The sequence below is a fragment of the Prionailurus viverrinus genome, chromosome C2 (assembly GCF_022837055.1).
Source record: "Prionailurus viverrinus isolate Anna chromosome C2, UM_Priviv_1.0, whole genome shotgun sequence".
NCBI lineage: Eukaryota > Metazoa > Chordata > Mammalia > Carnivora > Felidae > Prionailurus > Prionailurus viverrinus.
The window spans coordinates 22,039,000-22,183,178 of NC_062569.1; the positions used below are offsets into that span (position 1 = coordinate 22,039,000).

Below are 144,179 nucleotides of genomic sequence, written 5' to 3' on the forward strand. Positions count from 1 at the left end.
TCTGTCCCTCCTCCACTCACCCTTCCTCCCCTCTCTCAAAAATAAACTTAAAAAAAAAAAAGAGAACAGAAATAGTTCCCTCACTGACGTTGCTGTTATCCATTACTGCATCTGTGTGTCTACCCTCATTACACTGAACTCCTTAAGCACAGACACCTGCCGTTGGCCTTTATGCAGATCTAGTGCCTATTCCTGTAGGTGTTCAGTAGATAAAATGAATAATCGCTACAGCCGTCTTATAATAAAGGGATTATCCTCCCGTGTGGTCAGACTTCCCAACATAATCTATCTTCTATTTTCCTATAACCTCTACTGTTTGTCTGTTTTAGACATGAGTTCGGAAAATAAAATTATGGGCTACATTTGCAGAAAGATATTTTGCTAGAGTGTTTGTACTTCCACCCACATATTATTTTATTAGTAAACTTATTTTTGAGCATTTGGGGGATTACAGAAAACCTGAGCAGAAAGTAGATTTCCCATATGCACCTCACTCCCTTCCCTCCATATTGTTAACATCTTGCATTAGGGTGATACATCTGTTATAATTGGTGAGCCAATATTGATACATTATTATGAACGAAACCCATTGTTTACATTAAAATTCATTCTTTGCATTGTACGCTCTATAAGTTTTGACAAATGTATAATAACTTGTATCCACCATTACAATATCACTCGGAATAATTTTACTGCTCTAAAAATCTCTTGTGCTCCATCCATTCATCCCTCTCTCCTCCCAGCTCCTTGATCCTTTTATTATCTCCATCGTTTTGCCTTTTCTAGAATGTCATGTAGCTAGAGTCATAGGATAGGTAGCCTTTTCACATCTGCTTCTTTCACTTAGTCATATGCTCTGGGGATTTGTCTAGGTCTTTTCTTCACCTGATAGATCATTTCTCTCCATCACTGAATACTATTCCACTGTATGGATGTACCACAGTTTATTTATCCATTCACCCACTGAAGGACATCTTGGTGGCTTTCAAGTTTTGGCAATTATGAAGGCTGCTGGAAGCATTCATGTGCAGGTTTTTTGTTTTTTGTTTTTGTGTATGTAAACTTTCAACTCATTTGAGTAAATACCTAGGAGTGTAACTGCTGGATCGTAAATATATTTTTAGTTTTATAAGAAACTGCAAAACTGTCTTCCAAAGTGACTGTACTGTTTTAAATTCCAACCAGCAAGAAATGAGAGTTCCTGCTACTCTACACCATCTCCCCTCTCTCGTTTGCTCTCCCTCTCGCTCTCCCTCTCTTCTCTCTGATAGAAGAGAGGTCTATCAGTGTTTGGATTTCAGCCATTCTAATAGGTGTGTACTGACAGCTCATTGTTTCCATTTGTAAATCTCTAATGACACACAGGTATTAAACACCATTTCCTATGCTTATTTGCCATTTGTGTATTTTCTCTGGTGAAGGGTCCGTTCAGATCTTATGCCCATTTTCAAATCCAGTTGTTTCATTTTTTATTGTGGAGTTTCAAGTGTTCTTTGCATATTTTGAATACCAGTCATTTGTCAAATATGTGTTTTATAACTATTTTCTCCCAAATTGTGGTTTGTCTTTCCATTCTGGTATTTTGCAGATCACTTGTTAATTTCAGTGAAGTTCAACTTATCAATTTTTCTTGCATGGATTGAGGTTTTCATATCTAAAAAGTCATCGCCAAACCCAACGTTACTAGATTTTCTCCTATGTTATTTTTTGGGATTTTATACCTTTCTTCTTTAAATGGAGGTGTCTGAACCACTTTGAGTTAATTTCGTGTAAAGTGTTAGATCTGTGTCTCATTTTTTTTTTGTTTAGTTTTGTGTTTGAGGATGTCCAGATGTTCCAGCACCATTTGTTGAAAAGATTACCCTTTCTCCATTGAATCGCCTTTGCTCCCTCGTTAAAGATCAGTTGGCTATTTTGTGCAGGTTTATTTCTGGGCTCCCCATTCTGTTCCGTCGATCTCTTTGTCTATTCTTTCACCAATACCACGCGGCCTTGATTAGTGTAGCTTTAGAGTAAGTCTTGATGTTGGGTAGGGTCAGTCCTCCAGCTTTGTTCTATCCTGTGTTGGCTACTTATGTGTTTAAAAGTAGTTTTGTTGTTTTCAGAAAAATTATGCATGTTTATTAAGAAAAATTTAAACCACATAGAAAAGTAATGCATATATTAAAAGTTTACTATTACAGAAGATTGATTTTTAACCAGTGAGAAAAATATTAATAATGCAAGAGGGGAGAAAGTATCTGAATCATTAGTTTCAGAGAAAAAGAAAGTTTAGGGCCCTACAACTATGTATAAAAACTCAACCTTTCTCTTAATTTAAAATGAAAAGAAATATTAGTAAGCTCCCATTTTGGGGGGCGCTTGGGTGGCTCATTGGTTAAGCCACCGACTCTTGATTTCAGCTCAGGTCATGATCTTGTTGTTCATGAGTTCAAGCCCTGTGTCCGGCTCTGTGCTGACAGTGCAGGACCTGTTTGGGATTTTCAGTCTCCCTCTCTCTCTGCTTTTCCCCTGCTTGTGCTGTCTCTATCTTTCTAAAAACAAACAAACAAATAAATACATAAAAAAAACCCTCCCATTTTTCTCTTTTGTGCCCATTATTAATCAGAATAGAGGAAATAAAACTCAGAAAAATGGTACAAATTGGTATAAAATGTGTAGATGGCTATTTGGCAATATTTGGAATATATGTTCCTTGTAGAAAGAAATTTGTTTTCCTCATATGGTATCCCCAGGCTAAAAATAGTGCCTGACACATAGTATATCTTCAATAAAGGGTTGTTACATAAATTTGGAAAATTCAAAATGTACTTAGTCACTAATAGAGGAATGCTACTACCTGGAATTTACCAAATGAGTATATGTCCAGGATTTTTTTGGTGCAGCATTGTTTGCAAAGGCAAGTGTTATTACCAGACTCAGTGTTCATCAATACAGAAAACATTAAATCACTTTTTGTACAATCATAGAATAGAATATTATGTAGCTATTAAAAAAGAATAAGGTAGATCTATATGAACTGATATGGAACAGGGTCAACAATATTACTGCTAAGTGAAAAAGCCAAGTATAGAACAGTAGATCTATAATACGAGAATATATAACATACAACCAACTTGTTTTCTGACCCATACTGGAAGGATTCATGCTGTCCAGGGAGTCTCTCTTTGGTTGATGGATCAAGGAAGGAAGAAAAGAACACTTTAACTTGAGAATCCACTTACTAGCTTACATTTTACACTGTAATAAGAAGCAAGTTCAAGCTTTATAATTGCTTTTCTTTTAAATAGATTTTTAAAAAGATTTTATTTTATTTTATTTTATTTTTTTTAACATTTATTTATTTTTGAGACAGAAAGAGACAGAGCATGAATGGGGGAGGGGCTGAGAGAGAGGGAGACACAGAATCGGAAGCAGGCTCCAGGCTCTGAGCCATCAGCCCAGAGCGCCACACGGGGCTCGAACTCACGAACCACGAGATCGCGAGATCGTGACCTGAGCTGAAGTCGGACGCTCAACCGACTGAGCCACCCAGGCGCCCCCAAAAGATTTTATTTTTAAGTTATCTCTACATCCAATGTGGGGCTTCAACTCACAACCTTGAGATCAAGAGTCATATATTCTACCAACTAAGTCAGCCAGGAGCCCCAAATTTATTTACTTGTTTGTTTGTTTATTGTTTAAGTATGATTTATTTTTTTAATAAAAATGTATGAAGTTTTTACGTAAAAATATAAAAAGGGAAGATTTATTTATTTGAAAGTACCATAATTATTTAGGGAAAATGATATATGTTCATTTAAAAATTTATATAAAATCATGGGGTGCCTGGGTGGCTAAGTCAATTAAGTGGCCAACTTTGGCTCAGGTCATGATCTCATGGCTTGTGGGTTCGAGTCCCGCGTCGGGCTCTGTGCTGACAGTTCAGAGCCTGGAGCCTGCTTTGGATTCTGTGTCTCCCTCTCTCTGTGCCCTTCCCCCGCTCTCTCTCTCTCAAAAAATAAACACTAAAAAATAAAAATAAAAAATAATAAAAATAAATAAAAATCTATATAAATTGACAAAAATAAAAAAGTAAAAATCTCTTCCAAAGATAACACTAATATCAGTTTGGTAAGCATTTTCTAGCTATTTCTTTATGCATCTGTACAATTTTACAAAAGTGAGCTCACCCTACTTATGCTGCTATGTAGTCTCCTTTTAATCAGACGATATTCACTGGACTTTTTCTAAATAAATCAGTTTGTTTGTATAAGCTTTATAGTATGCCACTGTTTTGACAAGTCATTTAGCAAACTAATCACTTATTTTTAAGCACTATAAACAATGCTGCCTCATTCATTTTTTAAAGAATGAATAAGCACACATATAAAAAACAAAATAAAATAAAATAAAATAATAAATAGGCATAAAGTAACATTTTAAGCGTGTATGTAAAATAAAATAGCAATACTATGAAGAATAATCACCTAGTCAGACTTTCTGTGGTTTGAACATTCAAGAAGCACCAACACGTGCAGCAAGACTGTAAATGTGCTCATACTCCCTGTAGTTTTGCTCATTATAGCAAAAATAGTTACATTATTATAGGTAATAGTTAAATAATGTTACATTTTTACATTTATCACAGAACATAATACAGCAGTTAAAAAGAATAGGGCAAGTTGGTGGGGGCTCCTGACTGGCTCAGTTGGTAGAGCATGTGACTCTTGATATCTGGGTCATGAGTTCAAGTCCCATGCTGGGCACGGAGCCCACTTTAAAAAAAGAAAAAGAAAAAGGAAATCACAAAACAAACAGGGTAAGTTGATAGCTACCAACTTGAAAAGTCCCCATCCCATACTAGGCAGTGAAAGAAAGCATTTACAGAATAATTTTGTGGTTATGTTACCCAGTTATTTCTAAAAATACAGGAAACTTGATTTAATGGAACCTACAAGTGTATTCCCATATAAAAATTCATCATGCTGTACATTTAGAATTTGTGCCATTGATAATATGTAAATTAAAGCTAAACATAAAAAATAGGTTGTGTAGGGGCACCTGCGTGGCTCATTTTGTTAAGCATCAGACTCTCAGCTTCAGCTCAGGTCATGATCTCACAGTCCACGAGTTCAGGCCCCACATCAGGCTCTGCACTGATAGTGTGGAGCCTGCTTGGGATTCTCTCTCTCTTTCTCCCTCTCTCTCTCTCTCTCTCATGCTCTCTCTCTCTCCCCCCCTCTTTGTTCCTCTTCTGTTCACACTGTCTCTCTCTCTCTCAAAAGTAAATAAATAGAGGGGCGCCTGGGTGGCTCAGTCAGTTGAGCATCTGACTTCAGCTCAGGTCATGATCTCAGTTTGTGAGTTCAAGCCCCATGTCGGGCTCTTTGCTGACCCCTTGGAGCCTGGAACCTGCTTTGGATTCTGTGTCTCCCTCTCTCTCTGCCCCTCCTCTGCTCATGTGCTGTTTCTGTCTCTCAGTAGGAAATAAACATTAAAAAAATAATAAAAATAAACAAATAAAGAATCTTAGTTCATGTCCCACTTAGAATTGGTTTAAAAAAAAAGTAAATAAATAGACCTAAAATTTTTTTAAAAAATAGGTTGTGTCTACCCCACACTGGGGGTAGAGTTTACTTAAAAAAATAGGTTGTGGGGTGCCTTGGTAGCTCAGTCAGTTAAGCATCAGACCCTTGATCCTGGCTCAGGTCATGATCTCACAGTTTGCGAAGGCTGCTTGGGATTCTCTCTCTCCCTCTCTCTGCCCCTGCCCTGCTCACACACTCTCTCTCTTTCTCAAAATAAGTGACTAGACATTAAGAAAATAGGTTGTGTCTATATTTATATGTATATATGTAAACACATAGAAACTGTCTGGAACAACATACACCTGATTTTTGGCAATGGTTACCTTTAGAAAAGTAGACCTCTGCTTTTCCTCTATATACTTCTGTATGGTTTGAATATATTAAAAAGGAGAATGCATTAATTGGGTATCCAATCTATCAATAAATATAAATACATCATGTTTATATTTAAGTTAATAAAATAACATAAATGAAATAATCACTTAATAGATAAAATTAACAGACCACAAATAGATTTTGGAAGAAAACAAGCTGCTGAGAACCTACATAGAAATACACCCATCTTCTTCCTTGGGAAGTATTTTAGGACAATGTTTTCTCTATCTTAGCCTCTCTGGAAAGAAGTTCACATTAAGTCACCAGCTAACTTCTTTAAGTACCCTAATCCCCGCCTGACCTGATGTGGAGGTGAGATGGGAATACCGCAGCCACCCTGCAAGATGCCTGACCCTACCCCAGGGAGCAAGAGCCTATAGGAGACTCGCTACTTGCTTAAGGAACACACCTCACTCCTTTCCACACTTGTGGTGGCGGGGGGATGATACAACTGATGGAAATGAACACGCAGGACTGGCATGCGTGGTATGAATTAAAAAGTAATTGAATAGGGGCACCTGGGTGGCTCAGTAGGTTAAGCATCTAACTTTGGCTCAGATCATGATCTTGTGGTTCATGAGTTTGAGTCCCACATCAAGCTCTCTGCTGTCACCACAGAGTCCGCCTGAGATCCTCTGCCTCTCCCCTGCTTCTCTCTCTCTCTCTCTCTCTCTCAAAAATAAAAAAAAATTTTTTTAATTAAGATATTTTTTTAAAAAGTAGTTGAATAATAAGAAATTCAGATTAAAACAATCAGATGCCCTGTCCTACCAAACTGGCGAGGATTTAATGGTGCTACCCCATATTGGCATGGGATGAGGCAATGATGAGAGGGAAGCTAGATAAATTAGCAGAGGTCAAAGGAAGGAAGGAGAGCATTGTCAAACACATTAAGTTTATCCCAGGAATCAGGGCAAGCCAGTAACAAGCCTTAGACAGTTGGATCGCCTGCTCTGAGGAGAATACATTGAGAAGCAACCAGACTGGACATGGGTAGAGCACCTAAGAGGCCAATGAAGTAATCCCGGCAAAATATTTTTGTATCCTAGAACAGTGAGAAAGGAAACAAGTGGATGAGTAGAGGGATATATTGAAAAGAGAGGTCTGACAGGTCTTGGTGATTGATTGCATCCATCCATCCAGAAAGAGAGAACAGTGTGCTGGTGGTGGTAATGACAGAGGTATCTATAGCATCTAGGGTTCAATCAGTAAAAGCTGAACCCTAGGACTCACAGAATAAGAAAATCATTACTGAAATTAGACCTTGCACAGTCTGTGGAAGCAACTGAACATCTGGGAAGGGGCGTTAAATCCCTAACCAGGCAAGCTGAGAAGCTAAAAATGTCCAGCCACTGAAGTAGGACCTCAAAGAGGAGACTGATGGAGAAGTCTTGAAGAAGCATTTGCCTTCGGAGATCTAAAGGCAGTCAGATGCTGGTGGATCTGGGGCTGCTGTTGGCCAACAAGGCCTACAGTCCAGAGGAAGAGCTGAAGTAAGAGCAAGGACAAGCTGGAACCTGCCGGGCACCTCTGCTTGCACAGGTCATCTCATTGAACTATGATGGCGTTCACAAGTGGTGCCTCCAAATTCCTTTCTTGGCCCACTCTAACCTGGAACTGCACAGGGAAAGGGACTCTGCAAAAACAGTTGCCAGCTTCACCAAGTTACTGGTGGGAGATTCTGGAGGAAATGCATTGAGTTCCGTTTTAGACACATTAACGATGAGTTGATTGTCATATGTCCCCACGGAGATGCCCCGTAAGCACCTGTCTTGTCCAAATTTCATCACTACGCAAACATATTGCTCTAGTTCTAATCCATCCTGGGGTGAGAGAGTGGAATGCAGCTTTGGATTATGAACCTAGGAATGAAAGATATTGGTCAGGAGTGAAGACAGTCTCAGGAAACAAAAAGACGGTTCAAACAAGTCTATAACTTTCAGGCAGTGACTTGGGGCAGCGAGATGGAGTGTGCAGGCCCCACAGGGCAGGTGAGAGGTGGTGTCCTGGAGAGATGGCCTGAGAAACCTTACCTCTGACTGAGGAGAGAATTGGTCTATACATTAGGGATAGCCTCTCAAATCAGAATTTTGAAAGTCTCATGACTTGTAAGACAAAAACTTACTTCACAGTTACTCCTCTTATTTTTTAATCCTCTTATGGAGGCACAAGACAGTATGTTTAATGAATGATTCTCCTTTTCAGAAACTTCAAAGACAAGTTTGTTAATACGGTTTGTGACCCTCCTGCTTCAAAGTTCTTCAGCATCATAAAGAGAGTTCTGACTGAGGTTCCAAGTGATGTAATAAACATTCCACACAGAGAGGTGTAGTATCACATCCGTGGAACCCCCACCACTGCCCCCACACCACCACCATTGCTCCCACCATCTCAGCCACCTCCACTACTGCTGTCAACATCATTATCCAATCTGGAGGAACAGAGGCTGGGGAAAGGCAGTAAAGAGAGAGCAAAGGGAGGCAACAATTCCAAATAAGTATGGAAATTAATAGTGCTTTCAGGTAAATCTTTTTCATTTCTAGTGGACAACAAATGTAGTCAACTAACATTTTTTTAAAAATTCCAATGTAATTAACGTACAGTGTGATATTCGTTTTAGGTGTACAAGATAGTGATTCAATAATTCTACATATTACTCAGTGTTCATCATGATAAATGTACTTTTTTTAAAATATGAAATTTATTGTCAAACTGGTTTCCATACAACACCCAGTGCTCATCCCAACAGGTGCCCTCCTCAATACTCCTCACCCACCCTCCCCACCCTCCCACCCCCCATCAACCCTCAGTTTGTTCTCAGTTTTTAAGAGTCTCTTATGTTTTGGCTCCCTCCCTCTCTAACCTTTTTTTTTTTTTTCCTTCCCTCCGTCCCCCACCATGGTCTTCTGTTAAGTTTCTCAGGATCCACATAAGAGGGAAAACATATGGTATCTGTCTAAGCTTCTGCACTGCAAAGGAAACAATCAACAAAACTAAAAGGCAACCAACAGAATGTGAAAAGATATTTGCAAATGACCTATCAGACAAAGGGCTAGTATCCAAAATCTATAAAGAACTCACCAAACTCCACACCTGAAAAAACAAATAATCCAGTGAAGAAATGGGCAGAAAACATGAATAGACACTTCTCTAAAGAAGACATGCAGATAGCCAACAGGCACATGAAAAGATGCCCAATGTTGCTCCTCATCAGGAAAATACAAATCAAAACCACACTCAGATAAATGTACTCTTAATCTCCTTCACCTGTTTCACCCATCCCTCCACTCACCTCCTCTTTAGTAACCATCAGTTTGTTCTCTATAGTTAAGAGTCTGTTTTTTGGTTTGTCTTTTTTTTCCTTTGTTAGTTTTTTTTTTTTTTTTAAGTAGTCTTTACACCCAGTGCATAGCCCAACGTGGGGCTTGTACTCATGACCCTGCAATCAAGACCTAAGTTGAGATCAAGAGTCGGATGCTCAACTGACTGAAACATCCAGGTGCCTCTCATTTGTTTCATTTCTTAAATTCCATATGAGTGAAATCATATGGTATTTGTCTTTCTCTGACTGACTTGACTTAGCATAATACCCTTTAGATTCCATCGATGTTGATGCAAATGGCAAGATTTCATTCTTTTTTTTTTTAATGGCTGAATAATATCATCTCTTTTTTATCCACTCATCTATTGATGGGTATTGGGCAGCTTTCATAATTTGGCTATTGTAAATAATGCTGCAAAAACCATAGGGGCGCATGTATCCCTTTGAATTAGTGTTTTTGTATTCTTTGGGTAAAATACCCAGTAGTATGATTCCTGGACCATAGGGTAGTTCTAATTTTTTGAGGAAACTCCACACTGTTTTCCACCGAGGCCGCACCAGTTTGCATTCCCACCAACAGTGCACAAGAGTTCCTATTTCTCCACATCCTCACCAACACTTGTTTCTTGTTCTGTTGATTTTAGACATTCTGACAGCTGTGAGGTGGTATCTCACTGTGGTTTTGATTTGCATTTCCATGATGAGTGATGTTGAGCATCTTTTCATGTGTCTGTTGGCCATCTGTAAGTCAATGAACAGTTTTATCTGCAGTATTCTTTTTCCTCCACTCTTAGTTATCAAATGAAATCTTGGCGTCCTGTTAGACTATGTACAGGGGCAAATGATATATTATTCTGACTACATTTTACAAAGGAGGGCTTCAATCCCTCTCTATGCTCTTATTCTGCTGTATTTTTCATGTTAGTACTTACCCCTATCTGGGAATATATGTTTACATGCTTCCTTTATTTATTGTCTGCCTTTGTGTCAGTATAAGCTTCATCACAGACCATGCCTGTTTTCTTCACTGCTGTATTCCAGCAAATAAAACAGTACTTAGCATATTTCAGACACTCGAGTATTTGTTGAAAACTGAATGACACATTACATTCTAAGAATGACTCCAAGTGAGAGGTGAGAGAGAACTGTATTACGGCTAGTGCCTATATACAGAAAAATAAACTTCTGGTGTAAAGGGTTGACTCTATGTCAAATCACAGTCATAGGGTGCCTTACATATTGTCCCAACAGTTCATTAAGCCTCAGAAAAACTATACCCTTTACATGAACATTACCAAATAATAGCAATTAAAAATCTTGGCTCTACATTTTGGCCAGGAGAGCTTAATAGCTTTGCCAGTACAGTATAACCTTGGATTGTGAATGACTTGTTCTGCAAGTGTTCCACAAGAGGAGCAAACATTTCTACCCAATTTTAACTTGATAAACGAACGATGTCTTGCAATATGAGTGGGCCTTGACGCCGAATGTCACATGATCACAACTGAGCCAAAGGTTCTTGAAATTTGCTTTGATATCCACATGCTTTGGATTACCTGCATGTTTCTGGAATGAATTATGCTCTCAAACCAATGTTTTCTTGTACTCATTTTCTCCACCTACTTCTTTGCTTTTGCATCCTGTTTTCTTTGGTGGGTCCTCTTCCTCCTTCCTGCTAACTGGTCATTCCCTTGGATTTGCCTTGGACCTTGGACCTTGGACCTTGTTAATATCTCTCACCTGTGAGTTTTTCTAGGTCAGCTTCTCAGATATCATGATGCCATTCCTAGCCAGATGAGGGGTTAGGTCCCTGGTTGGGTACTGTCCTGGGCTTCATCTGACCTGTTTAATTCTTTGTATGAAGGTATGAGTGGCACTGTGAACTCCTCCCCTGGAAGCTTCAAGCCTTTTTTGTCTGTGCATCTTCAGCACCATGCACACTAGTTGGCCTGTTGTAGGTATTGAAGAAGTGATTGGATGCTGACCAAATTTGTTGATGAGATTAAAGTATTTACCAGTGAAATTTATATAATTTTGGGATTTGCTCTAAAATATTCTAATAGACGGGTGCCTGGGTGGCTCATTGGTTAAGCTTCCGACTTTGGCTCAGGTCAAGATGTCACGGTGCATGGGTTTGAGCCCTGCATTCGACTCGGTGCTGACAGCTCAGAGCCTGGAGCCTGCTTCAGATTCTGTGTCTCCCTCTCTCTCTGACCCTCCCCCCACTTGTGCTCTGTCTCTCTCTCTCTCTTAAAAATAAATAGACACTGGGGCACGTGAGTGGCTCAGTCGGTTAAGCATCTGACCCTTGATTTCAGCTCAGGTCATGATCTCACAGTTCTTGAGTTCAGGCCCCGCATCTGGCTCTGTGCTGTCAGATTCTCTCTCTGTGCTTGGGATTCTCTCTCTGCCCCTCCCCCACTTGCTCTCTATCTTTCGGTCAAAATAAATAAAAATAAACTTAAATATATATATATAATAAAAGAAATAAACATTAAAAAGATAAAATATTCCAATAGAAATACATAAAATGAAACTAAAAAATAAAATGGTTGAAGACAAAGATGAAACAAGAATGAAAAAGTGTTGGTAATGGTTGAAGCTGGCGATGGTTATATGGGGGCTCATTATACTCTTCTATTTTTGTGTATTTTTAAATTTTTTTATTAATAAAACACAAAAATTTGTTGTTGAGGCAAAGCTAGGAAGGTCTACTAATATGCTAAGAGTTCTAGAAACATTTATGAAGGCAAATTTGTAAATAAAATTTTACTATACAGTTGTGCCCTTCAGGGAATTAAATACAAATAAGGAAAGCAGCAAAACATTTCAAACTTTTCAGAGCTCTGCTTGTTTCTTTAATTTTTCATATTACCATGTGCAAACCATATATGAAAGTTACTAAAACCCCTTGCCTATCACACAGTACATCATCTTATTTATCATTTATCATAGAAAATTTTCCTTCCTAGAAATAAGATTTTTGTATAGCATATAGAATAAAAATTCTAATGGGAAGAATCTTAAAGATATTTGCCTATTTTCTAGAGCTATCGTATTATTTTATTTATGCATTCATTTCTCATTTACATACATTTCTCAAAATTAGGCTCTATTTTTTTTTATGTTTTTATTTATTTAAGTAATCCCTACACCCAACATGGGGCTTGAACTCATGACTCCGAGATCAAGAGTCAAATACTCCCCCAATTTAGCCAGCCAGGTGCCCATAAATTGTGTTCTATCTTGTATGTCCAGTTTATTTTTATTATTATTTGTTAAACTAACATAACTGTAGCCAAGCAATGATATATACGACTTACCACAACATATTAATAAATACACATCAAGGAATTCTGAAACATTCAGATTCAGTTTCTGCTATTAACAACATCCTCTCCCTGGGTGCCTGTTTGGCTCAGTCAGTACAGCATGTGACTGTTCATCTCGAGATTGTAAGTTCAAGTGTCATATTGGGTATAAAGATTACTTAAAAAAAAATCCTCTCCCATTGAGTTACTAATTTTTTCCCTTAAATTAGTTTTATATAGAATACATTTCCCCCTAAGCATTGCAATTTCACGTCTTTATGTCATATGTTTTCATTTGGTATGGTTCTCAGTGTCCTTTTTGCTTAGGGTAGAAGGAGCAGGCACTTTCTGAGTGTCCCCTATTGCCAATTGCTTCTCCATTGATCTCATTTGATGCTAAAAGTAATCCTGTTCATTTACAGAAAGAAAGCAGATGGTCAGAGAAGCTCAATAACTTGACTAAGGCCATATAGTTTGTAAGTGAAGACAGATTTTCTTTTTTTAAATTTTTTTTTAATGTTTATTTATTTTTGAGACAGAGAGAGACAGAGCATGAACGGGGGAGGGTCAGAGAGAGAGGGAGACACAGAACCCAAAGCAGGCTCCAGGCTCCGAGCTGTCAGCACAGAGCCCAACGCGGGGCTCGAACTCACGGACCGTGAGATCATGACCTGAGCCAAAGTCGGACGCTTAACCGACTGAGCCACCCAGGCGCCCCAAGACAGATTTCCTTTTAATCCAGAGTCTACATTGTTTACAGTGGATTGTTTTGTCTCTCCATATTCAAACTTTCAATATGAGGCCATGACTTAGTATTGAGTGATAATGGCAGATTCTAGGACGGCATGCAAAATGTGACCCTACTTACATTTCAGAAAAGATGACATATTTATATTATATATGTAAATATATTTATGGAATTAATGTTAACATTAATATATCATATCATTATATATTTAATGATATACACACACACATGCATACACACATATTTGGAAAGATAGATAACAGGCAGTTAACTGAGCCTGGGATTTGGGAGTTAGGGGTGGGGCTGGGGAGACAAGCAGAACACGCTTTCATTTCTAGTTTGTATCTTTCTGTCATGAACTTAAAAATGATTATGCATTGTTTTTATGTAAAACATTATTATTTTGTTATTAGTACTAAATGGGCTCATTTCTTATTTTGACAACCGTCAGCATTCTTGAATACCTGTTACTATGCATATTATTGTAGGTGCATCTGCTATATTAAACGTATTCACATCACATACAATTATATGACTTGAGTTGAAGTTAACGGGATGTCGCATGTCATAAACATTTAAAGCTACTAACTTTGATTTTTCAGGTTTTAAAATATTCTTTAAAGCAGTTTTTTCAGATCTCCAACGTTTCCCTGGGCCTCATGAATTGTGCTTATGTGGATAAAAATTGCCCTATGTGCTGAGTACTGTTCTAGATACTTCTGGGAAGTAGTATAAGAAAGGAGCCTGCTGTCCAGATATTTATCGTTCAGCTCCACAGCTTTTCTTTGCTTTCCTCAGCCTACGCCCCTTTCCCACGTAGTCCTAAAAAATTCTGTCCTATAGTTCTTTTTATTCGTCTGCTTGGTTTGGCCATCTCCTATGCATTTTGTTGCAAATTCTTTAAGTAGAACAAAACAATATTTTCAGCAAGATAAAATGGAATACAAAAATATTCATGCTTGTGGCACCTGGGTGGCTCAGCCAGTTAAGGTTTGACTCTTGATTTCAGCTCAGGTCATGATCTCACAGTTCGTGAGATGGAGACCCCAGTCGGGCTCTCTGCTGACAGCATGTAGCCTGCTTGGATTCTCTCTCTCTCCCTGTCTCTCTGCCCCTCCCCCATGCTCGCTCTCTCATAGTAAATAAATCAACTTAAAAAAAATAATCATGCCCAATTTTAAATCAAATACCTAGGTCTCAGCATATACCTTCAAATGGCTGGGATACAATCTTGTGTTGATTTCTCGGAGTATTTGTTCTTAGATTTCTAGTTGACTTTGTAGAGACTTTGCCTAATTTTATTCAGGCACACACAGTTCAGTCACCAATTTTTTGAGTCCCACTTTTGTGGTCTTTTGGGAATGACAGAAAGATGCATCAGAATATTCAGCGGTAGGCCCACACAAAACTGTGAGGAACTAAAGCAAATCGCAAAGATAAAGGTCTGCCTGACAAGACTTTCTGTGTCATTCCTAGCGCGTAAATATCTTTTATCCTGTTTGCAGAGTGTTTTGGAAATCAAGGGAATGGAATGTGAGAAAGTCGACATTTAATTCAGACCAGGAAATACCACTTTCATTGAGAAGAAGGTATTTTAAGAGGAAGAAAAAGGGCAGACCATCCAGAGACTCTGAAGAGTATGATAAGCAACAGGTCGGTGATCACATGATAACATTTCCCTGTTCCATATGCAAGCACGAAATTGACGTACGTGAAACTTTCCTCCATAAAAAGCAACATGTGGCTTGGGCCACCCTGGGGTTTCAGTGGATGGATGAAAAGAAACCAGGGCCCTCAGTGATTGCTATTCAGAGACAGCTCATAATCGCCAAACTATTGTCATCTTCTAGATTCACCGAAAAAATCCTACAGAGCATTAACAATGCTTTTGAGCTACTTTGGAAGAAACAAATACCAGCATACTATAAGATTGTTGACAGCATTCATAGGAGTTCCACACATCCTCAAACTATCTGTCATCTATTGATTAAAGGTGTCGCCATTTGTGAAGATAGAAATTCTACATGGAGAGCTGACATGAATGATAAATTCACTGTAGTGAACAATTTTGGCAATAAACACAATGTGTGTTTCTTTGGTTTGTTTGATGGACATCATGGTGTCTCAGCAGCAGAGCTGACATCAGTTGAACTCCCAGTTTTACTTCTCCATCAACTTTCCAGATTCGATCCTTCTTACCAAATGACCCCTGAAGAGCAAAACATAATCGAATCCTTTCACACAGTGTTTAGAGAAGAATACATAGCTATAGAAGAACTTTTCTCCTCCATAACGAAAAAGACAAAAACATTGAAATGTGAGTATGAGAACATACACAAAGCCTTTGCAAAAGCATTTTGGAGAATGGACAGGCTTTTACGTCTTGGAAGGAAAGAAGTATCCAGGGTTCGATGGAGTGGCTGTTCTGCAGTTACTTGTATACTGGAAGGCAACATTAGAAATCCCTATGCTGAGAAGAGAATCCATAAGCGTGTTAGTGTGGCCGAGAGTTTCCCTTCCCAGCTGATGCCACAGATAATTTCTGGAGTATTGCATATTGCAAACACTGGTATGTACATGAGTTGTACACACTATACCTTACATTTATTTTTTATTCCTGGCAGCAAAACTTCTCTTGCTTCCAGAAATACTTAGTGACCTATAACGTAGTGACTTATTAATGCCTAGAAATTCCATTGGCTAATTTAAGAAAAGATCAATAACCACAGATTAAATGCAGATTGCAGGCACAAAAACAGTTGTAATTTTGGAGGAACATACACATAATGATGTGACCAAAATGTTAAATTTCCTAAATGGGGTAGCAATACAGCTGTTGATAAAGGAAAAGCACATTTGCTTAGATCTGAATGAAACAAAAAACATTTCCCATACTTCCCTTTTCCAGGAGAATGGAAAGTTCTTTGGGGATTGTTACAGTCTGAACTGGTTATTCTGATAACACAATTGCAATAGGTCATGTGTGCTTATCGGTCAACTAGCATCAATTTGATTTTAGAGAAATAATACTTTATGCCTCAATTTTATAGGCATATGTTCTCTTCTCCAAAAGAGAATTTTATTTCAAGAAACAATTCTTTTCACTTTAAGTGTTAAACTTCTAGCTTAGGAGCTTGCCAAAATGGAAAGCACATAGGTTAAACAGTTTTAGAAAAGTTAAGCTGAGTTCCATGAGATGCTTAATTAGGTTTCCACTACCCCTTTCATGAACAGAGTTATTTGTTGTTGTTATTGTTTTTTTAAGTAAACCCTACCCTCAGTGCAGGGCTCGAACTCATGACTCCGAGATCAAGAATCACATGGGCTACCAACTGAGCCAGTCAGGTGCCCCTGGATAGAGTTATTATTATTATTTTTAATATGAGATTTATTGTCAAATTGGTTTCCATACAACACCCAGTGCTCATCCCAACAGGTGCCCTCCTCAAGGCCCATCACCCACTTTCCCCTCCCTCCCACCCCCCATCAACCCTCAGTTTGTTCTCAGTTTTTAAGAGTTGGATAGAGTTATTATTAATAATTGCATTCACTTATTGAATATTGAAGATAGCCTAATTTCTCATTTAGTTTTACAAGAACCCTGATATCTAAAGATATATTCTAAGTATTATTTTTTTTAATGTATTTGACATATGACCTTGTGCAAGTTTAAAGTATGTTAATATGATACATTTATATATTATAATATGATTGCTGTTCAGGTGACAATTAGCACCTCTATCATGTTACATAATTACCATTTCTTTTTAGTGGTTGAAACAATTAAGTTCTAGTCTTAGCAACTTTGATGACTATCATACAATATTGTTCTTGATATTCCCTATATTGTGCATTGGATCTCTGGGACTTATTACTTGCTGCAAGTTTGGACCCTTAAATTATCCATACCCCTGCCCTAGTATCTGTTATTACCTCAATTTTCTATTTTTTTTAATGTTTATTTTATTTTTGAGAGAGAGAAAGAGCACGAGTGGGAGACGGGCAGAGAGAGAGGGAGATACAGAATCCAAAGTAGGCTCTAGGCTCTGAGCTGTCAGCACAGAGCCTGATGCAGGGCTCGAACTCATAAACTATGAAATCATGACCTGAGCTGAAGTTGGATGCTTAAGCGACTGAGCCACCCAGGTGCCCCTACCCCAGTTTTCTAGATGAGAAAACAGAAACTGGGAGAGGTGAGATAATTTGTTCAAGGTCTCAGAGGTAATAGGAATTGGAGCTGGAAATTAACCCCGCTATGTCATACTGCATCTGAAGGCGATTGCTTCCAAAGCTTGAGGAGGCTGGCCCTCAGAGAGTGGGACATTGTGATCAAGATGGCTCTGAACAAAAACCAGACAATCACGAAGACCACTATAATGTCAAGGTCCCTGGAAGTCAGCCTGTTTCTGCTCTAGCTCTGGTTCTGAGCCCAAGATGGGTAACTCCCATTAAGCAATGCCAAGTGCAATGCCAGTTAGTTTCCTCAGAATTTTCATCATTTCTCAGGCTTTATGTTGAGGTTCCAGATGGCTTCAGAGCAGGTCTACTTCATACACAGACAGTTTTCAGATTTCAGATCAATCTGGGAACTGACCCATATTCTTGGACTTGGGACCTCCATTAGAAAATGTCATTACACATTAAGGTTCTTGTAAAATTAAAGGAAGAATTATGAGATAGTGAATAACTAGACACTATCATTAAATGTCTAATTTACTATGATTCACTACTTCCAGAATCACTGCCGTTTGGCTGGTTCTAATCTCCAGGTCAGACTTTTGTTGGATCTAATCTCCAGGCTACATAATTATGTTAAACTGTTTTCATTTAGGCATCCTTCATTTTAATAAAAACAAATAGGTAGGGGAAAAAATCCAGCTTGTGAAAAGGAGGTTGTGATTAATGACAAAAGAGTGCTCCTGGAAGAAAGCAATTTAAATGGGTTACAAAAAAATGTTCACAGAAATTCACCAAGAGCATGTTTTGTATTTTATGATACAAGACCTCTAATTATAGCAAGGGTATTTTTTTTTCTTTTTGAAGTTTGTAAAATACCAGTGCCATCACAACTCTGAAATTAAACAAAAGAAAACAAAAAACTCGCTTTATAATGAAACATGAGTGCAATAATGAAGCCACTGAATAAATGTTGAATGTGTGCATGTGGAAACAGACACTTCCAAACCAACATTCTTGAGTTTTTATTCTTAGCACATCTCATTTAGAGTGCATTTTATAATTTCTCTTGGTGCTCTCGTATTTTACTTCAATTAGTCCTCACAGAATTAAAACACTAACAAATGTATTTACACAGAATACATAATTACACATTTTCCCTAACATCAAATAAACCACAAGTTTTACATTTCTAATTAACCACACTAGTTCCTTATAAACAGAATGGATTCTTATTTGAGCCCTTAATTTTCCCCAGTGCTTTTATTTTTAATAGCTTTATTGAGATGTAATTCACAAAGCATACAATTCACCCGTGTACAGTTCTGTGGTTTTTAGTACATTCCATTTACAGATACGTGCAACCATCACCATATTCAATTTTTGAAAATTTTTGTCTTCTTACAAAGAAGCTCAGTACGCTTTAGCAATCAGCTCCCTAACCTGACATTTCTCCAGGTCCAAAAAGCCACTGATCTACATTCTGTCTCCATACAGTTCCCTCTTATGGGTACTTCATAGAAACGTAATCATATGACTTGTGTTCTTTTGTGACTACCTACTTTCACTTTGCATGTTTTGAAGGTTCACCCAATGTTGTAACCTGCATCGGCACTTCTTTCCTTTCGGTTGCTGCATAATATTTCACCGTATAGTTGTGCCACATGTTGTTTATCCATTTATCAGTTGAAAAACATTTGCGTTGTTTCCAATTTTTGGCCGTTACGAATAATGTAGGCATGAACCTTGTGGATAAGTTTGTGTGTGGACATGTTTTCACTTGCTTGGGTACATACCCAGGAGTGGAATTGCTGGGTTGTAAGATAAATCGACAGTTAACCATTAGAGGAACTGCCACACCATTTTCCAGAGTGGCCACACCATTTCACTATCCTGCCATGGATGTCTGAGGGCTCTAATATTTACACATTTTCCCCGTGCTGTCTTTCTGATTCTAGCCATCTTAGTGGGCATGAAGTGGTACTGATTTGCACTTTTCTTTGTTGACTATGTTGACTATTGACTACCTCTTTATGTGATTATTAATCATTTCACTATCTTCCTCTGAGAAATGTCTACTCAAATCTTTTGTCCATTTTTTTTTTAATTGGGTTGTCTATTGAGTTGCAAGGTTTTTTAGTATTCTGTACACAGAATCAGATATATGATTAGGAAATATTTTAATTACATGGGTTTCTTCTCTTTCTTGTGTTCTGAAGCAAAAACACCTGAATTTTGATAAAATCCAATTTATCAACTTTGTTGTTTTGATGCTTGTACTTTTGCTGTCAAATCTGAGACCATTGCCTAATTCAAGGCTGCAGGAACTTACACCAGTGTTTTGTTCTAAGAGATTTATAGTTTTATCTCTTACATTCACGTCTATGATCCATTTTGATCATGATGAGGGGTCCAACTTCCCTCCTTTCTGTGTGGATATACAGTTGTATATTGTTATCTCTTTTACTACTTTCCTTTGAGTTGATTTCTTTATTCCTATCTATCTCCTTTGTTGGGTAGTTAGCTATAACTCTTTGTTATTTTAGAAGTTTACAGTATACATCTTTAGTTTCTCACAGTCTACCTTCAAATATTATATCATTTTACATATGGAATAAGATTCTTACAACAGCATACTTTTATTTCTTCCTTCCCAGACTATATATATATATATATCATATATAAGGTGTAAGAATCTTATTCCCTATGTATATGATATATATGATATATATGATATATATGGTATATATGTGATATATATATGTCATATATATATATGACATATATATGATATATATATATGACATATATATGAGTTTGTTTATATGTATAAAATATCTATTTTTTAAACTTGTCTATTTTTATACAAGCATATCTAGGAGGTATTTTGGGTTTGGTTCCAGACCACCACAATAAAGAAAATATTGTGACAAAGCGAGAGAAAAGAATTTTTGTTTGTTTTCCAGTGTCCATATGTGATGATCACACTATACTGTAGTCTACTAAGTGTACAATAGTGTTATGGCTAAAAAGCCACAGTGCATATCTTAATTAAAAATACTTCATTGCTTAAAAATAGTATCATCTGAGGTCTTAATAATGTAATCTTTTTGCTGCTGGTGGGTGTTGCCTCCTTGTCGAAGGCTGATCAGGGTGGTGGTTGCTAAAGGCTGGGGAGACTGTGACAATTTCTTAAAATAAGACAACAATAAAGTTTGCCACATCGATTGACTCTTCCTTTCATGAACTATTTCTCCGTAGTTTGTAATGCTGTTTGATAGTATTTTACTAACAGAAGAACTTCTTGCAAAATTGAAGTCAATCGTTTCAAACCCTTCTGCTGCTTTATCAACTTGAGTGCATGTGATATTCTAAATTCTTTGTTGTCATTTCAATGATCTGCACGGTATCTTCTTCACCAGGAGTAGATTCCATTTCAGGAAACCACTTTCTTTGCTCATCCCTAAGAAGCAAGTCCTCATCCATTGGTTTTATCATGAGATTGCAGCCAGTCAGTCACAGCTTCAGGCTCCACTTGTCATTCTAGTTCTCTTGAATTTCTGCCACATCTACACTGACTTCCTCCACTGGTCTTGAACCCCCTCAAAGTCATCCATGAGTGCTGGAATCTGCTTCTAAACTCCTGTTGATGACAATATGTTGACCTCTTCCCATGAATCATGAATGTTCAGAAGATTTCAATTTTCTTTGCCCAGATCTATCAGAGGAATAATTATCTATGCTGGCTATAATTTCATAAAACTCTTTCTGAAGTTACAACTTGAAAGTCAAAATGACTCCTTGATCCATGGGCTGCAGAATGGATGTTGTGTTAGCAGGCATGAAAACAACATTACTCTTTTTGCACATCACCAGAGCTCTTGGGTGACTTGATCAGCTGCATTGTCAATGAACAGTAATATTTGGATCTTTTTTTCCTGAGCAGTAGGTCTTAAGAGTAGGCTTAAAATACTCAGTAAATCGTATTATAAATAGTTGCACTGTCATCTAGGCTTCGTTGTTCCATTTATAGAGCACAGGCAGACTATATTTCTCAAGACCATACTTAAGGGCCCTAGGATTTCTGGAATGGTAAATGGGCATTGGTAAAGTAGTGACTTAGTGTATCGATTCCAATATCTTTATGTCTGGATTATAAATATTTGTTCTTAAAATTCCTTTTAATGAGGCCCCAGAAACTACTTTTGTACTAGTGATGCAACCTTAATATAACTGGTGAGGTTCATTCTTCTTACGTATTAATATGTGATTACCCTTACCTCAAGAGGCTGTGAGGATTAAAGGAATCACTTGGTAACCTTGAGAAGGAAAGGACTGGGGCTTGAGGTGTCCAACAATTAAGGAATTGTGAGTAATAGGAAAGTATTTGGTAAAACTATGATTGGTCTCTGGATCTACAATGAACTCATGGGACAGAAAACTGGGTCACTTAGGAAACAAAAGTAGTTTCTGGTAATTATTTCCAGCCCTATCCTTTTTCTGTAAAACCTAATTCAATTTCAGATTCACCTTATTTTACGCAGGGAAGAAACCATATTCTTAAATAACACTGACCTTTTATGTGCCTCTTCCTCCCTCTCCCTTTCTTGGGGTATGTTGGTGGTGATACACACCTGATTCTGAAAATAGATTCAACAAATACTTGACAGATAGTTGAGGCTGACGTGTAAAGTGTTGTTAGGCTCCAGATGTACAACGGTGAACATGAGTTTCATGCTCATACATCCTACAAAACGAACAAAGGGATCTTTTGAATAACCAATGAAAACTAGCTCCACATCAGCAACACTCTCATGCTAATCGTCAGTTGGAAGATGTAAACCTAGTGTCCACGCATACAAACAAATTCAGCCTTTTCTGCAAAATGAAAGTCCTGTAGACAAACTGGATATAGATTGTTTCCCTGACCTCATTTACATGCATTTCTGTTATGATTCCATTTTAGGTATACCTCACTCATGTTTCAATTTCACATTTGTTCATGCTCCTTTTCAATTGCTTTTTCTTTCTCCACTAACTTTCTCAAATAATTCATTTCCCAAGCTCCAAGTTATTGCTCTTTACTTAAGCCTATAAATCTACTTCACAAGAATTTTCTTAAAACTTCCCCCCCCCCCCCCCCCCCAAAAGGGGCACCTGAGTGGCTCATTTGGTTAAGTGCCTGATTCTTGATTTTGGCTCAGGTCATGATCTCACCCTTTGTGGGTTTAAGCCCACGTTGGGCTCTGTGCTGGCAGTGCACAGCCTGCTTGGGATTCTTTCTTGCTCTGCCTCTCTGCCCCTCCTCCACCCGCTCTACCTCTCTCTCAAAATAAACTTGAGAGAGAGCAGGGAAGATCATGTGAAATCATGACCTGAGCCTAAACCAAGAGTCGGACACTTAACCGATTGAGCCACCTAGGCGTCCCAAATTTTCTTGAAAGTTTTTTATAAATGGGTCTGAAATGAAACATTTATAGTTTTGTCTCTATCTTTTGTGGATAGCCTCTCTTCTGGTTTCCCCTTCTTGGAACACAAAGGAAAACCACCTTTATCAAGTTTCTACTTATTGAATTACTTTCTTAAATCTCCACAATAACCTTGACAAAAAATAACATTGCAGGTGGAAAACTGTAACTCAAGGAAATAAAGTGGTTAAATGAAGATCAAACACAAAGTTGGAATTTATTAAAGCCCAAGTGTGTCAGATTCCCAAGTGTTCTGTTTCTTCCAAACCAAGGCAACATTTTTTTTTTCCTGGGCACTCCTGCATCCTAAGTATGTTTCCTTTCCTTCCACCATATACAATTTCTCTTCCTTTTCCCTCCAGTTCTAAAACTTTCCTGTTATCTTCAATAGTAAGTGGCTTTATCTGAAAAAATATCTTGATCTTGCTCATTCACATCTAGAATTCCCTGTTTGGGATTCTAAGGTCACTCTGATGTTTACAGGGATACTCTTCATTTTCCTAAGTTGGAGATAACCCAGCAATTGCAGGAGGCAGCTACACCATTGCTCCCTGCATAAGGGAACACTTTGCCTGACTATATACATGCCATCTTGAAAAAGCTTGAGTATCATCTCAAAGCACTTTTTCTAATCCCCATATAATTAATGTCCTCTTCCAGTAACCTGTTCCACTTTTTTTTTTCTAAATCAGATTGCATTTTTTGTTGTTGTTGTTGTTCCATTTTTTTTCTGATAACATTTTCTGAACAGCACAATCTCTCCAAACTACTGAAGTTAGTAACTTTGTCTAGGAATTTGAATTATTTATGCCCAGATTCACAGAAACTTTTGTGGGTTTTCAAATCAGTCCACTGCCTATTCTCATTCCCTCCAAATAGATGTTCCAAGAACCTTTCTTTAAAGCCAATCTGTCCTCCCTTTTAAAGTGTCATAATCTGTTCCTCTTTCAGTTCTCCACACACTTGGACATACAGTATTATTAAAAAAAAAATTGTTTAACGTTTATTTATTATTGAGAGACAGAGCGTGAACAGGGAAGAGGCAGAGAGAGAGGGAGACACAGAATCAGAAGCAAGCTCCAGGCTCTGAGCTGTCAGCACAGAGCCCAATGCGGGGCTCAAACTCACAAACCGCAAGATAATGACCTGAGCCGAAGTCGGACGCTTAACCGGCTGAGCCACCCAGGTGCCCCAATACAGTATTATTTAAATCTTCTAATTTCCCATCTTCCTGGGGCCTTTTTGTTCACTAGTCTATCCTAGCTTTCAGCTTAATGCAGCCAAACTGCTTATAACAACCTCATTTACAGCTGACAGCACATGCAACCTATGCAAAGGATATAAATGAACTCTGCACATATAATTTTTCTTATTTCCTCCAACGGTACTCTTCTAGGGCCTGAATCTTACGTATCCTCTACTTCCTGGGTAATGTATGAATAGCTGAGATACAGTGGGTACCCCCCCTTCACTTTTTCCTTCATGAACCATTCACATAGGTAAGGATACAAGTTATTCAGAAGGCACTATTTCCCTTTTTATCAGGGTGAGCAAACTATCAGCTAACTCAAAGTCAGACAGCAAGTAAATTGTAGAGCAAAAAGTGCAGACAGAACTTAATATCCCTTCTTCTAGAAAGTTCTATTATGTTGATCCAGAGGGATGTTCACAATAGTAAAATAAACACAGCTACTGGGGGTGGGGGTGGGAGAAGGCAGATAGTTTAAGGCTATGCTTACCAACCTCTGCAAAGGCAACTTAAATAAAAATACCAGTTTACCACCTTTCCGTTGTAGCAACATAATTACTGTATTAAGTTCTTTTCAAATCGTGCAACAGAGAAAAGTATTTTTTCTTGTTGCTAAAAGGGCTTTGGCCTGCCACATGCAAATTATCATTTAGGAAGTCAGTGGATTTGACCGTTCTGAGCCAAATGATGTCCCCTGTGTTTTCAGAGCGATTTACATGTATATGTACACCCATAAAGAAATTTCCTAATTTAAAAGAGGTATTGAATCCTGTCTTCTGAATACAACAATTCAGTTTAACCAGGTGACATGTTCACTATTATTCCATGCTTTGCTGGTACAGAAATAATTTACAGTTTAGCAAAAGTCAAGGATTATTTTACTGATTCACCTTCTGTAGAGTGTTTAGAATGACTAGCAAAAAAGACAAGTCAATGCAAAGTATTAATAACCAAACCACAGAGATGTAAAAGAGGTAATGTAGTTTTTGTCACTTACTATTCTCTGGTTTTAAAAACATTTTCCACATACATCATCTTTAGAATTCCCATTACACAAATGAGCCAATAGGGCTCAGCCTATCACGGACACTAATGCTTCATCACCAACTTAGGCCCTTTCTGTCCAGCCATACTAGTCATATAGACTTTAGTCTTCCGAAATCTCAATTTCTTTGCCTCAAAACCCGAGGTGGGGAGGTTAGAATTGAACCCCTGTAGCAGCAAAATTCAGATTTCAGGTATAGCATTATGCTTGAAACCAGAATATCCTAATGTAAATTCTGCATGATCTCAGGAATTTTAATTCTCAAAGGTACTATAATATTCAAACATCATTGGGCCGCCTGGGTGGCTCAGTCGGTTGAGCGTCTGACTTCGGCTCAGGTCATGATCTCCCGGTTTGAGTTTAAGCCCCGCGTTGGGCTCGTTGCTGACAGCTCAGAGCCTGGAGCCCACTTCAGATTCTGTGTCTCCCTCTCTCTGCCCCTCCCCCACTCACACTCTGTCTCTCTCTCCTTCAAAAATAAACATTAAAAAAAAAATCCAAACATTAACCCCATCTCAGATTAGTATAACCTTTTATAAATGATAAATGATTCCATATCAAGAAAAACTATTGCCTATGTTAGAATATATAATCCTATTCCTAAAAATTTGGGAAAATAATTTTTCTAAGAAATTAAAACAAATTTTGTATATCTTTTTAATAAACCAAAGAAAGTTTTGGTAATACAACCGTCCCTTAATCTGTTCAGAGCATTGTTTAGATTTTAAGATTTCAATGAAGCACACATCACAGGTTCATCTGAACCATGAACAAACTATGATCTACTTTTAAGATGTCAGTTTTCAATCGAAGAGTTTAATTTAATGTTGACTATTATCAATGTAATACATTAACAATACATATTACTTTTGCTTTACTAGGGCTAATTGACTTAAGTTTCTTTTTAACTACACAACATGTAACTAGTAATATCAACGTTAACAGTGGTATTCTGTTTACATCACCCAAACCTACAATATGTTCAAGATCAAACTCCACTCCTAAAAAAAAAACCCCAAAACAACAACAAAAAAGCCTGTTTTTAATTAAGAAGGCATTTATCTGAACATGTAAAAAATGTCTGCTCCGGGGCGCCTGGGTGGCGCAGTCGGTTAAGCGTCCGACTTCAGCCAGGTCACAATCTCGCGGTCCGTGAGTTCGAGCCCCACGTCAGGCTCTGGGCTGATGGCTCAGAGCCTGGAGCCTGTTTCTGATTCTGTGTCTCCCTCTCTCTCTGCCCCTCCCTCGTTCATGCTCTGTCTCTCTGTCCCAAAAATAAACGTTGAAAAAAAAAAAAATTAAAAAAAAAAAAATGTCTGCTCTGTGGAATATATGTCGGTTATAAAAAATTTCAACTGTTGGCTCTTTAAAATAAATATTCAGAAGCTGGTTCATAAAAAACTTGATGGTTATTTTTATTGTCTGTAGCTTTAGTTATTTTAGTATTAAGTGCAGTATTTTAAACACTAGGTTGCTTAAAAATGAGGGATAAACTGGCCTTCCAGTTTCAGATCTTAATGGCCATAAATCGTTCAGTCATATCATTACTTCACACATGTAAAAAATATTTTTAAATTTCTTGCTTTCTGTTTATGCACTGAAACACAGAATTAATAAAGTCAATAGAAACACAGAATTAATAAAGTCAACAGCATACTTTGATACGATTAGTTCAGGATCAATTTTTCAAATTATCTTCTAGGTAATGTACAAGCAGTCTTATGCAGAAATGGAAAAGGCTTTTGCATAACCAAAGAACACACCACGCGAAACATAGCCGAAAGAAGAAGGTTACTTCAGAATGGAGCGATGATTAGTTCAAACGAACCACATGGGCTCCTAGAAGGGCAAATAAAAACCACACGAGGACTTGGGTTTCATGGAAATCTCAAACTGAAAAAATCCATTATTCCAGCACCTCATACTATCTCTGTCCCTATAGATGACTTATGCCAATTCCTTATTTTAGCTACTCATGGACTCTGGGAAGTTCTGGATGCAAAGGAAGTCACTGCACTGGCAATGACCATGTTTCAAGTGTATAAAGAAACCTACTGTTTTGTCAAGCAAAACAAATCTTTACCATCCAAAGAGCCTCTGCTTTTCCCAATCAACGGACCAAGTAATACTAAATCAGAAAGTAGTATCCATATACTATTTCAGTATAAACCTGAATCTACAAAATGTGTGTCAACTACAAATTCAGAAGAAAATGTGTCTGATTCAAAATGTTCTAATTCTAAAAATGCACAAACATTTCCACCAGAAAAGACTAACCACGATCTTTGCAGTGAGAAAGAAACCAAAGGACCAACCAGTGTAAATGATGTGCCAAAAGATTCAAGTGAAAAAGAAAAAGACTCACGCACGAAAAATTTCTATGAAGGTGCAGCCAAGTATATTAGCCATGAACTCGTGAACGCTGCTTTAGTGGCTGGCTCCAGAGACAACATTACAGTCATGGTAATACTTCTCAATGGAAGCGAGTATCAGTTTTTGATATGACAGTTGAAGTTCCGATGATCCAGAATATAAAAACGTAAAGACAATTCTTCAAGACCCAGATGTTAGGATCATACATCAATACCATGCAAATCATTTTTACAAATGTATTAAAGAAACTATAAAAGCATATTTCAGGTTACATCATACCATTTATATATGTTCACTGTTCCATGTCAAAAAAAGAGAAAAACCAGTATTTGCTTTTTATACCACTTTATTCCAACCTGAGCACCTCAATATAAAACTAAACACTGGTGAACTGTTTTCCTTACTAATTCTGAATTACTGTAAATGTACAAGTTCTGCTAGCAGTTCAACACTTAAATAGATTAAATCATCTCTGACACATGGTAGATTTCATATAATGAAAATACCTAAAACAATTAGTGCAATATACTGAACTGATCAAAATAAAATGAACTTTGGAAAACAAGGCTGCAAGATTGTTACTAACATACGGCAATATTTATGTTACAAATTACTGGTACATTGTTTATTATGGTTCTAGCCATGTAGGAACAACTGGAGCCCCTTCCTTTCAAAGGGAGAGAAAAGGTAAAATTAGCTGTTTTAGTAACTGTACATTTTGTATACTTTTAAGCAACTCTTAAATATTACAGAAAAAGTAATAAACATATATGGAGACTACAGTGCAGTACCCTATTTACAGTACAGCTGAGGATCAAATTTAAAATAATCAAGTTTGAATGTACATAATTGTTAGTGCATTGATTATATTACGTCCAAAGGGAACGACAGCCCCCTCCCTGCCCCCAAACAACAAAACCTATGTAATGGCCAGCAGTGATTGAACAGAAATCATAGACACCTGGTTTGTTTCATTTCTGTTGAAGAGCTCACATGTTTGAAGGGAACACTATCCATTAAGATCAGTTTTCATATTCCTAAAACAAGAGATTATATTTGACTTTTTTTTACCCCACTAAAAATACCAGGACAGCTATAATTTAGATGCCACTAATGTTCATTTTTTTCACCCTTTCACTAAAGATGTGGCACTGTTTTCTTGTGGTTAATTTGTTAAAACGTGGAATGTACATTTTAAATATGCATACTAAGAGAAATTACCAGTTGCCTGAATACCATAGCTAAGCATAAATATCCTTAGAATCTCCTTCTAAAAAAAGAACGTTTTCTGAAAAGCCCAAATTAATAAGTTCCAAATCTTTTTCATAGAAGTGGCTGGTTAACTGTGGGTTTTCATCATCATTTGTCTCTATCCCTGGTGATGAGAAATGATTCCCCCTAACCGTCCAAGGAAACAAGCATACACACACAGCTCTCATTCCCCCTTTCTACTTCTGAAACATTAGTCAGAGGGTCACATGCATGTTATTAAAAATTAAGTTCAAAACACTTAAAATAATTCTGTATTAGAAACTTGACTCTATCATAAGTCTCTTCTTTTTGGAAGTCATACTGGGCTGGTTAAATGCTCCAATTCCACTGTCATTAACATCGAGGAAGCAGAAGAGTATTCCAGCAAGTTCAAACTGGAGGTTTAGTTACTACAGCACTGACTCCTGGTTGGCTGCGTGGGTTCAGTAAGGTCTACTCCTCTTCCTCTGGCAGAATTTGCTCCTGGATTCTGTGGTTCATTCTTTGGCAACTTTTTAGCTGAGAGACAAATTGTCAAAATACACACAATTAGAATATTCATATTAGAATTACTTTCATCTACTTACTTAAAATCTTTTTTTTTTTTTTTTTTCCAGCTAGGTTAACCCAAAGAATCACACAGCAGTATGTTCATTCTTTTCAAATGTTTACTGAGTACCTACCAAATACTATGGACTGGTCAGTCCTTAGGTCAGTGGAGTTACACACATAAAATTAAAACTTAATTTACTAGAGCTATATTTAATCCTTTATATATTTTCAGTTAATAATACCAGAAAAGTTATACTTTATTTGATAATCATTAATACTTCTATTGTTTAAGAAAATCTAAGTTAATAATGATGGCCAGCCAGTAAGTTTATAAAGAATCTTAGCTTTTACCAATATTCTCTAGACTGCCATAAATACTTTTCTGGAACAATTTGGGATTATAAACAAGTACCATCACCATCATCCCGTAAGAACCTGTCCTCTTACTGTGCTACCTAATTATCATCCCAAATTCTGGCAGGTCACATCTCCTATTTTCTTCCTGGTTACACAGACTTTACCCTTCAAACATCTACCGCTTTCCTTTTTTATGTCTGATCAAGAACCCTAATCCGAGTCACCAGTAGCTCTGCCTAGTTATGAGTTGCCTTGATTCTGAAGGTTCTATCTCAAAAAGTTGTTTCCCAATTTTGAGTCAGGTGATCTTGGCTTGCCACATTTGGATGAAGCCCTCAACCAGCAATCAGGGTTTTAGTTCTGCTAAACTCCATACAGCTAATGGCTGTTCTCTGGAGCCTGGATCTCTCTGATTTAAAAATTCACCTGTTACATACACTCTGCTTAGATCCCAAAGATCCTTGATGGGGGTTCACTAAATATTAACTAACTCTAAGAGTATGGATTATAAAGGTGACTAGATACATTGGTCTCTATCAACCTTGGAGAGGGACGACTATGGCTGAGTTCTAGCTTTACCTTAGCCTTGGCTCAGGTTAAACAAAAGTTAAACATGTTCTACTTCAGTATCTGAATGCCATGAGCATTAACCATCTTTAGAATCCCCAACAATTTAGAATCCCATTCCACCTTAATGGAAGTGAGAACCAGGAACACTGAAGTTTGGGAAGAAAAGCCTTCACCTTGGGCCACTTCTCTAGAAATGGCTCTATGGATTGTAGGGTAAATGGTAATAAAATGGCAAATTTCCAGTCAAATGTATTTTCAAACAAAGCCTTGTAGGGACAAAGAGTAGGCTAGCATTTATAAACTTTATTATAATACTAAGTTAGGTTTTGGACTGAGTGATCATTTCTTCCCTTTAGTATACTCCATGGGCTTTCTGTAATTAGATCTGAATGAAATTAGGAGGTTGCAGGAAATAAATTGGAATGAGGAATTTTGGCTTCTATTGGTTTACTGTGCAAAGATTAAACTAAAACACAACTCTGAGAAGCAGTCTCCTGTCTCCTATCGTATTAAGCATTACCAAAGTGAAGCTGATACTATTTGTTTGGTATATGGATAATTGGAGTTTACCAATTTGCCCCTGAATTAGGATTGTTAACAGGCTAAAATCCTGGATCAAGCTAATGAAGATGTGCAACGAAAGAAGCTATGCAATCATGATCTTATCAAATTGAAAGAGGATGATAAGTTTATTGTAGATTTTCTCCCACTAAGTAACTACTCCCTAAGTCAGTAAGAGTGAAAATATGAGTGCACTGTGTGATCTAAGTTACTAACCTGGTAAGAGAAATAGGCCACAAATCAATTTATGCTTGGTATTTCTTTCAAGGGAAGGAACACTGCAATTTCAGGAAAAAAACTGGCAATTCTAATATGTAGGCTACTCTCTGACTTTCTGACTGGAAAAAAACATTATTATTAGCACATCTGAATAAAAGGTACAAATTAAATAAAGCCCATTTGGGGGCAACTGGCTGGCTCAGTCCGTAGAGCATGTGACTCTTGATCTTAGGGTTGTGAGTTCAAGCCCCACAGCGGACACAGAGATTTCCTTGATTTGTTACTAGCCTTTTAGATATGGTTCTGGGTATAATCTATTCTATTAATAAAAAGAGCGTATTATTGCCCAATCCTTCACAAGTATGTCCCTAATAAACTTCAAACCTGAGTTTTGCAGTAAATTATTTTATACAACAGTAAGGTTTTTTCCTAATGAGCCACCATTAAACTCTCTTGCCTAGTGAAAGATATTCTGACAGTACTTGCAGCATTTACTCTGTTCTTTAGCCTCTGAATCAGCTGTTAATTGGTTAATTTGTATGACTTTTGTAAAAAAAGAATATTTCTTATTTGGGGATAAGTTTATGGGCACCCCAGTTAAAAATCATTGCCGGGGCGCCTGGGTGGTGCAGTCGGTTGAGCGTCCGACTTCAGCCAGGTCACGATCTCGCGGTCCGGGAGTTCGAGCCCCGCGTCAGGCTCTGGGCTGATGGCTCAGAGCCTGGAGCCTGTTTCCGATTCTGTGTCTCCCTCTCTCTCTGCCCCTCGCCCGTTCATGCTCTGTCTCTCTCTGTCCCAAAAATAAATAAACATTGAAAAAAAAATTAAAAAAAAAATCATTGCCATATAATAAAAATGTTTGGGAATGAGAAGGGCTTGGTGCATGAATAGTGCAGAGAGAATAAAATGCGAGAGCCACCAAAGTAGACCATTCTCACAGAATCTACACCTTAAAGTTACTGGAAGGAGGTTGGGGGGCCTGGGCAGCTCAGTCAGGCAGGAATCCAACTTCTGCTCAGGTCATGATCTCTTGTGCTCTGTGCTGACAGCTCAGAGCCTGGAGCCTGCTTCAGATTCTGTGTCTCCCTCTCTCTGCCCCTCCCCCTGGTTGTGCTCTCTATCAAAGAATAAATAAACATTAAAAAAAAAAAATTACTGGAAGGAGGTTTAAGGTCAATAGAAATACTTATATTTTTGTTACAGAAAATAGAAAGCATCCTTATTAGTATGCTAACTTCATTGCTTTATAATCAACAAATGTGGAATCACAATCATTATTAGTTAAAATTACCTTAAAGGAAAAAGTAAGAGCACTAGGTAGGTCAAATGACCACTGAGCTACTATAAAGCATGTTATTTATATATTTAAAAAAATTTTTTTTAATGTTAATTTTTGGAGAGAGACATAGCGTGAGCAGGGGAGAGGCAGAGTGAGAGGGAGACAGAGAATCTGAAGCTGGTTCCAGACTCTGAGCTGCCAGCACAGAGCCCAACGCAGGGCTTGACCCCATGTATTGTGAGATCATAACTTGAGCCAAAGTCGGATGGATGCTTAACCAACTGACCCACCCAGGAGTCTCAAGCGTGTTGTTTATATTGTTCAGAGCACCTCTGTGCCTCAGTGCTTTGAAACTTTCTCCATTGAAATATTTGATTACAATAATTTGCATACTTACATAACATGTGCATACTTGAGTTATATTTGCCAATCAGTGGTTTGAAAAGAACGTGAGAAAGAAAAATAGCCCTTGTTCAGGGCAAAGAGCACATGAACACAGTCATTCATCAGTGAGAAAGAAATCTCTTTATGCCCATATTTTGCCCTGATAAATATTTTAAATTTTTTTTTTTAAGTTTGTTTATTTTTGCAGAGAGAGAGAAAGACAAAGAGAGGATGAGTGGGAGAGGGGCAGAGAGAGAGGGAGACACAGAATCTGAAACAGGCTCCAGGCTCTCAGCTGTCAGCACAGAGCCCGACGCGGGGCTTGAACTCACGGACAGCGAGATCATGACCTGAGCTGAAGTCGGACACTCAACCGACTGAGCCACCCAGGTGCCCCTGTCCTGATAAATATTGCTCTGAGCTTATTTTCCTTTTCTATAAAAAGTATAATCTAATAGAAAAACATATTTATCCAAACTTCTCATTGAAATCTTTAGACATATATCTGCTTGAACTATTAGCTCAAAGTCCAGGCTTTCAACTCACCTAGAAGAAATTTAACTAAACTGAAAAGTGCTATAACCTAATAAATAGATAATAGTCTTTCAAATTTAACAATATTACTAACAAAATAATTCTTGGAACGGATCTAGAAGAGAAGAATCATTTAAAAAAAAAAATCAAGAATTTTTAAAAGGATTGGGCACCTGGGTGGCTCAGTCAGTTAAGTGTCTGGCTCCTGCTTTAAGCTCAGGTCATGGTCTCATGGTTTATGGGATCAAGCCCCACTTCTGGCTCTGCACTAACAGCATGGAGCCGGCTTGGGATTCTCTATCTCCCTCTCGGCCCCTTGCCTGCTTGTGCTTGCATGCTTAGTGCTCTCTCAAAACAAATAAATAAATAAATTTAAAAAAGACAAACCAAATATGCCCCAGTGTAATTTGTTTTGCCTACATTTACTGTTTGAAAACTTACCTATTGCCATGAATATTTCATTTACATTCATTGATGTTTTAGCTGATGTCTCCATGAATAATAAACTGTTGTCATCTGCATAAGACTGTGCTTCCTGTTTATAGAACAAAAAAATGAGATAAATACTTTGCACATACTATACCTGCCTTATTTTTGTTATAGAAAAAGAGGCTTATTACTACTCCAACTTGACTACCTATAATCAGCAACTGGGTAATAAGCAATTACTACTAAAGGTAATAGGGAGATAACAGCACTCTTGTAGGATACCTTTTCAAATTTCTTTTTGCCTTAACTTCTTGCACTATTCCATTCTGATTCATCTGATCTGACATTAAAATTTGATTTCAAATAGTGAGTTCCAGAGGGTGGAAAACTCTCCTATTCTAAATATAAAAGTCTCTTCGATCTCTATAGCAAACTTTATTTATGCTCATTACTCACAATGAAGACAAAGGGAATCCTAGTATCTAACACTGGCTTCAAACACTAAATGGCTAACAATATTTTGAGTATGTCATGAACCATTCCTTTAAAAATTACTATATTTTTGTCATGCTTTACATTTTACATATATTATTGCCTTTAAGCCTCACAGTTGTGAAGAGCAACCAATTATCTTTCCAATTTAAAGAAAAAAAATGAGGTTCCTTTGAATTGTGTGAGAGGGCCACTTTTGACTGTAACAACTGCTCTATCTCCCACACTCTATGCTGGGGACGAACCATCTCAGGGTAATAGATATTATACCTCATAGGACTGTAACCAGAATTAAATAAAATCACAATTGCAATGGTAGCAATATGCTCAGCTTACTACCTAATGGTGCAAGAAATAGTAGTTCCCTTTCAGTCCATGTACTCCACCAACAGCCATCATCAAAGACAATTATGCCACCACTGATACTATACTATATATATATAGTACACACTACATATATATATATAGTATATACACATACACACACTATATATATACAGTATAGTATGCAGTGTACAGTTTCTACTATATACCATATATAGTAGAGAAACTAAAGAGGGAGAGAAGAGGGAAAGTTTAAAAATGTCTAACTAGGGGCGCCTGGGTGGCGCAGTCGGTTAAGCGTCCGACTTCAGCCAGGTCACGATCTCGCGGTCCAGGAGTTCGAGCCCTGCGTCAGGCTCTGGGCTGATGGCTCGGAGCCTGGAGCCTGTTTCCGATTCTGTGTCTCCTTCTCTCTCTGCCCCTCCCCCGTTCATGCTCTGTCTCTGTCCCAAAAAAATAATAAAAAACGTTGAAAAAAAAATAAAAAAAAAAATGTCTAACTAGGGACATTTGTTTTAAATAATTTTACTTTAGGGGTGCATGGGTGGCTCATTGGCTGGGTGTATGACTTTGGCTCAGGTCATGATCTCATGATCTGTGAGTTTAAGCCCCACATTGGACTCGCTGCTGTCAGAGCAGAATGCACTTGAGATTCTCCGTCCCCTTCTCTCTCTGCCCCTTCCCTACTCATGCTCTTTCTCAAAAATAAACACAGGTAAGTAAATAAATAATTGTGCTTTATTTTGCAGAAGGGAACATTCTTAGTTAGCTAGAATAAATAACCTATAAGTGGATTTTTGAGCCTTCATTTTTGAAGGCCCGTTTAAGAACCACGTAGTATAAGCTGTATGTGTATATGTGTATGTATGCTAATATAAACATTGGCAGATAAATAAAAAAGGTTAGGAAGGATACTAAAGTATGTGTGGGGGTGGAGGGATTAGGGTAGGAGGCAATCAATAATCTTTTGCTTTATAGATTTCTGCACTATTTGTGAAAAATCACTTCTTTTGTAATTGTTTAGATCAACAAAATCTTTGAGAGTATTTATATATTACAATTATGGGAAGATATTTAAAAATTCAGATTTGTCATGAGAAGCATTTTATTACATACAGTAGATCAACATTTCCTTAAAAAAATGATATTTTCTATTATTTGCATGGCTTTAAAATAACTAATTCAAGTGTAGATACAGAAGGAAAATTTACAATACATATGTGCCTTCAAACATACCTGGAAATCGACAGCTCTTTTATTTGCAAGGTCAGCCTTGTTTCCTGATAAAGCTATTACAATGTTAGGACTGGCTTGCCTCTGAAGTTCTTTAACCCAGTTTTTGGCTCTGGCAAAGGACTCCTGGGAAACAAAGAAACAGCTATTTGGCACAGGCTCAAAAAATGGTTAGGGAGAGTCTCTGTAAGTAAGACAAAGCTACAAACTCTTCAATGTAACTCGAAAAGAAGTGCTTAGGATTATTGTATTATTTGAGACAATTTCATCTTTTTTTTTTTTTAATCAGTTCTTCCATTTCATGAAAGCTTTGGCAGAAATGTCATGGTTGGGTATCGAAAAAAAAAAGTTAAAAAAAAACTTTTCTCTAATTGAAATTCTGAATACAAGAAATGTATAGTCAAAGTAGTTTCAGTGTAGTATACATTTCTACTTACCTCATTTGTGATATCATATACAACTATGGCTGCTTGTGCTCCTCTGTAGTACATTGGTGCTAGGCTATGGTATCGTTCTTGACCAGCTGTATCCCATATTTCAAACTTTACTGTTGTGTCATCAAGACACACAGTTTGGGTTAGAAAAGCAGCTGAAAGAAGAAAATGTCTGCAATAAGTTTAGCATCATTTCCCCCCTAATATTTTCACAGTATAGAAACCACCTGGACATAGGATACACTGTACATGCACAGTTAATAGTGGCTTTAGACACCTGAAAGGTCTGTGCTTCAAATCTTGATATACATACATGCTTGTTAGACCTTCATAGTAAAATCAGATTCAAAGATTTTTCTATATTCTTAAAAAGTTTATTGTAACACTAAATAGGTTTAGTAACATTTCTTAAATCGCTCTACACATTACAAATTTAAGAATTTTTAAATTTTAAAACAGTTCAAGAAATATACACTGATATTCTTGAAAAATTGCAAGGGGCGGGGAGCTGATAGAGAGGACGGGCATACCTATACCTACACCACCTACATTGTCAACCCCACGCCCCCTGCTCCATTCTCCTGGTATTTATTGGCATAGTCTGGTGATTTAGTTCCAGTCCTTTAAGACTAAGTATTTTTTGTTATGATGTTTTTCCTTCAAAACATGATAAAACTTTAATTTTCATAATCGTTATGAACTCAACCTAAACTTAATTTGTTAAATTCAGATTCAATATTGACTCCTGTTTCAGTCCTTGCCATAAGGACTTTCTGCATATGTGCTCTTTCATCAGTTCTTTTCTTAGATTTTAACAAGAAAGTATCCTTTTTTAAAAAAAGTAATTTCTACACCAAACATCAGGCTCAAACTCATGAGCAAGAGTTGCAAGCTCTACTGAGCCAAGTAAAGTATTATTTTATGGAGATATTTTTCTTTTAAGGTTAAGAAGTTCGCTGTCCAATCTTGCAAATTACATATCATTTATTTTCTGAACTGCTTCTTGAGAATAGGAAGTAAAATTTCCATCATAATCCTCTTAGCTCTAGGAATAAACATCAGAAAAAACACTGTAACGGATACTTTAAAAAAATGAAAAGAAATCGATTCATAAAAGGTAGTTTATAATCAAGTGAATTGAACTTTAAAATATCAGTTGTTAGGGGGTGCCTGGGTGGCTCAGTTGGCTAAGCATCCAACTCCTGATTTCAGCTCAGGTCATGATCTTATGGTTCCTGAGATAGAGCCCTGCATTGGGCTCTGTGCTGACAGTGCAGAGCCTGCTTGGAATTCTCTCTTCCTCTCTGCCCTTCCCCTACTCATTCTTTCTCTCACTCTCAAAATAAACTAAAAATTGTTAGAGTAAGTTTCTAAGTGTAGCTAGCTGCACTAAAATAAAGATACTTAGAACCAGACCTACACTTAGCCATTTTTTAGCAGCATGCTGACATCTTACAGTTGTTTTCCTTCGTTAACTTTGGTAATTAATCCTCTGCTACTCTATCATTCATTATAAATTAGTATGCCCTTCCCTTTTACTTTCGGCTCAAGGTATGATTATTCAACTTTCTCCCAAACTGGCACAGAATTAAGTTATAAAATTTTCTAAAACTCTGGGGTGCCTGGGTGGCTCAGTCCGTTGAATGTCAGACTTTGGTTCAGGTCATGATCTCACAGTTCATGAGTTCAAGCCCCGCCATCAGGCTCTGTGATGACAGCTTGGAGCCTGGAGCCTGGAGCCTGCTTCACATTCTGTGACTCCCTCTCTCTCTGCTCTTCCCCTGTTCACACACTGTCTCTCTCTCAAATATAAATAAAGGTTAAAATTTTTTTTTTCTAAAACACTGTCCTATCATGCAAGAGAATTATGATCCATTTCTGTAAACTGTAGTTTATCTAGTGATGTCAATTTTTCATAAGTGATTCACTAGTTAATATCACATGTGCTGAATAAGCCAAGTCTAATTAGATATTTTATTTTACCTTAAATATAGTATTTATTTTTCACTGTATTTTTATAAGGTCAACTGGTTGCTGGCTTTATATTAGCAACTATAACCTTCTCAGTTTTATAAATGTCATAATTGGAAATATCTTTATCTTAAGCAGATTCTAATGAATAGTTCTGTGAATTCTCAGAAGTAGCTAATCACAATTAAAATATGTTCTAATTCATTGACCTTAACATACAAAATTAGCAAAAATATTCCATTTACTTAAATCCTGTATATATGGTAAAGGACACCAAAAAAAGCACCACGTCACTTTTTCAGTCATGAAAAGTTCTTCTGCAGAATCAAAAAATATTTTTAAACACTTAAGCCTCAAAAACAATACTCCTTTATTTCATAAAATGAAAAAAGGAAAAAGATGCATCACAAACTATAGGCTATTTCTCAAACTATACTGTTTGATGCAACTTGGAAAAAAAAAACTGGATAATTTGCATTCAGACTGTTTTCTCTTTTCTATGTTCACAAATACACTGGGAGTAAAAACATTCATTTACACTTCCATAAATCAACTCTAGGCTCAGAGACATAATTAATAGTTATGCTGCCTTAAAGGAAATATAATCTGAATCTCAAACCAGTTAAAGATATTACAAAAGGCTACCAATCTTTTTCTAATAAATGCATGTACAAAAACGACAAATAAAATACAGGCAAGGAAATTTCAACAAATACATTAAAACAACAATAACCCATAACTATAGATTCACAATCACAAAGCACTCACACCAGCAGGCTAAAAAAGAAAAACCATGTATTTAAATAAATGACAAAAGGGCATTTGAGGCAATATCCATTCCTAATATACATGTAGGAATCTTCCTTAAAGTTTATCAAGTGTCTATTGTAAGCCTGAAATTAGCATTTTGCTTAATAGGAAAGCACTTAAACAGTCTCTCTAAATCTAGAAACCAAACAAGAATGTCCACCATCACCATTATTTATTAACATTTCAAATATCCTTATAATAAAATAGATTATTGTGGGGTGCCTGGGTGGCTCAGTCGGTTAAGCGTCCGACTTCAGCTCAAGGGCTCAGGTCATGATCTCGCAGTTCTCGTGGGTTCGAGCCCGCATCGGGCTCTGTGCTGACAGCTCAGAGCCTGGAGCCTGCTTCAGACTGTGTCTCCTTCTCTCTCTCTGCCCCTCCCCCACTTGTGCTCTGTCTCTCTCTCAAAAATAAATAAATGTAAAAATAAAAAAATTAAAAAAAAAAAATTATTGAAAAGAGATTATTTTTAAGAGGCATGACTGACAAGGAAATCCAAAGGCATTAACTAAAAAAAAACAGATAAAATAATGAGTTCTTTAAATGGGCTAGAACAGATCAAAGTCAACAGCCTTACAACACACTGGCAATAACCAGGGTTTTAGTTGTTATGCTTGGAGGAAAATGGATCCCAATTATATTAACAAAGAACAAGAACAATCAATTCACTTAACTCCTCTTAGCATCCTTCATCACACCCTATTTAATAGCCCCCAACTCTGTGCCATGAACATTTTCACATTTTTTATAAACACTGATTTATGTAATCTTTTTCTTCTAGACTAGGAGTCTCTTGGGAAATTACTGTTAGCTATTCTTCTCCATACCCAATAATAAAAATCCCAGTTCATATAAATATTGAAAATGTTTGCTAAAAGAAGTTCATAAAAGATATGTCTATTTTGGGGGTATCTTTGATAACATCTGAATAGACAAATAGTTCCCAAATGGGGAAAAAAAAATAGACATTTCAAAAGGCCTCTCTCTACCCAAGTTATTATATAACTAACACAGTATCAAACAAAATACCATCAAGATCTCTTTAACTTGGTTAACACCATACTGTTATTCATGTGCTATGATAGAGCATAATGATGGGGGTGGAAAAAAAGTAACAGTATTAAGAGGCCAGGGGGATGGGGTTTTAGGGTACATCAAAACCACATTAAAACAATTAAAAGTGCTGTAGTGCCACAAGAACAGAAATATTATGTTATGGGACAATTCAGTGTTATTGAAACATTACATACTGCAAGGCCATCATGATTCCCTAATGTTCGCAAATTTTCAAATACCTCCCCCATAAAACTTAACTTCCCCCATAAAACTCAGTGAAGTACAGTTGACATCTTCAAATCCTTAATGCTTCTAAAATCACATTGCTAATCATTTATAAAGTTATAAAAATAAATTCTGACACTCAAAATATACACTACTACATCGATACTGTAGCAACATTAACCACCACCAACTTACCTTAATCTGCACAACCACTTTAATTTATCCAAAACGTCTATTTTCTGGCTAAGAACCATCACTTTCTTAGACCTCTTCATTTTCTCTTCACTTCATCACCAGCACTAGCAGTTGGTTTTCTTTTCGGGCCCATATTTCACAAAGAAACAGCTTTTATCACTTCGAGAGTTACTGTGTACGCGACGACAAGTAGAGAAAAACAAAGCTGTGTTGAGATGTGGGTGCTGGCCTGTCTAATAGGCTCCCTCTTTGAGCTACAAGATCAGTTCCTATTGGTGAGCCTGGCAGCAAGCAAGTAACATTTCAGTTTCAGCAAAACTACAAATTAGCAAATCACAGACCTTGCAGTCAGCTGAGATAGCTGAAACTGTAAATGTTAAATCTGCAAATACCAAAGGCCTATAGTGTGCAAGACCTTCGTAAATAATAAGCAAGGAAGAGACACTGCAATACAATGAGCCAGGGGAAAAATATCCAAAGCATTATCCGGATAATAGCATTGTCCAAAGGTTAATAAATCAGAGTTTAATCTAACAACTAAAATGATTCTACGTGAATTGAACAGAAGGGCATAATAGAGAAAAACCAAGGAACCAATACCACCCCAACCCTCAACTTTGTATCAAATCTGATAGAAAAGGATTATGTTATTAGAATTGACCAAAAATCCTATATGACTATCAGTTTGATTACATAAAAAAATTTGAGATTTTATCTGCCAACATGTATCATACACCCATAACACAGGGATGAACACAGTTTTGGAAAATTTCTACAGTGAATATTAAAGGGTTAAATTTTAATATGTAGATAGCTCATATAAATCTTAAGCAAAACTCCCAAAGCATCAAGGATAAATGTGTAAAGAAAATTCACAAAAGAAATATAACCTAAGGAAAAAAAAGTCAACATCACTAGTAACAAAATCATCCTTACAGCAAAAAGTCGAAAGAAAAGTTATTTTACTTCCTTATGAAAAAAAAAACCAACCTTGAAAAAGTGTGGCAAAAACTCACATTGCTGGTGATCTGTTTTGAAAATAATTTTGCCAACATGTAGCAAAATAATGAAAATGCTGACACTTGTTAATCTAGTACCTCATGGAATCTCCAAAAGGTGGTATGGGGAGCAGGAGAATAGGAAGAAGAAACCTTTAGAAAGAAAGAATTTTGTACTTAACAATTAGAAACAACCGAAATGTATAAATGCAAAGGTACTGGTGACTTCGTGGGTATTAAATAGCAATTACATTAAAAATGGTTAGAAAATAACCTTTAATTGCCAAAAAGTAATATATATATATATATATAAATTCCTGGTAGGTATATGGTACATCTATGTAGGAACATGACCAGAAATGCACAGAAAAAACTAAAATAACAGTAGTCTCCTCACAGTAGAATCATGACTGAATGTTCTCCCTTATACGTAGTGGATGAGGCCTTTCAAAACTGAAAGGTAAGGCATAGAATTGCTAGAGAGAAGGGTCTTGGTTGAGGTTCTCAGAAGCAGATCATAAAATCCAAGTTAGAGACTGTTTGGGAGTTGATTTGCAGAAGCAAAGTTTTTTAGAGGCAAGGAATTTAATAAATGAGTTCAATGGATCTGAATCAAACTCCAAGATGAATATCCAATCAGGGAGAAGGATGGCAGGAATTGACCGAGCAGCATCAAGAAGCAGGTACCAAAATTATCAGGGTAGAAACTGGCTTGTTGGGAAGAGTATCAATAGCAGTAATTGAGTATAATGGATTTTCTCAGATAAGCACTGACTTCAGATAATAAAATTGTACACAGAGAAGAATATACGGAAGTCTAAAGCTAACAGCAGGCAAAATAAAAAAACTAAGCCTATTATTATTTCCCATTAAAATCATATGTGCATTGTGAAGAGTACCCAGTGGATTATGACAGCAAAAACCACGTATTCAGGAAAGAGTTACATTTCAGTTAATGTAAGAAACAGAAGGGGGATAAAAAAAGACTAGGGCAGACAGGAAAACATACAGTGACTAAACCCAAAAAGAAAATACTCCAAAAGCCTGGCAACAAGGTAAAAAAAAATTAAAAAAAAAAAATTTTTTTTTTAATGTTTATTTATTTTTGAGAGAGAGACACAGCATGAATAGGGGAGGGGTCAGAGAGAGAGGGAAACACAGAATCTAAAGCAGGCTCCGGGCTCTGAGCTGTCAGCACAGAGCCCAACATGGGGCTTGAACTCACTAACTATGAGATCATGACCTGAGCTGAAGTCAGACGTTTAACTGACTTAACTTTACCTAGGTGCCCCAAGCTAAAAAAAATTTTTACTAGACGGGTACTATGTAAAAAGATGGCAATATTTCTAAAAGCAAATCCATCTTATGAGATGATCTATAAATCACTAATCACATAAGATTCATTCTTAATCAATGAGCATCTAATAAGAGATTGATCTTCAGAATACGTAAAGAAATCCTACAATTCAACAACACAAAACCTCAAACATCTAATTAAGAATTGGGCAAAGAAATAGACATTTGTCCAAAGAAGATATGCAAATGACCAAGAAGCTAATGAAAATGCTTAACATCACTAGTAGGAAAATGAAAATCAATACCACAATGAGACACTAGTTCACACCCATTAGGACAGCTATGATCAAAACAACAGAAATCAAAGAGCTGGCAAGGATATGGAAAAATTAGAACTCTTGTGCACTGATGGGAATATAAAATGGGGCACTACTGTGGAAAATGACAGATTCTTCAAAAATATTAAGCAGAATCACCAGATGATCCAGCAATTCCACCTGAGTATACACCCAAAAGATGTGAAAGCAAGGACTTCAACAGATACTTGTATACCAATGTTCATAGCAGTATTTATTCACAATACCCAGAAGGTGGAAGAAAACCCAAAATCCACAATGAAGGATCAACGGAAGATAAGCAGAATGTGGTCTTTATTATACATATGGTGGAACATTATTCCATTGTAAAAAGGAAATTCTGACACAGGAGAATATGGATGAACCTTAATGACATCTTAAGTGAAATAAGCCAATGACAAAAAGACAAATATTGTATAATTTCCCTTATATGAGATTCCTACACAGTGAAATTCTTATTGGGAAAATAGAATGGTTATTTGCTCTGGATAAAGGTGGGGGAGAATGGGAAGTTATTGCCTAATAAACAGAGTGTCAGTTGGGGAAGATGAAAAAGTTCTGAAGATGTTCAGTCCTGATGGCTGCACGTTAATGTACTGAATGTTCCAGAACTGTTACTTACTTTTGTTACTTTCATTATTATTAACGCTTATTCATTTTTGAGAGAGAGAGAGAGAGAGAGAGAGTGTGTGTGTGTGTGTGTGTGTGTGTGTGTGTGAGCAGGGGAAGGGCAGAGAGAGACAGGGAGACACAGAATCTGAAGCAGGCTCCAGGCTCTGAGTGGTCAGCATGGAGCCTGATGCGGGGCTCAAACTCACAGACAGAGAGATCATGATCTGAGCCGAAGATGGATGCTTAACCGACTGAGCCACCCAGGTGCTCCTATTTTTATTTTTTTTAAATGTTTAAATTATAAACTTTATGTCATGCATATTTTACAACAAAAAACATCCAACAACACCTAAAGGCAACTGCTGCTAAATGAATTGCAATCTTGGAAAATATTTAAGGATACCTAACTCTCTTAAAGGAATCTACTAAGCAGGACATAAGCTAGTCACATGTTACCTGCTGAACATTACCACGGTATTTCTGATACCAAACTATGAATATTGTTTTTAAATTAGTCTTAAGAATTTGAGTTTGGTTAGTATTAAGTTAGGGCCCCAAACCTGAACACTCTATGATGGGACTGATAAAATCAGTAAATGAACCTTCAAGGCTAAGAATCTGTGCTTATCCCACCACAGGCCCAAACCTTATAAAGTCTTTTCTCACCAGATTGGATTTATATAACAAGGATGTATCAAACAATAAACTGGGAAGCAGAATGAACACATTACAAAGAGGAAAGGTGAAGAAAGGGGAGAGGTTGTGAGAAGTTACTAACTAGTTTTCAGACAAATGTTCTCCAACGAACATCAATACAGAAAAAGTTAATGAAATTAACTTAGCTTTAAGGGATGTGTGTCTTTGAAAGACATTTTATCTGTGGACAATAGGTACTTTATTAAATAGTTTAAACAGTACTTTATTAAATTCCCGTAATATGCAAGGAAAAGACACTTCTGGCTTCCAGGTCTGCATGTATGGTGCTTAGAAGTAGCCACGCCATCCTAACAAGTAAAAAGATGAACTGAAAAATTGTCAACTCTTCTTTGATCTGTAAGAAAATTGAGGGGAGAAGGCAATACGCTACTCCCAAAATTGTACAGAAAGGTGGATATGGTAAGGATAACCTCAGAGCAGAAGGATGAGCAAACCAGCTCAGGTAGAAAAACCTAAGCTGTAACTGACAAATTGCTAGAAATTAAGTGTGGCCAAGTCAGAGTTAAAAACTCCAGAGGCAAAAATAAACAATCCAGACTACATCAAACTAAAAAGCTTTTGTACTTTATTTTTTTTTTAGTATTTTTTTAATGTTTGTTTATTTTTGAGACAGAGGGAGACAGAGCGCCAGTGGGGGAGCGGCAGAGAGAGAGGGAGACACAGAATTCGAAACAGGCTCTAGGCTCTGAGCTGTCAGCACAGAGCCCCATTCGGGGCTCAAACCCACGAACCCTGAGATCATTACCTGAGCAGAAGTCGGATGCCTAGCCGACTGAGACACCCAGGTGCCCCAAAGCTTTTGTACTTTAAAGGAAATCATCAACAAAATGAAAAGGTAACCTGCTGAACAGGAGAAAATATTTGTAAATGATGTATCCAATAAGGGGTTAATATGCAAAATACGTTAACAAACTCCTACAACTCAAAACACCCAAATCTGATTAAAAAATGGGCAGAGGACCTAAATACTTTTTTCCAAAGACATACAGATGGCCAACAGACACACGAAAAGATGCTCAACGTCACTAATCATCAGGGAAATGTAATTCAAAACCACAGTGAAATATCACCTCCCATCAGTCAGAGTGACCAGTTAAAAAAAAACAGAAATAACAAGTGCTGACAAGGATGTGGGGAAAAGGCAACCCTAGTGCACTGTTGGTGGGAATGTAAACTAATAAAGACACTATGGAAAACATTAAACATTAAAAAATATTAAAAATAGTAATACACAATCCAGGATTCTTACCTCTAGGTATTTACCTAAAAGAATATGAAAATGCTTATTTGAAAAGGGGGAAGCTTCTTTTTTCCCCCTTCTCTTTAGTGATACACCTTCTGCAATTGGGTTTAAGAACCTAGCACTTAATGCTTCCCCAACCTCAAGGGAACCTCTCAGATCATTAAAGTATAACTGTCTTGAAGTGACTCTTTAATGCTTAGCAATAAACCTATCCACTAAGGAAGCTTAAAAGTTCTAATATTTGTGAATTTTACAACACAGGAATGGAAAAGGACAACTTAAAGAAGGGAGAAAAGGCAAGGAAGATTTTAACTCCCAGAGTTAACAGTTACAAGAAACTTGTAATCTTAAAACATATTTAAGTTGAGCAATGACAAAAAAAAAAAAAAACAACTGGAAGTATCTCCAAGGGAGGAAAAAATTGATGAAAAGACTGGAATCCTTTTGATCCCATAATCATTAGATAAAATTATTTTTGGTTCAGTAACTACATCTAGAACTCTATCTTACAGAATTAACTCCAGAGAGAAAAAAAACATTCCAAGAAAATGTCCACAATTAGAGGATTACTTAAAACAGCAATCAAAAATACAAATATTAAATGTTCAACAATAAGAATATGGTAAAAAAAATGTGAGATTACCAGTTACTAAAATAAGTATGAATAAAACAGAGATACTGAGAAATTAACATTAATAAATGAAATAGAATAGCATCTATTAAAAATGAATTCACATAAAAATATCATGAAGTTATAGTTAACAGAAACACAATGGGCTCTAAAAATATGAAAAGATTCTTGATCTTCCTCATAATATGGCAAAATGGCAAAATCTACAAGTCTCTTTTGAGCTAATATACAGTAACAGGCACATTCTGTACATTGTTGTTGAAGGGCTGTCAGAAAATTATATCAGAACTACAAATGTATGTAACCTTTTATATAGGCAATCAACTTCTAGGAATTTATACCATAGAGATACTTGGGATACATCTGAAATTACTATGAATTATTTACTGCAATACTACATTATATTAAATTAAATTATATTAACAGCCAAAAATCTAAAACAATGTGCAAATTCAAAACTAGAGAAGTGACTTAAATATACATTGATATGATCCATGCAATGGAATACTGTTACACCTAAGAAAAATGAAGATGCTCTTCATAAAATGATATGGATAGATCTTTGACAGAATGTGTTCTCCAAGATGGCCTCAACAAGATCTCCCACACCACATTCTTCTTACATGATGCTGACACCCCTCCTTTGAATCTGTGAGTCTGTAACTAGAACATGATTGATGCTATCTATGTAACTTCTGGGGCAAGGTCATGAAAGGCCACCCAGCTTCACCTGGTACTTTTTGGGACACTCATTCTTGAACCAATCCATCAAGCTGTGAGGAAACTCAAGACAGGTGTTCTGGCTGAGGCTCCAACCAATAGCTAGCAGCAGTTGAGATTGAGTCTATCTAGCCCCAGCACTGATGGCAACCCATGAATGATCAGAAAACCATCTACAAAGCCCACTCGATTCCCAGAACCATGAGAGGATGAAATGATTTTGCTCTAAATCATCAAGTTTTGTGGTTGTTTCTAAGAAAAAAAAAAAAAAAAAAAAGTCACGTGAATATTAAAGTGAAAAATATAAGCTACATTATAGTAGCCCTGATATGTTTCAAATTGTATTAAATGGGGAAGAGACTATATAGATTAAAAGTAATAGTAACTTCCCAAGGGCATATAACAAATTTACATTGTCTTGGGTGGGGGACGGAGAGAACCCAGTGGGTTAGGAGAATATAGGAAAGAGAATTTTTAGTGTAACCTCATATAACCGTAGTAAGGTCCTCGTAAAATGCCTGCCTGTGCACCTGCCCCCCAATAATTAATATAGTGACTTGAGTCCCATATCATCAGATTATCCTCTTCTTTTTGAGTCCAAAAGCACTTGCTATCCTCAAGGATAGAAACCATGAATAACTGGTTCCTCATCCTGCTTCTACTTTCCACATCTGTATTACCTTGAAAAGAGGGTGAATGCTGTTTATCAACTTATTTCAAATATTGTTTTATAAAACTTGTAAAGCACTAAGAATATTCATTTCCAAAATCCAATATGTAGCTTCAGTAACACTTTCATCTTGAGAAATTTAATAATTTGCTAGCTAGTTTGTATTTATATCAAGCTAGCCAATGATCAAACTCCCAAAACCTCTTGAAATTATTTCCTATTGCTTTTCTCATTCTTACACATTCTTATTCTCTCCACCAAGAGGTCTGTAATAAAAGCTCTCAATGATGACTCCAAATTAGCTTATCCTATGTTAAATTCAGTACGCATCACAAGATTGCATGTAAGTAACAGCTGATTATTATAGTGTAAGATGCAAAAGGAGAAAAGAAACATTTTTCAAAAACAATGTTTTCTCTATTTTTATCAAGTCAGAATTCTTATTCTATTAACGAAGTTCTTAAAAAGCTGCCCATTCTCTCTCTCCCTCCCCTGCTTTCACCCTCTCTCCCAAAATAAATAAACCTTAAGTAAAAATAAATAAATAAAAATAAAGTTTCCCAACCCACCACATCAAATCATTCAAACCAAGTATCTTATGTGCCTCTGGTGTCTACCGAAGGTCAATTATCCACAAACCTTAAATGTTCGGAACAGAGTCAACAACAGAAAGGTAGCAAAAATAGTCCAAATGCAGCCAAAATAGATGTCATGAAGTCCAAGCACCAAAGTTTACGCAAATTTACATATTTCTTCAGTATGTAACTGAGAATATACTTCCTTTATATATACGTATGTATCCTTTTTTGGGATATATATATATATATATATATATATATATATATATAAAATAAAAAAGATCAGTCAGAAATTTAGGCCTAATTTAAATAGTGGTATGTAATACCACTTTTTATACCTTATGTGTACTCAATCTGTCTCCCATCCTAAACTGTAAGATTTGATTTCTAGTACTTAGCACAATGTTAGGAGCTTGGTAAATTTGTTGAATAAATCAATTTTAAAGAAGTTTGACAATCTTACTTCCCGGTCTGTAAGAGAATAAAAGCAGCAAATTAAACAGAGGCTGTTCGTTATAGTTAGAGCTAACTGGCAAAAACCATTCTACCAAATAGCTTTGAACACTTAAGCAGCACCAGAGGGCAATCAATGAATCAAGTAAGACAGGACAAAAACTGATGTTCAAAAACTGAAATTATGAAATAAATTTTAAGAGGAGGAAAAGATTAAAATGTACTGATTATACTGTTTAGTGTGGAAAGTACACACTAAAAAAAAAGCCTGCTCTAGAAGAATTCTTACTTACAATCCTCTCATTTTACAAATGTTCGAACAGGGCTCACAAAGTGTCCATAAAAGGTTGCCAAGACTAAAAACAAGATTACAGACTCCTAAGTGGCAGCAATGTTTAAATACTCCTGTATTACATTCTCAAGTAGGATACTAGAAAAAAAATTACTGTTAATTCTATTAAAAAATCATTTTTTAGGACAAAACTCGTATAAACTGATACAAAGTAGCCAATCTCTACCAACTTCTCTCAGTAATACAACCTATCTCAGATACTGAATACATACTTTCTAGAAGGGAATAGTACCATGCATAAAGATAATATTCTTTCACTTGAAACCAATGATTAACTTCCACAAATTTTAATTCTCACTGTATTAGAAAGAACAATGAACATTTCAAACACCATTTTTCTAATGAGTCAAAAACCGTATGCTTATGGTCTGTCTCTATCTAGGTCTTCCATCCTTTCTCAAAAGTACTTTTAATTGAGAGCAATGTGATGAAAAAAGATAAAGGTAATAAATGTAAGGGTTACAATTACAGACCTTTCTCAAGTCACAATGGGGTTAATACTGATAAACCCATCACGTTGAGAATTTGGTAAAAATGAAAAATTAATTTAATACACCTAACCTACCTTTGCTCAAATGTACTCAGAACACTTATGCTAACCTTCAATTGGGCAAAATCATCTAACACAAAACCCATTTTATAATGAATGGTTGAATATCTCATGTAATTTTTTGAATACTGTACTAAACATCAAAAATGGAATGGCTGTTACCAGTACAGAATGGTTGTGACTGTATCGGTTATTTGCCCTTGTGATCACGTGGCTGACTGGGAGCTAGAACTCACTGCCATTTCCAAGCATCACAAGAGTATTGTACCAAATACTGCCGGCTTGGAAGAAAATCAAAATTCAAAGTATGGTTTCTACTCTCTGTATTGCTTTTACACCATCATGAAGTTGAACTAAGTAGAACCACTGTAAACTGGGGATCATTTGTATACAAATCAGTCTTTCTGAAGGCTAACAAGTGAAGGGCAACAGTAGAAAGTTTGCTACTACAGGAAGAACTTAAGTTATTCAGATTTAAATTTTCTGGCTGGCTTTTCTTTCTCAGTTTAGGAGACAAGTTTAATATCTGAATACATTTAGTATTCTATTTAACAGTGTAATTTCCCCCTCTGAGAAAACTTCCACAAATAGCTTAGTTCATGTGGGTGGCATGCATTTAACGTAATATACACGACTAACTAGTTTTGTGAAAACCAATAAATGGAGAGGGAAAAATTAGTAAGAATTTATCAAGCAGAATTTTAAGAAACTTGTACATGCTTATACTATCCACTTGAATGAATCTGCAAAACCTTCATTTTTAGGATGGCTCAAATTTAGTTAAGTACTTGCTTCTATAAAGTTTTTAAAGTCTTATTTGTTCCTATAAATTTTATCTTCCAGGGGTGCCTAGGTGGCTCAGTCAGTTAAGCATCCAACTTTGGCTCAGGTCATGATCTCACAGCTCATGAGTTAGAACCCAGCATCAGGCTTTGTGCTGACAGCTCAAGAGCCTGGAGCCTGTTTAAGATTCTGTGTCTCCCTCTTTCTCTGCCCCTCCCCCACTCGCGCTGTCTCCTCCTCTCCCTCTCAAAAATAAACATTAAAAATTAAAAAAGTTTCATCTTTCAACAAAGGAAATCTAAACAGAAAAAACTTATTACTGTCATATCCTAAATCAAATGCCATGCACTATGTGGAATAGTCATAATTCCAAAATAATGTCATGCTGTAGCAATATAACAATGATAAAAATGACTCAGCAAAAAGTAATGGTGATGGTAGTGGTAACAGCTAACATTTAATAAGCATTTTACTCTGTATTACGCACTGTGCCAAGAAATTTATATGTACTTTCATTTAACCCTTACTAAAAACTTTTCTAGTTAGATACATTATTTCCATTTCATGTGAGAGCTGAGTCTGACTTACCTATGATCAAGCAGCTAATATGTGCCATGTGCTGGAACTACAATTTAAAAAGGCACTTGTTTCTTTAATTAACTTAGTGTATAATCAGTCCTTGATTACTTTTGGCAATAAAGGAGAACAGCACTGGTACAGATAACTGAAAACTATACAAAGTCCCTTAGTAAAGAGAGACAAAGCAGAGCAACCCTGATGGGACAGAGAAGGGGCCATACTCTCTTAAAGGGCCTACCAGGTTAACAGAGTTGAGGGAAGGGGTTCCCATACAAAGAGATAGAAGTCATGTGTGATGTTACCAGGACACAATACTTGTAATCCTCAAACTGGAGTAGCTGAACAAACAACATGTTTTCAAAAACCCTACTCAAACTGCAGTTTAACAAAAAGCAATTATTCCAAAAACTTTAGTGTAAATGTAATACTGACTACTCAGAACACAAAAAGCAGTGGTTCTCCAACTTCAGTATGCAACAGAATCACCTGGGAGACTTGTTAACATTTAGGATTACTGGTCCCACTTCAGTGTTTTGGTTCAATATAGGACATAGGAATTTGCATTTTTAACAAGTTCCCAGGTAATGCAGATGCTTCTGGATTACGGAACATTCTGAGAACCAGTGTGCTAAACCAAACCTCAAAAATAACAGTTACCTGCAGGAGGAATGTTAATATTCTCCCGTACAGTTCTGTGACCTAAACTTGTCTGACATTCCTTTGATGATCAGTGCATTCAAAATTAAACTCTGGTATCATTTACCTTTCAAAAGAAATGAAGAAGAGTTGAATGACTGCATCTTATTTCATTGCATATTAAAAAAAAAAAGTTTATTTACTTATTTTGGGAGTGGGCAGAGGGCGAGAGAGAATCCCAAGCATTCCCTGCAATGTCAGTGCAGAGCCTGACACAGGACTCAATCTCACAACCCTGGGATCACGATCTGAGCTGAAATCAAGAGGTGGACGCTGAACCCACTGAGCTACACAGATGCCCCTTCACTGCATATTTTAACCTTGCTCTGACTTACGTTGAAGATCCACTTGTTTATAAATAGCATTTAAATGTATTTAAACAATATTTTTTTTGACAGGAGTAACTCACTTGAAACCTTTAAAGTCTTAAAGTACTCAAGGTGTTAAGTGAAAGATGAACAGCCCTATCCAACAGATATTTACTGAGGAGATACTGAGGAACACAACCATATGAACCAAATGCTCCTTGCTAACCTTCTGGGCTCTCTTTTTTCCTTTTTAGAGAAAGAGAGGGAGAGACAGTGTGTGTGTGAGGGTGGGGGAAAGGGCAGTGGGAGCCTGACGCGGGGCTTGATTCCATGACTCTGGGATCGTGACCTGAGCTGAAATCAAGAGTTGGATGTTCAACCAACAGAGCCACCCAGGCGCCCCTGGGTTCGTCTTAAACAATAAGAACATAAATGTCCTGCAGACTTTAAAGCCCTACAAATAAGCTAGAACTCCCCGAAGTATTAAACCCAACACCTAACTACTTAACTTTATTATGAGTGCTATAGGGCAAAGGGGCAATTGCATAGGATGCAGTGAGACAACATTGATTCTTAAATCGAGCTATCATGTTTAGAACTGCATAAACTACCCTGATATTCTTGATGAAGGTAAGGCTCTAGAATATACAAACTCAAGAGAATAGCATATGATTTCAAACATGAAAATTTTAAGTTAGCTCTTCAGACCATACCTAATGTTAGTAGGTATAAACCATCAAAAAATAAAATGCAAACATTTGGCTAAGTTCATTTGTTAGGTAAGTCTTACCACACATCAGCCAAAACAAAAATATATATTACTTACAAGTTATGGACTTGGGGTGTTGATAATTAAATAGCTCAAACCATGAAATCCTTACAACAGAATACTAGTATTGTCCCTAAGGGCGAAGAGCTGTTATCAAAGAGCATAAAACAGCACTCACTATTAAAACATATCTAATCAATGTCTTAAACCTTAAGCTTACACTATGTCAACTATGTCCCAAAACAAAAACAAAAACCCAGTGCTCACAGCTATAATCATAATGGCACTGTCAGACTTCCTAAAAATTGGTCTATAACATAAACTGTCCAACAACCGTTAACAGAGAAATTTGGATATAAATCCCTTCTAAAGTTGGTTTTAAAAGTCAATTCGCACAAGTAGAAAATATTAAGGAAGCTTTAGATATAGGAACAAAACACTTGAAAAATCCATAAATGCAGATCACCTGATTTGTGTTAAATAGAAATGCAGATTACATATACGCATACAACATTTATCACATCTGTGTATTTACAACTCACTGACAGGGTTCAATTTTTCTTACAAATGTCCTTCTTTAAATATCATTAGGACAAAGTACATTTGGATGACCATAATATCCAAAACAAAAACAAAGATTCTAGTCTTACCCTCCTGAGGCTCTTGCAGTTCCCCAGGAATTAAGTTCTTTACTATATAGTGCTTCAGTGTTGTTAATGGACTATGCACTGTGAAGAGGGGGAGGGTGGCACAGAGCCAGTCCCAAACCTATCTGGCCCAGGTATTTAGCCTAGAATGCATATGAACTTTGGGAAATGCTGCCACTGACAATTACTTGACAAGCGATACTACCTTGAGAGATATTTCATTCCTAAACCAAATGTGTGTGTGTGTAAATGTTCTAACAAAAAAATCACAAAGAATGTATGTTGTTCATTACATTTTTAACTCAAAAGCTCAATGATGTGGACTACATTTTTGAAGGTCACCCATTATAAAAAACATAAAACATTGAAACAATAGAACACTGTGTAACTTGATATATACACAAATGAAAGAAGATGACAAACACATTGCTACATCCATTAAAGTGGAAATACCACCTATGTACTGTATTTTCTGTACGCAGGGAAGTCAGCAGGTAGTACAGTTTTACAAACTATTTCATTAGAAAGGTCTGAACTATGAATAAAATTATCAAGTGTACCTGAGAACATACACTAAATGCATAACATAAAGTTATATTCCTAAAACACAGATCTAAAGTTGCTACATATTAGCTGGGTCACATATTTCAGAAGTTTGACTTTTCAAAATCTATTTACGTATACCTTTAAAAACATAGTACTGCTTAATTACACACACCTTGCAAAATATTGTGAATCTTAGAGCTGTGTGGTTCCTCTGATATTACCTAATTCAAAAGCTTCATTTGACAGATGAAACTGAGGCACTGAAAAAAGTTTTGCTCCAATGCTATATAGCTGTGAATCTGATTAATTCAATCACCAATCTCCTGTCTTTATCCACAACACTGCACTATTAGTTGTCTCCTTTGTCCTGCCTCTTACCTTCCCCTCATCCCATCTCAACCCTACCAAAACCACTGTATCCATGGCTTACTCTACCTCTTCCTCATCTTTGATCTTTCTCTCCAGGTCCCATTTCCCTTTCATGTCCCTTTCCATTGACCACTGACTTTTTCTCTTCAAGTTTAACAAAATTTAATTAATTTTACTAATCAGTGTTAATATACGAATAGTCTAGTTATTTAGAATTAGGATTTTAAGGTTAACCTTCACTATTTATTATTTTCATTATTCATTCCAAAGCCAGTATTATTCAGCACAAACGTATTAATTCGAAGAAGCTTCTAATCATTATCAAGAAACAGGTATCGGATCAAATTTAATTACTTGGGACACTGACTCTGTTCATGCTTGTATCTGTAGTCCAACTTTTACACAATCATCTTGGGGATAACCAGGAAATCAAAATGTAGAAAGATACTACCTAAACAAAAATCAAGATAAGTTTTAAAGCTTGAGGTCTGCTGAATGGTTTTCTTCACTGTGTGACCTATTTAGGTATGCATCATCACACAATTGGAACTGCAAAATCTTTTTTGCCAATGTATGATTCAATTAAATGAAGGGAAAAAAGAAAATCTCACCCCCTATGGTACTCTCTTGAAATTCATGAAACTGGCCCTTCACAAAACGAAGCACTAGGCTTGATTTGCCAACAGCAGACTCTCCCAGAAGTACTAGTTTGAACTGGCATATTTTATTTCCAGTATTTGGCCCGTTGGGTCTTGTTGCTCCTCGATTAGCCATGTCCAAATTTGAAAGAAGTCCCTAATTTCAGTCTTTTAAATGAACTTCCAGGATGCAAGGTGTCAAATTTTTTTCTTTCTGGATGTAGAGAAACCTGTAAAGAAACAAATATTGTATTATTAAACACACAAATCAGTAAACAAATCTAATGTTAATCACTTCAGTAATTTTGCCTATCACATATAATATGATAATTGTAACCTCTACAGGACACCAATTCCCATGTATTTAAATTCACCACCTTTGTACTGAAATAATGTAAAAGTATGAGACTTAAGCCTAAAATCCTGCTATAATTTTCAGATCAAAAAAAGATTTAAAGCTAATCTTTATTTAAGACTCAACTTTGTACCAGGTAGTTAAGTACTTAACATAGTCATTCAACAATCCTATAGACTGTTACAATCCTTAAAAATGAGGAAACAGGCACAGAGAGGTTAAGTAACTTGACTGAGGTCACATAGTTACTGTGACAGAGCCATGACAGAGCCACAACATAGCTGTGTTTCAAACCCAGTCAACCTGAGAGGTGACTTAAGAGTTCAGGTTTTGGAGCCAGCCTAGATTGGTTAAAACAGTTTTGGGGAAAATTCAGTTCCTAAATGGGAAGTTCTTACAACAGATCCTAGAACATAGTAAGAACTCAATAAATGTTGGCTATTATTATTTGAAGGCCCCTATTAAATTGTACAGTTTTTGATTAATGGTAATGTCAAAGTAACAAATATTTTGTTTGTGTGTCTAGTAGCTAAAAGACTTAAAACTGTTTCCTCATGTGCTCAAATACATCATACATGGAAGTGTTAACAGTGGTTTCTATGTGGTTAGCTTATTGGTGTCTTATTTACTTACACTCTTCTGTAGTTTCGGGGCTAATAATTAAGTCGTTATTTTCCATTGAACACATTTAGAAAAAACTGGCCCAAATGGCAACTTCTGTCTCTTTTCTTAATACCTACTGCTAATTTTCAATCTGAAAGGAATAAGGGAACATTAAAAAGGACTCTCTTCCAATCTACTCAAAAATCACAGTTTTAGTGTGTGATTTTTATCTTTAGTCAAAATCTGATTATGTGCTTACTAGTAATACTAAACCTGATGATTCCTCCCCCTAAAAATCACTGTTATATTTGGGTACCTCATGTAAGAAATTTGCTTTCCCCATGAAATGAGGTTATATAAAACTCCCTCTCGACAATGGATTAATAAATACCAATGAGACCTTATATTTGAGACAATAAAATCACCACTGCCTTATCTCAACAGCAGCTTTGCAGAGTTCTTTTAGTAACACATACTGAACTATTTAAACGCGAAATGGTATGTCTAAGTTGTTTCTAAACAGTAGGGATATAAATAAAACACTACTGGCCATAGATAATTTAAAGCAGGTGATGGGTTCATTCTACTATTCTCCCCCTCTTTTGTGTACTTTAACATTTTTCTGTAATAAAAAAATGCCTCAATCTCCACACTGACTCCCCACCACATTAAAAAATATTGGATTTGGTGATGTAATCTTGACTGGGTATACTGAAGTCTCCATTTCCAAAATACCTAACTAACTTACATAGCTGCTGCAGAATTAAATGAGAGAATATATGTTAAAAAAAAAAAAAAGTCTCTAATACAGTGGCCGACACATAACAGGGACTGAAAAATGGCAATTAGAGTGGCTCTCTGATAAAATAAACAGAACATCATGCAGACTAAACATGTGAACACACCTTTAGATATTTCAATACCAATTGAAATATTTCCCAGTTGTCTCACTACCCACAAAACAGCAAATTGAAATACTCGTCAGGGACAACATGCTCCCAATTTTCAAGGCCCAAAATTTCAGGGAAAACATGAGACTCCCATTAAAAAAATTAATTTGTTTTTTTTTTGCTGTGCCTTTTAAGGGTTAAAGCTGTTGGAATAGATCTCTCTCCAACACTCTAGAGCAGGAAATAAATGTATAAAGTTAGCACAGTAAGGTTAAAAATCATGGGCATTCATTTTTATTCGCTACCGAAACTTTTGTTTTGCAAAACGAAGATTCTGCATAAAATGCATTTTAAAATCTTTTGAGAACAACCGGTATCCTATGAAGTCCTCTAGGAGCTCGTTAATAAAGATAGCATCAATAACAGCAGCTAACATTTACCAGACCCTTATTTTGTGCCAACCATTATTCCATGAATTTTGCTTACGGCAACCCTATGAGCTCCTGTTATCCCAATTTTGCATTAAAAATAAAGTTTCTGAGCTCTCTTGACTTAAAACAGGGCGGTCCACGTTTCTTTTTTTTAACCAGTTATCTGAAAGGCATCCGAATCAGCATTGAGACCAAACCCCAACTATGTGAATTGCGACGTTTAGAGCTTACAGTCTGAAAATCTCACGGGGGTAACCAGCTCCCAGGGAGGAAAACAGCAGACAGGTTTAATAAGGTCTCTACCCACTGTGCGGGTGCAGCGGCCCAGCTGTCTTGAGTTCTTTTAAGCTGCGGTTCACCACCCTTCTTAGACCAGACAGTCCCTAGGCATAGCATGTTGACGCGCCTCCCCCCTCCATTACCCGTCTTTGGAAGTCGCAGGTAGGCGGAGCTCCCCCCCATTCACACCTGCTGTAGGCCCCGGTTGCTCCTTGGAGAGTACCTGAGTAACAGATACCAAACTCCCCACGGCCTGAACAAGCAGGACCCGCCAGGCCCCTTGGCCCTCTTTCCCTTCCTGCTTCCCCCAACCTGGCCTGGCTCGGGCTGGGACCACCCCCTCCGGGACTGCCAGGACAGGGGCCAGACGGATCCGCGGCCTCCGGCACTCTTTCACGGCGCCATCTTGAGAAGGGAAGAGGGTGACACCCGTCGCTCCCTCAGCCAGTCTGCAAATCCTGGTCTCCAGACCTGCTTGAGGAATGAATCACCAGGGCCAGCAGGACGAGACGCCAGGCTCGATAGCTCTGGGTACTGGCGCCGGGCGGGGAAGAATGGGCGGGGGACTCCGTGCCGGCAGGGCCGCGGAGAGACCGAGGACAGCGTATAACCTGGGGTCCCGGCCGGCGCCGGGCAGGGGAGGGACGCTTTGGTTACCTGAGACCGCAGCACGCGGAGCCGCGGGGCTGAAGCCTCCCAGCAGCAGGTCCCAGGCGTGGCCCGAGGAGAGGGTGAGGCTGTGGCTTAGACGGCGGCGGCGCGTCTCCTCCTCAGGCCGCTCCCCTCAGACTGGACGGTGCCGGGATCGTGCCGTGGTGCCGCCCCCGTCCGGCTCCGTCTCCGCCTCTCTCCGCTCCGCCTTCCTCTTTTCCTTTCTCCTCCTCCGCCACCGCCGGCGCTCGAGTTCCGACTAATTCTTCCTCCTCCTCCCTCCTCTGCCTCCTCCCCTCAGACCAGCCGGCGGCTCCGTCGCGAACCAAAACACAAACACTCAAGTCCCAGCGCGGGAACCACTTCCGCCGCCAGGCGCCGGCCTCGCCGCCACGTCGAGGCACGTAGCGAACTACGCCTCCTCGTCACTTCCGCCGTCGCCAGTGCGCTCTCTCCGTCTGCTCCCCCGCCCCTTGTCGAAGCCCTGGCGGCCGGGCCTGGTTTTCGGGGCCGGGTGGGCCGTGTCACGTGACCTCGGCGAGAGGCCGCGTCGGATTCAGCCACCTCCCACCTCCCTCCCACATCCCAGGCAAGCACGGCCCCGCCCTTGTCGGCGCCATTGTTATCTCGGTGGCGGTCTTGGTCTCCCGGCGGCCGGCGTGGGGGTGGGGGTGGGCGAGGGGGGGGGTTACTCCTTTACTCCCTGGCTTTCGGGGAGGCGTGAGAAAACTGGGGTTTGTTGCTCCCCGCCATGGGCGGCGGCGAAGTTCCCGCTGAATATTTGCACACAGTCCCAGTTATTCTACCCTGCAACACCCCAACCCTGGCAACTTGGCTAAGGGGAATGGGTGGGTGGGTGGGGGAAGGGGTGTACTTTTCTAGCACGGGAGAGCCCCCGAACATGTCCTGCGGGGTGGGGGGGGGGGGATGGATGTGTTGTAAAGGTGTGGTTATTTACCCAGGGAAGAGGGTTAGACCCCGTACCAGAAGTTGTCTCTAGGCGAGGAAATCTTAATAACTTGCTTTTGTTCATTCGGTGTACCTATTTTTGATGGGGGGGGGGGGGGGAGCAAATCTTAAAATAATAGGTCGCTTTTTTCGGGGCTTTCCTTTGCGAATTACTGTACGAAACGCTTTAGAGGAGTTTTTCCATTTTACTTTTATACTAGAAGGTTTCACTCTGAAACTAGTATCTGAAACTAAATGCCTTCCTACATTAGAATATTAACTCCCCAAAGTGGTCCTCAACGCTGTCTCGCATAGTGCCTGCCAGCTCAGAATCTTCAGTCAAGTGTGGAATTAATGAATGAGGCGTGCCTTTTTTAAAGGTAAAGAATTTGAGGCAGAGAGATTGTGTAACTTGTCCAAAATCCCCACTGCGCTGGTGATGAATTGTATTCTAACCTGAAGGCTGGCTCCACAGCCTGAGTTTAAGCAGGATTCCAGTACAACGTAAACTTTCATTACCATCCACTGCAGACCTACATACACACCTTGCTTTGTTAAAGTTCATAGAGTAGTTTCTGGTATCTGAAACAAAACAAAATTCATTCTGTAATTTGGTGGAATGTTAAATTGACTTTCCCTCAGGATAAGGACTACTTTTCAGTTTGCAGTTTATACCATTTATAAGCTTCGTTTTTTTTTTTTTAATTTTTTTAAATGTTTATTTATTTTTGAGACAGAGAGAGACAGAGCATGAATGGGGGAGGGTCACAGAGAGGGAGACACAGAGTCAGAAGCAGGCTCCAGGCTCCAAGCTGTCAGCACAGAGCCTGACGTGGGGCTTGAACTGAAGGACCATGAGATCATGACCTGAGCCGAAGTCAGATGCTCAACTGACTGAGCCACCCAGGTGCCCCTATAAGCTTCATTTTGAGAACATCGATATTGATTGTCTAGGATGTGTACTAGGGAAGGTATCCTGAGGCTTCTCAGTCAACGTTATGCAATGAAGATGATTTGAATCCTTGAACAGCCAGTCTTCTAGATCAACTCCCCAGTTACTAAACAGAAGAGCATAATGTGTCATACCTAAATGGTATCTGTGGCACTTTATCCCAAGAGGTTGTTCCAATATAGTGTGTTAGTCACGTTAATACCTCTTGGACAATCCAAGGAAGAATCAGGAAATAGGATATGTCACATCAGTTTTGACATGTCAACAGTATGTAAACCAAACCTATTCCACCCCAAACCTGCTTCTGCTTTGTTGACTGGTATTAACAGCCTCCCAGTCACCTGAACATGAAAGGCCAGAATCATCTTCACTCTTCCTGTTTTCCCTCATAAACCATTGTCCATTCTAATACCAAAAATTCTCTAATCCCCAAATCTGTGATCTAATCCCAACACCCAGGCTGTGGTAGTATTAATATAAACAGGAATTAATGCACACACCTGTCTTCAATCATTCTGTGCGCTTCAGCCAGTCATTCTCCTCAGAAATGCTCAAGGATATCTCAGTTGCAAAATAGAGTCCAAACTTCTGTAGTCCTGTCCCACATTTCTTTCATTCTGTTTCTGTGGTCTCCCTCTCCCCAAACACTTGCTTTGTATCCTAATCACACTGGTCTATTCTGTTCCCAGAATGTTGTTGGTATGTTATCATCTTGGCATTTTTGATCATTTTGTTCTCTCCCTCCCAGAACACTGTTACCACCCATCACTGCAGGTTTCACTTTGGCCAGGACACCAACTCCTCTGGATGGCATCTGAAGATACAGTGGACCCTTGAACAATGCAGGGGTTAGGGGCACTGACCCCACCCAATTGAAAGTCTGCATGTAATGTTTGGCTCCCCCAAAACTTGAGTACTAATAACCCAGTATTGACCAGAAGCCTTACCAATAACATGTTGTATGTTAAATGTATTACATACTGCACTCTTACAATATTACCTTTCACTTAATTTTTTTGGTATTTCTAGGCTATGCCATTTGCAAATTTTTTCAAAATTTTGCAGATCTCCAAAAAAATTTCTGATAGATTTATTTTAAAAAAATCTGCGTGGGGCGCCTGGGTGGCGCAGTAGGTTAAGCGTTCGACTTCAGCCAGGTCACCATCTCGCGGTCCATGAGTTTGAGCCCCACGTCAGGCTCTGGGCTGATGGCTCAGAGCCTGGAGCCTGTTTCTGATTCTGTGTCTCCCTCTCTCTCTGCCCCTCCCCCGTTCATGCTCTGTCTCTCTCTGTCCCCAAAATAAATAAACGTTAAAAAAAAAAATTTTTTTTTTAAAAATCTGCGTATAAATGAATTCACACAGTTCAAATCTGTGTTGTTCAAGGGTTAACTGTACTTTTACTGGATTTAGTTATTTTTTCCTGTAGTTTCATGCTACTTCACTTTACTCTCTGTAGTGGTTCTAATACCTATCTGCCTTATTTTACAGTGCCTACACTTTTCTCCTCAGGTTTTTGTTCCCATTAGGGAAGCTAAAATCTCCTTAGGATTTTAAAGTTCTAAAGGACCAAGACCGTTATTTATTCATCATTTCAATTCCTCACAAAGCATCTTTGAGATAACAAGGGCCTCAAAAATATTTGTGAACCTAATTATATTTAGAGTGGTGAGCATTTGATTGGAGAAGACCTCACAAATAACAGGGATGCGGAAATTTATAAATTGCTAGGAACTCCCCATTTCATTGTTCTAGGATATTGCTTCCTCATTTATTTTCTTCTAGCAATTTGGTCTTTTAATTCACCTCCTTCATGAATACATTCCACAATATTTTGTAGTTTAGTCATAATGTTTGTCTTAAAGAGTACGGTGCCAGTGGCTAAGCACTTTTAAGATCTGCTGCCAGAGACTGAAATGCCACAGTAAAGCTTTTCTCTTGCTGCTGCCACTCACAATATGCCTGTGTTTTTTCCCTAGCCCCAGTTAACTGAGGAGGACTGATAAGTGCATATATTTTAGTGTCAAATGTGGAGTCCTACTAATTGACAGATTTTGTTAAGGAAGCTACAAAGTGGACAGACCCTAAATAAAGTTATAGACTTGAACACAGCCCTTAGTGCTTCCTTTGCTCTCAAATCTATAAACATCCACTCACAAATTCCCAGCACTTTACGTCTCTCTGTCACCCCTGGCACTCTTACCGTATATATTCTACCTTCTCTTCCAGGACGTCTTTCCCCCATTGTGTAGTTGAAGAATGAATCATAGATAGTAATGACTGGTAACATTTTGTTTTAACTGGGACTACCTGGAGGCAAACCTAAAGGTAATTCTAACATAAGGAAACGTGGGCATGATGGCAAGGCAATGAGAAAAAAATTATGGGAACTTGAGCTAGTCTTGTTTAAAAAGTTTGTGTCTTTGCCCGGCTAAATGCAAGCCTCGGTTCAATTGTCATGTACCTAAGGAACTTCTAAGCCCACCAATTCTAAAGTAGCATCTCTTTATATCAAAGTATTGTTTTCTTTGTAACATTTATCACTATGTGAAATGATCTTAATTATTGGTTTACTTGATGGTTATTTATCCCCACTAGAATATAAATTCCAAGAGAGAGGGATTGGCTTATAGTTCACTATATTCCCATCATAGACACAAAGTAGGTACTCAATAGTTATTTGTAAAAATGAAAGAATTGAATGAACGCTTATACATACAGACATCCCTTCATTTACACGCTTTCAAGTCATTTAAAGTGCTTGGGGGAGATGAATATTTATATTAACTATATGAAAATTACACTACACAATTTGTTCAAATGTGAAATGTCTCTTAAGCATTTGTTTTTTTTAGTTTTTCATTTTCAAGTTTTTCATAGTTTCTAAAAGACTGGAATCTTATAAATTCCATTCAGATTCTAAGCTAGGTGCTCTGTATCCCCTGTATGTGTAAAACATGACAAATATTTACTAAATACACTTTCATTAAAACCTGACAAGTTGTAGCCCCAATTTAAAGAAAATCTCATGCTTACATATCCAGAGTTTGAGTTGCACAATATTTTAAGAAGTTGATATGCATTATTGTATAACACCCCTCAAACTTTAACATATTTAAATACTATTTAAAGCCTATTTATTAAAATGTAAATGTTCTCAAAGACTTTAAGTAGTTTCTGTAACACAGGTACCAAATAACTTCACAGAATTTAAAGTAGTTCTTTAGGCTGAAAGAACTACGTGCACTGTGCTTGTACATGCACAAGGAAGGACCTAAATTAATGGTCACAACCAGAGAAGTGGTTACTTTTATCCTGATTGCCATAAAATTAGTAGGCCAATGGCCAGGAGGGGGAAGCCCAGGGTTGAACCCATCCTGAGGGGACTGCTTTGCTAGAGAAACCGAAGACAAGTTAGTGAACATTTTCTCCAGTGCCCAAAACCACATCCTCCTTGTTTTCTTGCCCTCCAGATTTGGTCAAGAAGGAGGAAAAGAGAGGAGAGAGGGAGCGAAGGAGAAAAAGAAGGGGGAGAGAGAGAGGGAAACTGACTGGAGAAAGTCGGGGAGAAATGGGCGGGATCCTGCCCCGAGAAACAATTGCGCGTTAAACCACGCCCCTGTTTCCTAGGTAACCGGGTAAACAGACCTTAGTCTCCTTTCTGCTAGGTGTTATTTCGTAGGCAGGAAGCTGTGGGCAGGGAGTCCGAGTTGAGATGTGTTCTTTCGTGAGAGTGGGGTCCCCCAAAGGTTTGGGGCACCCCAAGGGATTAGGAACTTTCCTTGAGCCAGGTATAGACTTCCCCTTTGAGATGAGTGCTGTTGGAGGAATGGGGGTGTCTGAGAGGAAATCTCCCCAGAGCATAGAGGATGGGCCCACTCACGAAGGGAAGGATGATTTAGGAGAGAGGGGGGTCGTCATGGGAACAAAATCTCCCACAGAGTTAGGGTTGAGAGTGGGATTAAGAAAAGAAGATTCCCCATGTAGGGAGAACCTCTTGGTTAGTAATAAATTTGAGAGGAATGCATCACCAGAAACAAAATCTCTGTTGAGCAAGGAGCTTGAAATGAAATTAAAAAGACAGAATACGTCTAGGGCCCTCACGGAGAGGAGTAATTTAGGAGTCTATGGGGTCTCAGCCTCACGGGAAACAAAACCTCTGGGTACGGTGCCAGGAGGAGGGGGTTTAGAAAATGAGTGTCTTCTGGCAGGGTGTTCTGGAAGGATAATACAGCCTCGCTTAGGCATGGGAGGCGAAAGTCCACAGGCTCTAGGGAGCAGGAGAGGCTCTGCAGCTGGTTCCCCTAAAGCGTTAGGGGCTTCAGTAGGGAAACAGCCTGCTTTGGATATGGATCCTAGACAGGAACTGGGAAGAGGTACCTGTGTGGTAATGGAGCCCAGTGCAGAGATGAAGCCTCCTGCAGTGGTAGACACTGGTCTAGAAGAGCCAGATGAAACAGGCCCCCAAATGGGCTTGGTGATAGAACCTTCTGAGTGCCAGTTTGCCCAACAACCAGAAGAGAGAAAAGAGACTGAAAACAATGAACCTGGAGTAGAACCTCCAGATTGCATCAGACCTATATACTCTGGGAAATTTTTTGATCGGATGCCTTGCTGGCCAAGTGTAAGTTTTTTTTCTAGTTCTTTTCCTAGGAACTGTGGAATGTCCTGTCTTTACCAGGATGACAAACTGATGAGACTTGTTTGGGTTCGTGGAGTCAAACTGCAAAGATTTCATTGGGATTCTGATATTCCTTGTCCTGTTGGATTCTTTCCAGCTTTCACTTTGATCTCCTCTCATGCTCTGCCTCTCTTCCTAGATGTCAGCTTTGTTTCTGTGCATGCCAGTGATTCCTCTTGATTTCTCCTGCCTTTCTCTTTTGACTTTCATTCTATTTCTCAATCTGCATTTTCTCAGCCCTTTCACTGAGATACATGTTGTATCCTCGTAGTCATGTAACGGAGGGAAAGAAAAACACATTTTCTCCTATTCATTATTTATTCTGTGAGTTATTCATTCTTTCAGCAAAGACTTGTGGTGGCCATTTTGCTGGATGCAGGAAAATATAAAATAAAAAATACATGATCTCTACAATCTACATTTAGGCACTCATTTCAATGTTGGAGACAGCTAACAAGTATTGTATAGATGTCCAAATGAATGCAAAACAAATGTGATTCTTCCTTAATAGAGATATACTCTAAGCACAGAGTTCCGTGGAGAAGTTGGACAGCTCTGAAGGAGATGGGAAATACTTTGCCTAGCAAGTAATATTTGAGCAAATTTAGACATATCAGATGGAAAACAAGGTTGGAGCATTTTTGGCAAAGAAAGGCATAAAGCATGACCAAAGTTTCTTGTGTTTGGGAAATATAAGCAATTCTTTTTATCCAGCATGGTGTTGAGAGATACAGATGAAAAAGAAATATGTGGATGGGGGTGCCTGGGTGGCTTGGTTAAGCATCCGATGTCGGCTAAGGTCATGATCTCGTGGTTTGTGAGCTTGAGCTCCATGTAGGGCTCAGTGCTGACAGAGCCTGCAGTCTGCTTCTGATTCTGTGTCTCCTTCTCTCTGCTCGCACTCTGTCTCTCTCTCAAAAATAAATAAACAACAACAACAAAAGAAATCTGTGGACAAAATCTAAATGTCCAGAATGCAGGGGTAAAACATATGGATACAAAGCAATGGTGGATAAAATTTGTCTTTTGGAAAGATAATTCTGACATCAGTAGTAATGATGAACTGGAAGGGGGACATAATGGATGACAGGAAACAGAAGGCTTTATGAAAGTAATTATGGACTGAAATTAATGTAGAGTTAGAATAGGAGAGTGCAGTTTTGAAAGCTTTTTAGGAGATGATATTGTTAAGAATTGCTATCCATTTGTTCATCTATGTGGTGAAAGACAGGAAAGTTGATGCATGACTTAAAAGTTTCTAGGTTGATAATGATCTCTTCTGGTTTGGTGGCAAATGAGTGTCTGGTGTTGGCCGTCCTGAGTTTGAAATATCTACAAGTATCAGATGAAGAAGCCAGGGAGCCCATTGGTAATGTGAGACAGTTGGAGCCATGAGTAGCATAGAAGTGTCTAGGTAAGAACCTTGGGAAACACATTAATGTGGTGGTCAGAGAAAGAAATATGAATTGGGTGAGCTTTTGAGAAGGACTTTTACCTTATTTATTGTGCAGCTTCATGGCATATCACAATGCCTGGCTTATGGTGATCATTTGGTAAGTCTACGATAAATGGAAGGAAGGCTGGATTAATAAATGGGAGAATGAACAGTTAGAGAAGAAAGAGGTGAGTCTGAGAGGGTGGTATTGAGTTACATAAAAAAAGCGTCCTTAAGATATTCTGAGAATAAAAGACTCCACACACTGAGATTTGACAATACAGTTCTGCTGAAGTGGTCACGGGGATTCTGCAGATTTTCTTCTGCAACTGCAGACTTTTTTGTTCCCCTTGGGATTCAGGGTGTTCTTTTGTCTTTGACCCACTTTGCTTTCTGGTTCCATTATTGGATTTCCCCAGCCAAGCGCTTTCACTTGACCACACCTGCTTCTCCTTGCTGGATTGGTTCTACAGTCTATGGCTTCAGACCTGATCTCAGACACAGGCTACCAGCTTTCGGTTTCCAACAGAGGCAATTCTAAAACCTGTGCTTCCTCCTCCTCTCACATCCTCCTTTCTAAGTGTGATAGGACAGTGAAGAGAATTTCAAGGAGAAAGTGACTAGAAGTGTTAAAACACTTGTGATCGGTAAATAGGAATACATAAATTAGTTCTGAATGTTAAGGAAATTAACAACATTGTTAGAATGGCATAACGGAAAGAAAATTCAGATTCCAATATACCGAAGAGTGAATGGGAAATTCAAATTGAAGAAAGTTATTGTGAATTTTTTTTTCCTTAGGAAGTGTGACAGTGAAGAGAGTAAAGATTACAGTTAGGAATCTATTTATTTAGTGAATCATTAGAGGAGTTTCAGATAACAGAAAAGAGATAATGGATGGAACCAGGTCCTAGATAAACAGGAGGGAGTGGAATTAGAATATAGGCAAGAGGAGAGATTAGCATGAATTAGAAATAGTATTTTTTAATATTAAAATATGCATTTTTACTGTAAAACAAAAATAATATCATAGAAAGTTTAGAAAATGGGAATGAAAACACTCAGAATCTTATCTCCCTAATACAATGCCTACTAGCACTCTGCTGCATTCACATTAATGTTTATTAGCAGCTTACCATATCAACATCACAGTTCATGGAGCTTTGCAGGTATTAACTCATTTGCTGTCACAACAACTCTATGAGACAGCTGCTATTATTTTTTAAAATTTATTTATTTAAATTCAAGTTAGTTAAATACGGTGTAGTATTGGTTTCAGGAGTAGAACCTAGTGATTCATCACTTACGTATAACACCCAGTGCTCATCCCAACAAGTGCCCTCCTTAATGCCCATCACCCATTTAGCACATCCCCCACTGACCTCCCCTCCACCAACGCTCAGTTGCTTCTCTTTATTTAAGAGTCTCTTATGGTTTGCCTCCCCCCGTTTTTATCTTATTTTTCTTTCTCTTCCCCTATGTTCACCTGTTTTGTTTCTTAAATTCCACATATGAGGGAAATCATATGATATTTGTCTTTCTCTGACTGACTTATTTCATAGCATAATACACTCTAGTTCTATCCATGTTGCAAATGGCAAGACTTCATTCTCTTTGATTGCCGAGTACTGTTCATATATACACCACATCTTATTTATCCATTTATCAGTTGATGGGCATTTGAGCTCTTTCCATAATTTGGCTATTGTTGAGAGTGCTGCTATAAACATTGGTGTGCATGTGCCCCGTCGAAGTAGCATTTTATATCCTTTGGATAAATACCCTGTAGTGGAATTGCTGGTTATAGAGTAGTTCTGTGTTTTTAAATGTTTATTTATTCTTTTGAGAGAGAATGACAGAGTGAGAGCAAGGGGCAGAGAGAGAGGGAGACACAGAATCTGAAGCAGGCTCCAGGCTCTGAACTGTCAGCAAGAGCCCAACATAGGGCTTGGACTTGAAAACTGCAAGATCATGACCTTAGCTGAAGTCAGCCGCTTAACCAACTGAGCCGCCCAGGTGCCCCTAGAGTAGTTCTATGTCTAATTTTTGGAGGAACCTCCACACTGTTTCCCAGAGTGGCTGCACCAGTTTGCATTCCCACCAGCAGTGCAACAGTGTTCCCCTTGCTCCACATCCTTGCCAACATCTGTTGTTTCCTGAGTTAATTTTAGCCTTTCTGACAGATGTGAGGGGTATCTTATTGTGGTTTGGGTTTATATTTCTCTGATAATGAATGATGTTGAGCATCTTTTCCTGTGTCTCTTAGCCATCTGGATGTCTTCTTTGGAAAAAGGAACAGCTGCTATTATTAAATTCCGTTTTATAGGTGAGAAACTGAGGCAAATCAGGTAATTTGGCCAAAGTTATATTACTAGGAGGTGTTAGCCTCAGGATTTGAAGTCACAACTTCAGAGTCAAGAGTTTGTATTGTTGACTATACGACATTTCTTGTGACACTTTTCTCCAAATGCATTTTAATGTAGTTGTTACACTAAACATAGTTTTTCTTGATTTTTCACTAATTATCATTTAATAATATTTCAGTGTTATTACAGAGACCTTCAAAGATCTCTTATTGATAAAAAAAATCAATATTGGGGCACCTGAGTGGCTCAGTCGGTTAAGCAGCTGACTCTTGATTTTGGCTAATGATCTCGTAGTCATGAGATCGAGTCCCATATTGGGGTCTGTGCTGAATGTGGAACATGCCTGGGATTCTCTCTCTCCCTCTCTCTCTGCCCCTCCCTGCTCCCCTCCTTCAAAATAAATAAAATTTAAAAAATATATTTCTTTAAGCCAATATATGATTTTTTAGCTAATTCATTCTCTCTCTTGTTGGACATTAGATTTTTTTCCCCAGATTTTTCTGTTTTCTATGAAAGTAGTCTGTGAACATCTTTATATATCTTGGAATATTTCCTGAGGATAGAGTTATAGCAGAAGCCAACAAATGGATCTTTTTCTAGTTACTGTTGCCAAATCCCTTCCTAAAAGATTGTACCACTGAATTTTAAAAATTAATAATGGTTTGTAGGGCATTGTTTTAATTCACATTTATTGGTTATGTGATGAGATTGAAAATTGTTTCATATGTTTCTTTTCATTGTTTTTCTTTTTTTTTTTTTTTCTTATTAGAGAGCATGGAGGAGAGGGACAGAGGGAGAGAGGAAGAGAATTACAAGCAGTCTCCACACTCAGTGTGGAGCCCGATGTGGGGCTTGATCCCATGACTTTGGGATCGTGACCTGAGACAAAATCAAGAGTCAGAGGCTCAACCAACTAAGCCACACCAGCACCCCTGTTTCATTGTTTTTCTTATTCTTATATCTGGTTATCTTGGTGAGCTCCTATTATCTTAATTGCTTATCATTATATAGGTTTGCCACTTGGGGTGCATCATGTTGAACACAATCCAAGGAAATGTTGAAAGCAAAGAGCTTTTTATTGTTATAAGTAAGAAGACAGGGAGATAGCTTTCAAAGCACTGTCTCCCAGCGTTTTCGAGGAGGGGGCATGGAGCTTGCATATGCACTTTTGGTTCAACTGCTCATGCCTAGCATGTCAACATGCTAGTACATACATTGTATGTTCAAAAAAATGATGGAAAACTCTGCTCATAGGAGGAGAGCTTAGTATTCTAATGAGCTAAAGGTGACTTGAAGACACCTTGGGACCTCCTCTGTAGGTCCTTAATGCCTATTCAGCTTAAACTGGCTCAAGTAAGGGGTCACCAAGTGAGACACACCTGTCAAAGGGCTATTGGCTGAAACACCTAGTTGGGCATCTCCTTGGCTGGAACTGTTGGTTCTGTGAAGCAAAACACATTCCTTCCCTGCTTTTGTCCCTTCCTGTCCTCCATTCTATGATAGTTTTCAGTCGCCTTATTTAAGCAACTTCCCATTGCATCCTAGCTAACAATTATTTCTTTTGGATTTTCTAGGTAGGCATATTGATACTTTGCCTTTCCTTCTTCAGTATGGATACCTGCTATCTTTATTTTCTGTTTCTCTGTATTGCTTATGATCAATAATACAATATTGAAAGTAAGGTCTCTTTTCAAAATTTAATGGGAAGAATTCCTGTGTTTCACTATCAAGTATTATTTTTGGTGGAGATTTCTGATATATGAAATTAAGGATATTTATATTCATTCCCAGTTTGCTCAAAATGTTTAAAAATCAGGAATAGAGTTTGAACCTTAAGAGCTTTCCTCCACATTTGTTGAAATACATATTTTCCAAATTGAAACCATTAATTTTCTAATAGCAAACCATCTTTATATTTTGAGCTAAACCCCACCCGGTTATCATATATTATAATTATAACATATTCCTGGATTTATGCTAGTATTTTACTAGCATATTTGCATCTATGATCCCATATAAGATCAGACACTAGTGTTTATTTTTGTGCCATTTTTCTCTGAGTTTGGTATGGGAGTAATGCTGGTATAAAAAGAATTCCTTCCACATTCCCATTCTTTATGCTTGCATCAGTTTATCCATTATGTGTATTACCTATTTCTTGGTAGGCTTGGTAGAATTCACATAGCTAAAAGAGGAAAGACAGGCGATCCCTCATCATTGTCACCAAGGAATATAATGGTAAGGTATTTGATGCCCCTGAGGTCATCCAATCTTACAGGAGGAAGGAAGTGCATTTGGGTGAGTTAAAACCCAGTGTCAAGCACATGGCTGTGAGGTGAGTTCAGATGGAAATCCCTATTGTGAAGAGCCTGCTAAAATCAATCCTTGAGGACAATTGCTTTGCATCAGGGTACATTCAGGGAATTGGGGAGCTCATCTCAATCAGAGCCGTTTCCAGTTGGGGGAAGGGGAGTAAATACTTCTCAAGGTAAAGACACTCATCCTGTTGTCACATGAAGTTGCTGCCCAAAGTTGGTGTTGATCTTTATGTGAAGGTCTGCTCTGATGGATTTATGAGACTCCATTAGGCCTTCTAGACCTTCTTGTAAAAGGCATTGGTATAGCAGCAAGGACCTGTCTTCAGGAAAGTTTGCAGGAAATGGTGGCCTACAAAGAGAGAGTTTTAGAGTGTCCCTCAAGAATTAAAAGGATTGTGGTAAAAAGAGGTCTTCTATATGTAGCCCATAAAAGGGCTGTTGGCTCTTAGAAAGCACTCTGTTAGAGATCAAAATCTCTGTAATGGTTATTTCTCCAAGACATCCTCAGACTGTCCCTTGATCACCACTAATATACTGACTATGGCAGAAACGCTGGGTTATTAGACAAAAAACTGAGTCTTACAAAGTACATAGTGTTGAGCCCTGATGTAGAAAGAGGAAGAAGGAAGTACAGGTTCAAATAAAGGTTAAAAAAATTATAGTGTCTCTAATGACTAGGGGCACCTGGATGGCTCATTTGGTTGAGTGTCTGACTTTCCATTTCCACTCAGGTTATGATCCCAAGGTCATGGGATTGAGCCCTGTGTCAGCTCTGAGCATGGAGCCTGCTTAAGATTCTTTCCCTCCCCCTCTTACCCCTTCCCCACTTGCACATGCTCTCTGTCTAAAAATATAAATAAATAAATAAGTAAAAATAGTATCTACAATGATTAGACAGTATGTTAGGCATTGGTGCTACAAGGATGCCTACTTTCAAGGAGTTTAGAGTCTACAGACCTGAGACCAATAGACAAATGATTTTATAATACAGTAAATGTCATGTAATGGGGATGCCTTATTATTTTTTTCATTCATAAGAGTAGCTGATAGCTATTTGGGGAAAAGATTCATTTTGTCAGAATTTGCAAAGAACCAATCTCTGCAGAATTCTGAGAACTGAGTGGTTTCATTTGCATAATGGGTTCAGGGCCTTTTGGGCAGAAAGAAATTGATGTTATCACTCCTGTTTCCCTGAGATATTCAGAGTTAAGGGTATCTATGGGTAAAACAGAGTGATCTTGACCAAGGCCCCGTGGGAGAGATGAGACTATTGTGGTAGCCCACACTGAGTTTGGAGGGGGGAAAGTGGCATGTGATTATGGGTCAGGGGGTCTTTAGCAGCTAGAAATGATCTCTTTTTTTTTTTTTTTTTTTTAAGCAGGGACCCAAGTTGGAAGGAAGAGTCTCTTTAACTCTTTATTATTTTTTTTTTAAAGTTTATTATTTATTTTGTGTGTGAGAGAGAATCCCAGTGCAGGGCTCGAGCTCACAAATCATGAGCCAAAATCAAGAGTCAGATGTTTAACTAACTGAGTCACCCAGGTGCCCCTAAAAATGGTCTTGTATCAACCTTCCTGAGTGGACTTGAATCTTGGGAACCAATCATAGACATGGTCATTGAAAGCTGTAATAGTGGGAACTGACTGAGGAGGTGGCCAAATGAAGCAGAACAGCTGTGATTAGGAACTGAGAAAGGGGTGGTTGAATAAGGATGTGGTCAGTACAGTTTGGAGTTTGATTACATACAGAGGGCCTGAGAAGATGAGTGGATATATTGAGGAAAACAGCCAAGTTTCTCACTGATAGAGAAAAAAGTTACCAATATGAAAAAGGAAAAGGATAGAAGGAATCCTGCTTGGTTGGATTTTAATTGGTGGACACTCATGGTATATCTGTATCTATGTCCATGTCTGAATCCATGTCTATGTATCTGCATGCATTTTATAAAACAGGGTATTATCAAATTTATATAGATGCCAGTATGGGGGTGTGTGTATACATACATACATACATACATACCTTACCTCTATTCTCTAAGAGGATCTAGAAGCAATGTTTATCTGGTAACAAATGAACATACCAAAAACCAGACCTTCGTTTCTGAATATCATCTGTATTAAAAGGAATAAGGACTCTGGAAGAATGGCTGACTCTAGGGCTGGTGCAGTACAGTATGAACTTGGAACACTTTTGGGAGCCAAAAAGTAAGAAAATTCTCAAAGAATAATGCAGATGTGTCAAGGGGCACAGAAACAAGCTTGAAGGAGCTCTTAGTGAACCAAACTGTTGGGTTTGGGGCATTGAGTAAAATAGAAATCCATGAACTCAGACTTATGTAAATACATGAAAAATTGAACAGCCAGCAAGAAAAGAAAGCTTCCTTGCAGTATAATTAATGCCAATTAATAAGTATGGATGGAATGATGGAATTAGAAAGTCACCATTTGGCAACCATCATGATAGTAATGATTTAGGCAAAAATCATCAATGGATCTTAAACAGTAAGTGAAAGTTTGGTATGGAACTGAATATTTACGTAGAATAATTATTAATTGCAAAGGAAAAATAACTTTATGGTAGAGAAATGTAGCAGATATCACCTTCATTCAGTGACTGAAGTTAACACTATCAGTAATCGGACAGATTGACAGTGTGTGCTCCCTGACAGAAGAACACAGCATTGTTTCTGTGACACCCCTGACAAAAACGTATAACTTTAATCATAAGAAAACACTAGTCAAACCTAAACCGAAGGACGACATTTTATAAAATAACTGGCCTGTTCTCCAAAAATGTCAAGGTCATGAAAGACAAGGAAATATCAGGAACCTGGGATAATCCCTGAGAAGCCCAGCCCTTGGGAGAAAGTGTAGTAAAGTTTGGATCTGAAAATCAAAAGATCAGTTGTAAGTTGATATTCAGCACAGTTGGGCTTCTGGTTCCACTTCTTTATCCTATGCTAGCCTGACTCCCTACCTCTCTGCACCAGCTCCCACTCCCTTCCACCAAATCTGGATTTATTTTCCCAAAGCAGATTTTAGAGTAAAAAATGCCAAGGCCAAGATAAGGTAGGGATGTAGCTCCATGCTGAAAATGGGTCATTAATAAATAAAAATATACTTTCTGTAATGCAGGTTCCCTGGCTTTCTCTCTCAGAGGATGAAATCAAAGATATTTCCCAGACATTAAAACAATGATTAGAAATATTCAGATACATCTTAAAAAGTACTTTTTAAGTTTATTTATTTATTTTGAGAGAAACAGAGACAGTGTGAGTGGGGGAGGGGCAGATGGGGAGAGAGAGAGAGAGAGAGAGAGAGAGAGAGAGAGAGAGAGAGAATCCCAAGCAGGCTCCACGTTGCCAGCACAGAGCCTGATGCAGGGCTCAAAACCAGGAAACTGTGAGATCATGACCTGAGCCAAAACCAAGAGTCATAGGCTTAACCAACTGAGCCACCCAGGCACCCCACAAATATTCAGATACATTTTGATGGGTTTTTGGAGTGGTCATGGGGATTCAGAGCTGACAGCCAAGAAAGAATTCTTGAAGAAGTCTTTGGTGCAAAAAGGTGATTTTATTAAAGCAAGGAGACAGGATGCATGGGCAGAAAGAGCTGCACTGGGGTTGTGCAGAGTGACTGGTTACGTACTGTGGAGCTGGGGGAGGTAGATTCAAGAAGTTTCTTAAAGGGATTTCCATATGCTAAAGAAGACTCACAGATTACTGGAGGCCTAGCTATTGTCTGGCTAGAGTTGTTTTTCCCTCTAGCAAAACACTATCATTAAGACAGTAGGAAAATAAAAAAAGAGTAGAGAGTTCCTGGAGATTAGGCTATTGATAAGATCCCCCTTTTCTTCTAATTGTACTAAGATATTTGTAAACTGGTAGAAACTTATTTCCTACCCAACTGTGACCTCTATCAGTTAACTGTTGGTTTTCTTTCCCTTTCCTATGTCCTTGGGCAACCAGAAGTGGCTGAGGAATATCACACATATCCCCCCTGGAGGGAAGGGGCTTGTGCTAGCTTGTGCTTGGCCCTCAGCTTGCCTTATGGTCTCTCATCATATTTGATTTAATAGTAGGGCCAGAAAGAGAGAATAGGTAAAACGAGGTAGAGAAAATTATCAAAAAATACAGCCACATTTCTTTGATTTTAGGATACAAATCAAGATTGCAAGGAGTTGGGGTGCCTGGGTGGCTCAGTCAGTTAAGTGTCCGACTCTTGATTTCGGCTCAGGTCATGATGTCATGGTTGGTGAGATGGAGACTCCAGTTGGGCTCTGAGCTCGGCTCAGAGTCTGCTTGAGATTCTCTCTCTCCCTCTGCCCCTCCTGTGCAAGCATTCTCTCAAAAATAAATAAATGTTTAAAAAAGTTTGCAAGTAGTTTATTAAGGGTCAAGCCAAATGAAGGAAAGAATACCCATACCATGGATCATTACTATGAAATTTCTGAAAACTAGGGATATAGAGATGATTCTAAATACATCCATAGAGGGAAAAAATCACATATAGTGGAAAAATTCAGAACTACCTTAGACATCTAATTAGCAAGATCACTTCTTTTTTTTTTTTAAAGTAATCTGTTTGCCCACCAAGGGGGTTTAATGCACTACCCCGAGATCAAGAGTTGCATGCTCTACTGACTAAGCCCATTAGGTACCCTAGACAGCCTCTTTTTTTTTTTTTTTTTTGTATTTTAAAGTTTATTTATTTTGAGAGCACAAGTGGGGGAGGGGCAGAGAGAGGGAGAAAGAATCCCAAGCAGGCTCCATACTGTCAGCCCAGAACCCAACTGTCAGCATAGAGCCAAAAGGCCAACTGTGGGGCTCAAACTCAAACTGTGAGATCATGACCTAAACTGAAGTTGGATGCTTAACCTGATTGAGCCATCCAGGTGCCCCACCTTAGATCACCTCTTAAAGGATATTGGCATAATGCTTTCAGAATTGAGAGAGAAATTATTTGCTACCTTGTATTTTATACCTAGCCAAACCACTAATCAAATGTAAAGAGTAGCATAAAGATATTTTCAGGAACCTGTTAAAAAAAAAAAATTCAACTGAGTAAATTTGAAGATCTAATGGACTTTTTTCTAACAGCTCATGAATCAGGCAGCATCCCCTTTAGTAAGTGGAAAAGAGCTATGAGGAGCTGTTCAAAATGTAACTCTTTTATAAGCAGAAGGGGCAGGGATAAGGAAGTCATTAATAAAAAGAAAGGATTACTTCAGGCAAGGTCACCTTTCTTTTGGTAAGGGTGGGGTCTACTAAGCAGATGACCTCACAAGGGTTGATCAGGAAATTCCAGACTGATTTAAAATTCCACTCCTGGGAAAGGCTGAAACTGCAATTAGGTTATATATTGAGTCCTAGTTTGCTAACATGGGGCTTAGCACAAATGGCTCCATTTTAAGCCTGTTTGTTTTTTGTTTTTTGTTTTTTAACATGCAAGGAATCAAAAGTTGATTTTTATTCTTTTTTAGGAAAATACTAAAGAATTTACTTCAGTGAAATGGGGATAGATGGGATTTAGGGAATAGGCAAACCTAACTCTGAAGCATGGCAAAGGAAAAATTCCCAGGACAAGAGCTCTGCACCAGACTTAAGAGCAACCAGCTGAGATTAAAGCAAGAAGACAAAGTGCTATAGGAGAGCTTATTTAAAAAACAAACAAACAGGGGCGCCTGGGTGGCTCAGTCGGTTAAGCGGCCGACTTCGGCTCAGGTCATGGTCTTGCGGTCCGTGAGTTCGAGCCCCGCGTCGGGCTCTGTGCTGACAGCTTGGAGCCTGGAGCCTGTTTTGGATTCTGTGTCTCCCTCTCTCTCTGCCCCTCCCCTGTTCATGCTCTGTCTCTTTCTGTCTCAAAAATAAATAAACGTTAAAAAAAAAAAATTTAGAGTGGGATTAAAATTAAAAAAAAAATAAAATAAAAAAATAAAAAACAAACAAATACACCCTAGAAATTTGACAGTTTGGTTGGAGTACTTGGAAAAATTTAGAAATAGGCATATTAAAAAACACAAAAAGCAAAGGCAAAAGCAACAATTAGGAAAAAATAACGTAACATAACATAACATGACAATATATAATATACTTACTTATTTCAGCCGTGAACAATAATCTAATTATCATAATGTAAACACCATTGACTTTATCAAAAAGTATGATGTAACTGTACTGAGAGGTATAAGAGCTCCAGCCTTCTCCATCATAAAAGGGTACCAGTAGATGATGTCTAAGACTAATCACTATGTATCAATATAAGGGTTAGAAACGTGCAGATAAATACCAGAAGTGGCTGAAAGTGTAGAAGACAGTTGGTAGGACTAGATGCAAGTGGGGTGGGGAAATGCTGTTTTTTATTACAACCCTTTGATTTTTGAACAGAGTACATGTATTATTTAGACAAAGTTAATTTTGAAAAAGAGAGAGAAAATAACATTCATTCTTCTAAGTCTTTTGAACCAGACCAGATGGCAATCTTGACACATCTGTATGGTGTACATACATGTTTGACTTGAACTTGGGGGTGCATAGGCTTGTCCTTCTGGATGATAGGTGCTAAAATAAGTGATAAATGATGAGTGATAAATCAGGTAGGGAATCCTTGCTATAGAAACTGCAAAGATGTACATGAATATACCTTGTAAAATAGATTATTTGGTTTCATTTTTATTCCCTGGGTTTGAGACTTTATCTTCCTCTCTCTCCTTTGAAAAATCTACTAGTATTTATTAAAGTGTTTATTCCAGGCTGGCCTTAATCATATTATGGGGAATAAGTTTGAAACCAAGGATTAAAAGGGCAGTACTTCTTCCTCTGAAACCAATCTGTGGTTGAGAGATAGTAGTTGGGAAGAAATCTTTCAGAGAAAGGAGGCAAGATTTATGTTATTAAAAACCCACTGTCTTACCTATATGGAGATTTTTTCTTCGATTACCAACCTTGGAAATAGCCTTTTATTTTATAAATGAAGTCAGTGGTAGAAACACTTGAAGAAACGAAACTCCAACTAGGGGTTCCTATATATGGCTTTTCATACAAGGCTAATTTAGTGACACAGACAAATAAAACCTCCGAGGTCAAATTAATGGTAGAGCACTAAATGGTCCTTCCTTTTGAGATTTAAAATGTACCTTAGTATATTAAAGATCCAGCATTTCCCAAGTTTTTGCCAGCATAATTTTATTTTCATTTTTTTTAAAGTTTATTTATTTTCAGAGAGAGAGAGTGCAAGTGGAGGAGGGGCAGAGACAGAGAGAGAGGGAAGAGAGAGAGAATCCCAAGCAGGCTCTGCTCTGTTAGCCCAGAGTCCCATTCAGGCTTCAAACCCATGAAACTGTGAGATCATGACTTGAGCCGAAATCAAGAGTTGTCGGATGCTTAACCGACTAAGCCACCCAGGCGCCCCTGCCAGCATAATTTTAAAAATACGTACATTAACTATAGGTGTTCATGTGACTAAAGTTTGAGAAACAGGGCTAAGGAACTCTACCCATCCCTGGTGGTGCAAGAAGAGGTCCCTCTTAGGAGTTCACAGTCCTGGAGAGTGTGTTTTATGGTGTGTTGGGGGATAGGGTTATACTTAATGTTTGTTTACATTTCTTGGCTGGATCCTGACACCAAAGCTCCCTGAGTCAACAGAAAATCTTCAGGAAGATCATTGCTCTCTTCCTCAGGTTAGGAAGGTCATTAGGACCCCCCTAGGCTACCTTTTAGAGTTCGGGAAGTAGACTCAAGGTGGCCATTAAAGCTGCTTCTAAATTCTGTCTTGGGCCTGCATATACTTGATTATTATTCTTAGTTTCTGGTGCTCTTGTTGCTGTTTTCCTTCTATTTGATGTTGTTTGTAGGCTTTTTGATAACCTTTTATTGCTTTCTTTTGCTTTATAAAGCAATATATAGTAGTAAAATATTAAGAAGAATAGTATAAAGAAGAAAGTAAGTCACTTATAATCTCACCACTCAAATAGAATCACAACTAGCAACTTTTTGTCTATGTGTTCTGCGTGTACTGCTGCATATAGAGATGTGATTCTGTGTATTTTGGTTTTTTGTTTGTTTGCTTTTTGGTGCAGAAAAGGTGGTTTTATTAAAGCATGGGGATGGGACCTGTGGGCAGAAAGAGCTGCCTGTGTGTATCCGTATGATACAAATTTACATCTTTGTTTTAATTCACATTATGTCATGAACATTTTTATACTATTCAAAATTATTTATATCCATCATTTTAAATGATTATACAATAGTATATTATTTTTTTAAATGTTTTATTTATTTTTGAGAAAGAGAGAGAGAAAAAAAAAACACTCCAGCAGGGGAGGGGCAGACAGGCTGGAATCAGGCTCTGTGCTGACAGCAGACAGTCCACTGGGGGTCTTGAACTCTCAAACTGCAAGATCATGACCTGAGCCAAAGTCAGGTGCTTAACCGACTGAGCCACCCAGGTGCCCCACAATAGTATGTCATTTGAAGATACCATAATTTATTGAACCATTTGCCTGTTTTTCCATATTTAGTGTGTTTACATTTATATAATTTTTTTAAATGTTTATTTTTGAGAGTGAGAGACAGAGTGTGAGCAGGGGAGGGGTAGAGAGAGAAGGAGACACAGAACCTAAAACAGAACCTGAACCAGGCTCCAGGCTCCGAGCTTGTTTATGTCTATGTAAATAAAACACTATTGTCTCTTAGTGGACCACATGAAAAATGACACAATAAATTTTCACCAAACTTGGGGCCTATGTTTGGGATAGCCAAATTCAGGTGTAGGCTATGAAGGACAGAATGTATTTTTGTTGTGGGGCTTGATGGAGAAACTTTAGGGGAGGAAAAATAATTTTCTCTCTACTCTTCTGAGTTCTTGGCTGAGACTCCCTGCCATAAAAAACAGATTAGCAAGAGAAAAACAGAAGTTTTTTAAATATGTATACCTCATGCATACATGAGAGATACCCAGAAAAACTGAGTAACTCCCCAAGATAGCTCAAGCCACCTCCTTAAACCCCATCTTAAGTTAAAAACAAAAGAAAGGTGTTGGGACAAAGGGAAGTTCAGTTGTGGGAGGTTGCCAAGAAAAGTAGAGTAAACAAGGGTTAGGGTTGTCATGCAGATTTAAGTCAGTGTTTCCCTGTTGATAAGAGTGGAGTCTTACAGCCATCCTTTTCTTCCTGGTACTGGGAGGGAGACACATTTACAAATGATTTCCTTTGTAAAACATAAATATCCTTTATGAAAGGGTCACTTCTACTCTTGTTTGCAGAGCTTCTTTCCCATCTGCTGTTTCTTAGAATGGTCCGCTCAGAATAATCTTTTTTCTGCTACCTTTCATACCTCAAAGCGATGGACAGACATCCTTGAGAACAACTGAAGTAAAAAGAGAGATCCATGACTGAAGTGGGGTGGAGGAGACTTGTCAGACATATTATATGACACTAGATAGAAATCAGACATAATGGCTTCCATTTTTGTGTCCCCAGTCAAATGGCATGAGGACATCAACCTACTCATAGCTACTGATCTGCAATCAAATTGCTTTTCATGTAGGCAACTCTATGAGGAATCCCAAGGGCATTTCTGCCCACAAAATGTTTACAATGATGAAAACCTAGAATATCTACCGTCAAACACTTGGAAGGGAAGCCGGTATGAAGGACAGGTAGAATTCTGTATGAGGCCATGGGCTGATTGATCCATCAATCAATCCATCCTTGCTTCTATCTCTGTAACTGTCTATTACCCACATAATTAGCTGTGTGAGTGTTCCCATATTCTTCAGCCTCGTGAGGCTATCTTTCCATTGAATATTTAAAAGAATGGCTGGAGCGCCTATAACAGGTATAGCAGGAGAGACTTTATGTTCCTTGATATCTCTGAGGTTTCTTACAATTTTTTAGCTGAATTAAAAATCACTTGTATGTGTCCTCCCTTTTCTGTATGCTGCTTTAGCCCAATTTACAACACAGTCTCTTTCCCTTTTTTCACACAGTGTTCTCACATAATGTAGTTGTATGAATATAATTTACTTGGAATGACTGGGTGCCTCAGCCTGTTGAACGTCCTTTTCTTGATTTCGGCTCAGGTCATGATCTTAGAGTCGTGAGATGGAGCCCTGCTTAAGATTCTCTCTCTCTCTCTGCCCTTCTCCCCCCCTCATGCTCTCTCTGTCTCTCAAATAAATAAATAAATAAATAAATAAATAAATAAATAAGCATGTGTTAAAGACTTTTAAAAAATTGAATTTACTTAAGATTTGGCATTAAAGCTTCTCACTGGCCAATTTCTTGTATTGGTCCTCCTGGCCTCTCACTTGTTGAAGGCCTTTCCCACCTTCTCCTCAATATTGTCGTTTCCTTTAATCCTTCCTTAGTCTAGCCCATCAATAGTTCATATTTTTTCACATTAATTTTTTTTTATTTTAGAGAATGAGCAGGGGAAGGACGGGGGTGGGGGGAGAGAGAGAGAGAGAGAGAGAGAGAGAGAGAGAGAGAGAGAGAGAATATCTCAAGCAGGCTCCATGCTCAGCATGGAGCTTGACATGGGACTCAATCCCACCACTCTGGGATCATGACCTGAGCCCAAATCAAGAGTTGGATATGCAACCGACTGAGACACCCAAGCGCCGCTCTCCTGTTTTTTAACAAAGCAATTAAATTCTCTGCCCATGTCTGTGGGCTTCCTCTTTTATACCCAGAGATGTTGTCAAGATACTGTCTTAAATCTTGCTGGTTCTCCTCCTAAGAGGAATTCTGTACTCAACACTTAACATAATAAAAAGCTTTCACATACCCATCTATATCCATGTATCTGTTTATATTTTTATCCAGCTATCCATTTAATCTATCTATCTATCCCCTTGCCAACATCTCACATTTATCCATCCACCCAACTCTCAATCTTTCTGCTTTTCTCCATCCTGATTCCTCCATGACCCTCCAAAGACCCAGAACACTCTTTATGGGAAGTTTCTTTCTCTAATTTTTTTTTTTTTTTAAACATTTATTTATTTTTGGGACAGAGAGAGACAGAGCATGAACGGGGGAGGGGCAGAGAGAGAGGGAGACACAGAATCGGAAACAGGCTCCAGGCTCTGAGCCATCAGCCCAGAGCCCGACGCGGGGCTCGAACTCACGGGCCGCGAGATCGTGACCTGGCTGAAGTTGGCCGCTTAACCGACTGCGCCACCCAGGCGCCCCTCTTTCTCTAATTTTTTTAAAAAGAAACTTATGCTTTGCACAAATAACTATCAGCTGCCTTGAAATGACAAAGGAGAAATAGATAAAAAGTGTATCTCTGGGAATAAATAATTATAATCTTTGTCTTGGGCAAAGGAAGAACAGGTAAGAACCAAGTTAGAATTAAGTGAACAAAACCAAGTGCATTGGGGCCATTCACTGAAGGAGCTTGGCCAGGAAGGACATAGTTGCATATGCCAAAAGTTGGGTGTTGGTAGAAATACACTCAAATGCAAACATACCACACACATTCAGAAGTACCTAATACTTTTTCTTGAGCTTAGTTTGAATGCAGCTGTACTCTCATTGTACTGATTATATCATGCAACTGATAAACATTATTTCTAAAAGTTGACTCCCTCAGCATATTCACAGAGATCCCATAACTGGAAGGATCACTGACAATACTACCACTATATGCATGTGTGTGTGTGTGTGTGTGTGTGTGTGTGTGTGTGTGTGGGTATAAAACTATATGTGGGTATAATATATATAGTGGTATATTTAGCAATTAATATTTATTATGTTATATATCAGGATTACTGTAGATTTGCTATATTTCTTACTTTTTTTTCTTAATTGTGTTAAATAGTTGAAAGTAACTTTGTAGCATTAGAAGCATAGCCCAAATTTGAAATAAATGCCATTGTTTAAAATGTTCCACCTCTACACTGACATGGCCAACTATTTATTTTCTTTTTCCCCTTAGGCAGGGAAAGTTATTCCTATTGGAGACAGAGTTGCAACCTGTTTGACTGAAAAACTTCCCAGGGTGAGCGTTTTCAATATGGATTTTTGTGAGCATTAGACAACTCCCAACATTTCTTATGAAAGTTGTATAAACTTAATGTGGTCAATTTTGATTATTTACTGTATTTTGAGTCCTTTTATTGATTTTGTCCAAGGAAGTAAAAATTCAGGCTTAAAATTTCCAGCTCTACAAAAACTATTGAAAATACTGTTTATTTCTATAGAAAATAGTCATTTATGTTATGCTTTCTAACCTGAATACTTCCTGGTTGTTTTCTAATATAAATTTTAAAATATGATGTTTATTTCTACAAAACAAACACATGTTAGGAAGTTTCATTATTTGGGTCTATAGTTCCTCATGTACTTACTCTACTCATGCAATGAAGGGGGGGTGCTCACTGATTGGTATAGATTAATCTTGCTAATATTTTCAAAACTACTTAGTTTCATTTTCTTGTCTCACTGTAGCTAATTACTCCACCTGAGGCAAAAAAATTTTTCAACTATAGATATCCACCTGCTGGAGCTGAAAGAGTATTTTATGGCAGAGCAAATGATCCCCAAATCGCACCTTATTTGACACATGGAATAAGATCTAAAACTTCAATACCGGTAACGTCTTTTCCTTTTTTCCCTGTATGTTATTAACTTCCCGAAGTGAAATTGCACAAATGAGGTATTAATGAACTCATCAGTTCCAGTTTCCTTCCCTCTCATACTCTTGAGTAGTGAAAAAATCCAAGCAGCAACAGCCAAGACACAAGATATTAATGGTCTGAGCCATAAACTACACATTCTCCCCTCAGATAATTAAGAGCCAAGTTGCTCTCCATTCTCTCCGAGTAGAGAGAAATGCTGTTGGGCTTTGTTAGAACACAGAGAGGATGAAGGCTGGGCGATACCACGTTGAGGCACTACATGGTGCTTGTGTATACTTTGCAGGGAGCAGGCTGAATGTTGACTGGGCAGTCCAGATTCAGAACACCTCATCTATATATCTGGAGAGAGCTTGTGGCAGCCTCGTGGCTCTTGCACTTGTCGTTCCCATACTTCTAGACTCTGAGTCAAGTAACCACGGAGCTCTCTTCATAAACCTTAGAGCCTCCTAGAAGGTTCATGTGTAGGCATGGTTCAGCTTCATAGCTCCAATTCTGACAGTTCATTTGAAGATGAGCAAAGGCAAGGACAATGAAATGTTTTTCCATAATCATATTCTCTTCTTCCCAGTTATTGATTAGTTTCAGTTTTCAGATTTTTGCTTTTGGTTGTTGTTACATCTGTGCTTTATATGATTTCTTTAGGCAAAGGTATTGATAAATCCACAGCCCATTACAACATTTCAACAGAAAATTAAAGATAAAAAGGAATCAGTATATTTCAGCAATCAAAGGGCACCATTAGGAAAATCTCATGATCAAACGCCAGGATTACCTAAAGGCCTGGATGTACTCCATACGACATTTGGGACAGCAGTCGTCAGAGGTAATAAAAAAAAAATGGTGGGGAGCTGGATGATAAAATGAGTCTTCTAAAAAAAAAGAAAGAAAAAGAATTCTTAGAAAATGGAATTGAATATCTTGTTGACATGGCATTTGGTGGTGGTACAAATAAATGATGATTCAGAATGAAAGATGGGATCATAGCAAGAAAATTAGTCTCAGACCCAGAATCCTTAGAGTTTATGTGTACCAAGCAGTAAAATTTCAGGTTTTGGAGGCAGATTCAGCGAGAGATGATATAAAAACAGGAGAGAGATTCAAGAAAGTTAATATTGGAGCCAGCTATGAAGTCTGCAATCCCATCTCTATGGACATCCATTTGTGTGTTTTATTTCCACCGATGCTTCTGATGTGCTCATAACTCTTAACTTTTTATGAAACAGACCACAGAACAAGTAAGTTTGACCAGTGCTGTGTACCACACTCCATCCATGCAGATCCACAGTGTCAACCGTATGTTAACCAAATGTAGGCAGTGTGTAGAGCAGAACTTCACTCTTCTTTGGAGAGGAGTGGAGCACATCTTTCAACAAACAATAAGTTAAAATGGAATTGGTCACAGGTCATTGTTTCTTCTGAAGCCCCAGCCTCCTGCCATGTTGTTGGATGCTTTTCCTTACACCCATTTCACATTTATTCCCTCCTCTCCTTTTCAGGTCTCTTCTCCTCTTTCTCCAGGAATCTTACCACAGGAGACCTCAAATTACATTTTTCTTTATCCTGCAAAGAAGTTTGGTTCTCTTTGTTTTTCTGCACCCCTTAAGGCTCTATCTCAGGAACCCTACCTTTGTTTTCACCCAAAGGGCCAATAGATTATTTTCCTTAACATAGTAACACCCACTCTGGAAATAAATTATGCCTCTCTCTTGGGATGAAAAATCTGCAAAATCTACACTTCATCATGTCAGATCTAAAGTTAAAATTAGGCAAAATTTGAGGCTTGAAAAAAATGTATTTTAGGATAGATGATCTTTTTCCTTTATACTAGTATTTAAAAATTGTATTTATGTAGGCATGGCATTACAACATTATAATTATTATATCATAACTGCTATCTAGGATTACACCATTCAATGTGAAAGTAGTGTCAAGGTATACCACATTTAAATACATAATAGAATGTTCTAAAATGTGCATATGTCTATTCATAGCTGTAATAATTCATCTATGAGACAAAAAGTACTGTCTTACAGGATTATTCTGAGTTGACCCGCTTTCTGGTATTCTCCACTATTTGTGTATAGGCTGTGCCCTGTCTTTCTTGCTAAATCTTCATTTGTGTTCTCTCAGAGTGCCCATGTAGCCTATGCCATTGGCATACCTCATTTGTCATTTGTTCTAGTCAATTTAAATATGTTATAAATAGATGGAAATTACCTTAAACCTGATTTCATCAATTCTTCCTTTAGAATTATCTGCTAGAGATGTAGTGAATCCACCAAAACCCTATGAAGAAGTATGTAAAGAAGGAAAAGAAGGACATGATCTGTATATTGTTTCTCACAATGATTATTATGTGGGTAAGTGCCCTCCAGTGTAAAATAGGCCTGAGCATATAGGATTCTCAGATTTGTGGAGAGGAATAAAGATTATGTGTATAAGGTTAAATGCCTGGCATATAATAAGTGATCAGTAAATAATAACTTATTAATCATAAGGTCATAACCCCTGATAGCTAGGTACACATATACTTATGCATTTTGTATATTAAATGTAGAAATGTATGTATTATTAAAAGGAAAAAAAAATCTTAGAAAGGTTACATGGTAGTTTTAGGTTTAAAAAAATACTGTTCTTATTCAAAGGTCAGGATTATTCTAAGTACTAAGATTGGGTAATGGTCAAGTGCACAGTTTTTTGAATCAGATAGCACAGGTTCAAGTGCTAGCTTATCTATTTACTGTCTCTAAATCTTGGATATTTTAATTATCCTACCATCGTCTATTCTAATCTCTTAAATGGAGATGATAATATTGTGAGGATTAGGGGAGTGCCTGCAAAATGCCTAGCATAGTGCCTGGAACATAGAAGGGGCTCAATTACTACTCCTATTCCCACTCCTACTCCTACTATTATGATGTAATCTTGTCTGATGTAGCATATCACTAGAACTATTCTGTAGCACAACTAAAAGGCATTAGATATTTAGAGTGCTGTGAAATACAGCTTAATTGTTGGCATGTCGGTGCTAAGTGGAATCTTGATGAAATTAATAGAAGACAGAATCAGACTCCAATATATGTCCCGAGAAAGTTGATGGATTATATGTGATTGATTCATGAACTCAGTCTTCATTAGCTAGAAGCAAGGCTTGCTCTTTACTGCAGCGCAAGGCCCCTCTCTCCCTTGCTTTCTCTTACTTCTTTACTTTTTCTCCTCTACCACCCTCTCATACCATAGTCCCTCTCTGTGCTCTTCCTCCTAATTCTGTTGGTAGCTGGGCCTGTTTCCTATTCTCATTGCTCCACTGTCGGAATCTGTCATTCTCTTCTTTCATGGCCAATCTCTGCTGATTCCCTACACTTTAACACATCCAGTCCTGAGATGATTTCTGCCTTCCCACTCTCACGCCACTGCTTCCCTCACTCAGTCGTGGGTACCCCTTCTACTTCCCTGGCTCTCTCCCTCCCTCCCTTTCTTCCTCTCCTCCCTCCAGTCCTCCCTCCTCTTATTCCTCCTTCCCTTTCCCCCTTTTTGTGAAAATACTATATTCATTTTTTGAAAAAGCTGAGCATGTATTGCACAATAAAATCCAGCACTTTTGTCATCAAACATATATACATATATGTATGTACAACATAATACAGACAACTTGTAACTAGATACCTTATATATATTTAGCAATTAGAGGAAAATGAGCATAGATTTTTTTTTTATATTTAGAAGAGCTCTAATGGACTATAAAATGACTGACATTACTTTCATTTGATGATTTAAAATTTTTTTTAATTTAATTTTTTTGAGGGGGGTGAGGAGAGAGTGGGAGAGAGAGAGAGAGAGAGAGAGAGAGAATCTTAAGCAGGTTCCATACCCAGTGTGGAGCCCGAGGTGGAGCTTGATCTCAGGACCATGAGATTGTGACCTGAGTCGAAATTGAGAGCCAGACGCTTAACCAGCCAAGCTACCTGGGTGCCCCCATGTGCTGTTTTTTATGGCAGTTTCATTGGCCTCTTGAAAAGGTGTAAAATCCAGGGTGCCTGGGTAACTCAGGATGGTTCGTGAGACTGAGCCCCATGTCGGGCTCTGTGTTGACAGCACAGAGCCTACTTGGGATTCTCTCTCTTCCTCTCTCTCTACCCCTTCCCTGATGGCAGATACACATATGCTCTCTCTCTCAAAATAAATAAACATTAAAAAATAAAAAATATATAATAATTGTAGAGAATTTAAAAATCTCAAAAAATGGGGGGCACCTGGCTGGCTCAGTTGGTAGAACATGTGACACTTGATCTTGGGGTTTTAAGTTTGAGCCCCACACTGGGTATAGAGATTATTATAAAAAAAATTAAATCTTTGGGGTGCCTGGCTGGCTTGATTGGAAAAACATGTGAATCTTGATCTCAGGGTCATGAGTTTGCACCCAACACTGGGGGGTACATATTGCATAAATAAATATTAAAACAAATACATACATACATACATACCTAAATATCTCAAAAAAATTGGAAGAGAAAGTAAATGTAACCTTGAAATCCCATTAGCCAGAGATAACTACAGTTTATATCTTAAACATCTTTTTAACCTGCATGCACTAAGCCATCTATCTTTAGTTGAACGGCGTAATATTCTCTATGCTTTTGGGGAACTTTAATGTATATACATTAAACATTTTTTACTTAAAATAATATGTCAAAAAAAAAAATGGAGTGCCTGGGTGGCTCAGTCAGTTAAGCATCTGACTTGATTTCGGCTCAGGTCATAATCTTATGGTTTATGAGTTTGAGCCCTGAGTCACGGAGCCCCTTAGGATTCTCTGTCTCCCTCTCTCTCTCCCCTTCCCCCATTTGCACACATGCACCCTCTCTCTCTTTCTCTCTCAAAAATAAATAAATAAATATTTAAAAAATAATATGTGAAGGGCACCATTCAATAACAATAAATATATAACATCTTTCAAATACACTTAATTTTAGTCATTACTGTAATAATACATATTTCTTTTATAAAATACAAAGAAAATCTCCCACAATTCCCAGTCTTTCACAGATGATACTTTCATAGATGCTTTTTTTGTGCATTCACATAGGAGTATATATGTGTGTTTTGTTTCCCCACTATATATGCTTTTTTCTACTTGCTTCCCCCTCATTTAAGGTAACACTGTAGTTGTTTTTCCATATCAGTATCTATATTGTATTTTTCAGTATCACAAAATATGTTGCTTATATATCTTTGTGAATGTGATGTTTTTAGGATATATTCCTAGATTTATGAACATTTGAAATACTAACTCTGAAAGCCAAAAGATACACCAAAATAGGTGCCCCAGTTTGCCCGCACACCCATAGTGTATTAGAGTTTCCACTTCCCATCCTCCTTAACAGTGAGCATTGCCAATCTTCTTTATTTTTACCTGAGAGACAAATTATGATTTCACATTATTATTTTTATTTACATTGTTTGGATTACTGGTGAGGCTGAATCTCCATCCTTTTTTTAACCTTTTAGCTGATCTCTAGTTTTATCTAGAAAGACTAACACCTTATCTAGAAGACTTTTATCTAGAAGACTAACTCCACATTATGACATGAAAAAAGTACAGTATTAGATGTTAATTATAAAAAGCTCCCTGTTGGGTTCTCAGGCTTCAGTTTCTAATATGAGATAAGTGAATACAATGAAATGGGAGGGTTGCAATGTTCTGATGGTCTCATCAAATCAGCAAGTACAAAACACCAGGCTCTCAAATCTTAGCACAGTGGAAAGGGAATCTTGGGATCCCAAAGCACGGCAGTACCTCCCCTGATCTTTAAGATTTCTGCAACGTTAATGGGGCCTGGATTTTTCATCATTCGTATGTCTTTCTCCTACATCATTTCTGTACTTACTTTCCAGATATGAAGACAAGGGACTCTTGTTCCACCAGTCTCCCAGCTCACGTGGGAGGATGCTTGTCCTCCGTTGCCAAATCTGTGCAATCCTGGCACTGTTACAATTCCATTTGGTTCCCACTCTCATTTTAATTGTCAGTGAGAGCATAATGTGCTTCTTGCAAGATAAGGTTATTTGTGTTGCTTCCTCTTTTTTATCATAGGAGAAGCAAAGAACCGAAAGTATAACCCATCAAGTTTCCATAGGTTTAACTTGTATGGGGTCCCAACACCACATTTTAATGATGGACGAGCCATGGCAAAAACTTTATATTGGCTCCATGAACTACAAATGTAAGTTTAATTATATTGTATCCTGAAACAGGTGTTAAATATCATGGAACATATACTTAAAGTATAGTATGTTGATTAAATTTATTTTTTGAAGAGGTGCAATGCATTGATATTGTTCAAACATAAAATTGATAGAAAAAGATATGCAGTGGTATGTCTTCCAAACTTCCCAGTTCTCCCAGAGATAACCATGATACTGTATGTGTGTGTGTATGTGTATAATTCTATGGTTATTTCATGCCTTTGCAAGCAAATCTGAAGACGTATTTTTAATCTATAGAATCAACCCTATTCATGTTTCTTAAAGATGTGAGCTTTCATATCTCTATAAGATGGTCATATCATATATAACTGAATTGTTATTTATCATTCAGTTTTGTTTCATAGTTATTTGGGCACCTGAGTATCTGACTTAATTCTTGCAAACTGTGACCTTTTTATGCCTGAATTCTAGATAGGACTACTTGCCTAGAAAATTAAAATAAAGTTCTTTAATTTTTCATTTTCTGTGTTATGTTTTATATATAGGTTAACACTTAAGCATTGGGAGATTACTGATAATAATTCATATTTCCTCCTATGCTTAAAAAACCATAAGATTGGAAATACTGATATAGTGGCTTGAATGGTGGCCCCTCAAAAAGACGTTGTTCATATTCTAATTCCTAGAACCTATGAGTGTTACCTTATGTGAGAAAAGGTAACTTTGGAAGTGTAATTAAGTTAAGGATCTTGAGATGAAGAGGTCATTTTTGGATTATCTGGGTGGTTCCTAAATCCAATGACAAGTGTCCTTATAAGGGAAGGCAGAGGGAGATTTGAGACAGAAGAGGACAAGACACATAGAGAAGAGGTGATGTGAAGATGGGGGAGATTGGAGTGATGTGGTCTCAAGCCAAGAAAGGCCAAAGAATGATATTTGCCTCCAGATGTTGGAAGAGGCAATGAATAGATTCTCCCCTAGAGCCTTTGGAGACAATGTAGTTTTGCTGACACCTTGGTTTCTAACTTTTGGCCTCCTGGAATTGTGGGAGAATGTTCTTGTCATTTAAGGCCACCAGTTTATGGGAATTTGTTACAGCAACCACAGGAACCCAGTACATCGTGCCTGTACTTCTGCACACCAGTTGTGGAAGTAGATTTGTTTTGCCCTCTGCCCTCTTTAAAGGAGACACTGGCCATCCAAGTCTCCATGGGCCTCAGTGTACATACAAAGTTTGCATGCCCACAGATACTCAACCTGCCTGGCTCATTCGTCTGTGTGGCCCATGTGATAGCAGCTCCCTATGTTAGAGGCAAGGTGCTAAATACTTTACATGTTATTAATTTAATTTTTCCAACAACTCTTTGAGGTAGCTGTGTTATAATTTTTATCCTTTCAATTTCGCAGGAAGAATCTGTGGTACAAAGAAGTTAAATCGTGTACCCAATATCATGCAGCTAAAAAGTACTAGGGGTAGAAATGAAACCCAGGCAGCGTGGCTCCAGAGGCTGCCTCTAACCCCCATACCAGGTTTATAGGCACTGGACTCTGTGATCACAGGCCTGAAATACTGATTTCCATTCCTCGTCTACTTTTTTATTATGAGTTTCTGATACTTGAATTATTCAAAGCAATAATGGTAAAACATAAACCCAAAACAAATTCTCGTAATATTATATACTAAACCCATATGAAATAGTTGTCTTTAGAGTACAGAAGAAGAACCCATATAGCAAACATTTGTTAACTTGTTAATATTAAAGTAGTTAAACCATTAATTAAGGATTATTAAGGATTATAGATATATGAATTAAATATAGAAATTAATGCCTAAAGGGAGATAACAAAATGTGGTTTATCCATTTTTGAAAGCTTAGAAATGTAAAGCTGTTATCAATTTATAAAAGATCTAAAATAAACACAACGGCAATGTGGTCCTTAAGAATGTCCTAGAGCAGAGCCTTTAGGTTATTAACAAGGACATATTTATCAATGATTTGGTGGGATAGTCATAGAAATATACACTGAATACAAACAAAATGAATGCAGTGTTATGTGTCAATTATATCTAAATTAAACAAACAAACAAACAAACAAACAAACAAACACTGAATTTGTAAAAGCAGGTAACATGCAGGGATCGTTTTCCTCCAACTTGTCTCTACCCCCAAGGAGACATCATTGATGGAACAATGCTTTATTTGATCATATTTCTTGTATTTTGAAACTTAATTATTGCAAAAGCAATAGAGAGATTCTTCATTGCTTTGGTTTGCTGGATTTTTAAAAGTTTATTTCAATATATAAATCAGAGAGAGAGGGGGTGAGAGTAGGGGAGGGGCAGAGAGAGGGAGAGAGAATCCCAAGCAAGCTCCACACTGTTAGTGCAGAGCCTGATGTGGGGACTTGAACTCACAAACCATGAGATCATGACCTGAGCCAAAGTAGGACAGTTAACCAACTGAGGCACCCAGGTGCCCCTGGTTTGCTGGATTTTAAAAAGAACTCACCTCTTCATTCTACAGTGTGATGTCTATTATAATTTTGGAGTTAAGCATGTTTACAATTTAAGGTATCTCAGTTTTATATTTTAATGTAAATTTGGTTTACGCTCAGCTTTTAAGGGATGTATTTCCTCTGTAAAGCTACCTCTATCTATATTCTGTTTATGATCTTTGGTTTGAAGAATCAGAATCTTCAGATGATGGGAGTGTGTGTGTGTGTGTGTGTGTGTGTGTGTGTGTGTGTGTGAAAATTCACACGGAGGCCTTTATTCTGAGTTGTTTAGTGAATGCTGTGAGGTTGTGCAATGATGCTGAAGTTAAGGATATTCCGACAGACATGGCTGCTAACAGATACTTCATAGTTCTCCCAGAAACATAATCTAGGCACTTTTAGGGTGAAAGGAGTAAGCTCTGTGATTTATAATCCTTACCCACTTCATCCCTACATGTTCCTAATTATGCCCTTTGGAGGTGGTTTTTAGAATGTCAACCTTATTTGTTCAAATTATGGCCCTTAAACCGCCACTGATTTATTCTGACTTTACCCATATTGTTCTTTTTTCCCCCCTTTTTGAACCAAGGGGAAGTTAATGGAGATATAAGAGATGAATTACTTTATATTTCATCCATTGTTTCTCCACAGAGTGTCACTCTTCTCCAGAAATTTATACGGCTTGGTGTTTCTATAGTACAGGAAACAGTTTTAAAAGCAAATGGAGTTTAAGAATTTAATGTTTATTGTTTTTAGTCTTAGCAAAACAATAATTTATTAATTAAAAAAAAAAATTTTTTTTTTTCAACGTTTATTTATTTTTGGGACAGAGAGAGACAGAGCATGAATGGGGGAGGGGCAGAGAGAGAGGGAGACACAGAATCGGAAACAGGCTCCAGCCTCTGAGCCATCAGCCCAGAGCCTGACGCGGGGCTCGAACTCCCAGACCGCGAGATCGTGATCTGGCTGAAGTCGGACGCTTAACTGACTGCGCCACCCAGGCGCCCCATAATTTTAATGTTATTAAATAGTAGTGTTATACTTTATAGTTCTCAAAAGAAACCTTGTTCATTTAATCACAGTGATAGAAGTAATGAAATTATATTACAGAAAATTGGCAAAATAAAATCAGCCATAATCCTGTCACCAAAATTCAACCATTATTATCTTTTTAATGTATTTCTTTCTAGTGTAGCTTCCTGTGTAAATGTTGACATAGCTTTAATCACCATGCGATCCTATTTTATACCCTGCTTTCTCACTTAACATAAAATAATTTTATATTGCTGTATATTCTTAATAACCAACATCTAAAATGCATGCAGAGTGTATTCTTGTTATTGTGACATAATTTAATCACCCTCCATGACTAAACATTTATTTCCTTTTTTTTCATTTGTAGTCAATGAGCTACAAATATATATATATATATACATATATACATATATATACATATATATATATACATACACATATATATGTATATGTATACATATATATGTGTGTGTATATATATATATATATATTCACATACACATACATATATATATATAAAACTTTCCCACATTTTAAGTTGTTATGTGGATTATCTTCTTATGATTGGCTCCCAGATATAGATAAAAGGGAATGACCGTTTTTATGCTTTTTGGGTCATATTACCAAATTATTTCCAAAAAGATTACAGTAATTTGCATTTACCAAGTGTTTTACTGCAAGTTGTACCAATGTTAGGTATTCTGTCTGTCTGTCTCTATATTTGCTTATGTACTATGTTAAAAGTGCCACTTTGTTATTCTTTTATTATACATTTGTTACTGGAGAGTATCATAATTTCTCCATATATTTGCTTACTAGATGTGAGTTATCTATTTATATTCTTTGGTTATTTATTTGTTGCTTAAACTTAGAAATTTTAGGAGTTGCATTTGTGATAATGATATTAACACCTTGGTTGTGTTTACTGAAAAAAAATGTTAAATCTGCTTGTCTTATTCTTTACACAAAATTTTATATTCTACTATAAACTTATCTTTATAATAGAATATAAATGATAGAAGAATGAACATATACAGATTTTTTTAGCATACAGCTTTTTTTTGAAACTGGATGTATGTTTTGATGACTCAAATGATACTATGGTATTCCTCACCATATGTGTATTTGGCAACCAAGAATACTTAGGTTGACAATTTTCTAATTTTATAGGAAAAGAGGAGCTAAGGTTGTATCTAAGAGAGTTGATGATTTCAAAGAAAAGTTTCAACATCAACTTGGAAGAGTTTTAGATCCGTAAGTTAATAATTAACTTTGAATTGATAGTGTCTTTGGATGGAATTTAAACAGTGCTCTTGTGGTAAATGTTGGTTTGTTTTCTGTTAGGTGCTATCCGTTAATTTAAAAAGTCATCTTTCGTATTAATCAGGGGACTCTACTCTACTCTGTAGAGCCTGGGGTTCAAGGAAAGTGCTGAGTCCTCTGAAATGAAGAGGGCATTCGGAGAAAAGGGAGGGAGAATTTTGTGTAAAGCTTTATTTCTGGGATATTAGAAATTTAATTTATCATGTTACATTTTCTCTCTCTCTTCCCTGTGTCTGTCTGTCTGCCTGTTTGTCTCTATTTCCGTATTCTGCTTTGAGTCTGTTCTTAATTTTCTTCTTAACTCTGGGCTTCTGAAGGCCAGGGAAAGCATATATAGCCATTGCTAATGCAAGGGGGAGGTTGGACAGAAGATCTTTTGGAGAACTTCTGTTTGATCTTCATAGTTGGTTATAGGAGAAATATAGGCTATTAAAAACATATGGCAAGTGTATTCTAAATTCCAGAGATGCCATGTGCTGAGTGTTTTAACTAAAGGATTTGTTTTCTTTGATAGCATTGCAGAAACAATGAATGTTCCCCCAGACCACATGTTTGGATCTTGTCTCCGTGCCGAGGAGTATGGTAAATATACAAACTTTCCCCTTAAAAAACAAACAGCAACATCCCCACAAAGTTATGCTGTTAAATTCACCATCTCCTTCCCTCAAAGCTTTTAATTTTAAAGGCTTAAAACATTACATTAACATTAATGAGAACAATTTGTAGCACAGGAGAGAAAAAAATGTTCATATTACGTTTGCAATATGTACAGTTTAAAGCCTTTGTGAATGAATACCTTAAGTGTAGTCAAGGCTCAGAACTTTATTTAGAAAATAAATATGGCCTGTATTAAATACACGAAAGTGAGCGAAGCAGCTTTTTGGTGAATTCAAACGTTGGACGAGGCTCTTGTCACTCAATGTGGTGTGCAGACTGGCAATGTTGGTGTCCCCTGAGAGTTTCTAAGCCATACAGAGTCCCAGGCTCCACCCCAGACCTACTGAATCTGAAACTGCATTTTGAAATAATCCCAGATGAATTGTAGGCACATTCAAATTTGAGAAACCCCTCTACTCTACAATCACATAATTAAGAACCACTCTCTTCCCACCAGCCAATCAATCGATTAATCCATAAAGTGGCAGAAGAAACTTGCCAGGATTTTGTCTTTCTTTCTGAGCCATCTGTACGGTAGATATCCAAAGGCAAGACTAGGCTAAGGCTTGACAGGATTAGGCTGTGTATCAGTGGTTTTCAAAGAGTCTGCAGTCTACCTGCATTAAAATCACCCAGGGAATTTATGAAATATGCAGGTTCCTGGAACCTGTGCCCAGACATGCTGATCAAGCAGGCTCTTATGTATGCTTAAACTCAAGTTGAAGAATGGCTGTTGAAAAGGCTTTAGCTAAAGCCCACTCACTGACAAATAAGATGTATATTTATTGAGATTATGCAATAGTGTTTTCGACCAACATTAATCACATTAATTAGGAGATTGTATTTTGGGTCTGTTTTTTAGATGAATTGTTGCATGTTTAATGTATGCCTAACTGTCTTAGAGGCTCTTCTTACCTGTAAGAGTGGTTAAGAGATGATTTAGGAAATGCATCAATGAGCCTGAAAAGTAAATAGGTAATCATGGTAAATTCCGCTTACTCGAGGGTAGGCTTCATGCTGGTGGGTGCTTCATCTTGCTATCTGTTGGATCCCCGGGGTCTAGCATACAGTACATTTTTCACAAATATTTATAGCATGAATTGGTGAATCTAACACATAGTTTATCATTTTGACAGTTTGACAGCACTGACAAGTTTCCTAATAGTTGATCGAAGTTATCCTTACAAATTGAATAAGATAGTGTTACAAAATGAAAAGGAAGAACACTGACATTAATAATTTTAAAAAGATGTAAGTATCAGTACCAGCATTGGTGCTGCATAGTTGAACTGTGAAAGGGGACTGATAAGTCCTCTCTGGACTTTTTCTGGAGTTTATGGATGGAGACAGATTAACTGTAGGTTCTCACCTTTTGTGACCATTGTTGGGGTCAATGAATAGCATTTATTCTGCAGAAAGCTCCTGCTTCTAGGGACTTACTGATTTCTTTACTGGGCCTGAATTTCTCCTTTACACTTACTTATGGAAATAAAGGCAGCTGTGCAAAGAATGTCTCATCCTTAAGGCCTGGAGTTACTGGGTATGTTAAGATGCCTCCAGGAAGCGTGTAAGGGTTGTGCCCAGCTCCGAGTATGCACCAGAACCAAGACCAGTGGACAGTGCTGCATCATGGGAATTGGTTGCAGGCAGAGTACAATGAAAGAGCTTGCTTGGCTTTTCTGATGGCCGTGGAATGGTAGCCAGGTCACGGTCTCTCGGGGCCGGAACTTTACTCCTGATTTCAGCTCTTTAGAGATGACTCTTGAGTAATTGCAAGTGATTTGACATGAGCTTTATAAAATATTCTTTCAGGGCCAGGCCAGGAGAAGATATCAGCATATATATCACTCACCAGGGGTTATACCTAGTGAAGAGTATAGTGGCAAAACCAGGTGGAGTTGAAAAAAACCATCATTCAAATGTTCCTTTTGGATGTTAATGGAGAGGGAAGGCCTCTGAAGGTAAAAACTCAATCAAGAGCCATCTTATGGAGGAATGAGGACCTCTGTTTTACAGAGGAGCCACCCACAGGGTTTATATTAGGGGGAAGGAATGTGGAGGAACAGAAGAAGCCATGCTTACCTGTCAAAAATCACTTTCACTGTCATGATTTCCTCTCACGAAGCCACTTATGCTTTGCCCACTTCAGGGTGGTCCGATGATAGCTGATTCTACTTCAGATGACTTTGTTCTGAGGCACTTCCCAAGTTCCTGGAGCCAGCCTTAGTTGTAGGCTTCTCACCCATATCTACCCGTAAAAACATGACTTTTATCAGAATAGGTGGGATTAGCGCCTGATTTTATAGTAAGTACGAATCTCAGAGGTGCAACGAGCACCTATTAAAAGAGACCCTTGACAGAGCCTAATATAGGGACTTACACAGAGCAGGTATAAATACTAGTTGCTGCAAACTGCACCAATGTAGTGATTTAAATGATTCCATCTAGGATATGACAGTCAACTGCCAACACGACCCTGCCCCCAAGAAAGCAGGAAGGAAGGGCATTGGCCTGAATGGAGGCAAAAGGTTCCTTCTGGTGACATCCACCAAGCCATCGCATCTGAAGCAATGGGGTCAACTCTACTCTGATCTCTGTCACCATTAACATCCAAGGAATCCATTTTCTGACAAGGAATGGGGCTTAGAGGCAGAGTGTATGTTTGTACTTTCTTTGTGTCATAATCTGGGGAAGTTCGTTTAAGTCGTGAAGGATAAGTGGAAGCAAGGTCCAGGTCTAGGGGGCATGTAGTAGGTAGACTGGAGACTTTATTACTTCCAGATAACTGAGGGGATTGTGGGTCAGGACTCAATTAATGGAACTGTGATGAGGGCTGGTCTCCTGTGTAGGTGGTTGTACTGGGGAAGCGGGGCTGAGAAATGGAAACTTGATATGCAGAATGAAGGCAGACTGGAAATTCATATTAGAAGGGAGTAGGTAATTTGAGTTCCATTTTTATAAGGGATCCCAGAGGTTTATTAACTTCAAGGCATATAGAGTGGTCCCTTATGGACTCTGCCCCACTTTCAGATCTTCAGCATTGTAGACAAATGTTTGGTAAGAGGCAGATAGGCAAGGCTTCACGATCTTAAGAAAGACAGCCTAGGAGGTCTGATGAATCCCCTCCCCCCACATTCATTTTGTCAGAAGTATTACGTTTTATCAGTTATTTTATGTTCTTTTTTATATACAAGGATTTTTTAAAGTTTATTTATTTTTTATTTATTTTTTATTTTTTTTTTTAAATTTTATTATTTTTTTTAACGGTTATTTATTTTTGAGACAGAGAGAGACAGAGCATGAACAGGGGAGGAGCAGAGAGAGAGGGAGACACAGAATCGGAAACGGGCTCCAGGCTCTGAGCTGTCAGCACAGAGCCCGACGCGGGGCTCGAACTCACGGACCGTGAGATCGTGACCTGAGCCGAAGTCGGACGCTTAACCGACCAAGCCACCCAGGCGCCCCGAGTTTATTTATTTTTTAATTTACACCCAAGTTAGTTAGCATATAGTGCAATAATGATTTCCGGAATAGATTCCCGCGATTCATCCCCTATGTATAACACCCAGTGCTCATCCTAACAAGTGTCTTCCTTAATGCCCCTTACCCATTTAGCCCATCCGCCCACCCACAACCACTCCAGCAACCCTCAGTTTGTTCTCTGTATTTAAGAGTCTCTTATGTTTTGTCCCCCTCATATACAAGATTTTTGTTTTTGTTTTTAACACACTGCATAATAGAATCAGAGTTAGGCCTGAGGTTTTTTCATTCAAAGAAGATCATTCTCTCTTTTAGGATGGGAATAATATTGACAGACTTTATCTGAATTCAGATGAAAGACTTTTTCTCTCCCTCTTTAATAGGAGCTGGTGATCTCATCCATAACAGACTTCCGGGTGAGTATCTTCGAGGCAAGGATAGACAGAGAGCCCTGATTGCAGCAGTGCGACACCACTTGAAGAAAGTTAACTACCAGAACTTTGACACTTTGCTGGCAGCCTTCAGGCACTATGACAAGGTCAGTAGTTGAACAGAACTTTTGGGACTATGCATGGGCTTACAGATTCTGGCAGGTTGGTGTAGATCAGGGGTCAGCAGATTAAGGCCCATGGGTCAAATCCAGTCCACCACCTGTTTTTGTAAATAGTTTTATAGGCCAATTTATTTTGAATATTTTCTATGGCTGCTTTTGCACTATAGATGCCGAATAGGGCATCAGAGACTGAATAGCTTGCAAAACGTAAAATACTTGCTTTTTGGCTCTTGACGGTAAAAGTTTACTGACCCCTGGATAGATCAGTGGTTACCAAAGTGTGGTTCTTTTATCACTGTCAGGGTCACTTGGGAACCTGTTAGAAATGCACAATCTAAGGCCCACCCCAGACCTACTGTATTGGGGAACACGGGGTTGGGGCCTAGCGACAGTGTTTTAACAAGCCCTGCAGGTTGATACACATTCAATTTGATTAACAAGCCCTGCAGCCCTGATACACATTCAATTTGAGAACCGCTGAGGCAGATTTAACTGTACTGTGCTGGGAGCAAGGGGAGGGGGTGGCACCCTAGGTCCCCAGGGAAGACTTCCTGGGTCTAGGTCATTTATACCTAAAGCTGAGTATGTACACGTAGTGCTGTCAAGGTCCAAGTCAGACTTAGAACGTCTCTCCCCTGGGGGAGTGGTTGTGGTTTCAGTTTTGAGAGTGTAAAATCATTCAGTTTTCAAGCTACTCTAAATTGTAGCCTTTGAAAAAGTCAGATAAAGCTAGGGCTGCGTAATAACCTCACACCATTTTAGGCCATCACAGGATTGTTTTTACCGAGCTGCACTGCCTTTGGCTTATACTAAGGTGCACTATTGTGCAAATCTCTTGTGAAATATGGCACAATTTTATTAGTATGCCGATGAGGCTGTTATTTATTTTTGTCACATGCATCCTCTTTATACAGAGAAACCCATTCTTTCTAAAGGAAATAATTGTGTTTCATTTAAGTATCTGGTTTGTTTTTACCTCATGAGTAGCATGGATTTTGTACTGATTGTGAATACCTTTTTGAGTTGGCCTCCAGGAAGCTCAGAGCCAATTCAACAACACACATCTAGTTTTGTGAACACGATCTTACAGCATACATTTTGTGTACTCTTTTTATTCCAGTTTCTTCTTATTTTAGTCCATCTTTATTTTCTCTTTGCTCTGATTTCCTCACTTTTCGGGCTCTGTTTCATTGTACTCATTTTTCTAGGCAGCCTCAAACTATTTTAGAATGAGTCCAATATAAACAAATAAAAGCTCCTAAATAAACCTGTAATGATGCAGTGCATCATAATTTTGATTTGAGAAGAAAAAACCCTGAGCAGAATGATTTTAGTTTATCTCAAAGAGAAAAGATAATGTTTATATCTCCCTTCCAATGTTGAGCACAGTTTTGGAAAAGTTACACTTCACATTTTTTATCTTAAAAAAAAATCTTGATTACTCATTGGCTTATTCAGTTTAATCCATTCATTTTCTTTGTTTTTTTAGATTAGGGGTCTGTGTGCCTGTGTTGTACTGATGAATAAAAAGTGGGTTAACTGTCTCATTTATATTTGTACCAATTATGCAGGGACAAACACCAATCAGTCACCCACTGCATTTCTTGCAAAGTTGTGTTTAAAGAAAATGTAAGCATTCAACTGTTTCTCTGGTTTCTAACAGAGACAAATTCTATTTACAGGTAATTTAAAAATGAATCTTCAGACTTAAAATATGTAAGCTAAAATAAGTACATTTTAAACTTGACTCAAATACAAGTGGGGTAAATTTATGTATTTATTTAAAAATTTTTTTTTAACATTTATTTATTTTTGAGACAGAGAGAGAGCATGAACAGGGGAGGGTCAGAGAGAGAGAGGGAGACACAGAATCCGAAACAGGCTCCAGGCTCTGAGCTGTCAGCACCGTGCCCGATGCGGGGCTTGAACTCACAGACCGCGAGATCATGACCTGAGCCGAAGTCGGATGCTTAACCGACTGAGCCACCCAGGTGCCCCATGTGTGATAAATTTAGATAGCACTGATACAAATAAGAGAATCTACCACAATACATGGTGTTCTGCTTTTTAAAAATTCTTCATTTAAAATGTAATTATAGGCAAGACGATCATCTTAATAGCTGTTGATTATCTTAGTGAACCACCAGGCACATTCTTCATGATAAAATTAAATTAAGCAGAGAGGAAATTACTGAGAATTATTTAATTTTGATATACCTTTTAAATAGTTAACTTTTAATATGTACAATGTAGTGCTCAGTGTCCTCGAGGAGCTTTTTTTCTGAGAGGGTAATAAGATGTGGGTCTTCCTGGTACAGCTGTAGGATAATTTTTGATTATTTGAATCTTATATGATTGGATGCCCAGATTTAGTTTAATGAAACACACAAAACAAAACAGAATAAACAAGCCATAGGGGCGCCTGGGTGGCGCAGTCGGTTAAGCGTACGACTTCAGCCAGGTCACGATCTCGCGGTCCGTGAGTTCGCGCCCCGCGTCGGGCTCTGGGCCGATGGCTCAGAGCCTGGAGCCTGTTTCCGATTCTGTGTCTCCCTCTCTCTCTGCCCCTCCCCCGTTCATGCTCTGTCTCTCTCTGTCCCAAAAATAAATAAACGTTGAAAAAAAAAAAAAATTTTAAAAAAAACAAGCCATGATTTCCTGAATGAATCTTCTTAGCTTAGAGGATTAATTCTTTATTTTATTGAACTCTCATTGTACATCAGACATTGTTCCAGATTATGTGTAGACTTTTGACTTCAGAAATTTAAAATCTAGAAGGGAAATAAAAAGACTCATCATGGCCACAGCAGAGTCCCAAATTTTCAAAATAGGTCTATATCATTCCAAATCCTTTTATTCTAAGTATTACCCAGGAAGTAGCTGAGATGACATTATTCCTTTTAAGGCCAGCAGTATTCAGTGATGAGACCCATTGGATATGAGCCAGAAGCTGGTGAGGTAGACAGACAATTTTTGAGAAGGTTATTCCAAAGCTCAGTCCTACCAGATGGCTATGGATGGTTGGGTGTAGGAAAGGTTCACTGAATACCTTGACCAGTAGCTCATTGTTGAGTAACACTTTTGCTATAAGACACACCATTGTCAGGCTGAAAATGGCCCAGAAAGCAAAACACAAGACTCAGATTAGTTTCATGGGCCATCGTCTTGTGCCTGGAGCTGGCTGATTAAACTGGAATAGCAACTCCATAGCTTGAAAATGTGTCAACAGTGTGATGCACCACTAATAGCTCTGAGAGGGGACACAGGTTCCATGTAGACAGATTGGACAACTTTTGGCAGGAGTCAAAGTAAGGCATGTGGTGTGGTAGCCTCTGCCTCAGAGACGTGGAGTGGTTTTCTTTGTAATGATTGGTGTGTCGTCGTGTCTGGTACAACAACGGATCCAGGCAGCAATGGTGGCACTGTGGATGATTTACGCTCAGTCAGAAGCTTGATTTCAGTCTGAGAATGGGCAGAGAAGGGACCCTTATCATAGGCATCTATATGACTTACTCACATGGTTCAGCCAGGAGCTATGATTTGTTACCATAGTTTTCAGACTCAAAAAGAAGTGTTTTTAATCTTCCAGTCTGTAGTTTTCCAAATGGCAAACCAAACAAGCAGGCCATTGGCAATAGTCCAAGAGTCAGTAAAAATATAACAGGTTCATCAAGGGGAATATTGGCCAGAGCAATGAGAGTAGCCTTGAGTTCTGCCCACTGAGTAGATTGACTGTCCATTTTTGATCCTCCATAGCTCTCATTGAGGTTAAAAACCACAGCATGTTAGTAAACCAGACCCAGAGACTCTGTCAAAATCATTAGTCACAGAGACTTGTAACTCAAAGGGGTCATTAGGGTTGTGTGACCCCAAAGGTACTAGCATCCTCTACTTGTGGCTCATTCATAATACAAACACGTAAAGCATCAGTACCAGTTATACATTCAGTAGTGGAATAATATATTCTGCTACAGAAATAATATATTGCTAGTTTTCCTTCTCCACTTTGAGCAAACCCTGCCCACACCCCACTAGCTGAATCCAGACATCTCCTCCCCATAGAGACTGAGTAGGATGATCAATTTGGCACTCATATCCAAAGAGGCCATAAAAGTACGTGACTTCGCCCCTCTGAAGTTAGGCAGTTTACTTGAACAGATGAATGTGGCATTTGATCTCCCTTGGGGACAGGGAGACCTTGGTCCCACATCTAGTCATCTTTCTCCTTAGAGTAGTTGAGGTTGGCGCATGGAGGAGGGAGGAATCAAGGGTGCAGAGGGAGAGAGTGACTCACTACCTGGTGAATAAGAAACATTCACTTTGAGTTTTGAGTGGTATGTAGCTCAATGAAACAAACCACCAAAGTTTTCATTCCACGCAAATCCCTATATTGGGCATTGAAGTCATCACTGTTGGCACCATCTGTTTCAGTTTTGATTTAACAGCCATATCCTACATAGCTTTTCAGCTAGGGCTATGGGGTTTACATTTTTGTTTGACTTGGGCTTGCAGCAGAGATTTTTATAAAGTAGTCTACATTAGTCCAGGGAATTTGCAGCCCCCCTGTCGAGATAATATGTTTTAAATTCTCATTCTGTTTCAACACAGGCATCAGGGATGTTTTCCAGGACTAGGGATCTGACTGCAGGAATTTATCTAGAGTTTATTGGTCAGTTCCTCATTCTCCAGGGATCACCTTCATCAGCACTGTAAACCCAGTCCTGAGTGTAAGAGCTGAATACTAGTCAATGAGTCATTTATCACCTCTTGGGAGTTTGTCTCAGGGAAATTTCTCTGAGAGGGCCAAAGCTCCCTTATAGCAGCTAGGACGCACTGCAAAAATACTCAGACCTTTTACTCTCCTCTCCAAATGGACTTAAGGGTTGATAGACTCCAGGAGGAGTCTCCAGAGTGGTAAGACGTCTCAGCTCTTGCCCTTCCTCCTTAACAAGCATTACGTGTTCTGCCCCTTTAGTTCCCAAGGGAAACCTGCTGGTTCCTGCCCATAGCCTTCATAAATTTCCCTCCTTCCACACACAGTGTAGGTACTCCTTTAGCTGTTGTCTGGAAGAAGGTAGAAATTCTCCTGCTTCCCCTACCAGGATGAATCTTAGTGCTAATTGTTACAATGGGCCAGATTGGTAGCATGTCCCTCTTGCCCATAGGAATGTTAACAACAAGCAGGCAACTGTCTGCTGTACCTCCGTGCACTTGGCCTACAATTACTTCCCCAATTTCCCCTCATTACCAGAGAGTGGAGTGGAGGGCCATTTAGTGCTGTTTGAGCACCAGAGGTGTTAAAAACTTTGAAAGTATGGGAAATAGTAGAAAGCTGTCAAAAGCACAAGATGTTGGTTAAATGAAATGTCAAGCACAAATCATGGTTACACCTGCCCTACCACAACGTGATTTAAAGAAAAAAAGCATTTGGAAAAAAAATTATTAAAATAGAATGAACAAAGATTCTGAGCCACACCCTGCTCCAACCAGCGTTGGAATTACTGTGCGCATGTTAGGATGACACAATGAAGACTTACCTTAATAACTGCCTGCTCTTTTGTAAAAAAATAAGACAAATTCATTGAATTTATGTGATAGATCTCTTTTTTTTTCTTAAATGAAATAATAGATGTTGCATACTCTGCTCTTAAAGATGATGCTTGTTTCATCTTTTTCTGCTTTGTGTCTAACAGAATGGAGACGGGGCGATAGATAAAGCTGAGCTTCGGGAGGCTTGTGATCAGGTCAGCTTGCACTTAGATGAGACGCTCCTGGCCCAGCTATTTGACTACTGTGATGTGGATAAAGATGGACTGATTAACTACCTAGAGTTTGCAAATTTTCTTAACTGGAAAGATAAAATGCCTCTGAAAGAGTATGAAGAGAGGGTCATTATTAAAGGTATTTAATTTTTGAAGATTTGCTAACTTCTTCAAGGGACTTTTATATTTTTACTTTTCTAGAAGCTTGACTCTTGTCAACTTTAATATATAATATTAAATATGCACATACATATATTATTTGCTTGTTTATCCATAGAATACCTGTGGAAGGACAGGAAAGAGTTTGATGACATTTAAGGGGAACCAGGTAGCTAAGGGACACGGTGGCAGCAAAACTCACATTTTAATCTAGGTGTTTGTATCTCTTGAATTTGGAACTATGTACTCCTCATTCAGAAGAAAAAAATTAAAAGCAAAACAGTTTACACAGAGACCTAAAACACTAAAGACAGTTCCTCAGAAAACTGTTTGAAAACCATTGTCTTAATTAGCTCCCCTCCCCCAGGAAAAGTCAACAGTAAAACAGAATTTGACGTAAGAACACTTCTTCTTTTACATTTTCTTACATTGACTTCCTACATCACTAACCGTATATTGATAGACATATATACTATGTATATGGACATGTGTGTATATTTTAAATGTAGCTAAAATCACAGTGAATGTACCATTTTTATTTGACTTTTTAAACTTCAGCTTTCAAATTTCTATGGAATTAAGAAATAGTTTTATGGTAAACTTTTCTGTAAATTTCATTTTCAGTTCCCTCATGCTGATATATTATGAATTACTAAGCCATTTCCTTACTCTTTGAAATTTAGGTTGTTTCCAGATATTTTGAAAGTAATATTGATAACACTCAAAAAGCTTTGTTTCTAATTATATCTCATTTCTTATGAATGTTATTATTGTCCCAGAAGAACTCTGTATTTTCATTTTGCTTTTCTAAATGATTGTAGCAGTCTGTGATTGTATCAGCAAAATCTTTGAGGTTTGACCCTAACTTTGCTACCACTGAGTATTATTTCAAACATTCTTGTAATTTAGTTGTTATGATACCTTGTTTGCTTTAATGTTCCAATCTTGATTATTAAGGAAGATTAACTTTTTTAAAAGACTGTTTACGTTTTTTATCTTCTCTTGGAATATTTTTCTCTAAAAAGTGAAGTTATTACTGTTTTTACTTTTATTTCTGGGTCATGCCTTCCTGCAAGGTCAAAACCAAATTTGGGGCTTTATTGATGATGTGTGACCCCTTATGGGTTTCTGAGATGGCCTTTCTATTCTAACCACAAGGAAAGCAGGAAATTCTTCTCTGCCTAATGAAGATTTTATGGAAAACATTTCTACCCTCGTCCTCTCAGAAATACAAAGGGGCGATAGATTTATTTTCTTCTTGGCACAACTCATGGAATAGTGGCCGAGGGCTGAAGCTGGTTTGAAACCAGATTTTCAAATTGTTCTTGGTTTTTGGGTTCTGACTTCATCAGCCATTTTCAATGGAGTCCTTGAAATTTTTCACCTTCTCAGAATCTTCTAAGATAGTGGCCAGTGGTTTAGTCAGGAAGGGCTCAGGAATGTTTCGCCAGGATTTTTTTTTTAAATTTTTTGGAGAGAGAGTGTGAGCACAGGTGAGTAGGGGTTGGCGGGGAGAGGGACACAGGGAGAGGGAGAGAGAATCTTAAGCAGGTTCCATGCTTAGTGCAGAGCCTGACGTGGGGCTCGATCCCACAACCCTGGGATCACCATCTGAACTGAAATCAAAAGTTTCAACTGAATTTCAACTGATTGAGCCACCCAGGTGCCCCTGACAGGAATTTTCTTATATCAAATTCTATATTACTGTTGACTTCTAGAGGAAAAGAGGTAAGTGTTCTAAGGTAGTGGCTTTCTTTCTTCCTTCCTTTCTTTGTTTTTCTTTTCTTTTCTTTTCTTTTCTTTTCTTTTCTTTTCTTTTTTCTTTCCTTTCCTTTCCTTTCCTTTCCTTTCCTTTTCTTTCCTTTCCTTTCCTTTTCTTTCCTTCATTTCTTTCTTTCAAGTTACTGTTTTTTATTTATTATTCTTTTACTTTTGAAATTAAAAAAAAAATTCCAGTTAGTTAATAAGGAAGTAGCTTTCTAACAGTTTTCTGAGAAACTGTTTCTCATACTTTGTCCAGATTTCTGCCTTTTGAGGGGTGCAGGGACAGCATTAGAGGTTTTGGAACACAAGGTCTGAAAGTGTTCATGGCAACAATTGGCAGGAGCTGAATAGGGGCTGCAGACTTTAGATAGGCATGTCTTTTCTGGATTGCCATGGTTCTCACCCCAATCTGATACTGGGGTTCCATTTGCCTTTGCAACCCTTGCTTGGGCTTTCCCAGAACCCTGAGAGTTCTTCTAGAAATTGAAAGACCACAGCGCCCTCTAGTGCTGCCTGTGTAGCTACCAGGTCTGTGAAAAAGCTGTGTCAGGAATTCAGTCCTAAATTTCGGAATGACTCAGTAAAGTAAATCTTCAAAAAGACAGAGTCTTAGAATTGGAGTTTTACCTCAGGGTTTTCTTTTATATACCGATTCGAGGAGGTATATAACCTAACCCTATATGATTTATATAATCGGTTCTTGAGCTCACACTGTGTTCTCACTGCCAGTCCAAATGTTGCAATAAATGGGGTTCCCTGCCACCATCAGGCATGGGTGGAATTTACAACCCCGATATGTCTTCTCCCTCCCTCCTTGGGGGAGAATTCTGGAAACAACTCTGGTAATCCTGTAGTTCAAGTTAAATATGAAAATAAATTCCAATTTTTTTTTTTTTTTAAGGAGAAATAGGTTCCATGGTTTCATTTGGTCTCTCAGATTTAAAAGCTTTATTTTAGAGTAAAGCGAGTGGAGTGGCAAGAAGAAACCTTAGGCTACATTGGGATTCCCATATATGTCATCAGCCTGCCCTTGCTCTCCCACAGTGGGACACTGGCTTCAGTGGAGGGTTTCCATCAGCCCAGTCTCTGTCTCCACCAGCAAGGAGGGACTAACCAGGAAAATGGATTTTGCTGTAGAGCAGTAAGCACCAAGTAGTAATTTCTTCCTGTACTTCCCGCACCCCCCCCCCCCCCCCGGCTCCCCCGCCTTTCCCTCTTTGCTTGAAGGTAGAAAACCAGATTGTGCAAACCCTGCGGAGGCTAATATTGAAGAATCTGAACCAACTCTCCTGATAAAGCCAGAAGATACTGTCTTAAAAGAACCAGGGAGCTCAGAAAAGACTCTCCGGACACTTCTGAGGCCAAGTGATAAAGTTTCTAATCACTATAAGACAACTTCTTCTGAGATCAATGCGGTTGTAGGAGCTGTTCCTTCTCTTTGTGAGTATGTCACGTTATCTGCTGAGTTCTAAAAGGATCAGCAAACATAGAAGTGTTCTTTGTCCTTGTATTATCCCCAGTCTCTTATCTTCATTAGGCTGTTTCTCAAAGCCTAGGACCTTTCATTCAGTTCTGTATTTGAAGCAACCAGGGGGGTCTCAGTAAATGTAGGGAGAACTAAACTATTGTTAATGATGACCCAAGTAATATGATTCTCTCAACACTAATGAAATTGATCTATGATGAGCAGAATATTGAATATTACGCAGACTTCACCAACTGTTAGGAGACTTATAAACCATGCGATTCTTAGCTACAAACAGATTTGCCTTCAAATATTTGAAGAGCTGTCACAAAACTCTTCTCTGTATCTTCATTCTCCTTCTGCTAGTTTGCTAGGGCTGCCATAACAAGTACTGCAAACTGGATGGCTCAAACAACAGATATTTATCATCTTATGGTTCTGGAGGCTGAAAGTCTGAGGCCAGGGTATTGATGGGAGTTGGTTCCTTCCAGAGCTGTGAGGGAGAATCTGTTCCAGGCTCCTCTCCTAGATTTTGACAATTTTTGGTGTTCCTTGGCTTCTGCTGTATCACCCTGATACCTGCCTTCACCCTCACATGGTGTTCTCCTGTGTGAGATGCCCCCTTTTGTAAGGACCCCACTCACATTGGATGCGTGGCCTACTCTACTCCAGTATGACCTCATCTTAATTAATCACAAATACAATGAGTATTTTTTTCATGATTTATTTATTTTCTTTTTTTTAATGTTTATTTTTGAGAGAGAGAGAGAAAGACACAGCATGAGCAGGGGAGGGGCAGAGAGAGAGAGGGAGACAGAATCGGAAACAGGCTCCAGGCTCCAAGCAGTCAGCATAGAGCATGATGTGGGGCTCAAACCCACAAACCGTGAGATCATGACCTGAGCTGAAGTTGGATGCTTAACCAACTGAGCCACCCAGGCACCCCGCAATTACTCTGTTTTTACATAAGGTCACATTCTGAGGTACTGGTGGTCAGGATTTTAACATATAAATCTGGGGAGAATATAGTTCAACTCATAACACCTCATTATCTTAATATTGAACATGATGATTCTTGGTTAGTTAGAAAGATTATTTTATGTTGGTTAAGATCACTTCCTGAGACTAAGGACATGACTAAGGATTTGCATGTTTTTCTTAACTGGATTTTTTAGATATGCCATATATTCTGGTGTAATGAGCTTCTACTCCCATTAGAATAGTACTGTCCAATAAAAATATAATTGGAGTTATATGTATTTAAAAAATTTTAGTAGCCACATTAAGAAAAAGAAACAGGGAGGGGCGCCTGGGTAGCTCAGTCGTTGAGTATACAACTTTGGCTCAGGTCATGATCACAGTTTGTGAGTTTAAGCCCCATGTTGGGCTCACTGCTCTCAGTGCAGAGCCTGCTTTGGATCCTCTGTCCTCTCTCTCTCTGCCCCTTCCTGCTTGCACTCTCTCTCTCTCACAAAAAAAAGAAGGAAAAAGAAACAGGTGAAATCAATTTTAATAGTATATACACTTTATATATAATACATAGATCTTCCAAATACCTTTTCAATAAGTAATCAATACAATATGATTAAATATTTCACTTTTTTGGGAGTACTAAATCTTTGAAGTTCAGTGTGTACTTTACCCTTACATCACATCTCAACTTGGACTAGCCCATTTCTTTTTCTTTTTTTTTAAATATTTATTTTTTATTTTTTGAGAGAGAGTGAGTGCATGCATGCAAGCGAGGTAGGGAGAGAATCTCAAGCATGCAGAGTCCAATGCAGGGCCCAATCTCATAATGTGAAATCATGACGCAAGCCGAAATCAAGAGTCAGATGCTTAACGGACTGAGCCACCGAGGCACCCCCGACTAGCCCCATTTCAAGTGTGTACTCAATAGTGACAGGTGACTGTATTGTATAGCTCAGTTGTAGAATGTCTGTTTTCCTCTCTCGTTGATGTCCTAGGTTATCCCATCTATGGTGTTCCAACCATTCGGTCTGATATCCCTGCCCCCAGAATTCGTCGCATCAGTGATAGAACTAATTATGGTGAAGACGGCAATGCCTATTCATTACTACATCCTACCATCTTTAGCCAGAAAGGAGTGTTTGAAAGAGACTTCTTCAAGACAAGATCTAAAAAAGAGGTAGAGCGTATTATTTCAAAAGAGTTGAAAGACATGTCAACTTTGCATAAACACAGAAAGATGAAAATGCTTATTTATCAACAACTATTTAACTTTAGACTTTTAAAAAGTTGAGCTTTTATGCTACAAAAGTCATCAGGATCCCCAAATAGAGGATTCTTAAGGATACTATTTAGTTTGGTTGTGACATTTTGGTACAATTCTTGGAGCAGAGTTTCCTCTGTGATAGGAAACATTACTCTCATATGATACATCCACTAGGACCTATGTATAAAAAGAAATGTTTTCCTAAGGAACTCAATCAAAAGGGATCACTCCTTTCCTTGTGTAAGTATCTCATGGTTTTATATCTCCAAAACCAAAGAGTAGGCATGAGAAGGGCCACTCTGCCACCCTCCTTATATACTGCTATCTGATTTAAAATATTCCATCCTGTTGCCACGTCCTTTGTCAGCCCATGTATCTTGTTTCTGTTTTGTTTGTTAGAAAACATGGTCCTCATATTCCAGGTGGTTTTCTTCCTAGGTGGGTTAGAAAACAGGAGTGACCAGCTACATCAGAATAGCCACTAGGGTTCTTAGGGCCAAGGATTAATAGCAATGCATGGTCTGCCTGCTTGATCTGCACTCGTGGAAGGCAGCGTGTACTCTAGGACACAACTGCTGCTTCAGAACTCTCATATCCAGAGCTAGGAATGATATGAGGAGACATGTAGACATATGATGCTTTCTGAGACTTCAGATGAAGAGTTGATTACTTGAAAATTTACTAACTCCTACCTTAATTATAACAGATTCATTGTAACAATTCATCCCCACTGAGGTAGGGGACAGTGGAAGGGAGAAACTCAGAGGAGAGGCCTTTTGCCTGGCCTTTGGGACCACCCCAGGGGATCAGAGAAGGGACACCCCAGACTGTGTTTTCACATCCCTTAATTACTCTAACGGCCATATGAAATAGAAGTTCAGGGTTGCCAAAAGAAACAAAAATCTCCTGCTTGTTGCATGTTGCCTAAAATTCTTTTAACTAGGAAGTCATCCTTTGTCTCACACATCTGGAAAAAAAAAGAACCCAGATGAGTGGTTGGAGTGAGAATGGACGGGTTTCTGGAAAGATCAGCTAATCTGTGTATTACAATGGAATGGGGACCTAAGGGAGGGATGCCTCCTGAGGAGGGGGAAAGGAAGTGGAGGAGGAGGCCACTTCAGGAGTTGACTCTGTGGGGACACTCCTTACCTGTCACTGTGGGTGGGGCAGCAGGAAAACGCTGTTCTGCACAGGGGCACTGAGGTGTTTTGCTGTACAACTGCAGCTTCTGGCAGCTCTTCTGAATTTCAAGTGTAGTTGATCATACGGTTAATTTCCCAGGAGGGCACATCATTTCTCCAGGATCTTTAAATTGTTAAGATTCTGCTTAATAGATGTATTCTGCAACTCTTCTATTTCTTTGGCTTTCCTATTCACTGTCTAACCTTTCTTTCTATTTCCCTCTGCTTTTTTTTTCTGTGTGCTTCATAATAAATGTTTTTCCTCCTTTAAATTTAATTTTTTTTCAAATCTTTTATTTCCTCTACTCACTCTAACATTTCTTTCTACGTCTATGTCTTATCTTTCCTTCCTTATGTTTTCCCTTAATAATTATCATTGCAGAGAGGTTGCTAACCAAAGTTTGCTGGCTTTCAGTATGTTCAGATTTTAGTTTGCTCAGTTGTTCATGCATGCTTTATCTCTCTGGCATTTGCACATTCACAACTGTAAAGTTTATATCGGGCCAGTTAGGGACATTTTATAAATGATCCTATTTTAGAGAAGGGAATTTTCAAGGGGTTTACATGACATACACAAGATCCTAGTGACAAGAAGTGAGTGAGATGGAACTTAAATCCAATGTGTCTTCTCTAACTTTTTATTCTTTCTGCTTGAATTTGGCTGCTACCTTAAAAAAAATTTTTTTAATGTTTATTTATTTCTGAGAGAGAGAGAGACAGAGTGCGAGCAGGGGAGGGGCAGAGAGAGAGGGAGACACAGAATCCGAAGCAGGCTCCAGGCTCTGAGCTGTCAGCACAGAGCCCGACATGGGGCTTGAACCCACGAACTGTGAGATCATGATCTGAGCCAAAGACGCTTAACCGACTGAGCCACTCAGGCACCAACTACCTTTTAAAATAACCAGAAACACTTAAATAGTTGAAAGTAATTTTATATATGGGTCAGTATAGGTGAATACCCTCTTAATTGCATTAATGCTTATTTATTTATTTTGAGAGAGAGAGTTAGAGTGTGAGTGGAGGAGGGGCAGAGGGAGAGAGAATCTCAGTCTGTCAGCGCAGAGCCCAACATGGCTCATTAAGATCTCACTAACCATGAGATCATGACCTGAGCTGAAATCAAGAGTCAGATACTTAACTGACTGAGCCACCCAGGCACTCTAAAAATATTAAAGATACTAAAATACAAATTTAAAAACATAGATCTCAGTCTGACTTTCAATTTTTCCCCTAGATTGCAGAGATATTATGTAACATTGGTGTCAGGCTTTCTGATGAAGAATTTGAAAATGTATGGAATCTTGCATCAAAAAAACATCACAGAGGAGAAGTTTCTGTAGAGACCATCAGAAATGTTCTGGACGAGCTACAACATGCAGACCGGATCAAGTGTAAAACAACCATGTGATATTTTTGGAGTTCATTCATTTAAAAAAAGAAATGTTAAATCTGTATTCAACATTAAAATGTTGAGTCCACTCTGGTTTTAGATATGTTAGATGTCAGTAGTCACTGAAGTAGGACTCATATGCCTATGTGTATTGCTAATAAATTTGATTTGGGATTTTAAGATTTATTGTATTGTTTTCTGTAAAACACCAAACAACTTGATGAGCACTTAGAGTTAATCTTTCATCTCACCAAAGGCCTAGTTCAGAATGATGTAGATGTTTGTAATGAAAGCATTGTAGACAGATGCTTAAGAAGTCTATGCATTTTAGTTGGTTGAATGAAATTCAAAGTCTAGTTTGTGATACTAGGTTGACAAAATTTTGCCTTCAATCTTTTGTTATTTTTCTCTTGAGGTGTCACTATGACAGAATGTAAGCTTAGCAAGCTTTCAATCCGTGTTAGCATCTGAGGAAAACAAACACAAGGAGCAGAATTTAGAGAAGAAAAGCTGGGGTTCCAACAATGACACGATAGCCATTAGTTTTAATATATTCCTATGGCCATTTATAGCAGCATTATCCACACTAGCCAAATTATGGAAAGAGCCCAAGTGTCTATCAACTGATGAATGGGTAAGGAAGATGTGGTGTTTACACACACACACATACACATACCCCCTCCCCCACACACTAGAATATTACTCAGCCATGAAGAAGAATGAATTCTTGCCATTTGCACTGATGTGGATGGAACTAGAGTGTGTTACGCTACATGAAATAGGTCAGAGAAAGACATATCATATGATTTCACTCATATGTGGAATTTAAGAAGCAAAACAAATGCGTGAAGGGAAAAAAAAGAGGCAAACCAAGGAGCAGACTCTTAACTATAGAGAACAAACTGATAGTTACCAGAGGAAAGGTGGGTGGAGGGATGGGTTAAATGGGTGATGGGGATTAAGAAGTGCACTTGTGATAAGCACCAGGTATTGTACACCTGAAATCTATGTGCACTGTATGTTAATTAACTGGAATTTAAATAAAAACTTAAAAAAAAGTCTTCCTATGGCCAGAAAAGCATATTGCCCTTAAAGTCTGTGAAGAGGACACAGCTGACCCACCATTACTTGCAGCTTTAGAGCACTCTTAGTAGCAAATTGCACACAATCATTTCCTCTCATGCCTTGGCCCTCTGATGCTCTGGCCTGATGAAGCAGGGATGGTGAGAAGGTGTGACCTCAGCATAGTGTGTTCTTCCTGTACATCAAAAGCACCAGTGTGGGTTAAAGCCACCACTGAAGCTTGATTAGTAATACAACTTGATTAATTGAATTATCAATAAAATGTATTCCGTCAATGTTTTTCTGTGACAGACTTTGAATTTTGTTGTTCATTGTCTATTAGTACGAAAAATTACTGTTTAAGATACTGTCGTTACAGTGTAGTCTACCATTACTTATAAAAGAGAGAGAGAGAGACCTAAAGTTTAAAAAACTGCCCATTCTCTAGAAAATGTAATTTTATAATTCATTTATTATATGGGTAATTTATTTAAAAAAATATTTAAGTTTATTTATTTTGAGAGAGAGACAGAGAGACAGAGACAGAGAGAGAGAATGCATGAGTGCAGGGGAGGGGCAGAGAGAGAGAGGGAGGGAGAGAGAGAACCCCAAGCAGGCTCCATGCCACCAGCACTGAGCCTGAGGTGGGACTGGAACCCAGGAACCGTGAGATCATGACCTGAGCTGAAATCAAGAGTCAGATATGCAACCAACTGAGCCACCTAGGCGCCCCATAAAGCCACTATTTTCAAGACTAAGGGACATAGCTGACTCTCCTAATACATAAAAACAAACACAGGAAGTTAGACAAGCGGCACGTGGGTGGCTCAGTTGGTTACATATCTATTTCAGCTCAGGTTCAGCCTCACATTGGGCTCTGCACTGACAGTGGAGAGCCTGCTTGGAATTCTGTCTGCCTCTCTCTCTGCCCCTCCCTTGCTCATGTTCTCTCTCTCTCAAAAATAAATAAACTTAAAAAAAAAAAAACTAAAAAAGTAGATTAATCACTTATAAAACTGTATGGAGGTTAAAGCATAAAAACAGTAAAATCAATTATACAAAAGTCAGTCAAGGGATTCACAAAATAAAAGGTTGCAAAGTATGACATTATGTACATAAAACATGGTTGGTGGGGAGTAAAAACTTAGTGCTTTTAGAATGGGTTCACACCCTATGTTTGACAATCAATATTGCTATGTGCATAAGATGTTATATATAAGCCTAATGATAACCACAAATCAAAAATGTATAATAGTCATGTCAGTTAAGGGTCTGACTCTTGATTTCGGCTCAGGTCATGATCTTGCAGTCATGAGATCAAGCCCCGCATTGGGCTCTGTGCTGACAGCATGGAGCCTGCTTGGGATTCTTGCTCTGCCCCTCCTCTGCACTCTCTTTCTCTCTCTTTCAAAATAAATAAGCTTTTTTTTTAAAAAAGGAAAGGAAATAAAAGATATCTAAATTGGTAATGAAAAAGTAAGACTTTCACTAATTACGGTTGACATGATATTAAATATAGAAAACCCTAAAGACTCCACCAAAAAACTATTAGAACTGATAAATCAGTGAAGTCACAGGATATAAAATTAATATACATAAATATGTTGCATTTTTATACACTATTAATGAAGTAGCAGAAGGAGAAATTAAGAAAACAATCCCACTTAAAATTGCACCAAAAATAATAAAGTACCCAGAAATAAACAACCAAGGAGGTGAAAGATCTGTATTTTGAAAACTATATATTAATGAAAGAAATTGAAGAAATCACAAGTGGAAAGATGCTGTGCTCATTGACTGGAAGAACAAATATTGTTAATATGTCTATACTACCCAAAGCATTAAATATCCACATATTTAATGCAATATCTATTAAAATCCCAACATTTTTCACAGAACTAGAACAAATAATCCTAAAATGCATATGGAACCACAAAAGACACTGCATCAAAAATAGACACCGTAGATCGATAGAACAGAATAAAGAGTCCAGAAATAAACCCATGCTTTTATGGTCAATTAATCTATGACAAAGGAGGCAAGAATATACAGTGGGAAAAAGACAAATGGTATTGAAAAAACTGGACAACTACATGGAAAAGAGTGAATTTGGACCACTTCCTTATACCATAAACAAAAATAAAATCAAAATGGATTAAGGACCTAAATGTGAGACCTGAAACCACAAAATTCCTAGCAGAAAACATGGGCAGTAATTTCTTTCATATCAGCTATAGATACATTTTTCTAGACATGTCTCCTCTGGCAAGAGAAACAAAAGGAAAATTAAAGTATTGGGATTACACCAAAATAAAAAGCTTTTGCATAGCAAAGGAAACCATCAATAAAACAAAAAGGCAACCTACTGAATGAGAGAAGATATTTGCAAATGATACATCAGATGAGGGGTTAATAACCAAAATAGATAAAGATCTTATATAACTTAACACCAAAAAAATATTAATAATAAAAGAAATTTAAAACTACAATAAAAAATAGTCCAATTAAAAATGGGTAGAGGACCCGAATACCCATTTTTCCTAAGAAGACATTAGGATGGCCCTACAGACACATGAAAAGGTGGCCAAAATCACTATCAGGGAAATGCAAATTAAAACCACAATGAGATATCACTTTACATATGTGAGAATGGCTAACATAAAAAAACATGCAAAAAAAAAAAAAAAACAAGTGTTGGCAAGGATGTGGAGAAAAAGGAACCTTTGGGTGCACTGTTGGTGGGAATGCAAATTGGTGTAGTCACTCTGGAAAATAGTATAGAGGGTCCTCAAAAATTAAAAATAGAATTACCATATGGTTCAGTAATTCCACTGCTGGATATTTAGCCAAAGAAAATGAAAACACTAATTCAAAAAGATATATGAACCCCTATGTTTATTGCAGCATTATTTAAAACAGCCAAGATACAGAAGCAAACCGTGTCCATCCATAGATGAATGGATAAAGTAGAGGTGGTATGTGGGTATACATACATACCTATGGAATGTTATTCAGCCATGAAAAGAATGAAGTCTTGCCATTTGCAATGACATGGAGGAACCTAGGGGGTGTAATGTTAAGTGAAATAAGCCAGTCAGAGAAAGACAAATACCGTATGATTTCACTCATATGTGGAATTTAAGAAACAAAACAAAGAAAGAAAGACAAAAGGACAAACCAGGTTGCCAAAGGGGAGGTAGGTGAGGGGACGGGTGAAAAAAAGAGGTTTACATTACACTTATCTTGATGAGCACTGAGAACTGTAGAGAATTGTTGAATAGTTTTATTATACCCCTGAAACTAATATAACTCTGTATGTTAATTATAATTGGGGGGTAAAAAACCCAGCCTTTAATATGTGGACTAACCTGCCGTAAGCAGTATGCCATCTCTGACCAGGGTTCAGCAAAAAGCGGACAGCCCAACCGTGAAACCAGCTGCACTGCACCAGGTCAGCTCCTGGAATCAAACAGCTCATGGTGCTTGGGATGCTGTGAGGTGCATGATGCTGGAGATTTTCTTTTCATGCAGATGAACATCTTGTATTTGGCTATATTAAGAAAGTATGAGGAACTGTCATCTCAATCAAGTTTCATGCCTTCAATGATTTCTAATTCATCATTTAGTTTTTTTCCACTCTTTGCTAAAGTGACATCCTTTCCCCCAGATTGTGTTGCATCAGAAAAGTAGTGCTGATTTCTTGATTCCTATTTGTAAGAATTACGGTCCTGGCATGACACGGTCTTCAGGCCCTCACGCTTCACTAAATCTGGCCACATGGTGTCATAAAATGCTTAGCAATTTTAGTTTATCAATCAGACTCTTCTTAAGGAGCAAACTGAGAGCATTTGATATGAATAACAAATCTGGATTTGTGACCTTAGGAAGGACACCTAAACTTACAAAGCTGTGGCTTTCTTATTTACAAAATGGAAATAACATAAGTCCCTTATGAACTTGTAAGGCAGCTTTGATGGCATATGTGAGCACCTAGAACCATTTTAGCTCAATAAATATGAGTCAAAAGACCTGATTCAGGTCATAGCTCATCTCACTTACTTGTAAGTACTATTTTGTTCTCCATATATTAATATAATTATGTTGACTTCTTCTTCGTTTTGTCCTCATCCCCCTGATTCTTTTTCTTAAGTAAGGGTCCACCGTTGATTTTGGCAGATTCGATAATCCCCACTGACTTACTGCTCTAGGTAATTTAGAATCCACCTGGCATGTCTATCACTATGTTTTGAGCAGAGCTCTTCATTTTATTATTTTTTAAAAAAATGTGTACACAAACAATATACTGGGATTCTTACTGTGATTGCATTGAGTGTAAAGATGAATTGGGGGGAACTGACATTTTTATAATGTTTTGACTACCAAACAATAAATATGATACATTCATACATTCATTGAACTTTTCTTTATCTCAGTAATTCTTCTCAATTTTCCATGTTGAGATATTGTACATTTTCTGTTAGATTTATTCCTAGGTATTTGGTATCTTGATTTTATAATACATTGTATCCATTTTCATGTTGTTATTCTATTTTTTATTTTTTTAAAGTATTTATTTTTTTAAAGTTCATTTATTTTGAGAGAGAGAGAGAGGGAGAAGGGGAGGGGCAGAGAGAGAGAGAGAGGGACAGAGGATCTAAAGTGGGCTCCACACTGACAGCAGAGAGCCCCATGTGGGGTTTGAACTCATGAACTACAAAATGATCTGAGTTGAAGTCAGACACTTAACCGACTTACCCAGGCATCAATGTATCAATTTTTAAATAGATTTATTGAGATATCATTTACATGCAGTAAGATCCACTGTCACAAACACAACATAGAACTGTTCCATCACGTCACAAAATTCTCTGGTACCCTTTTGCGGTAAACATCTCCTCTTCCACATTCTAGCCCCTCACAACCACTCATTTGTTTCTTTGTCCTGTAGTTTTCACCTTTTTGAAAATGTCATATCAATGGAATCATGGAATATGTAGCTAGCATTTTGAGAGTGACTTCTTTCACTTAGTAATGATTTTAAGATCCATCTACGTCATTGCATGGGTCAGGAGTTCACTCTTTATTGCTGAGTAATATTCCACTGTATGGATACACCACAATTTATCTGTTTACCAGTTAGAAATCTGAGTTGTTTCCAGTCTTTACCAATTCTGAATAAAGCTGCTATGAACACTTGTGAATAGGTATTGTGTAAACCTAAGTCTTCATCTCTTGGGAAAATAACTACGGGTGAGATTGCTGGGCTATATGGTAAGCATATGCTTAACTGTATAAGAAACTGAAAATCTGTTTTCAAAATGGCTCTATCATTTTGCATTTTCACCAGCAATTTATGAGAGTTCTAGTTCATCCTGGCATCGTGTTTGAAAAAATTATTTTCGTCTAATAGGTCTGAAGTAATAGCACATGGTGGTTTTAATTTACATTTTTGTAGTGACTAATGATGTTGAGCATCCTTTATGGGCTCATTGGCCATGCATATATCTTCTCTGGTAAAGTATACATTCTAACATGCTGCCTAGTTTTTTTAAAAGTTTATTTATTTTGAGAGAGGGAGAGAGAGAAAGCATGAGCAGGGTAAGGGTAGACAGAAAGGGAGAGAGAGAATCCCAAGCAGGTTCTGTGCTGTCAGCTTGGAGCCTCATGTGGGGCTTGATCTCACGAACCATGAGATCATGACCTGAGCAGAAATCGAGTCAGACGCTTAACCGACTGAGCCATGCATGCACTTCACTGCCTATTTTTTTAAAAGGCTTGTTTTCTTATTATTGAGTTTTGTGAGTTCTTTATGTATTATAGATACAAATCCTTTATCAGATATGTGTTTTGTGGATATTTTATTCTGTATTTAGCTTGCCTTTAAAAAAATTTTTTTTTAAATGTTTTTGAGAGAGAGAGAGACAGAGAGAGACAGAGTAGGGGAGGGGCAGAGGGGGAGGGAGACACATAATCCAAAGCAGGCTCCAGGCTCTGAGCTGTCAGCACAGAGCCTGACGTGGGGCTTGAAACTCACAGACCACAAGATCATGACCTGAGTTGAAGTCGGTTGCTCAATCGACTGAGCCACCCAGGTGCCCGCCTTTTTATTTTCTTAACAGTGTCTTTCAAAGAACATGAGCTTAAAATTTTGGTGAAATATGATTTATCAATAATATAGCAAAATTGCCAGCCCTCCTGAATTTGGTGATCATAAATTGAAAGTGAGACCAATCACTTGATTTTGTATCTTTCTTTGGTTAGTTTCTTCATATGCAACTGCTGCACTTCAGATTTGGAATAAGTGGAGATATGAATTTAGGGGTGGAATTTAACCTGGTGAATAAAATGGTGGGAGGAAGGGACCAAGGAGTGTATGCAAGGAGTTGATTCCAGTGATAGAACATGGAAACTAAGATGAGTAAAGAGGAAGTTCAGAAATAAATGATAGTGAAAAATGGCAGGATTAATGGATTGGGCTATCCCAGTCAAAGAATTGTGGGAAAGTTATATATATATATATATATATATATATATATATATATATATATATGAAAAAGTTATATATAAAATAGGAGTTGGTGATCACAAAGTGGAATGCTCCCAAAGTGAAATTCTTTACGTGGTAGTTGTTGGTAATGACAATGTCTAGGATGTGATAATAGGATTGCATGACTTAAACAGGTGGAGAATAGGATCATTGAAGGAAAGGAGTACAAAAAGTGAGAAGTCCATTGTTAAGCAGAAGGATCACCTACCTGGATATTGATACCACCAAGAAAGACGACAGGGAAGGTAACAGAGAGAGAATGACCCTGGTTTCATATCCCTTTGAAATCATGATGAAAGATATACACTGTTATTTTAGAAAAGAACACACGCAAATATTTTTGGTCATGTAATACTCAATTCCCCTTCTTCCCCCCATAGATAGACCTCTAGACCAGGTAAACATTTAAGTAGCTAAATTTAAATTTTATCCTCAGGTGGGCTTCATGTATATCCTTATTTTCTTGCCATCCATCCATCCATCCATCCATCCACTTACCATGTGACTAACCATCCCGCATCTGAACTTTGATTAAATAGCATTTTCAGGAGAATGCTGTTCTCTGAATGGAGATGCAAAGAAACATGCTTCCCCATTTACAACGGTAGGGGGCACCCTAGCATTTCCAAACTTACTGAGGAGCCTTAGCCCACATGCAGAATAGCTGCAGAGGCTCAATAATACTGAGTAAAAAGAAGACTGTTAAACTGGAGGGAGGAGACTTTTTACCACTGTACTTTGTGAAATCCAGGATGATCCACGCAGTTTCTTCTTTTATTATTTAGTGGCAGTAATTAGGCTGGAAAGGAACATTTTAAATAGTAAGCTAGAGTGGAGGCTTGTTTGGATTATAAAGTGTTATCTCTGAGTGACACAAGTAAAGCAGTGAGAAATATTCAAGTGAGACAAAAATAAATATCCAAATATATCACCACGTTCTCACCTAAATCCATATTTCTATAGTGTTCAGATAGTCTTGTTAAAGGTAAAATATATTAAACCCATGAAAATTTTAAAAAGCCAGTTTCCTAGCCCAGGCAAATGAATTTAATACATTTTCTTTACAACATAGCTAACAAAGAGAGAAACTTGTTGGAAATATTATGTGGGCCAATAAAAGGTAATTTTATTTTATATAGTCAAAATATGAAAACTCACTGTGGCTGGATGTGAAGGGCTGGGCTACTTAGAGGTTAACACCCCAACCATAAACCACCAATGAGGATAGACTTGAAGGGCATTTCTTCTATTATGAAACATTTACAATAATAGCCTTGTAAAAAATAATGGGATCTATTTAAAGCTCATTTATTTCCCAGCTAAGTGGCAATTTCCTATCACTCAAAATGTTAATACTTCCTCCTGAAACCCTAGGGATAATCCAATTCATGTGTGTTCATTGAAAAAATCTGGTTAAAATAAGCAGGTGATTCTGTTTTAATAATATCTGTCCTGCCAGCAATAAGACAGTCTCAGGTGCAAATAAATATATCAACAAACAGATTTTCTTTAAAGCACACAGGGTCTCATATCATTTCCAAATTAGCCAATTAGCATGATGCTATTGGAAGAGCTAATTAAAAAGTGCGTTTAGACTCAGAAATGTTTCCTGAGAGTAATCTGGAGCTTATAGTCCTTATTCCACCTGTAATTACTCTGCCTGATTTTCTACTCTGTAGATAGAGGTGAACACACCTTCACCTGGGCAGAGGAAAAAGCCCTTTTTTTTCCCCCTCTCTTGGAGTCAGCTCATGTATATCAATACCTTGAACTGATTAATGCATACTTAGCTTGTTAAAAAGGCACTCCCTATCCCAATTCTTTAAGTTGTTAGAAGGATGGTTAACTAGTACAGAACTTAGAGTAAGGTTAAAAATTTCTTTAGAAATTTAGTCCTGGTAGAAATATATTTACAGTTAGAATCTTTGGTAAGTTCAACAACTTTTGTAGCAAATGTGTCTATCAGAAGAACTAAATTCTTGAGATTTACCAGTAGAAGAATTTTGCTGGGGGGAGGTGAGGATAGGCGATTTATATTTGGTAGCCACTAAGTCAGTGCCTTTTATTTTCATTCATTCATTCATTAATTCAGGTAGGCCCAACATGGGACTTGGGCTCACAATCCTGAGATCAAGACTTTAGCAGAGGTCAAGAGTCAGATGCTTAGCTTAACTGACTGAGCCACCCAGGTGCCCCTAAATTATACCTTTTAAAGTTTAACATCCATACAGATTACCCATAGATCTTTTTAAAATACATTTTCTTACTTGGTAGGTACCCCCTCCCCCATGCCCCCATTCCCCTCCGGGGGCTGAGATTCTGCATTTCTAAAGCTTCTGAGTGATACAGTGCGGCTGGCTAGGGATAGCACTTGTGCTCTCAGTATAGAATTAGCCATTTCTCCAAAGAATCCTAACCAGCTCTTTTAGTAGAGAATGGTATTGGAAATCAAGTTCTGAGCACTAAGTGTGCTAACTACTACTGGAGTGTCTTTGCTTCCATGCCCTCTTAGCTAATAGAGCAAGCAAATATATATGTGTATATTAGACTGTGTACCTATACATATTTACAAATATTTCTATGTGTAAACATCTATATCTACATTAACCTAACAATGAGCTTAATGATGTCCTTTCTCCCTCCCTTTCTCTTTCTTTTCTTTCCTGACATTCAAATTATGCACATTAGGCCTTTTGAAAATAAAATTGTCCCTTAGCTCTTAGATGTTTTGCTCTTTTTCTTTTTTGCCTTTTAGTTTGGGAAGTTTCTGTTGACCTATCTTCAAGCTCACTGATTTTTTTTTCTCAGCCATGTCAAGTCTACTGATGAGCCCACCCAAATCAATCTTCATTTCTGTTCCAGTGTTTTGGATTTCTATAATTTCCTTTTGATTTTTTTTTTTGAGTTTTCATCTATCTGCTTGTATTATCCAGCTGTTCTTGCATGTTGTCTACTCTTCATATTCCTTAACATATTAAATCACAGATATTTTAAATTACTTGTCTGATAATTCCAACAACTGTGTCATATCTGAATCTGGTTCTAATGCTCTCTTTGGAGTGTGTTTTTTCTTTCCTTTGATTTTGCCTTTGGTTGTAAGATTTAGTTGAAAGCTGGTCATGTTGTATTGGGTAATATAGGAAGTGAGTTCAATAGGATTTGGGAAAATTTATGTTAACCTGGCTAGGAGGTAGCATGCATTTCATGTTTGCTGTAGCTATAGGTACCAGAGGCTTCATATTCCTTTAATGCCCTTGATGTCTCTCTCCTGTAGATTTTGGGTTTCCCTAGAACTCTTAGAGTCTGCATGTCATAGTTCCTTCATCTGTAACCTGCTGTGATAGTGGAGGCCTATTGGGGAGCTGGTATGGTATGGGCGAGGGGAAGCATTGTACAACTTTAAGATGAAACCTCAGTCTTTTATGTCTCAGGGCTGTGACCTTCTTAAGTGTTGATAGGGTGGAAGAGCTTTTTTTCCCTCCTGACATGAGGCCAGAGAGCTAGATGAGGTGGAGTAGGAGGAATATCCTCTGACCCCCCCCTACCCCTCCCAGGTGGGATAAAGCTCTGCTTCATTCTTTCCCTGGGAAGTAGACCTGTGTTATAGAGAGCACTTTGGACATTTTTCATAATGATTATTCTCCTTCCTCTGCCAAATCCACCCAGTCTTTCTGTGATCTTCACCATGAGAACTTGGTAGTTTTCTTGAAGGTAAAATCCAACGGAGTGGGGGGAACCCCCCCAACAGTGTGGCCCCCAGGAGTTTCTCAGTCTCAGGCTGCTCGATTGTCAGCCTCAGCAATTTGTCACAATGATCGTTTCCTACCAGCTTCTAGTGCCAGCAGCTCCTCCTCCAGGGAAGCGGATCTCATCTGTGACTCTGGATTTTGCTGTCTCTCCAGATTTTGGATTGGCAGTTTACCCTGCAGTGTCAGTTCCCTGATGGGCCCAGGAAAAGTTGTTTTTCAGTTTGTTTTGCTTTTTTAGATTGTAAGGATGGGAGATTTGACTTCTAAGCTCTCTACATGTTGAAGAAAACTAGAAGTGTTGTATTAACTTTTCACTTGCACCTCTATCTGGGTGGAGGGAAAGACAGGGGAATACCAAAAGGAGTATATTTCATAATTTACGAACTGTAGTAATAGATCACTGAAATGAGTTTGAGAGTTTAGTTTGCGTGTAATTATTTCTCTGTCTCTCCTGTCATAATTAACAGAGATTAATAGAGTTCCAGGATCTTGTGGTTACCTCTGCAAGGGTCAGCACATGTATGAAACACCACCTAATGTATCAGATAAAATGTTGAAAGGAATATTATCAGGGATGTGTCTTGACCATTATTGTATTTAGTCTGTGCCTTAATGACTTGAAAGGACTTCTGAATGAGCTGATTTATGCCCCGTATGTTTACAATTTCTATGCTTATCATTGCTTCTTACAACTCACTTCTTTCTGAATTTAATTTCCTTCTTTTCCTTTTTAGTAGTTCTTTCTGATATGGCTAATGATTGTTAATTTAATCTGTCGTCACTTTCATTTTCAATCACATAATGTTTTAGTTCAGTATAGTATCTTAATTGATAATTATTGTTGGCCAACATGTTGGCAATATTCACTGCATTTTAATTCACATTGTTACTTTTGAAATGAGTGATTTCTGACTGTTTCTTTGTAGGTCATGTATCTTTTCTCTCTTCTTGCTTTCAAGACTTTTTCATATTTTTTATGTTCTGTAGTTCACTGACATATAGGCGTGACTCTATTTTAGTTATTTTGCTCAAGACTCATTGTACTTATATCTGGGTTCACCTTTGACAAGAGAACTAAAACAGTAAGCTAACGAATCCATGTGCTTTTTTGTCTCAAGTTAAAACTTGAGAATAAACTTAATCTTGGTGGCAATCTTTGCCAAATGGGACTGAAGTTTCCAGAGACAAGGAACAGAGTTGTAATCCAGTTTTGGGCATTTGAACTGGGCTGTTTCTCCTCCCACTACTAACACATGGGCCTGATGGATAAAATATGAGAATAGAAACACAACTAAATCATATCTCTCTAAAAAAAAGAAAAGAAATAGAAATCCTTGAATGCTTGAAACAAAGAGGTAATTTGAAATCAGAGAAACATGTTTGTCGCATGACATCATGATAACCTGAGCCTATGCAAGGTATACATTAGAAATGAGGTTCCTGAGGGGCGCCTGGGTGGCGCAGTCGGTTAAGCGTCCGACTTCAGCCAGGTCACGATCTCGCGGTCCGGGAGTTCGAGCCCCGCGTCGGGCTCTGGGCTGATGGCTCGGAGCCTGGAGCCTGTTTCCGATTCTGTGTCTCCCTCTTTCTCTGCCCCTCCCCCATTCATGCTCTGTCTCTCTCTGTCCCAAAAATAAATAAACGTTGAAAAAAAAAAATTAAAAAAAAAAAAAAGAAAGAAATGAGGTTCCTGAATCAAGCTAGAGCCCTATAAGGGCTGCTGTGGCAGATTACATTCTCCAAAGGTGGCCAAAAGAATATTTCTAAGCCCACTTGTCCTATTTGTTTATTTATTTTGAAAGAGAGACAGAACAACGGCAAGCAGGAGTGGGGCAGAGAGAGAGGGAGAGAGAGAATCCCCAGCAGGCTCCGCACTGTCAGTGTAGAGCCCAATGTGGGGCTTGAACCCATGAACCATGAGATCATGACCTGAGCTGAAATCAAGAGTTAGACACTTAACTGACTGAGCCAACCTGACACCCCCACTCCACATGTTCTTATAGATACTTGCCCCACCATCAAAAGGTGGAGTCTAACTTCTCTTCTCTTAAATCTCTCATGTCTCACTTATAACCAATTAGACTGCAGAAGTGATGCAGCATGACTTCTAGGTCTAGGTCACAAAAGATGATGCATCTTTTCCTTTGTTTGTTGGAATATGTATGCTGGAGTCCTGTGCTGCCATGTAAACAGTCCAACTGCCATCATGCTATGAGGAAGCTCAAATTATCCCATGTGGAAAGACCACATGGAGAAGCCCTGAAACTATATATATAGAGAGATGCCTGGCCAACTCCCATCTGCTCCTTCTGACCCCATTCCCCTACCTCACTTCTAGCTCCAGTCACTATGTAACTACAACCACTTGAGAAATCTTAAGCCAGAACTTCCCCAGGGAACCAGTGTCAAGTTTCTGACCCAGAGAGACCGTGAGATCATAAAATGACTTTTTAATTTTATTTTATGTCATTTTAAGCTACTTAAGTTTTATGAAAATTTGTTAATACAGCAATAGCAATTGGTACTATTATACTTTTAGTAAAAAGCAGACTAAAAGCAACCTTTCCACTGACTCACTGGAAATCATTTCTTTTGAGAAATCAAAAGCAATAGAGGGCTCTCTCCTGAGACTGTGAGCTATGAAGTCCATTTAAACATGAATTGTTGATTTTTTTTATCACATGGTAACTGTCTTTGTTTGCTTTTTTCATTTCTTATTTCAAGTTTTTATTTAAATTCTAGTTAACATATAGTGTAATATTGGTTTCAGATATAGAATTTAGTGATTCATCACTTACATTCAACACCCAGTACTCATCACAAGTGCCCTCCTTAATGCCATCATCCATTTAGCTCATCCCCCACCCTGCCCCCTCCATTAACTCTCTTGGTTCTCTATAGTAAGGTGTCTCTTATGGTTTGCTTCTCGCTCTCTTTTTTTCTTACCCTTTCTACTATGTTCCTCTTTGTTTCTTAAATTCCACATATGCATGAAATCATATACTATTTGTCTTTCTCTGACTGACCTGTTTAGCTTAGCAAAATAGATTCTAGCTCCTTCTATGTCATTGCAAATGGCACAATTTCATTCTTTTTAATGGCTGGGTAATATTCCATCACACACACACACAAGCATACCACATTTTTCTTTATCCATTCATCATTTGATAGACTTTTGGGCTGTTTCCATGGTTTGGCTATTATTGATAATGGTGCTATAAACATTGGGATGCATGTGTCCCTGCAAATTAGTATTTTTGTAACCGTTGGGCAAATACCTAGTAGTGCAACTGCTGGGTTGTAGGGTAGCCTATTTTTAACTTTATGAGAAACCTCCATCCTGTCTTCCAGAGTAGCCACACCAGTTTGCATTCTCACCGGCGACTTTGCTGAATTCATGTATCAGTTCTAGCAGCCTTTTGGTGGAGTCTTTTGGGTTTTCCATGTAGAGTTTCATGTAGTCTGAAAAAAGTGAAAGTTTTATTTCTTCTTTGCCAATTTTGATGCCTTTGATTTCGCTTTGTTGTCGGATTGCTGATGCTAGGACTTCTAACACTATGTTAAACAACAGTGGTGAGGGTGGACATCCCTGTTGTGTTCCTGATCTCAAGGGGAAAGCTCTCAATTTTTCCCCATTGAGGATGACATTAGTTGTCGGCTTTTCATATATGGCTTTTATGATGTTTAGGTATGTTCCTCTATCCTGACTTTCTTGATGGTTTTTATTAAGAAAGGATGCTGTATTTTGTCAAATGCTTTTTCTACATCTATTGAGAGGATCACATGGTTCTTATCCTTTCTTTTATTAATGTGATGTATCACATTGATTGATTTGTGAATATTGAACCAGCCCTGCAGCCTAGGAATGAATCCCATTTGATCATGGTGAATAATTCTTTTTATATGCTGTTGAATTCAATTTGTTAATATATTCTTGAGGATTTTTGCATCCATGTTCATCAGGGATATTGGCCTGTAATTCTCTTTTTTTGTGGGGTCTCTGTCTGGTTCGGGAATCAAGGTAATGTTAGCTTCATAGAATGAGTCTGGTATTTTTCCTTCTGTTTCTATTTTTTGGAACAGCTTGAGAAGGATAGGTATTAACTCTGCTTTCAATGTCTGGTAGAATTCCCCTGGGAAGCAATCTGGTCCTGGACTCTTTATTTGTTGGGAGATTTTTGATAACTGATTTAATTTCTTCACTACTTATGGGTCTGTTCAAATTTTCTATTTCTTCCCATTTGAGTTTTGGTAGTGTGTGGGTGTCTAGGAATTTGTCCCTTTCTTTCAGGTTGTCCAGTTTGTTGGCATATAGTTTTTCATAGTATTCTCTGATAATTGCTTGTATTTCTGAGGGATTGTCTGTGATAAACCCATTTTCATTTGTGATTTTATCTATTTGGGTCCTTTCTCTTTTCTTTTTGAGAAGTCTGGCTAGGGGTTTGTCAATTTTGTTTATTTTTTCAAAAAACCAGGTCTTAGTTTCATTGATCTGTTCTACTTTGTTGTTGTTGCTGCTGCTGTTTTTTTGTTTGTTTTTGGATTCTATATTGTTTATTTCTCCTCTGATCTTTATTATTTCTCTTCTTCTGTTGGCTTTGGGGTTTCTTTGTTGCTCTGCTTCTAGTTCCTTTAGGTGTGCTGTTAGATTTTGTATTTGGGATTTTTCTTGTTTTTTTTTGAGATAGGCCTGAATCGCAATATATTTTCCTCTTAGGACTGCCTTTGCTGCATCCCAAAGGGTTTGGACTGTTGTGTTTTCATTTTCATTTGTTTCCATACACTTTTTAATTTCTTCTTTAATTGCCTGGGTGACCCATTCATTCTTTAGTAGGATGTTCTTTAACTTCATGCATTTGGAGGTTTTCCAAACTTTTTCCTGTGGTTGATTTCAAGTTTCATAGCATTGTGATCTGAAAATGTGCATGGTATGATCTCATTTCTTTTATATTTATTGAGGGCTGTTCTGTGACTGTATGTGATGTATCTTGGAGAATGTTCTGTGTGCACTTGAGAAGAACGTGTATTCTGCTGATTTAGGATGAAAAGTTGTGAATATATCTGTCAAGTCCATCTGGTCTAGCATATAATTCAGGGCTATTGTTTCTTTATTGATTTCCTGTCTGGATGTCCATTGCTGTAAGTGGAGTATTAAAGTCCCCTGCAATTACCACATTCTTACCAATAAGATTGCTTATATTTGTGATTGTTTTATATATATTTGGGTGTTCTTGAATTTGGTGCATAAACATTTATAATTGATAGCTCTTCTTGATGGATAGACCTCATAATTATGATATAATCTCTTGTTATAGCCTTTAGTTTAAAATCTAGTTTGCCTGATACAAGTATGGCTACTCCACCTTTCTTTTGACTTCCAGTAGCATGATAGATGGTTCTCCATCCCCTCACTTTCAATCTGAAAGTGTCCTCAGGTCTAAAATGGGTCTCTAATAGACAGAAAATATATGGGTCTTGTTTTTTTGTTTTTTGTTTGTTTGTTTGTTTTTATCCATTAGGGTACCTTATGTCTTTTAATTGGAGCATTTAGTCTATTTACATTCAGTGTTATTATTGAAAGATGTGGATTAGAATCGTTGTGTTATCTGTAGGTTTCATACTTGTAGTGATGTCTCTGGTCCTTTGTGGTCTTTGCAACATTCCACTCACAGAGTCCCCCTTAGGATCTCTTGTAGGGCTAGTTTAGTGGTGATGAATTCCTTCAGTTTTTGTTTGTCTGGGAAAACCTTTATCTCTCCTTCTATTGTGAATCACAGACTTGCTGGATAAAGGATTCTTGGCTGCATATTTTTCCTATTCAGCACATTGAAAATTTTCTGCCATTCCTTTCTGACCTGCCAAGTTTCAGTAGATAGGTCTGCTCTCTACCCTTGTAGGTTAAGGCCCATTTGTCCCTAGCTGCTTTCAGAATTCTCTCTTTATCTTGTATTTTACTGGTTTCACTATATGTCATGCAGAAGTTATGTCTGAAGGGAGTTCTCTGTGCCTCCTGGATTTCAGTGTCTGTTTCCTTCCCCCAGATTGGGGAAGTTCTCAGATATGATGTGTTCAAGTATACCTTCAGCCCCTTTCTCTCTCTCTTCTTCTGGAACTCCTATCATATAGGTATGATTCCATTTCATTGAAACACTTAGTATTCTAATTCTCCCTTCATGGTCTAGAATTTTTTTTATCTCTCTTTTTCTCAGCTTCATCTTTTTCCATAATTTTATCTTCTATTTCACCTATTCTCTCCTCTGCCTCTTCAATCCTCACTGTCACCACTTCTAGTTTATTTTGCACCTCATTTACAGCATTTTAAATTCATCGTGACTATTTTTTAGTTCCTTGATCTCTGCAGCAATAGATTCTCTGCTGTCTTCTATGCTTTTTTCAAGCCCAGCAATTAATCTTATAACTATTATTCTAAATTCTTGTTCAGTTATATTGTTTATATCTGTTTTGATCAATTCTTTAGCTGTCATTTCTTCCTGGAATTTCTTTTGAGGAGAATTCTTCCGTTTCATTATTTTTGTCTAGTTTTTTGTCCCTTATGTGTTTTAAAAACTTGTTATGTGTCCTGCAACTGTGAGGACTACTACACAGTTTAAAATTAAAAAAAAATTTTTTTAGTGTTTTATTTATTTTTGAGAGAGAGAGAGACAGACAGAGTATGAGTGGGGCAAGGGCAGAGAGAGAGACACAGAATCCAAAGAAGGCCCCAGGCTCTGAGCTGTCAGCACAAAGCCCAATGCGGGGCTCGAACTCATGAACCGTGGGATCATGACCTGAGCTGATCCGACGCTTAACCGACTGAGCCACCCGGGTGCCCCTGTGAGCACTACTATATTAAAGAGGGGTCATACACTGTCCAGGGCCTGGCCCTTCAGGAGGTGTTTTTGGAGGGTGTTACTTGTTCTCTGTAGTGACTCTGGTTGCTTTATCTCCTCATTCGTAGTGATGTTTTGGACCTTCCACCAAGTGTGCTTTGATTTTTTCACTGAAGTAGCCCAGGAAAAGAAAACAAGCAAACAAACCAGAAAAGAAAAAAAACCCCAAAACACCAGCTACAGCAAAAACAGTGGGGTGGTGGTATTGATGGAAGAGGCCTTATCCCATACAAAAAGAGATATGACAGGGGTGGGGAAAAAGAAAGAAAAGAAACTTGACCAGGCAGAGAAACTCTATGGCTTAATCCAGAGAGAGAGAGAGGGGAAAATAAAGGAGATACAGAATACGTATAAAGAGAATAGATTAAATATGTCTGCTTAAACAAACCAACAACCAGAATAACCAGACTAGAGGAGGGAAGAAATAAAAAGGAGAAAAGGAAGAGAAGAGGGAAAAAAAAAAAAAAAATATATATATATATATATATATATATACACATACATATATATATACATACATATATATGTATATACAGACAGAGACCTAGACAGAGACCTATATATATATACATATATATATATATGTATTAAGAACTGTCTAAGAATTAAATCAGAAAATGCAAAGTCGCTGGGTGCCTTGGAACCCGTGGCAGTGCAGGTCTGGAGGAGGGGCTGGCTGGTTCCACAGCGTCAATCCCTCTCCAGTAGATACACAGTTACCAGGTGCAGAGGGGCGTGGTTTGGTGTGTGTGGGCCCCGCCTCCCCTGTGGGCCCACTGTCAGTTCCCTGAAGCCCCACCTTGTTGGTGATGGGGAGAAAAATGGCGACACCCCAGTCTCTCCTCCACCCACAAGGTGTCCCAAACTACTCTGTTCAGGCTGTCCTCACTGGGCTGCGGGCACGAATGAAGGGGTTTGTCCCGCTCCGCCAACTCCCGACTCCCGGTGCCTCCCTGGTGATCAGCTGGGATTTAAACCCTGATGTCTTAAGGGGTCTGGCTCCATGTGCCCTGGTTCCGGGAAAGTGCCGCTCCGTCCCGCCAATATATGGCCTCTGGCTGGTGGGTGCAGGCAGTCTTTGCCCTTTGAAAGGTTATATGCCTTCTTCCCACAGCACTCCCGGGAGGGGATTGCTTTCTCCCACTGCAGACTGTGTCTCTGAAGTAGTTACCGAGCCCGAGGCTGGCTCCCCTTCCCACCAGGTGTGTGAACTGGGCAGTGGGCCCCTGTCTGGAGTAAGCCCCACAGTTAGAGACTGCATCTTTCTCTGTCCCGGTCGGTGGTTTTTCTCTGGTCCAGATACAGTCCTATGCTTCCCCAGCCTTTCTCTTCCCTTTGTCCCTCCCCTTTGTCCCTCCCCTCCATGCCCATGAGGCCCATTTTATCTCTCCCAGTTTGCAATCACGCACCTGTGGCCAGCCAGGTTATCCCTGTGGGTCCTGGAGACGTCTTTGTCACTCTGCAGCCTTGACTGCTGGAATTCAAAGTCCTTTGGCCTCAATACTGCTGTGTTTGAGGGACAAGGGAACTTCGGGTCCCCCTACTCCCCCCGCCCCAACCTCTTCTTAATATAGCCATTTTTACCCCCCAGAAGCAGAAAATACAGCAGACTTTCCTAACACACAGAAGACAGAGACCTAGACAAAATGCCAAGATAGAGGAATTCCTCCCCAAAGAAGAAACAAGAAGAGGTTGCGGCCAGGGATCTAATCACAACAGGTAATTGTCTACTCAAGTAGAGCCAAGAGATGGAGGGGGAGAGAGTCCCAAACACAGTATTTGAGCACCTGGATCCATCTATGCCTGAATTTATAATTACATGAGTCTATATATTTTGGTTTTTACTTTAGTTTGTCTGAGTTGAGTTTTTGTTAGTTCTAACTAAAAGGATCCTGATGATTACAACTCTACTATTCCAGACCAGTTTGTACTGAAAGAGATAAGAGTGGAAACAAGTTGATCTATGAGGTAGATTATTATACCATTTGCTTAAATAAACCACACCTCTGGATTCATGCTCTCTATTGTCCTCTCCCACATTGAGTGTGTGTTCAAACACATGAGTACCTTGTAAGTGTTTGCATTTTGGGGCTGCTCTTCTTGGAAGGCTTTCTCCTGGAACCAGCTTCATGGAAGTCCAGGAAACTCTGCGGCACAGAGAGGCAGAGTGTAGAATTCCTAGAAGATGAGACAGAGATAACCCATGTGAAAGAACACTGAGGCACCCCAGCCCAGCTCCTCACTGCATGTAGCCACATGCGTGATTCAGCCAACATCATGTGGAGCAGAAAAACTGCCCAGCTGAACCTACAGTCAACCTGTAGAATCATGAGCAATAATAAATTGTTATTGTTTTAACCAACTAAGTTTGGGGGTAACTTGTTAGGTGACAAAAGGTAATTGAAGTGGCCAAGGATCAGAGCACCCAGGCAGATTTGGTCTTAAGCAGTTGCCCAAGACAGAGTGCCAGTGATACTTACTCATTTACACATTCATTTCATTTAATGAAGCATTTAATGAATGTCTGGTAGGTACTGGTCCATAAAAAATTGTAAAGGGCCCAGGAAATGGCAAAAATGTGCACAATCACTATGTAAATAATGGATGTCACTTTAGAATTTGATGTTTATCTCTTTCAGAAGATTTTAAATGGTTTTGGCCTGTGAAGGAAATAACTTCTGACTAATCAATATTGACAACCAAATTTTCCAGCATATAAATGGAGCCAGGAGCTATGTTTTAAGGCCAGATCCTCCTAATGTGTATTACAATTGCCTGCATTTATGGACAGATGAGTTACATCAAGGTTTAAAGGAAATATATTTTCATTGCAGTGAGAAACTGTTATTTTCTGCTTTGAAATTTATTCCTTCACTGGGGGCATCTGACTACCTGGATTACACTTTTAGTTCCATCACTCGGTAGATTTATGACCTTGGGGGCAAGTATTAACCATTCCAAGCTATGATTTCTCTATTTGTTAAAAGGCTTAACAGTAGTATATACCTTATATAGTAATGCCTAAATAAATAATAATAATAATAATTATTATTATTATTATCCTAAATGATTTCTGGATCACCAACCCTATCTTAGGAAATCTATTTGGTTTTCTTTATTTGAAAGAAAATAGTGGTCATCTTTGCTTCCTAAGAAGCAAACATCAGTATTCTTTCTTAGTATTAACTAACTTCATCCTTTCTTTTCACTCCCTGCTTTGGGAAATTAAAGATTTTAGTAAAATGTTAACCTTGAGAAAATGTATTAATGTATTAAATGATTTTTTCACCCATAAACATTACCTTATTATATGATATCTGAAGAAGTCAGTGCAATATCGGAGTATGCTTAGTTTTATAATGGAGTAGGGAAGCAGGGAGAAAGAACTGGGCTCATCTTTTCCTTTTTTGGAATAACACATAAAGGTGTAATTGACAAAGGAGAGAGCTCTGCTTTCAAGGGATTCAGGTTTGAGGAGTAGGCAGTAAATTTTAGCCAAGCTGGGAAACTGTGGGAAGTTCTAATTTGCAGAAAGTAGAAAGCCTCCATGTGTCAAGAACATGGAAATCACGCCCCAGTTTGGTTTTGATTTTGCCACAGCTCTGCTCTGCTTTAACCTCCTGATCTGGTCAATTCATATCCTCATGTTCGAGCACCCGAGGATTTGGTATGTATTGTCATGTGATACCCTGTGCATTTGAATTATACTCTCTTTAGAATGACAATGATAATTCTAATCACAGAACTGCATCAAGTACCTTAAAGTAGGTATGAGCTAGAAAAAATATTTAAGGACTCTTTAGCATCATATTCTTCCTCATCTGCTGGAATATTGAAAACTTGGCACAGGTCAGATATCTGCGGGAGGCCTTAGAAGCTTTGAATTTGAGACCTCATGCTAGGTTTTCTGCAGGGTGTTTACTTGAAGATATAGGTAATTGATGAACACACGCACACACATACTATGGTTCTGATGACTTAATTCCTTCCTTACAACTCTTTTCAATTCAATTTATAGCAACACTGATGAAACGCCTAGCTCTTAACCAGCATAAAGCCAGGGGCACTGAGACGATTCTTCTGTGAACTGCCCTAAAATATCTATGGATATACCTAAAGCAATTCATGAAGGTTTGCCCTCCGGAGAATTTGTGGGCTGTATTGGCTGGTGGATAAGGTTTGCTGATTTTGTGGCCATGCCTCACCCACACTGCCTCCTTTCCTCACCTCTCCGGAGCGGTCGCATCAAAGACAATGCGACGTTGTCTCACTGCCAGGTCACTGCTGGTTGGCAAATGGATTGTGAGAAGAGGAGGTGTTATAAATATCTTGTATAACCAAACTGGGTAGATTGGATTTCAGGGTCAGAGATATTCCTTCCATCCTCCCCCCCTCCCTCCTGGTCCCTTCCTTGCCTTCTTTATTTCCCACATATTTACTCAGCACCTCCTCCGTTTCTGACACGGTTGCTCAGCGCTTCGCATATAAAGCTGCCCTCCTTCATTAGCGGTTCGGCGTTCCGGGGTTTCGGTTCCCTGCCGCCAAGCATGGTGGGAAAGCAGGTCCTCCTCCTTCTGACGTCACAATGCCTGCGACATTCACCTCACGGCATCTCGTTACGTACGCATTTGATGGTCTCACAACGTCACAAGAAGGGTGAGTACTGGACAGTAAGATATTTTGGGAGAGAGGGAGACCCTATTTACAAAACGTTTGTTACAGTATATTTTTGTAACCGTTCTATTTTATGATTAGTTATGGTGGTTAATCTTTTACTGTCTCTAATTTATAAGTGAAACTTCGTCTCCACACTATGACTGTGTGGAGCCCGATGAGGGTCTCAAACTCACAAACCATGAAATCGTTATCTGAGCCAAAAGCAGCGGTCAGTTGCTCAACTGACTTAACCACCCAGGAGCCCCGGGAAGGTGGATATTATTAAAACAAGTAATTCCCCAGGGTGTCTGGGTGGCTCAGTTGGTTCAGCATCCAACTGTAGGTTTCAGTTCAGGTCATGATCTCATGGTTCATGGGTTCAAGCCCTGCATCTGGCTGTCTTGCTGTCAGTGCAGAGACTGCTTGGGATTCTCTCTCTGTCCCTCCCGTCGTGTGCTCTCTCCCTCTCAAAATAAATAAACTTAAAAAAAAAAAAACCAACCCAAAAAACCAAGTAATTCCAATAAAGTGGGATTATCATTATGGTAAGGGATGGAGAAGTACTCTTTTTTTATTTGGCCAGAGCATTTGTGATTCTACTCTGATGGCATTTTTCACATTGTGTCCAAAGCTAGTCTCCCTTTCTGGACTGTGCTCTCTTAGAAGTTCTCATTTACCATGGTATCCCCACTCCCAGTGCAATGCCTGGTATTTGGAGGCTAATAAGAATTTACTGAATGAATAAATGCTCTATGATTATTACTGATAATTATTTTATTCAGCTTTCTCTATCTGTAATCCTGAACATATGGTTGACACACAATAAATACTAGTCAATGAAGTGATAGTCATCTTTTTTTTTAATATAATGTGGTTTTATTTATTTATTTTAAAAGTAATCTCTACACCCAACGTGGGGCTTGAACTCATGACCTCGAGATCAAGAGTCACATGCTCTACTCACCGAGCCAGCCAGGTGCCCCCTAGTCAATGAAATGAATGAATAGTCATGGTATTGTGAACAGCAGTTGTTGTGGAGACAAATACTGACCCAGCCAGGACTGAAGGGGAGATGGGAATTAAGACCTCTTTTTGCCCTGTACTGAGCTGTAGTTACTGGAGCCAAATACAACCTTTCTCTTGGGTTCTGATTCCTCATTTGTAAATGAATGTAAGTGAATGTAACAGCACCTGCCCTGCCTCCTTCACAGATTGGTTATCAAATGCATCAAATGGCATACTGTAGGTGAAGTGCTTGTGAAGCACTCTACACATCTCACGAATCAGCACCTGCTTGCTGCAAGAGAGGGAAGGACCTTTAGTCCAAATGAGAGACCAGCATCACTCTTCTTTGAGAAGCTCTTGGAAGGTAGAGTGCTTTCCATTTTAAATACCATGTTCCTTGCTATGTTTTTTACTGTTACAAATCCTTTTTCAGCCTCCTTCTTCCCTAACTACCAAAAGAAACAACTTCATTCTTTTATACTTTTCCCTTGGCATTTTATATTGAAAAATGTCAAACTAACAGAAAAGTTGAAAGAACATTGTAGTAAACACCTTTTATCTAGATCACTAGTTAATCTTTTGCCACATTTGCATACCCTCTCTTCTCTCTGAGTATGTATGTATGTGTATCTTTATGTGTATATGAAGCAAGTTTCACACAGCATAACATCCCTGTATAAACACAGTACAATGATTACTCTCAAGAAAAGTTAGATAAATTAATTAGATATCGTATACATAATATACAGCCCATATTCAAATTTCTGCAGTTATACCAATATGTACTTTATAGCTGTTTAGTCTTTTAAACCAAGGATCATGTACTCATGCAGTGGATTTATTAGTTTTGCTCCTTAATCGCCCCCCTCCTTTTTTTTCCTTAAAAAAATTTTTTTTTTAACATTTATTTATTTTTGAGACAATGCAAGAGACAGAGCCAGCAGCAGAGGGGCAGACAGAGGGAGACACAGAATCCGAAGCGGGCTCCAGGCTCTGAGCTATCAGCCCAGAGCCCGACACAGGGCTCGAACTCACAAATCGCGAGATCATGACCTGTGCCAAAGTCGGACGCTTAACCGACACAGCCACTCAGGCACCCCCCCCCCCTTTTTTTTTCTTTACACTTTCAGAGTCCAGGCTAGTGTCCCTGAATTTGGATTCATCTGATTGTTTCATTAGGATTATATACATGTTAAACATTTTTGACAAGAGTAATTCATAAGCTATAATGAATTATTCTTGGTGCATGTTGCCAAGAGGCATGTGTCAGTTTCTTCCATTATTGATGATGTTAAATTTGATCATAGCTTAAATTTGGTTAAGTGTTGTCTCCTTGATTTCTTCCTTGTAAAGATCACCTTTCTGCATTGTAATCAATAGATGATCTATGGAGTAATACTTTGAGACTAAGATACCCTGTTTACCTTCAACCTTTTACCCGATGGTTTTAACACCCATTGATGACCTGTACGAAAATCAATTCTTACAATAGCAAATACAAATGCCCTTATTTATTGTTGACGAATGGATGTGGAGAGAATAGAACATTGGCTTTATACGTCTTGATGGTTGGTGTGAGAAGGGAAGTAAGTAGTGAGACTTTGGGGCAAACAAAGTGGTCCACATAGAGAAGGAAGCTACATGACAGTGTGAAGCTAAAATGTATGACAGTCTTCATTGACTTTGGAAGCTTGGCCTGAAGTAAGCTTTGATGGAGACCATTTATTGTATTTTATTTATGTCTTTTAAATTAGAAGTGACTCTGGTGACAGAACTTGGGTTCTGAAGGTTGTAGTACTGGCCAGAGAGGATAGGGCTGAATCTTGGAAACTAAACAGTAAAGCAGAGAGAGATGTGTATTAGTTATGCTGCAGAGGAATTACCTCATTAATTCGTCTATTCTTCCATCAAACCATTCATTCATTCAGTTAATATTAAATGAGCACCTGATATTTAATCAAGCTCTGTGCAAGCCTCTAGAGTTGCAATGATGAAAAAAATGAAGTCTCACGTCCCAGTCCTCATGGAGCTTATAGCCTAGTGAAGGAGGTAGATTTAATCACATAATAGGAACAAACTGACACTACAACAGCGGCAAGTAAGAAAACTGGGGAATTTAAATCTCTGTATTTCTTCAAAACTTAGAGGTGGTTATAATGCATGGTTACTTTATGTACCACTAAGGAAAAAAAGTCATTTACAATGGAAATGGAATACCAAAGGGCTTTCCTACTCAGTAAATAAGAAGTAAATGATCTCAGCGTAAGGAACAGCAGGGAAACTTACTGGTCTCAACCTTGCACTGAGTGGTAGGAGGAAAAGAAAACCCCCTTGAGAATTCTGATGCCAAGTCAGTACTTAGGGTTTTCCATCTGAATTCACATCACTACTGTGTCCGAAAAACTCAAGCAGAGAATTTAAAGTGAGTTCAGATTGGTGGCTCCCTGGGGCAAGTGCAAATTGGTGAAGGTAAGTGCAAATCTTGCTGGAAGAATTTGACTTTAATCTGGGCCAGCAGTGATTGGGAGACTCCATTTACTTATAGGACATACTCTCATACTTAAGGGGAGAGACACATGCATCATCAACTTGATGAAACATGGTAATCAGGGCAGTGTGGGTGGCTTCCCTGATACACCGATGCTTGGATTAATGTTGAGATCTAAAGGATGCAAAAGCTCTACTTTGGTAAGAGGGTGGGAAGATGGTGGGAAGAGCGTGGAGGTGTGAACACATGCAAAGGTCCTGCAGAGGGGGTGGTACAGAGAGTACAGGGAACTGGAGAGGCCTGGGATGCTGCAACAATGAAGGACGGAGTGTGGTGGTGGTAGGTAAGGCTGGAGGGCTGGGCTCAGGGGAGGCTGTGCAGGACTGTGTAAGGTACATGAAGGAGTTTTGCCAGATCTTAAGAGACACAGGTGCCTTAAAGGTATTTTGGAGGAAGAGACTGAGAAAATCACATATAGGTTTAGAAGCAATGGTTTGGGGGACACCTGGGTGGCTCAGTCAGTTGGGCATCTGACTTTGGCTCAGGTCATGATCTCACAGTTCATGGGTTTGAGCCCCATGTCGGGCTCTGTGCTGACAGATCAGAGACTGGAGCCTGATTCAGATTCTGTGTCTCTGTCTCTCTCTGCCCCTCCGTCACTCATGCTCTGTCTCTCTCTCTCTCTCAAAAATAAATAGTAAAAAACAAAACAAAACAAAACAAAAAAACCAAAACCAAAACAAAACAAAAACAAACAGAAGCAATGGGTTTGGCTGCTAAGGAAAATATATTGAGGGTATATGGAAGCCTAGTGAGTGGTGCTCACAGTCTAACCTTGAGACATGACTCTATTCTTTGCAGAAAAGATAACTTGAAAAGACTGAGGCTCACTTTGGACTTTACTGTCTGAAAGAGAATAATCCTCAGACTTGGCAAGTTCAGAGAGTGTCACTGTGACAGGAGGTCTGCAGTTGACGGGGGATTTCCTGGGGAGACCCCAAAAAGTGGTGGTTTGGCTTTCTCATCATGTATCTTCTAAGATATTACTTGCCATTTTTTGGGAGGTCCCCAAGTAAGCTGCCAAAAAGCTATAAGGTTAAGAAGATTTTCACAGTGCAGATGATAATGCTTTTCTTAAGCCTCACCTGTCTTATTTTTTAATAAAAATCTGCTGTAGTTCAATAACTGGGACTTGTTCTACACTAAGAAAGGCAGGGTGTAGTCTCAGTGGTTAAATTTGCTGTGGTCTTTTTGCAGAAACCTTTGTTTCTGGCTTTTTTAAGGAGTATTTTATCTTTAAGCTCTAAATATAGTGCTGGAAAAGAGTGCCTTCAAACACCTGTGAGAGATTTAAAATGTGCTCTTTTGTTTTTAAGGCTTGCTTTATAAATAAGCATTAAATTATATAAATGTGCATTAATAGGATCATATAGTACATAGTAGGATTTTACTTTGTGAAATTACTTGTTTCCCATTTCTTTTTAACTTGCTTCCTTCTAACACCTAGCCTTCCTAGACCATGACTCTGTCCCACTTCCCACCAGTAACTCATTAAATGTATTTTTATTTGTTTCATTAAAACATATTGTGCTAATATGAGCTGGGCATGTTCCAAACACTTGACACACTTTAGGAATTTGGTGAGCCCATTGGATTTTTCTCAAAATAATTATAAAAATGCATAACATAGAATACATAGGCTTATAAAGTAATATGATTATATTAAAATAAAATCATCAAATCTTAAAAATATCACAATACAGGGGCGCCTGGGTGGCTCAGTCGGTTAGGCGGCCGACTTCGGCTCAGGTCATGATCTCACGGTCTGTGAGTTCGAGCCCCGCGTCGGGCTCTGTGCTGACAGCTCAGAGCCTGGAGCCTGTTTCGGATTCTGTGTCTCCCTCTCTCTGACCCTCCCCCATTCATGCTCTGTCTCTCTCTGTCTCAAAAATAAATAAACGTTAAAAAAAAATTTTTTTTTTAAAAATATCACAGTACATATGATACTTAACACTTTAAATAGGCCTAGTGTTACGTCAAATAACTGTCCTGTTTCAACAGAATGATGAGTATAAATGATATTTTGAGATATTTGTGATATCTCTCATGTGATATGAAAATATCTGTAACACAACCAGAGGTACTGCAAATAATATGGAGGTTTGTTGCCTACATTTATAAATGAAGGAAGTGCTAAACTTCAGTTTGATGTGAAAATAAAGGTGTAATTTTTTTCTATCAAGTTTGTGCCCGTACCCCAGGTTAAGATAACACCTTTTGGTGGAGAAATTCCATTTCTGCTAAATGAACAAAGTGTCTTGTATTCTGTATGTTCAAAGCTCATTGGAAGATAGTGCAGTCTTCAGGAAAATGAAGGTTTATGTTTACCGTGTCGATACAGGAACAAACAGGAATTGCAAACGGTATGGGGAGCATGTATGCTCCCACAAAGAACATACTATACTGGGACACAGTGGGTCCTCCACATCGTGCTAACTTGACTCTGGGCAGCAAGGTTGGTTTAAAACAATGTGAAACACAAAGCACTTGGTGGCCCAGTTGGGAGAGCATGTGACTCTTGATCTTGGGATCATGTATTTGAGCCCCGGTTACGGGGCAGAGTTTACTTAAGGAAAAGAATAGAAAAAATAATATGAAATAAAACAAGAAAGAAATCCTGAAAAAATATTGGTGGAATTAATTTCAAGTACAAAAGATAAGGGGACAAATTGAATTCTCATAGATTGCAAACATTTTTTCATATACTTTGAAAAATCTGAAGGGGTGCCTGGGTGGCTCAGTCACTTGAGCATCCAACTTTGGCTCAAGTCATAATCTCATGGTTCATGAGTTCGACCCCTGCATCAGGCTTTCTGCTGTCAGTGTAGATCCTGCTTCAGATCCTCTGTCCCCCCCACCCCCTCCTGTCTCCCCTTCCCCTCCCCTCTCTCTCTCCCTCTCAAAAACAAACAAACAAACAAACATCAAAAAAAATCTGAAGATATTAGTGCCTTCATATTATACATTAAAAAAAAAAAAACCACTCTGGGAGGCTCAGATTCCAACCTTGGTGAAGGAGGCAGGTTTGTTTACTGTTAGACAAAAAGTTGGTGAGAGTGGTGGAAAGACCAATGATATCTTCTGGGTAGGGCTACTGAATTTCATTACCATCTGAGGGAGTGAGTCCTTCACATCCTTTGATCCCATTGTAAAGAAGACTTGTCCTCAAATCACCCACTTGATATTTTATTTATTTTGTTTTTTAATTAAAACATTTAAAAAAATGTTTTTATTTATTTTTGAGACAGAGAGAGAGCATGAGCAGGGGAGGGGCAGAGAGAGAGGGAGACACAGAATCCAAAGCAGGCTCCAGGCTCTGAGCTTGTCAGCACAGACCCTGATGCGTCACCCACTTGATATTTTAGACATAGATCCTTTCACTTAGTGGCTAGAAAAGCCCTATAACTATGCTTTAAGCAGTGGATTTCAAACTTTTGTGATTATGATACCCAATAAAAAATACATTTTATGTTGAGAGCCAGTACATATACACTCACACAAATGATGCAAACTTCATGAAACAACAGTCACCTTTACTATGGGGAATGAGCTGATATTTTCTGTCTCAGTCCATTTTATTCTATTATTTATTTCTATTTATGCCAGGTACTTCATATAGTTAAATTTCCTGCTTGGTTCCAAAAGGCATTTAAGATCACAACACCTGTGAAATGTACAGGCATTTAAGGGGCTATTTGCCAGATGAGCTTTTTTCTAGAGACCTTTTTATTTTTTTTTTATTATTTTTTTAACGTTTATTTATTTTTGAAAGAGAGCATGAGTGGAGGAGGGGTAGAGAGAGAGGGAGACAACAGAATCTGAAGCAGGCTCCAGGCTCTGAGGTGTCATGGGGTTCAAACCCACAAGATGTGAGATCATAACCTGAGCTGAGCTGAAGTTAGATGCTTAACCTACTGGGCGACCAAGGCACCCCTCTAGAGACATTTTTAGAGCAGTAATTTTCTTTTCTTTGTTTTTTTTTTAAGTTTATTTATTTTGAGAGAGAGAGAAAGCAAAAGGGAAAGACAGAGAGAGAGAGAAGGCACTTGTGCAGGGGAGGGACAGAGAGAGAGGGAGAGAATCCCAAGCAGGTTCCATGCTGACAGCTCGGAGCCTGATGTGGAGCTTGATCTCACGAACCATGAGATCATGACCTGAGCTGAAGTCAAGAGTCAGATGCTTAACCAGCCGAGACACCCAAGTGACCCAAGAGCAGTGATTTTCATATCAAGGGTTGGAATATTAATAAAAATTAAAAATACAAAAAAATACATATATAAATATGTTTTATACATATTTATTATAATTACACATATACATGTGTGTAATATATGCACACACACACAAACACACACACGTTCTCATACACACACTTTTTTTTCCTGTTGATTTTAGTCAAGAATTGGAAGCCAGTATCTGAGACTGTAATTTTACT

General features: G+C 38.3%; 4 protein-coding genes across 9 annotated transcripts; 3 read left to right on the top strand and 1 right to left on the bottom strand.

Annotated features, from left to right (window-relative positions):
* Positions 1 to 8,284: 8,284 nt before the first annotated feature.
* On the top strand, positions 8,285 to 27,769 carry PP2D1 (protein phosphatase 2C like domain containing 1). Its single transcript, XM_047874750.1, has 3 exons — positions 8,285 to 8,467; positions 14,832 to 15,895; positions 26,967 to 27,769. Exons 1-3 carry the CDS (start codon positions 8,445 to 8,447, stop codon positions 27,767 to 27,769), a joined length of 1,890 nt encoding a protein of 629 aa, XP_047730706.1. The 5' UTR covers positions 8,285 to 8,444.
* A 196-nt stretch (positions 27,770 to 27,965) lies between these two features.
* Positions 27,966 to 58,581, bottom strand: RAB5A (RAB5A, member RAS oncogene family). 4 transcript variants are annotated; one of them, XM_047874751.1, is made up of 6 exons: positions 58,240 to 58,581; positions 54,998 to 55,254; positions 36,260 to 36,411; positions 35,826 to 35,948; positions 33,786 to 33,879; positions 27,966 to 29,407 (listed from the first exon to the last, which is right to left on the bottom strand). In XM_047874751.1, the coding sequence occupies exons 2-6, from the start codon at positions 55,158 to 55,160 to the stop codon at positions 29,292 to 29,294; spliced, it is 648 nt and encodes a 215-aa protein (XP_047730707.1). In that variant the 5' UTR covers positions 55,161 to 55,254; positions 58,240 to 58,581; the 3' UTR covers positions 27,966 to 29,291. The 4 variants fall into 4 exon arrangements, with proteins under 4 accessions (XP_047730707.1, XP_047730708.1, XP_047730709.1 ...); XM_047874752.1 differs by lacking the exon at positions 58,240 to 58,581 and adding an exon at positions 57,772 to 57,905; XM_047874753.1 differs by lacking the exon at positions 58,240 to 58,581 and adding an exon at positions 57,726 to 57,746.
* LOC125174416 (uncharacterized) lies at positions 56,259 to 61,250 on the top strand. The gene is made up of 4 exons (XM_047873984.1): positions 56,259 to 56,303; positions 57,749 to 58,113; positions 58,535 to 58,822; positions 60,882 to 61,250. The coding sequence occupies exons 1-4, from the start codon at positions 56,259 to 56,261 to the stop codon at positions 60,949 to 60,951; spliced, it is 768 nt and encodes a 255-aa protein (XP_047729940.1). The 3' UTR covers positions 60,952 to 61,250.
* A 2,551-nt stretch (positions 61,251 to 63,801) lies between these two features.
* On the top strand, positions 63,802 to 113,467 carry EFHB (EF-hand domain family member B). 3 transcript variants are annotated; one of them, XM_047874746.1, is made up of 13 exons: positions 63,802 to 64,756; positions 82,877 to 82,939; positions 83,389 to 83,532; positions 84,222 to 84,402; positions 85,829 to 85,939; positions 89,674 to 89,803; positions 94,488 to 94,571; positions 95,155 to 95,222; positions 99,161 to 99,315; positions 105,024 to 105,231; positions 108,243 to 108,455; positions 110,448 to 110,629; positions 113,132 to 113,467. In XM_047874746.1, the coding sequence occupies exons 1-13, from the start codon at positions 63,848 to 63,850 to the stop codon at positions 113,303 to 113,305; spliced, it is 2,622 nt and encodes an 873-aa protein (XP_047730702.1). In that variant the 5' UTR covers positions 63,802 to 63,847; the 3' UTR covers positions 113,306 to 113,467. The 3 variants fall into 3 exon arrangements, with proteins under 3 accessions (XP_047730702.1, XP_047730703.1, XP_047730704.1); XM_047874747.1 differs by lacking the exon at positions 113,132 to 113,467 and having other exon boundaries at positions 108,243 to 108,459; positions 110,448 to 110,623; XM_047874748.1 differs by lacking the exons at positions 110,448 to 110,629; positions 113,132 to 113,467 and having other exon boundaries at positions 108,247 to 108,441.
* Positions 113,468 to 144,179: the final 30,712 nt, after the last annotated feature.

What these genes read in the sequence shown, in the direction of transcription:
- LOC125174416 (XM_047873984.1), top strand. Translation starts at nt 56,259, where the DNA reads ATGATTCCTCCCCCTAAAAATCACTGTTATATTTGGGTACCTCAT. An exon ending in GTTATATTTGGGTACCTCAT is followed by an intron (nt 56,304 to 57,748) that starts GTAAGAAATTTG and finishes AGTCGCAGGTAG; the next exon opens with GCGGAGCTCCCCCCCATTCA. An exon ending in GCCAGGCTCGATAGCTCTGG is followed by an intron (nt 58,114 to 58,534) that starts GTACTGGCGCCG and finishes TCCTCCCCTCAG; the next exon opens with ACCAGCCGGCGGCTCCGTCG.
- RAB5A (XM_047874751.1), bottom strand. Translation starts at nt 55,160, where the DNA reads ATGGCTAATCGAGGAGCAACAAGACCCAACGGGCCAAATACTGGAAAT. An exon ending in TATATGATATCACAAATGAG is followed by an intron (nt 35,949 to 36,259) that starts GTAAGTAGAAAT and finishes TTTGTTTCCCAG; the next exon opens with GAGTCCTTTGCCAGAGCCAA. An exon ending in TGAAATATTCATGGCAATAG is followed by an intron (nt 29,408 to 33,785) that starts GTAAGTTTTCAA and finishes TTTGTCTCTCAG; the next exon opens with CTAAAAAGTTGCCAAAGAAT.
- PP2D1 (XM_047874750.1), top strand. Translation starts at nt 8,445, where the DNA reads ATGGAAATTAATAGTGCTTTCAG. An exon ending in GAAATTAATAGTGCTTTCAG is followed by an intron (nt 8,468 to 14,831) that starts GTAAATCTTTTT and finishes TCCTGTTTGCAG; the next exon opens with AGTGTTTTGGAAATCAAGGG. An exon ending in ATTGCATATTGCAAACACTG is followed by an intron (nt 15,896 to 26,966) that starts GTATGTACATGA and finishes ATTATCTTCTAG; the next exon opens with GTAATGTACAAGCAGTCTTA.
- EFHB (XM_047874746.1), top strand. Translation starts at nt 63,848, where the DNA reads ATGTGTTCTTTCGTGAGAGTGGGGTCCCCCAAAGGTTTGGGGCACCCC. An exon ending in TGGCTCCATGAACTACAAAT is followed by an intron (nt 89,804 to 94,487) that starts GTAAGTTTAATT and finishes CTAATTTTATAG; the next exon opens with GAAAAGAGGAGCTAAGGTTG. An exon ending in CTTGGAAGAGTTTTAGATCC is followed by an intron (nt 94,572 to 95,154) that starts GTAAGTTAATAA and finishes TTTCTTTGATAG; the next exon opens with CATTGCAGAAACAATGAATG.